The 114,923-nt window shown below is 44.1% G+C and overlaps 1 protein-coding gene across 1 annotated transcript; it reads left to right on the top strand.

Moving 5' to 3' along the window:
• The first annotated feature begins 55,369 nt into the window (after window positions 1-55,369).
• On the top strand, window positions 55,370-110,409 carry GLDN (gliomedin). Its single transcript, XM_027554015.1, is given in 11 exon segments — window positions 55,370-55,634; window positions 55,637-55,953; window positions 78,223-78,274; window positions 89,743-89,760; window positions 90,129-90,236; window positions 98,429-98,566; window positions 100,798-100,935; window positions 104,247-104,330; window positions 105,873-105,998; window positions 106,999-107,149; window positions 109,928-110,409. Coding segments are annotated over 11 exon segments (1,653 nt in total). The 5' UTR covers window positions 55,370-55,591; the 3' UTR covers window positions 110,406-110,409.
• The last annotated feature ends 4,514 nt before the right edge of the window (window positions 110,410-114,923 follow it).

The following is a 114,923-nucleotide window of genomic DNA, read 5'->3' as shown; positions in this document are numbered from 1 at the left end:
CTGTCCACTGGCTCTAAGCTGAGATTTAATGCCTAAACTCTGTATTTTGGGGTTGTCTAATTATCTTTTTTAGACATTGTGGGAAAGACTTGAAGCTTTATTGAGCCTGTGCCATAAAAAATAAAATGTAGTAAATTAATGTTTTAACTTTGACACTGGCACGTTTGACAAGTTATATTGACATCTCACTATCCTTTATGCCCTTCGGTAATGATGTGGCCACTTCATGATGCTTGCAATGATAAGGTGTTTAGCTGGGGATATGTTGTGAGCATGTGTATCTTGGAAATTAGCATAAAGGAATCCAGAAAAAAATTCTATCTCTGGGGAGACAGGATTCACATGGGAATCAGAAAGACCTGGCTTCTTTCCCCAGCTCTGCCCTGACAGTAAATGCCTCATCTCTAACTACCATCCACTTCACTTTCTCATCTGTAGAAGGGAAGCAGTTGCCTAGGGAGGGGAAAAATGGAATAGATGGTTTCTAAGGACTCTTCCAGCTCTGCCATTTCTATGATGAAATTCTAAAGGATTCCTTTATTGAACAGTGGTCTAGGACATTCCCTTCCATGCCAATCAACCTTGTGTAATGTTTGCTTCCAAAATCCTGAATCCTTGCTTTCTCAGGAACCTTTGCATTAGTAGTTAAGAGTTTGCCTCAACCATTAATACTGTTCTCCCACTTTAGATGTTGCTGAGAAAAAGCCAGCAGGGCTGGAACAAAGTGTGAAAAAAGGAGCTGATCTGGGGGCAAAGAATCGCCCTTGGCGTCATGGATCACTGCTTTTCCTCAAATTAGAAAAACGAGGCCTGAGCTGAGTGCAACTGTGAGCTTGTTCCTACAGCTAGCAGAAAGCAAGGAAGGCAAGTGCCTGGGGCCAGGCCCCCATCTGCCAGCTCCATGCAGGTTCCTAGGAACCAACAAAGGCACTTTCTTGCTCCTTCAATACTCTGCCTCAGAAGGCTCCATACAGAAGCGAGGTACCTTCTGCCAAAACAGAGGACCCTTTATCCTGAGCCCCTATGCACTCCTTTTCCATTGTGGGTGGCATCTTCTGTCTGGTGGCGCCTGGGCTTCTTGCCATCACCAGGGCTTCCTTTTGATCCCTGGTTTGCATGGCTTTCTGTTGAGCAAACAAACACATCCGTCCCCCCCACCAACAAGACAAAGGCGATTCATTCATAGGAGCTGTTGCCCAGCTGACAGATGTTCTGGCCTTCTTGCCCTGCAGCCAGGCATGTTGCTGACCCCAAAGATGAAAGGCCATGCCACCCATTCTCATCCCCCAGTTGGCCAGTTGCTACTCAGGATCATACAAGAATTTTGATGTTTGTCTTTCCTCCCCTACTCCTGCCTCCACAGTTCTTAGTGGCTCTTAGGACAGAGCTGTTTCCAAAGTGGCCTTTGATCAGGTCAGCTACAGCCTGGAAAAGATGGGCCATGTGGTCAGAGATGCCCTGCCACAGCTGCTCAAACCCTACATCTGCAGACCTGACCGTGTCTTCAGGAAGAAAAGGCCGTGAGGAACCCTTTTGAGGTACTTCCACACACAGAGATAGTGTGTAATGGTTCAGAAAACAAGCGTCGCCCTTCTGGTTTGTCCTGACTTTGGGGCTCAGCAGTCTACTTTTCACGTTTAGTTTATGGCCTATTGGGGGGGGGGGGGACAAGATCGTCACTAACTCTCCAGCTTTTAGAGTTCAGATAAGCTCCTGACCAAATGGCCACTTAGTCTAGAGGAGGGAATGTGCACTTCCAACAGGATACCCATGGGGGGGTCCTACGGAGGCAGTGACATTTGAGCTGGCCTAGAGGAGAGGTAGGATTTCACTGGGCAGACATGGAGATGGGCAGGCTCTCGTCTGTGCAAATTCTTCTGTGTGAAGGCAGGAGAATGTGGAGCCAATCTGAGCAGCAGGGAGAATGGAGAGGCAGCCAACGAGGCAGGACAGATCACGCTGCCACAAATATGCTCCTTGAGCTCGTCAGCCAGCCCACCAGGAGTTCTGAGCTCAGTTTGAGTCAATGCTCTTTAGACCCCTTTCTTCTTAGAAATTCACCAAGAGATTTTTGAGGGAGAAGTAACCCCTATGGAGTCCACTTAAAGGGCAACTCTACGATCTCAACTCAACTTACTTTCTCTAGGCTACTTTGGAAATCATTGCAACAAACATTTGGAATCTTCCAGCATTTTTCTACATAGGTTACTGAGTGCTCTGTTTTACCCCAAGCCACAGCTGACAAGAAGAGCTACCAACAGCATACTAACTTGTTGTGTAGAGCTAAGAGTCTCTAGAAATCCCTTTGGTGCTTTTCAAAGTCATCTTCAGGGTGCAATAGAAAGGTTTGACAGCATTGAGTGAAACTGACCCTTTGCTCCCCTGCCAATCAATAGTCAAGGCAGAGAGTTTCTGGAATAAGATCCTGAAGAGCGCTACCACCATACGGGGCAGGCCTGCAGCTCTAGCACCAGCTCCTTTGCTGGAGGCCTACAGAGTTTGAAGAGGGCTGCCGCTAGCTCCTCCTCTAGCCCTGGCCCTACAAGGGGAACTGGCTCCCTGCTGCTTTTCCCTCCTACAAGGAACAGCCTTTCTTTCCCCCAAATTATACCCATCCTCAAGGCCCTTTCAGTATATCAAGTGATTAGAGATCCCTGTTAGTGTAACTTTTGTTGTTGTTGTTTAACAATGTTCAATAAGAAGGACATTCCCTTTAAGAAAATCATCGCCCCCCCAGAAGTAGAAAACAATAGTAAGGGGACAAACTGAGTTAGACACCAATATGATTGAAGGCCGGCAAAGTGTGATGGGAGAAACAGCAGGAAAGAGAAAGAGCTGAAGAGAAGTGAACAGAAAGCTAAGAAAGGAAGCCACCTCCCCAAGGAAGATAATGGAGTCGGACCAGGGGCGGGTAGGAGCAGCCATCAGAAGAGAAGTCAGATCCAAGGAGACCTGCCACGCTGAGGGCTGAAGATGTATTTTGATGGGCTTAGAACGGGCATGGGAAAGTTAGTCTTTGGTGGCAAACTGTAAGGCAGAGGCTGGAAAGACTGAGTTTGGAGGTTGAAAGAATACCGGTGTGGGAAATCCCCGAAGGCAGTTTCTTGCACTGGACTTGGCCATGTTGCTCCTCTTCTTTTCCTTCGCTTTCTGGTACCCTCAGGTTATTTGCACTCTTCTCTGGTTCCCACTGCGCAAGGGCAGACACTGAGCAGGTACCTGAGAGGGCACAAAGCTTCCTTTCCAAATCAGGTTTAGCCTTTTATGGTCCTGAGCTGACCAATGGCAGGATTCACCTAATTCTGGATGCAAGGCCTACACCTCCGAGGCCAAGGGTCCTCCCCTTTGAGCTAGGTGTATAAAAGGTCAAGCAGAGAATGAATGTCCCCTTCCCACTCCTGAGGGTTCACGGGCCTACCTGTTTGACCCTACTCTGGCTTGACCAACAATGCCTTTGTTCCTTTTCTTATCTGGCCGTGAAGACATGCTACTGCTGCTCTCTCAGGCCGGAGTGTTCTGCTCTTCATCCTTTGATGGACTAGACCTGATTTAACTGCCTGTTTCTTTTCCATAAAGTATCTTCAGGTTGCTTTGTCTTTCCAAGGCTAGGATTACTGCTAATTAAATTCAGACTACTGGGAGTGACTACAACCCTGGGGAAATACTGGTTATGGTTGGGCTTAAAAAGCAAAAGTCTAAAGGGTGTGATATCACTGATAATTAAGCAAAAATTATTCTTGGAAGTTACATAAACATTTTTAAAACAGTAAAACTTAGGTAACAATATCCTTGCCAAACAAAAAATTTCACAAATTTTCTACAAAAATTACAGAGCTACAATTCTAAAATAGCAATGAAGGAGAAAAGGAGAACTAGATTAAAGTGTAGACTTCTTACATACATTTCCCCTTTTGTCTTTGTATTATCTTGTTGCCCTTTCTTGAATGTGTGTGTGTGTGTGTTTGCATCAAGCAACTCTTTCCTTCTCCTCCCCACCTTGGGTCAGCTCCAGTCTTCTCACTTCTGCCTACAGACACTTCACAACATGTGCCCATACTATTTTTGCTGGCAGACATGAACTAAACATGGACCTGACATTCTTGCAGATTCAAATGAACAGTCTTGAGCATCTTCACTCTATGGGGTCCCATGTCCCATTCTGCTGTGAAGCCTCATTGTTCACTTAAGGGCATTCACTGATCGAAACATCTTGCCTGGGTCTAAAGGTGTATCATTAGCTGCCCTTCCAAATCACAAACTCATAGGATGATGGGGCTGAGGGTCACCTTAACTGCCTTCAGAGAGCACCTGTCATTCCAACCCTGAGTTCTCAACTTTTAATCACTGCTCCCTATAAACAGAAGCCTATTTTCCTCTAAGCAGTATTGGGAAAAAAGGTAAAGCAGGCCAAGTGTCATCTTTGGTGTCCTCTTTCTAGAGAATACGCCCAGAGCCTCCTTGGCCTCTTTTGCACCTTTCTCCAGCTATCCTCTCTTCAGATCACAGTTTTAGACTGCAGCTACCCATCACCATAACTAGTACCACCTTCAATCTCTGCCTGTGGAAAATTTCCTCTCAGCCTCCTAGGTCCAGCTCAAATGCGACCTCCACTGACAGGCCTTTCTTGATGCCCAACCTGCATCTTTCTCTCTTCTGCAGCCCCAGTGACCTTTAGAATGGTATTTGCTATGGTACTTGGCATTTTCTACATTAGACAGTAAACTCCTCGAGGGCAGGACCCATGTCTGACACATCTCAGGATCCTCTGCAGGGTTGAGCCCTGTGAACCCTTTCTGAGGCATGCAGAAAAGGCTAAGGAAGGAGGGAGGCTCTAACAATGATACAGTGTGCTCTGCTGGTAGCCTTGAGTGTGGAGTCTACCTCTTCCTAGGACTGGCCTCCCTCTTCCCTCCCTTTCTCAATCCCAGCCATTGCTGAAGGACATCTCTCTTTAACTGTCTTCAGCCAACTGTCACTGTGGGACTGAGTCCTCTGGGAAGGCTTCAGCTGTTAACAGCTTAGAATGTTGCTATTCCCAGAAGTCTTTGCACTGAAGAGAGGGAAAGATGGAGGTGGGGTCTTTGAAGGAGGTGAGGGTATGAACCTTTACTCCTCAAAGCCATGTATGTTAGAGAATTTGGGCATGACAATCTGGGCAAGCGAGGAATTTAGGGGATTGAGAGGGCTATTTATTGACACTCTTTCAATCACTGTCCCTTAGTATTCTGAGTGGGTTTCCTTCTCTCTATGCCTTTGGCTTTTTAAAAGGTGTATGCCCTGGCACTTAGCAGCCCTTAAATAGTAATCATTCTTAGTATTGTCATTACCAATAGATCAAGAATATCAACAAGACAGACAAGTGAAAACATACAGAGCCCACCCTAAACACATGAGCATGTGGAGGTGCCAAGCAAGAGATGTAGATGGATTTTGTTAGGCAGAATTTCTGAAAATAAGTTTCTGAAAGGAAGTATCTGCCTCCCTGGTGGTGGAAACAGTCTGAGCAAAGACAAGGAGGTGAAAACAGCAGGTTATGTGTGCACAGGGGATGGCCAATGACTGGGAGAGGCCCCTTCTAAGAGACTGACCAGTGGAGCTGGTTAGATGGCAGGAGGCAGTGGGCCAAGATGAAGGAGGTATCATGAGGAATTCAACTGGAGTTGCAACCGCATGTGCTGGTGGGTCAGTAAGAAGTCCCCTAGGAGCCGGAAGTTTCTAGGCTGAGAGTGAAGAGATGGAGCCTAGGCTCACCGGAGTGAGTGAATCTTGCAAAGGAGCAAGTATGAGGGAAAGGGAAGGGTGTGGGATGCAAGGGGTGTCCCAGTGGAAAGTGTTGGGGATGGGGGTGACAATAGAGCGATAGGAGTGGAACTTCTAGCTCTTCCAAGCTCACCAGTTACAGCAGAAAAATCCAGAAATATAAGGCCAGGAAGGAGGAGAATGTTGTTAGAAACCTCAAATGTGCTCTACATGCAACTTTGTTTAAAATGAATATTGATGTGGTCTTTAGTTACTGATTTAAAAGATTAACATCTTTATTGTTTTTCTGGATTGGGAGATATATTGAGGGCTTGATAAATGTTGAGTTGAAGTTCCCACTTGGCCATCTCCCTGGTGCTTGGTTTGCATTAATATGAATATATCTCTTGCCTTGGGGGTGTTGCAAAAACCGTTACTTTCTCCCAGTTCTTCTCTCTTTAGCTGCCAGCCAGGTAGAAAAATATCACTGAATAAAGTCACCTTTCCATCTACCCACTGTCACTTAGCTAATGACTAATGCACATTTTTGAAGGGGGGTAAACAGTCCTTTGCAGGAGTATAACTCTCTCCCTATTTTTTCCCAGTCCAACTCGTGTTAATGATGGTTTTCAGTAGGTAATGAGGTTATGAGGAATGTTTATTTCCTTTACATTTTATGCATTTTCCAAATATTACTTAGTTAATTTTCTTGTTTTGAAGGAAGAAAAGCAGACCGGACATGATTGGAGTCATCACTCTTAGTCTTCCAAGAGAATCTCTGTAAGCCGTGAGATTCCTAGTGACATGACAATACCTCTGTGCCTCCTTTGAGAGAATATCCTTGGCATAATATTCAAGATTTTCAACTTACTTTTTAAAAGATGCATGAGCATAAACTCTACAAGGTAAACTTTAGGATTGCACTTCAAAATTGAGTGTTTACTAGCCCCCACATGGCTGGTTCTCTTCTTCCAATGTAATATCAACTCTTATAGGAAAATGTGACTTGGGAAGATTCCTAAGAATAAGGCATAACCTATACGACTTATGTCATATTTCTAGCAGGAAAACTCAGCTAGTGGGGAGAGCAGTCGTATGGTTAGGACTGTCTCAAAACCAAATTCACCCAATACGAATTCAACCCGTGAACACTGCCGCTGCTCACTGCTCCACTTGTGCCCTCATCACTGCCTTCATGCCCCAGTGCTCTGGGCCAGTTGACGACTCCCTCTACATCCCTACATACTCTCTGCTGGCCGGCTGCTGGGCCTTGCTTTGGCCAGGGGGCCACATCACGATAAAGGCTGGGGAATGTAGAGTCACCTGCAGCCTGTTCTGCCAAAATATTCAGTGGAAGACTGAGCCACGCTGACCTCGGACATGAGGAAAAGAGATGTGGTAGGTAGGATTCTAAGGTAATTCTTATGATTCTACCTCTACAGCCCCCAAGATTCCATCCCCTCACCACCATGCACATGTCTGTGTTATCCCCCCACCCCTTGAGAATGAGCTGTGCTTAGTCACTCGGTCATGTCCAACTCTTTGTGACCCCATGGACTGTAGCCCACCAGGCTCCTCTGTCCGTGGGGATTCTCCAGGCAAGAATACTGGAGGGGGTTGCCAGTGAGCAGGACTTAATGAATATGAGGGAATTTCACTCTTGTGATTATTACCTTGTATAACAAAGGGGATGTTGTAAATGAAGTCAATGACCCTAATCAGTTGACTTTGAGTTAATTTAAAGGGAGATTTCTCTGGGTGAGCCTGAATTAAGCAGGTGAACCCTTGAAAAGAGTCCAGGTTTTCGAAGTCAGAATGATTTCAAGCAGCTGAGATGCTCTTCTGTTGGCCTTGAAGAAGCAATCCTGTCATGTTGTTGAAAGGGCTACGTGAAAGCGAATAGCAGGTGGTTTTCGGGAGCTGAAACTGAATTCTTCCAACAAATAGAGAGCTTGGAAGAGAAATCTAAGCTGTGGATGAGATTTCAACCCTGGCCAACACCTTGATTTCACTATTATCAGAGGACACAGCCAACTCATACGTGGACTCCAGACCCATGCAAGAAAGATTTCTATTGTTTGAAGACACTAAGTTTGTGGTAATTTGTTATGTAGCAATGGAAAACTAGTACAATCAGTAAAGGATGTCTTCTTACATCCTTGAAGACAGAGGAAGATGTGAGATCTAAAGTCCTTTGAGAAGCTTTGGAAGCAAAAGAGCATCCTTGCCAGCTAGAGTAATTCAGTGAGTGGTGCTGAAATATAAAATCAAGCAAAGAAGCCTCCCCCTCTTCCTAAAAATCCCTGAGGTAGGGGTTAAAACCCATGTCTTCCCCTCTCATGAAGAAAGCTCAAGTAAGTGGTGCTGGCTGCCGGTCTCTGAGTTCTCCACCTAATAGGAGATTAGTGCAGAGGAGAGGATCCGGAGATGAAATTTACACCCTGGGAAGGTATCAACAGTGGGTTTCAGTCAAAGACAAGCCCTTCACTTGTGTCTCTTGAAACTTGGCAAATTTCTTCCCTGAAATTTACTCATTTCCTAGGACTTTATTTCATGTTGTGTGTGCATGCTAAGTCACTTCAGTTATGTCAGACTCATTGTGACTCTATGGACCATAGCCTGACAGGCTCCTCTGTCCATGGGATTCTCTCGGCAAGAATAGTGGAGTGGGTTGCCATTTCCTTCTCCAGGGGATCTTCCTGACCAAGGGACTGAACACATGTCTCTTACATCTCCTGCATTGGGGGCAGATTCTTTACCACCAGCGCCTCCTGGGAAGCCCTTTTGTGCTGTTACTTGCTACCAAAGGCACAGAAACAAGTTGCACTGTTCTGTGGTGCATTTTTTTAAAAAATAAAAGCACAACCAGTTTGCTTTTCCCCCAGAAGAGCCAATATTTGGTTTTTCTTTCTTCTTCTTTTAAAAACAATTTTGGAAGGGTGACACCAGTTTCTTTCAAACTGGTGAATCATATCAATGTTTAAATAATTTTAAAGGGTTCAGAGGGATTATTTCTTTAATACTGGGAATAATTAAGAGATTATATAATATCCACAGGAAAGACAAATAGCTTTAAAAAGAAAACCCTTCATCTCTTTTTCTGATACCATCTCAAGGGCCCTAAGTCTCTACTAAAAACAATAAAACAGTCTAAGTGAAAAAGTTATCTTTAAATTTCAGATCTCTAGTAGATTGTGCAATAGAATATTTTTTTCATCTCCCTAATTTTATTTATTTTTTCTTTTTAATTGAAGGATAATTGCTTAACAGTGTGTGTTGGTTTCTGCCATACATCAACATGAATCAGCCATAGGTGTACATATGTCCCCTCCCTCCCACTTCCAACCCCATCCCATCCCTCTAGGTTGCCACAGAGCACCAGTTTGAGCTCCCTGAAACATAAAGCAAATTCCTTCTGGCTACCTTATTTTACATAGATATTTCCAGATGTCTAAGCTGGGTTTAGAAAAGGCAGAGGAACCAGAGATCAAATTGCCAACATTCACTGGATCATAGAGAAAGCAAGGGAATTCCAGAAAAACACCTGTCTCTGTTTCACTGACTATGCTAAAGCCTTTGACTGTGTATATCACAACAAAATGTGGAAAATTTTTAGAGATGGGGATACCAGACCATGTAACCTACCTCCTGAGAAACCTGTATGCCAGTCAAGAAGCAACAGTTAGAACCTTGTATGGAACAACTGACTGGTTCAGGATTGAGAAAGGAGTACAATAAGGCTGTTTATTGTCACCCTGTTTATTTAACGTATACACAGAGCACATCATGAGAAATGTCAGGCTGGATAAGTTACAAGCTGGAATCAAGATTGTGGAGGGAAATATCAACAACCTCAGATAGGTGGATGATAACATTCTAAAGGCAGAAAGTGAAGAGGAACTAAAGAACTTTTAATGAGTGAAGAAGGAGAGTGAAAAAGCCAGCTTAAAGCTAAATGTTAAAAAAACAAAGATCTGGTCCCATTACTTCATAGGAAATAGAAGGGGAAAAGGTGGAAACAGTGACAGATTTCCTCTTCTTGGGCTCTAAAAAGCAGTGAAAGGAAAGACATCACTTTGCCAACAAAGATCCATACAGTCAAGGCTCTGGTCTTTCCAGTAGTCAGGTACGCTGTGAGAGCTGGACCATAAAAAAGGCAGAGTGCTGAAGAATTGATGCTTCAGAACTGTGGTGCTGGAGAAGTCTCTTGAGAGTCCCTTGGACAGCACGGTGATCAAACCAGTCAATCTTAAAGGAAATCAACCCCAAATACTCATTGGAAGGACTGGGGTTGAAGCTCTGATACTTTGGCCATCTCATGCAAAGAGATGACTAATTGGAAAAGACTCCGATGCTGGGAAAGATTGAAGGCAGAAGGGGAAAAAGGCAACAGAGGATGAGATGGTTGTACAGCATCACCAATGCAATGAACTTGGGCAAGCTCCTGGAGATGGTGAGGGACAGGGAAGCCTGGTATTCTGCAGTCCATGGGGTCGCAAAGAGTTGGACATGACTTGGCGACTTAACAACAATAGCAATCTATTTTACATATGGTAATGTATATGTTTCCATGCTACTCTCTCCATGCATCCCACCCTCTCAATAGAATATTAAGTGCTATTCTATTTTGTGAGCTGCTGTCATATCCACACGTGGAAACACATTTCAGATATAACAGCGATCTAATTTCATGTGACATGAGGAGTCCAGACAAAGGTGTGATTGCAGAGGATGGGGAAATTGCTTAGAGACCAAGTGACCAACCTTGAGCCCATCTTTAAAGGAAGGTTAATGTCCCATCAGTGATGAGGACTGAGAAGGAAGGGACCGCTGGTCCACGCAGGAAAAAGTTGGGAAGGTTAGAGGAGTCTAGGCATATTTGTGTAATATTAAGTGAACCAGTTATGTTGGAGGTGGAATTCATGGCAGGAAGTAGAGATGTCTGGAAAAGCAAGCAGCTATGGAAAGTTTTGGTTACTGAGTCTAGATCTTTCCTGTATGTAGTGGAAAGCCACTGAAGTCATTTGGATCCATCAAAAGCAAATGTTTTATGAAAATCCGTGTTTAGCTGTGTTTGTCTGAATTGATGGCAGGGAGCCGATGGGGAATTTACAGTGAAAGTGATAAAGACCTAGCCAAGGCAGTGGAAGGAGAGGAGAAGATAGCAATCAAAATACAATACACACACACACACAAATTCAAAAAGCATGGTGCCTCTCTAGGGAATCTACTGGCGTCACAAGCCTTCAAAGGTTTTGGCTGGGACCCTGTTTGTTTGGTGCAGCCAAGTGGCCTAGGCAAACTTCTTTCTCTTTGCAGAGAAATATAATCATACATGGGCTTATTCTGACATTTTTACAGAATTAGCTCATGCCTAATTGAGAATTTCAGAGATTAAAAATTAGCCACATCAGGAACAGAGCATGGTAATGGTGTGAAAGGCTGCTTCCTCCAGGGCAAGTGTGAGCCAAGATTTAAAGATGCTCTTTGGGTCCAAACTGATGCTGAGAGATGCTGCTTGGGCCCTAAGTTTCTATAGGCTTCCACATATCTTCTTACTCGGCTCCCTGCTAAGCCGTCAGTTTCTGGGTTTCCTGTTTCCTCCTCAAGAAGTCTGTGTGATCAGCCCTAATGTTAGTTTCATTTTAATCCCTGCCATTTTGACATTGTTCTTGCCTACATCTTCAGCAATCAGACTAAGGAGTCACCTACTGCTTAGGTGGATTGTACCTGGATTCTAGTGAAATGAAGAGACGCTAAAGGTAAGAGCTAATTATCTGTTGAATACTTACAATGTACCAGCCCCTCTTCTAGATGAACGTAAAGTGCTTAACAAGGTGTCTGGTACAGATGGGGCTCAAGCAACATTCACTTCTTTTCTCCCTGTTATTAAATTATAGAGAGGGCGTGAGATGGTGGGAAAAAAAAAAAAAGGAGCCAAAAGGGAGATGGGCAAGGAGAAGCCCTGTCTTGTCTGAATGCAACATGCAGGTAACCCCCACCCTCCTGGAGCAGGAGGAGAAGCTGCTCCTCACCAACCAGTTAGGAAGAAGAGAAGTCTTCCCCTCCCCCCGCACCTCAGAGCACCCAGCTCCCCTCTGAGCAAGGGCCAGCACTGAGGCCTGGGAGGAACTCAGAGGGATAACCCTGCTACTTTGCTACTTGCTGGCTGTCCTCTGTTCCCAAATCACCCTTCTGCTCAGAGGAAAGTGTCTTGGAAAATGAGCCCTCCTTTAGCTTAGCTTTTCTTCCTTTGTATAATAATAGGTTCTGATTTTTAAATTTTTTTAGAGAGGGTGATTAACACTTGCTTGAAGTATACTCCAAGGAGATCTAGGTCTGAAGAAGCTGGGACGTGGCTTCCTAGCAGAATTCTTCCTCTTTTGTGAGCCTGTAGATCCCATTGTCAGGGGCAGGATGTCTTTCTCCCAAAGTCCTCAAAATGACACACTCGTCACGCAGAAGACTGCTATGGCTCTAGTAATGTGAGAAGGGAACATATTCAGACTGAATCTTAGATGCTGATGCAGTAGAGAAAATAGAACCCATACGCAGAAGACCTGGATTCTAGTCTATGGTCTTACTGCTTTAAGAGAAAATCATGTCACCCTTTGAGTCCTGGTCTCCTTGTGTACCACCTAAGAACCACAAATCTTATCACAGTGTGGTAAGAATGGCAAGATAATCAGTACCCTTGCTGATGTTTAGTACCTGAGCTAATTCAATGGTTGGCCCCTGTTCTTCCTCACATTTTTATCTCCTTTCCCAAATTCAATACTCTGGTCTTACTTTTATGTAGAAAGAGAAGGTAAGTTCTTTCAAAGAGAAAAGGCAGCAAGGCAGAGGCAGAGGGAGGGAGATGTTCATCTTCCTTACGAAGGATTATCTCCTTGGCAGGTGGCCTCCTCTTCTCCCACTCTTTTTTTCTTTTTTTTTTTTTTAATATAATTGCACTCATCTCACATGCTAGTAAAGTAATGCTCAAAATTCTCCAAGCCAGGCTTCAGCAATATGTGAACTGTGAACTTCCTGATGTTCAAGCTGGTTTTAGAAAAGGCAGAGGAACCAGAGATCAAATTGCCAACATCTGCTGGATCATGGAAAAAGCAAGAGAGTTCCAGAAAAATATCTATTTCTGCTTTATTGACTATGCCAAAGCCTTTGACTGTGTGGATCACAATCAACTGTGGAAAATTCTGAAAGAGGTGGGAATACCAGACCACCTGACCTGCCTCTTGAGAAACTTTTATCCAGGTCAGGAAGCAACAGTTAGAACTGGACATGGAACAACAGACTGGTTCCAAATAGGAAAAGGGATACGTCAAGGCTGTGTATTGTCACCCTGCTTATTTAACTTATATACAGAGTACATCATGAGAAACGCTAGGCTGGAGGAAGCACAAGCTGGAATCAAGATTGCTGGGAGAAATATCAATAACCTCAGATATGCAGATGACACCACCCTTATGGCAGAAAGTGAAGAACTAAAGAGCCTCTTGATGAAAGTGAAAGAGGAGAGTGAAAAAGTTGGCTTAAAGCTCAACATTCAGAAAACTAAGATCATGGCATCTGGTCCCATCACTTCATGGCAAATAGATGTGGAAACAGTGGAAACAGCGTCAGACTTTATTTTTCTGGGCTCCAAAATCACTGCAGATGGTGATTGCAGCCATGAAATTAAAAGACGCTTACTCCTTAGAAGGAAAGTTATGACCAACCTAGATAGCATATTAAAAAGCAGAGACATTACTTTGCTAACAAAGGTCTGTCTAGCCAAGGCTATGGTTTTTCCAGTGGTCACATATGGATGTGAGAGTTGGACTATAAAGAAAACTGAGCACTGAAGAATTGATGCTTTTGAACTGTGGTGTTGGAGAAGACTCTTGAGAGTCCCTTGGACTGCAAGGAGATCCAACCAGTCCATCCTAAAGGAGATCAGTCCTGAATAATCATTGGAAGGACTGATTTTGAAGCTGAAACTCCAATACTTTGGCCACCTGATGTGAAGAGCTGACTCATTGGAAAAGACCCTGATGCTGGGAAAGATTGAGGGCAGGAGGAGAAGGGGATGACGGAGGATGAGATGGTTGTATGGCATTACCAACTCAGTGGACATGGGTTTGGGTGGACTCCAGGAGTTGGTGATGGACAGGGAGGCCTGGCATGCTGCGATTCATGGGGTCGCAAAGAGTCGGACACGACTGAGGGACTGAACTGAACTGAACTGAATATCTGATTCCATTCTTTTTCCATTTCAAGTACTACTTTGGAAACTCCCATGTCTTCACTTCCCTTTTGAGTTCTGGAACCCCAAACCAGGCTGTGTTCTCTAAGACTATATGTAGTGGACAAAAAGATTTCTATACAGAGTAATCTTGGCAGTTTGTCAAGTTCACAAAACTACAAGTAGTACTTTACATACTGTTTGATAGAAGTGCTTCGTGGTTGGTCCCCCTTAGAGGAGAGAAGCAATTAAAGATGTTTTCTAGAAAGGCAGAGCCCCAGAACAGGTGGGAAATGCTCTCTATGTATTGTGGTTTGGGGGCTAACAGGAGATCTTGAGAAAGAACTAAGTTTGGGTCCTAAATTTCTAGTCCACATTCCTGTTATTCCACTATACCGTGAGCTCTTTGAGGGCAGGGGTCAAGTTTTAGGCATTTTTGTTTCCCCAGGATATAGCACATAGGGGCATATAATCCAGGATATAGCACATAGGGGCATATAAATACATCTTTGCCAAGTGAACATGTGCAATGAATATCTAGCCAAATAAGGCAGAAAACTTGGAGCCACAGACTCTTGGGAGCTGGCACCACCAGACTAAGGTATATAGGATCCCCAAATACAAGTTCTATCAGTGGGCAGCTACCAGTGACATTCAGAGGAGCACCAACAATAAAAAAAAAAAGGATTCTATGTGTGCTACTAGACTTCTGGTTCCAACCAAATGGAGGAGACACATTGCACTCTCTCTCCCACTTATTACAATTAAACACTCTGAACAAGATACAAAAAAAAAAAAAAAACAAGGCAATTAACTGAGGACTCTGAAAAGTAGGTAAAAGCAAAAAGTCTGGGGGAAAAATAAAAATACAATGAATGATCAATATGATAGAAGCCAGTTTCTTGAAATTTTTTTCCTGGATTTGACCTGTCCATGACTGCTGTACAGTTATGAAACTGCATGGCAGTCATGGACAGCAGCAGCTCCAAGAAACAGCCCATTTTTCCGGTCAAATGATCTGAAAAATTGAACCCAATAATCCAGAGAGTGGGAGAAAACCCTGTTCTTTTTTCTCATTTTTTTATTTTTTCAGTTCAGTTCAGTCGCTCAGTTGTGTCCGACTCTTTGTGACCCCATGAATCGCAGCACGCCAGGCCTCCCTGTCCATCACCAACTCCTGGAGTTCACTCAGACTCATGTCCATCGAGTCAGTGATGCCATCCAGCCATCTCATCCTCTGTCGTCCCCTTCTCCTCCTGCCCCCAATCCCTCCCAGCATCAGAGTCTTTTCCAATGAGTCAACTCTTTGCATGAGGTGGCCAAAGTATTGGAGTTTCAGCTTTAGCATCATTCCTTCCAAAGAAATCCCAGGGCTGATCTCCTTCTAGCTCAGCCTTAAGGCCAGATGCAGCTCCCAAACTGTCCTGCCACCACCATGCCAGCTGCTCAGGTACCTAAAAGCCCTGAGAGAAAACCTCTACCTCTGGATTGAGGAACTCAGAAAAATCCACATAATCCTATGATGGAAAGAGTATGAGAGTAGTCCTCATTTTTTCTCTTGTCACTTTGTTGTGATTTTAAGAAGACCCAGAGTCTCATTACATACCATACAAAATGTCCAGATTGCAATCTAAAATTACCCAACGTGGTAAGAAGCAGAAAAATCTGACCATTTATCAAGGAAAAGACAAGATAATGTTGTAATTACTAGAAAAAATTTAAAGCAGCTATTATAACCATCCTTCATGATGTAAAGGCAAACACTTTTGTAAAGAATGGAATGCTAGAACTTCTCAGTAAAAAATCAAAAACAATTTTTAAAAAGTAAAAGAACCAAATGGAAATTTTAAAACTGGGAAATACATGAAATAAAAATTCACTTGATAGGTTTAATACAGAAGGCAAAAGACAGAAGAAAGTGTCAGTAGGCTGAAAGAGATAAATAGAAATTATTCAATCTGAAGAACAGAGAGAAAATGTTTGCAAAATAATGAATAGAACCTCAGGAATCTGTGGGAAGATATCAGATGGTCTAACATCCATGTCTTTGGCGTTCTCAAGAAAGAGGTTGGTAGAGAAAAAATATTTGGAAAAATAATAGCTGAAGATGTCCCCAATTTGGTGAAAGGCAGAAATTTACAGACTCTCCACAAACAGGATAAACTTAAAACTGAACATCCCTTCCTACCATCTTACCCACCAACGCCCTCCTTCTCGCCTGCCTAGACCCTAAACACATCTAGATTTCTTGACCCTGGTGTCAGGGAAGGAGCACATAAATATAAGACACTTGGGAGATGATTAATCCTGGCTCACTGACTCAAGTGTGAGACCCAGGAAAAACTAGGTCCCCTGACTAGTCCTCAGTTCCTCATCTGGAAAATCTCAAGTTTGAGCTAAATGGTCTCCTAGTTTCCCTTCCAGCTCTAAGATATCCATTAGCAGTTCTTATGTAGACTTTTCTATTCAAAAATAACATTATTTATCAAACCCAATACTGTGAAACAAGAGACCATTGTCCTCCCACAAATTTTGCACCCTTTGTAATGACTGAAAGGCATTGACTGTAATGGAGATGCTCATTGAACAGAACCAAAAATGGAGTTTCAAAGCAACCAGAATCGAGGTCGACTTTCCCCAGCAGCTTGCTAACAGAACATCTCAAGCACTATGGAAAGGCTGGAATTCATTGCAAAGGAAAGGAAACGCCATAGAAAATATTCACTTTCAATAATTTCATTTCAAACATCAGCTTTTTCAGATGCCAAAAAGTGGAATGTCCCCATTGCCTTGGATTCCCAGGGTAACATCAAGTCTGTCAGAAAACATTTAATTTACCACGTCTGTAAACACAGTGATAATACCACTGATGTAGCATCTTACAGTTAGTAGAATAGGTCTCATTTCACACATTTTATCATTTCATCCTCACAACCACCACCTTCTCAGGTAGTTGAGAGCAGTCACCTCCTGTTTTCTCAGAGAAACCAGTCTGAGAGGTTTTACCCCAGACCATCCAGCACTAAGCCGGAGAAAGAGCCAACAGTCTGGCACCCAATTCTGTGCTCTTTTCCCACACCAACAATCAGAGGCCCGGGGTAATGCCAGAGTCAAGCTGTGAGCTACAGCTACTGGGAGCAGGGCCAGTTACTCTACTTTAGGAGGGCAGGATGTAGTAGATTAGATCCTCTGGGCTCATTCCTCCCAAGAGGAACACAGTGTTGAGAGTCAGCTCCAAGATATGCTGTCCCTTTCCCATCCTCTCATTTGCCTCCAGCCAGGCCGTTTGGCTGGGGAGGCTCTCTGGTATGAGACACACAGAGTTCTCCATCCCCCCACCCTGCATATGAAGGCTCTTTTGCAAAAGTCCTTTCTTCCCTCCCTCCAGTGCCTGTGAACGTGCTTGCTAAATCAAGCAGACTTGGGGATTGGTGCTTGCTTCTTCAGGTTTTACCACTGAGGAGTTTTGAAGGGCTTTGTTGCGTGGCCTTGTCATCTGCTCCTCCTCACCATGGAATTCTGTCCCCTCGCATTCCTGCACATTCATTCAGCCTCCAGGCTGCATTGATGTGCTCAGAGGACTTCTTTCCCTCCCAGCATGAGCCATTTTCAGTTCATTTATTTCATTTCATTTTCAAGAAAAAAATACAAAGTAGTCTTCTTTGAGTGTGAATACTGAGTCATTGCACACTGTCATTTCAGAACAAAAAGAAGGACAAAAGGTGGGTAGGCTCATTTCATCTAGCAAAGGAATAGACCTCCTCTTCTTTGTTTTACCCTTAATGACTCATTCAATCTGAATCAAAGCTGAGTAGTCTTGGCTTTGGAATAGGAGGCTGGGTGGGGGAGGAGTGGGGTGCAGCGAGTTGGAGGAGTGGAGTATAGGCATCACATAAGCGGGGATCATGGGCCAAACCCCTGGAACCATATCCAGGAGACATGAAGAGAGCAGAGGAACTGAGAAAATAGAGTGGTTGAATGGCGCTATGCACAGCCCTTGCTCATCTCTGGTCCTGGTTCTTCCCTCTACAAAAACTTAAAAAGGCTCACATGAGGGGGCTGGGAAAGGACCTCAGGCACACAACTCTAATGTAACTATGTCCCTGGAATCTGTGTGCTTTCTACGTGGGCACTGGAGTCTGGATTCAGGAAATGAGGTTTGATGCTCACCTGTTTAGGAAACTGGACAGGTGGAGAGAGGAAGTTTTGGTAACAGACTTAGGTTTGGATCCCACCTCTGTCTCTTCTTGGCTATGTGACCTTGGAATAAGTAAACTGAGTCTCAGTGTTTTTGTTTGTAAAAAGGGAATAGTAGTACTTGTCTTGCTAAGCCCTTGTGAGGATAAAAATGTAACATTTGTGACATGCCTTAGCACAATGCTGCTGACGTTTTCTCTTGGACTTCCCTGACTCACAAACAGGACAGTGGGACAGAGGACAGTTTGGCTTGGTGGCTTTGGGCAGCCATTTAATCTCCCTCAATTTCTTCTTCAGTAAAAGGGATAATATGTGCTTCACAAGAGGATTGTAAGCATTAGAATTGATGGCATGAAGAGTCCGGCACAGTTCTAGGGCACTGTGGCTCCTCAAGTGGTTGTAATTATTTACCTTAGAGGTCACTGTCAGGGTCCAGTGCCCCTAGAAAGGGGTCCCTGGGAAGATTGCAGCAGCCCTTAGAACTAATATCAGAGGCTAGAGGCTGGACCAAGACAGGAGATACCAGCAGATTTTGAGACAGGGTAGATGGGATGAGGGTGCCATCAGCTGGAGCCGGTACCCAGAGGTGTGGGGCAGGGTGCTCAGAGGGCATGGTACCTGGCAGGACACTTGCCCCTATGGCCAGAGAGGCTGCTCCACACCCCTGGTTATGCAGCTGTGTCTTTCATAGTCTTGGGCTCAAGAGTCTTTCTGCTGGGTCCACAGGCCCTACTCAGAATGTAGGCTGCCAGACAGGCTTCTTTAGGGGTTTAGAAATCGTAATGCAACACCCAGGCATAGCACCTCTAACCATGGGACCTGGGTCACTACAAAAACCCACAGGCATAAAAGCATTCCTTTGGGGGAAGGAGGACCTTTTGTCTTTTTTTCTGGTGGAAACTGGGATCTGTGGGATTTTGGTCATGCTGGGTTGTCTAATGATCCACAGACCCCTTGAGGTTCCAACACAAGGGGCCTTGGGATGCATGACGAACACTCTACCACTCTGAAAGAGCAATGAGATTCATCTCTCCAGTCCTTCCTTTCATCAAAAGTTTTAGTTGTACCCCCTGGAGGACCAGCTCTTTGTGGCTCTCCCAAGAAAACCACAACCAAACCATCTGCTTAAAAAAACACACAGTTCTATCTCAGTACTTCTACTTGCATCATTGTTCAGCCTGGAACATCCTCTCCGTTCATCAAAATCCTACCTGTACATAAGACCCAGCTCCAATCTCAACTCTTCCAAGAAGCCCTCTAATATCTTTTCAGCCCACAGCAGTTATTCTTACCTCTAAATACAGTCATGCAACCATTTTTTTTTTTCCTGGATAGCCCCCTATTCCATGGCTTTGTTAACATCTGCCTTTGTTTAACTTTTTTCTTTATGAATATTGGTTTCCTCTATCTTTCCTTGTGTCTTACTTCCAATAGTCACCAAAGACCATTGGTTGTGCCTCTCAGCAACATCTCAAATCTATCCACTTCCATCTACCTCTCAAGGCCATTTTCTGGTTCAGGCCACCATCATTGCAACAGCCTCCAAGTGGTCTCCCTACATCTAGACCTGGCCCTCCAATCCATTCTCTACCCTGAGGCTAGAGGACTCTCTAAGATACAACTATGCCACAAGCACTTGATCTCACTAGCATCAAGATAAAATATGAACTCTCTAACAGACCTTTCAAAGTCCAGCCCACCTTTCCAATCACATTTCTCAATATTCCCCACCCCTCTCTTCCACCACCATCACGGAGGCCTGTCTTACTCTGGTCATGATAAATCCTTCTCAGCTCCTCAGGCATACTTCTTTGGACATTCTATCTGGATCACTCTTCCTTTCCACCCTCCATGCACCTCACACAGCACTCAGTCTTCGATCTTCAGGCCTCCTCTTCAATGTTATCTCACCCACTAAGCCTTGACCCTCCCCCTAAAGCCCGGTCCAGGTGACATACCTGGAGTACCTTGTCCCCTCCCTCTCAGGGCACTTTTAATTCTGTTTTGTCGTTGCCTGCTCACTGGTCTGTGTCCTCCACTGGACTGTAAGCAGTTTCAGAGCAGGAAGCATGTCTGTACAGTTACTGTTGTATCCCCAGTCTTGGACCCAGCATCCACCTTTAGTAGAAGCTCAATACATAATTTTTTTAACAGATGAATGAAAAGAAGACTGAATCTGTACATCCACATCTTCAAGGGCAGCGACCATTTCTTATGCTTCTCTTCAGGACCTCGTTCAGGACCCTGTGCATTCTAGGTACAAAGGAAAGGAGGTAATTATTTGCTGTGAGCGAAAAAGTCTCGTTATTTAAATAGCACACTCCTCCATTTCGTGAAGTTTCCCCCTCTCAGATGGAAGGCTTTAACTACATGCCAGCAAGGATGCAGCTGACAACGTGGTGACCTAAATCTGCCTACAGGGGAACTGGACACGTAGCACCCCCAGCCAGGACTGGGAGACCCACAGAATTCAAGGCCTCTAGAAACCGAATGGGCCACTCCTCCACAGAGGAGCAGAAAAACCCTTGACAGAGTCCAGAAACTCACATTCTAGCCCTGGTTCCTTCCTTAATTATGGGACAACAGGCAAATTACTTCACCTCCCTGGAGTTCAGTTTCATCATTTGTAGAATGTAGAAAGGGGGAAGGGCTGATAATGTATCTTCACTTAGAACCCTGAATTATCATTCCATGAAAAACCATGTCACCACATTCTTACCTGAGGTGAAAAAGAATCAAGATGTTTCCAACCTAAAGATAAGGACACCCATACCATTTCAAACAAGGCGTTTTGTAATCATAATCTTATCTGTTGTATGAGGCTTTGAACTTGGTAGTGGGCTTTCATAACTTTCATTCTTTTAAGTAACTGACAGAGACAACCATATGGGTATGTCAGTATCTCTTCCCTCCCTCTTCCCTATCAACTTTATTAGAAATAGCAATATGCTCACTTATAAAGAATATTCCCCAACCTCCCTTACAGCTAGAATGACCATGTGACTGAAGTTCTAGCCAACAAAATGATATGAGCAGAAGTCGCATATAGCATCCAGAACGTATTCCTCAAGGGATAGAAGACACCTTTTGTGCTTTTTCTCCTCTCTTTTATGCTGGATGAATGAGAATGAGATGACTAGGACTTGGCAGCCACAGTGTACCATGAGGTGATGTGCTAAGAATGTTGGAGCAGGAAGACAAAAGGAGCATTTGTTCCTGACTTCTGGAGCCATCATCCCAGCTCTAGGCCAATTCTGTTGGATCTCTTTTCCATAAGAGAGAAATCATTCCTATCTTGTTTAAGATACTATTTTTATTTTCCTGTCACATGTAAACAAACCTAATCCTGATTGATAAAATGATCATCTGTTTTATGAAAGATCCTGTACTACGTACTGTAGGGAATGCAGAGGTACATAAGATTTAGACACAAGACTTAGGCAAGAAGGTTCTGTCTGGGTATGAAGGAAAAAAGAAGAAAGGTTTGGTTTTGCAGGTCCATGTGGGTATGAAAAGAATTTATGGGAGTCAAGACCAGAGAATGTAATGAAAGGAATTTGACTGCCAGGCCAAAGAGGTCAGATTTGATCCTATGACAGACAAGTAGATGACCTTGCCCCCATTGCAAACAAAGAAATCTGTGCCTAGGTTACAGGACTTGCCTAAGGCCACCCAGCCAGGGAGGGACAGAGTCAATCTCAATTCTCTTGACACTCAGTCTGGTGTTATCCTGCAATTCTGTTCTGCATTTGAAAGGATCTGGAGCAGCAAGAGTAGAAATGGAGGTTCTACACTCCGACATAGCCAGGGAGTTGGAGTGTGCACTGTTCCAGTCGCCTGCCCCCCCACCCTCCAGGACAGAACTTTGTGAATTGCCAAAAATCTAGGAGCCAGACCTACCTTTAAATCTGAGGACCCTTTCTGGGCCCCCTGATTAGCCACCTCTGTGTGGCTACCATGGCCAGGGTGCTCCTTTACTGTGTAGTAAGCCCCTCCCCGAATGTCAGGTACAGCTCTGCCTGCTCTTTATATATTATCTGATTACTCTCATTTATTTGAGCCTAATAAAGTTATAATGTCCATTCCTGTTTTACAGATGAAGATGAAGAAACAGAGGCTCAAGAAATAAAGTCGCCTATCCAATGTTGCTCAGTTGACGGCAAAGTTGAGGTAAAAAGCCATGTTTGTTCAACTCCATAGACCTGTTCTGAGCCCCACATTCTAACATCTCCCCAGTCTCTGCCAAAGCATGGAACAGTCTCCTGTTCCTGCTCAGATTCCAAGGACTTACCTGGTTTGATGGGTTGACCAGCACTAAGAATCTCCTGCCAGATTCCAGCTGTGCTCATTCCACCTGCATCAGGAACCGGCACCCCATCCAGGAGTCACACCATCATACTCTGCACCTGACCCTGTGTGGGTGAGGCATCTCCTGGAAGACAGTGGACCCACGGATGCCCAGTCCTCTGTGAGGGCTCTCAATTTTGTCTGGTCATGGAGCAGGGATATCGGAGTCCTCCCATTCTAGGTTCTAGAGTTCACAAATTCCAGCAAGCTGTTTCATGGGATCAGGGACACTTCGTTCTTTGCGTCCATCCTGTGACTGTCATGGTTAGAATGCATTTGTTCTGATTTGCACTGACATTCAGTCAATAAACAACTGGTCATTGGAACTGAATCTCCTATCACTGCCAGCATTTGCAAAGCTGAGTTTCATTTTGCTGATCATCCAGTGTGTGTCTCTCCAGTAATGTGGTATGTCCAGTGTTCCAACATGAACCGCATATTCCCCTAAGCTGACCACCCTGGCTTTCTTCTGGAAATTCCACCGGAAACACCCTGAGATACTGTAGCCTGCAAAGCTGAAGGCAACGGATAGACCTTGGTCCTTCTACATCCACTGCCTAAGTGTGAGGGACAAGCCCTATGCCAGGCTTTGCCCTAGCCATCACATGTCTACCCTGTTCTTGTCTTGCACAACCTCCCTTTCCTCTGTCCAAACAGTTGCTGTTTCTTTCCAAGCTCAGTCTACGATTCTCACCCCTATACATGCTCCCCTAATCAGGCTGAAGACAGAATATGCTCACCTTATTTTACTATGACTAGATATATCAGGGATATATCAGACTTAGCCTAAGTCTAGCAGATTTTAATAGTTATTAATAGAATATTCGTTCTTTTCCTTATAAACACTATAGTCAATATTCTTGTTCTCTCATGTACCACTTAAAGTATCTGAAATCAGACATGAAAGAGTAATTTAAATTTGTTGAAGACAAAGCTTTCTCTTTATTTTATTTTTTAAAATGTTTATTTTATTTTGGAATATAGCTGATTAGCAATATTGTGGTAGTTTCAGGTGTACAGCAAAGTGATGCAGTTACACATATACGTGTATCTATTCTTTTTTCATTTAGGTTATTACAGAGTATTGAGCAGTGTTCCCTGTGCTATATGGTAGGTCCTTGTTGGTTATCTATTTTAAATACAGCAGTGTGTACATGTCAATCCCAAACTCCCAGTCTATCCTTCCCCTCTGCCCATACCCCCAGTATCTATAAATTCATTCTCTGTGAATCTGTTTTTGTTTAAGTTCATTTGTATTGTTTTAAATTAAATACCACATAAGAATGATTTCATATATTTGTCTTTGTCTGACTTACTTCTCTGGGAATGATAATCTCCAGGTTCATCCATGTTGCTGAAAATGGCATTATTTCATTCTTTTTAATGACTGAGTAATATTCTACTGTATAAATGTACCACATCTTCTTTATTCATTCATCTAATAATGAATATTTCTTCCATGTCTTGACTATTGTATAAAACAATAAACATTGGTGTACATGTATCCTTTCAAACAATGTTTTTCTCTGAATATATACCCAGGAGTGGGATGGTTAAATTATACAGTATCTCTATTTTCAGTTTTTTAAGGACCTTCCATAAATTTTCAATAGTGACTGTACCAATTTACATTCCCGCCAACAGTGTAGGAGGGTTCCCTTTTCTCCACACCCTCTCCAAACATTTATTTTTTGTAGACTTTTTGATGATGGCCATTCTGACTGGTGTGAGATGATATCTTATTGTATTTTGAGTTACATTTCTCTAATAATTAGCAAAGAATGCTCAAACTACCACACAATTGCACTTATCTTACACGCTAGTAAAGTAATGCTCAAAATTCTCCAAGCCAGACTTCAGCTATACGTGAACCATGAACTTCCAGATGTTCAAGCTGGTTTTAGAAAAGGCAGAGGAACCAGAGATCAAATTGCCAACATCTGCTGGATCATCGAAAAAGCAAGAGAGTTCCAGAAAAACATCTATTTCTGCTTTATTGACTATGCCAAAGCCTTTGACTGTGTGGATCACAATAAACTATGGAAAATTCTGAAAGAGATGGGAATACCAGACCACCTGACCTGCCTCTTGAGAAACCTATATGCAGGTCAGGAAGCAACAGTTAGAACTGGACATGGAACAACAGACTGGTGCCAAATAGGAAAAGGAGTACATCAAGGCTGTATACTGTCACCCTGCTTATTTAACTTCTATGCAGAGTACATCATGAGAAATGCTGGGCTGGAAGAAGCACAAGTTGGAATCAAGATTGCCGGGAGAAATATCAATAACCTCAGATATGCAGATGACACCACCCTTATGGCAGAAAGTGAAGAGGAACTAAAAAGCCTCTTGATGAAAGTGAAAGAGGAGAGTGAAAAAGTTGGCTTAAAGGTCAACATTCAGAAAACGAAGATCATGGCATCTGGTCCCATCACTTCATGGGAAATAGATGGGGAAACAGTGGAAACAGTGTCAGACTTTATTTTTGGGGGCTCCAAAATCACTGCAGATGGTGATTGCAGCCATGAAATTAAAAGACACTTACTCTTTGGAAGGAAAGTTATGACCAACCTAGATAGCATATTGAAAAGCAGAGACATTACTTTGCCAAAAAGGTCCATCTAGTCAAGGCTATGGCTTTTCCAGTGGTCATGTATGGATGTGAGAGTTGGACTGTGAAGAAAGCTGAGCACCAAAGAATCAATGCTTTTGAACTGTGGTGTTGGAGAAGACTCTTGAGAGTCCCTTGGACTGCAAGGAGATCCAACCAGTCCATTCTAAAGGAGATCAGTCCTGGGTGTTCTTTGGAAGGACTGATGCTAAAGCTGAAACTCCAGTACTTTGGCCACCTCATGAGAAGAGTTGACTCATTGGAAAAGACTCTGATGCTGGGAGGGATTGGGGGCAGGAGGAGAAGGGGACGACAGAGGATGAGATGGCTGGATGGCATCACCGACTCGATGGACATGAGTTTGGGTGAACTCTGAGAGTTGGTGATGGACAGGGAGGCTTGGCGTGCTGCAGTTCATGGGGTCGCAAAGAGTCAGACACAACTGAGCTACTGAACTGAACTGAACTGAATAATTAGCAATGTTGAACATCTTTTCACATGCCTCTTGGTCATGTGTATATCTTCTTTGAAGAAATGTCTATTTAGATCTTCTGTTGGTTTTTTTGATTGTGTTGTTTATTTGTTTTAATATATATGGAACTGCATGAGCTGTTGTAAATTTTAGAGATTAATGATTTGTCGGTTGCTTTGTTTGCAAATATTTTCTCCCATTCTGTGGGTTGTCTTTTTGTTTTATTTATGGTTTCCTTTTCTGTGCAAAAGCTTTTGAGTTTAATTAGGTCCCACTTATTTATTTTTGTTTTTATTTCCATTACTCTAGGAGACAGATCCGGAGAAGGCAATGGCACCCCACTCCAGTACTCTTGCCTGGAAAATCCCATGGACGGAGGAGCCTGGTAGGCTGCAGTCCATGGGGTCACTAAGAGTCGGACAAGACTGAGTGACTTCACTTGCAGTTTTCACTTTCATGCATTAGAGAAGGAAATGGCAACCCACTCCAGTGTTCTTGCCTGGAGAATCCCAGGGACAGGGGAGCCTGGTGGGCTGCTGTCTATGGGGTTGCACAGAGTCGAACATGACTGAAGCGACTTAGCAGCAGCAGCAGGAGACAGATCAAAAAAGATATTGCTGAGATTTATGTCAAATAGTATTCTGCCTCTGTTTTACTCTAAGAATTTTATAGTATCTGGTCTTACATTTAGGTCTTTAATCCACTTTGAATTTATTTTTGAATATGGCATTAAAGGATGTTCTAATTTCATATTTTTACATGTAGCTATCCAGTTTTCCAAACACCATTTATTGAAGAGACTGTCTTTTCTCCATTGTACAGTCTTGCCTCCTTTGTTGTAGATTAATGGATCATAGGTGAGTGGGTTTATTTCTGGGCTTTCTATCCTGTTCTGTTGATCTATATTTCTGTTTTAAATGTGTTCATAACAAGGTTTTCTGAAGATATAAGCAGATTTTGTCAAATGCAGAAGCACATACAATTCTCGCAAACACATGTTGTAGCATAGTCAAAATAATCATTAAACCTTGTCGACATTCTTAGAGTTTTTACACAATCCTCATAACCTATCACTGTCACCAATAAGTGACAGCCAGTTAAGTAGCTGAATCCACATGATTAGCAAAGGCTTATTGCTTCATTGGCTACAGAAGTTTTAAGAAAATCATGCAGTAAATGTTTTGTATACAGCAGTATGTTGCATTTATACACCCTTCTACACCCTTTTACCTGGAAAATTCCATGGATGGAGGAGCCTGGTAGGCTGCAGTCCATGGGGTTGCTAAGAGTCCGACACGACTGAGCGACTTCACTTTCACTTTTCACTTTCACGCATTGGAGAAGGAAATGGCAACCCACTCCAGTGTTCTTGCCTGGAGAATCCCAGAGATTGGGGAGCCTGGTGGGCTGCTGTCTATGGGGTCACACAGAGTCGGACATGACTGAAGTGACTTAGCAGCAGCAGCACAAACACTCTTTTACACCCAGCTGATGGGCACAAAAGGAACTCTGAAATCTGTACCGTGCACATGTACTAGCTTCTCTTTTAGCCAAGCAACAGCAGAGACTGGCCTAAGTAAGGCTGGGATCCAGTCCCAGTTTACCTCTTAATAGTGTGTGATCTCTAGTAGGTCAACACTCTCTGAACCTCAGGTTTTTCATCTGCAAAATGGAAATGATACCAATGCCCACCTTATCTGAAGTTAATCAAGGATGAGAAATCCCTGATAGGCCATGAAGCAACAATCAAAGGCCATGAAGCAACAATCAAATATTAGTCATTTTTTTCACACACATTTACTTTTCACTTTGCCCCTGTCAAATGATCCTTCCCCTCTGTGCAGTGGCCCAGCTTCTTGACCCGGTCCTTTCTCACCACTCTGTCATGAGCCATTGGCCTTAAGTCTGGGAGCAAACTGGTTGTCTCTGGGGAGAAAGGGGCTGAAGGAAGGTAGTCAAGCCCCCGATGCCTCCACTGCCCATGAGCCCTCTCCCAGGCCCCAGCCACCTGCAATACAAGTGTGTTTCCCAAACACCTGTGGAGGGAACCTCTGCCTCCACCCCAGCCCTGAGCTGAGTAAGCACTAGGGCGAGCAGAAGGGGCTTGTCATCTGGCTGAGGCCAGAACTCAGATGCACAGGTAAGCCACAGTCCTGAACAAAACAGCACATGGTCAGGTGCCAAGGGAGTGAGAAAAATAGACAGTCCCGGAGGCTCTGTTTGTGGACACTGGCAATTCTTGCAGTGCTCTGTGGCCCCAACAAGCTGAGAGACGCGATGTGCACCATCTGCCTCTTCCTCAGCCCCACTCTGGAGGCCCCCCTCTGCCCTGTCCCTTCATGACCCCACAGCCATCTCCCTCACTGGCCTATAGCCACGGGGTCAGACAGTGGACAGCTCCATTGCCACACATACCAGGCTGGACCCAGAGGCTGTCCCCAGTGAACACCTACTGAACTGAGCAGACAGAAACAGAGAGGGTGGACAGCACCAGGGGCTCGTCCTCTGGCCTTGGAGGCCTGCCTGCAAAAGAGCGTGCAGGAGGGACCCTGTCCTGGGAAGGAGGTTGCCTAGGCTCTTGTGGGAGGAGCTCCCTAGAAGGAGAAAAAGGGAAATTCATCAATATCCCATGAATTACGTTGAGAGCAATGCTGTTTAGAAAAGAAGCCTGGAAACTGAAATTCCTGAGAGCAGCAGCTAAGCCAGGGAGCACATTACTCCCTTGTCAGAGGTGAGAGTGTAGAGCTGAGGCTCTATTCCTAAGTCCTGTCTGCAGGGCCTTCCCACTGCTGGCTGCCAGGGCTGCTTCCTGGACTGCAGGTGGACTGAGTGCTGCTTCCTGCCACCTTGCTGGGTCGGGGTGGGGCTCATCTGTGAGTTTGAAGGGCCCTGGCATTCTTGGAGAAAGGTGGCCTGCTCACCAGGCCCTGTTCTTTCCTGACCTCCCGCCAAGAACAGATGAAGCTTTCTCTGAACTGTTCAGTCCCTTACCTGATTTGGAAGCATGAAGGGAATATTAAGATAGAGAGCTACTGTATGTAGATGTCTGTCTCTTTTTGTACTATATTTACAGAAAGGAACTGCTTTGGCTTTTAGAGTGAAGTGTGATGTAAGAGTTTGTTGCTGCTACTGCTGCTGTTCACCACCCGAGCAGTAAAAACAAATTGGAAATATTCAAATGTCAATAACACCATCAAATTGCTTTAAAATATATCATAGCCCCCCCCCCCCACTTCAGCTGTCATTTTTTAAATACTTGGAAGAATAGAGAACTTTGTGAGAGAAACTATCATACTCTAATGCTTGACAACACGGTGTCCACCTTCGCCCTCCAAACTCTCCCATCGGGGCCTCGCAAATACCTTTAATTTCAACAGTTTGGGGTGAGACTAGCTCACTGTGTGGCCTTGGGCAAGTCCCTGATGTCAGGACCTCCAGGTTTCTCTTCCACTCTGGAGCCCCTTTCAGTTCCATGAGTCTTTAACTGGTGATCCCATTAGGAAACAATGCAGTTGCTAGAATGATGAGTCTTCAGGGAGCACAGTCCACTTCTGGCTGAACTGTTCCCAACACTGCTGCTTACACAGAGGTTCCAAACTTTCAAGCCTCAATAATGACTCCAAGGAATTCAGCTTTTTCTTCTGTACCAAATGACTGCCGGAACCACAGGGGCCCTGGACAGGCCTTAGCTGGCCCAGCAGAAAGAAGGAAATTGACCTTCTGCCCTCCTCCCAAGCTCACTCTTTCAGTGGCCTCCTGGGCTGCCTCCTCTGGACCCCTCTTCACAGCCCCTCTACCCCACAAATCCAGGCCCTTGGGCAGCCTACAATTGCCCACTTTGTGGGGCTTCTCCAGCCCTCTCCTCCCCTGACTGCTGAGAAACTCCTTCTAGAGGATCTGCACTCAAGTGGGAAGGAGACTTCTGACTAACTCACACTCAGGTTCAGTGTTTCCTCAGGAATGGAAATATGGATGTCTCATAGGAGAAAAAAAGCCATTACATTCCCACAGAAATCAATTTTGAAGAGTTGAATTCGAAGCATCAAAGATGAACCAAGAGAGGGAGATGTTTTGTGGCGCAGAAGGCTTCCAACACCAAATTTCTGGGTTTGGGTTTGGCCCTACCTTGTCTTTAAAAATTGTGTGCTCTTGGGAAATTTATCTAACCACTCTGAAATCTGACTTTTATGACCATAAAATAGCTCTGGAGCCTCTGACCTACGCCCACTCGATCATGTGAGAGCGCTTGCAAATAGTAAAGCTCAGCACAGACAGCATGTCGGTGCCCCTCACCACTTCCTCCTGCGTGTCTGGAAGCGGCCCCCTCCTCAAGTCAGCTCTGCCACAGCTCTGCCACTCAGAAGCCCTGGGGAGGGAGAGATGCCAGCCAGCACTTTCCCTTCCAGCCTGCGGATCATGCTCTGTCCCCTTCCCACCTCCTAATCCCTGTAGGGATCCTCCCCCCACAAGAAAACACCACAGGCAGGGTTTCTGGCTTGGGCTGTAACAGGGCAGCAGGAGACTGGCATGCAGGGCAGAAGAGAGGAGGGTCTGTGTTATGGATAAAACCCAGAGACATGTTTTGTTTTTTTTTTTTAAAACCAAGACAAGAATGTGGTCCTTCTGGCACTGTTTATAGCATCTCTCAGCCCCCTTGAAGACTGGGCAGCACTTCTTGGTGCTATTTTAAAATGAGGCAGCCCATGGAAAGGGGCTATTCTCACACTTCTTTCAGTCAAAGGACAGCCCTCCAACACCCAACACAATGGACACTCTCCTTATTTAAATGTAAACATTTCTCATAGTTTCCCAAAATCAATATTTATAAATACTATGCTGGCAATTATTCTAGTTATTCCTAATTACCATTAGGCTTGTATGATGATAATGTGCTCCCATATAAGCTTGAAAATATTTCTAAAAATGCTAACAGAAATGAGTGAATTATTTTTTCTTAAAAAGCCAATTCATAGGACACTCAAATATTGTAAAGAGAGGTGCCATTATGTTTATTAAGCCACAGTCTGATGAAATTAAGTAATGCATGCTGGATGACAAAGTCACACACTGATCAGAGCTGGGGGAGAACCCAGTTCTCCTAATCCACTCATGGCTGGTTGAGAATGAAACAGAAAATAATATAAACTAAAAGGTAATTATGAGCCAAAAAGATAAAAGGCCAATTCAAAGCTGTTTTAAAACAAACTAAACACTGATTTAAATCCAACAGTAAACAAACATATGGAAATTAAATTTCAATGAGAAAAAGCATAAGTGGGTAATGCAAGTTTCAGACAGACAGAGTAAACCCATTTCAGCTGTCCTCTGATGCAGTCTTTTTTTTTTTTTTTGATGCAGAGTCTTTACTGTCAGCTATCTGGATCTCTGTGGGTCATAATTCTGAGGAGGAAATGATTACTGGGAAAACAAAGGTCATCGGTAAAAAATACTGTAACAAAATGCTGGGTCTTTTCTTTGACACAAATTGAAGTCAGAAGTGGAGATGTAACCTCATTTTTGGTGAAAATGACCAGGAAAAATAAACAAAGAAAACAGTTCTTTCTCTGCTTCCCACAAAAGGGAATAAAATACCAAATAAACAAGAAAGACAAAGTAATTAAGAGAACTCCTAAGCCCAGATAAACTGGCCCAGTTTGATTGGAGTGGGTGCGCACTGCAAAGCCCTTAGAGTGCTTCTGAAAAGCACGCTGAGGAGAGATGTGCTGTGGGTGCTTGTAAGAACTTGCAGCCTAAAGATGTTCATCTCCTTCACCATCTGCTTTCCCTGCTCTGTCTTCTTGTGCTCACAGTATGATGCTAAACCAGGGGGCTTGTCTCATACTTACCCAACAAGTAACACAGAGAATTCCTGAGTCTCCCTAGTCTCTCCCATTTGATTAAAGTAGGTGTCCAAATCAGGTTGCTATGGAGTAAGCACCGATTTTACTGAATGCAGTCAGCTCAATCCATAATTCACCTAGCGTCTCCTAGCCATGGTTTCCAAGAGGCCAGAGGCAAAGCTCTTCTAGGAAAATGAAGAAAGAAAAAATCCATCTGCAGTAACTAAGTCAAATGTCCAGAACTCCTGGACAACAAAGAATAAGACAATAGCAAAACTAATAGGAACATGACATGGACCTTACAGGAAAAAAAAAAAAAACTTGTTGGAATAAATCTCAACTGCAATGAAGTGTAAAACACGGCTAAAGCTTAATATTAAACTAGTAAATCCCAGGTATCTAAACTTTCATTTTTTTTTAATCAAAACTGTCTGAAGTTATGGGAAGTACCTAAAGAAAGGACCCATGTACATAAGACAGCATTCAAGCACAAAGGCACAGGGCTTTGGGAAGAGCCGGTATAATGAGGGGCTTTAAAGCTTGAGTGTCTTTCACTGCATGGCACATCTACCTCCGCCAATGCATCACTGTGAAATTCCTTCAAATAGTAGTTTACTGCATTTCACTGACTCGTAGACTTTTAACCTGGAAATATGAACTGGCTTGTCCGTGGCCACATAGCTAGTTGGTGAAAAGTCAGAGATCAAGTCAGTCTCTTGAATCCAAATCTAGACCTGTGTTCCCTACACCCTCTACACCTCTAACTACTTTGTATACACTCCTAATCAGCCAAACTGGCTCAGGTTCTTGGTTTCAGGCAATCAATAACAGATCTTAGATATCTAGCATCTCAAAAGAATAAACACTTCTAGCATTCAGAAGTAAAGTAACCTACGTGGAAGCTGGCAGGTGATATATGGCACCATATGTCACACTGGTGACAGCCCAGCTCTCTCTGGCTTGAGCTCATTGCTGTTCTCCATTTCTTCCAGAATCAGGTGCCAGGGCTAATTAAATTCCTGATTAAAGCCCAAGGCACCACTAGGGGTTTAGCTGGTGAGCTGGCTGGTTAGAAAGTACAAAACAGTCCCTTCTATTTTATTTCCACAGACACTAGGAATAAATTAGTAGAGCTATCCAATATTCCTTCCACATGATAATACATCCACTTATTTATTCACTTATCCATTTATTCATTCAAAATTCTTTCATGAGTACCTTGGGGCACAGGACACATCAACCTCTCCCCTCAAGGAATTTACAACTCATTTGAGGAGATATGAAATGAATCCATGAAAAGAAGTTAAATGGAGAAGTATAGGCAGATCAGGGAAGGAAGAGAGAGGTTCCTTGAGGTGGAACTGATCCAGACAGCCTTCATGGAGGAGGCAGAGTCGATAAGCTCTTGGGAGTAACTAAGTAGGAAGCCCCTTGATCCTTCCATCCCTTGGTTAAATAAAGTAATATCTCAATGATACTAAGGAGCAGGACACATCAGCCACTTGCCTAGGGATTTGTTAATCTCTGAAGTTAGCCCGAAGTGAAAGATAATAACCTTATATTACTATCTTTCACTTTGGGCTGTGAGGACCCAGTATCCTCACTGTACAGGCCCCTTGGGGCCAGGCTTGTGACTGACGGATAGAGAAGCATTTCTTCAGGACACTGGATCACCTGGAATAGTGGCTCTCAGTAACATTAGATCTGATGTACTTTTTATAACAAATAATTTGTAACTCTCCCTTTCTCATACTCAAAGCCAAACCAGAGATAAAACAATCTGCCTATACACAAAATTTACCCTCTAAAATCCATAATTTCAAAAAAATATAGAATCGTACATTCACTGCACTATATTCAAGGAACAAAGAAAAATAATTTATAGTAAAATGATAAGTACGTCAATACCTGAAAAAAAAAAAGTACACAGCTACAACTGTAAGACCTAATGAGGAGCTGGATGTCTGCACCTATATGCAGAATGACCATGGATTCAATACGTACGAACGCACACAGGTTCACGTGTGTTTTAAGGGCCACTCAACTACTGTGACTGGCATTGCCATTTGTAATATTATTTTCCAGAATGGTGAACAACCCTCAGTAAAGTTCTGAACAAAATTTACCATGTTCATCCAACCTTGCACTCCTGAGAAATTCAATGTGTGTTAAAGCTAAAAGCAAAAAAAGCCCACCTTTGTGTTTATATATAAAATGAAGTTGGAAGCTCAACCCTGATAGTTATGAATAAGATTTTCACAGACATGAACGTCCAGTTTGTTTGAAAGTCAAGTAAGATAGTCCCTTGTGGTGTAGACTGTCCTGACCGCTGCAGAACATCTGACATTTCTGCCCATGTCCACTAAGTGTCAGTGGCAACCCCCCATCATTGTGACAAATGCCTCCATAAGTTCTAAAAATACGTCTTAAGAGGTGGAACCACTTTCTCTGGGAAGTCTAAATTAGAGGGCAGGGGTGTATTGTGGGGGAGGGAGTGTCTTCCAGTAGCTAGAATTAGGGATTTTCTGCTTACCCTATTGCCCTCTATGATGCTTAATTTTATGTGTCAGCTTGACTGGGTCATGGGGTGCCTGCTATTTGGCCAAATATTCTGGGTGATTCTATGAGTGTATTTTTGTTGCTGTTTTTCTTTCTTCTTTTTTTTTTTTTTCACTTGTCTTGAAATCACTTATTATCAGGGAGGAGGAAGTTACAATAAATTGTCACAGAGTTGGTACACAAACATAAACTTTCTTCAGCATTAGTTATTTTTTTTTAATTGAAGTATAGTTAATTTTTACATTTTTATTTTTTTTTAACACCAAAAACATTTTGTGTTGGGGTATAGAAAATTAACAATGTTGTGGTAGTTTCAGGTGAACAGTGAAGGGACTCAGTCATACATATACATGTATCCATTCTCCCCCAAACCTGTCTCTCATCCAGGCTGCCACAAAGCATTGAACAGAGTTCCATGTGCTTTGCAATAGGTTTTTGTGGGTTATCCATTTTAAATATAGCAGTGTGTACATAATCTTCCCCAAATCCATAACTATCCCATCCCCCTGAAAACCATGAGTTCATTTTCTAAGCCTGTGAGTCGCTTTCTGTTTTGTAAGTAAGTTCATTTGTATCTTTTTTTTTTTTAATTCCACATATAGAGATGGCATATGGTATTTCTCCTTTTCTGACTTACTTCACTCAGTATGACACTCTCTAGGCCCATCCATGTTGCTGCAATTGGCCTTATTTCATTCTTTTTGATGGATGAGTAATATTCCATTATATATATATATACATATATATACTGCATCTTCTTTATCCATTCCTCTGTCGACGGACATTTAGATTGTTTCCATGTCTGGGCCGTTTTGAACAGTGCTACAATGAACATTAGGGTGCATGTATCTTTTTGGGTCATGTTTTTCTCTGGATACATGCCCAGGAGTGGGATAGCAGGGGCACATGGTAGCTCTATTTATTTAGTTTTTTAAGGAACCTCCATACAGTTCTCTCTATGAGTAATATTTTTGGATTAGAGTCCCATTTAAATCGCCTGAATAAAGCAGATTGCCCTTCCTAATGCGGAGAGACCTCATCCAGTCTGTTTAAGTCCTGAATAGAACAAAATTCTGGGACTCCCTTGGGTAAGAGAGAATTCCTCCTGCCTGTCTTCAAACTGAAATGACTTCTTCCTGTCTTAGGCCTCAAACTGAAACAAGGACTCTTTCTGGGTATCAAGCCTGCTGGCATTCAGAATGGAGCCACACCATCAGATTCCCAGTTCTCTAGCTTGCCAACATCCTGAGTAATCTGTCAGCCTCCAAAATAATGTGAGTCAATTCCTTTTAATAAATCTGTGGGTGTGTGTGCGCACATGTGTGTATATAGACCATCTATGTATTATCTATACTTATCTATATACACATTATATTGGTTCTGTTTCTCTGAAGAGCCCTATGTAATACACTCCCACACAAGTCTGAGCCATGTCCTTGCCCTGGCCTGCCTCCTGCCTTCTGGTGCCTCCTTCCAGGGTGCTGGGCTCTCGCCATCATAGCCCTTGGTCCACTCTAAGATACCCTGAAGCACTGTATTAGGAGGCTCCAGCTACAGCACACAGGACCCCACCCCAAACTCAGCATGAAGCAGGCAGTGGCAAACAGGAATGGGAGGGACGGCCAACAAGCAGCTTTTACAACTGATTGGCCCCCCGGGGCTTGGGCCCTTTTGCAGTATCTGCTTGGACACTCAGGTTTAGAGTGTTCTGTGAAACAGAAAGGACCTTTTCAGAGAGACATTGGTATTAGTAGTGTTTCCCAGGAGGCCAAGAAGGCTAGGACCAAAGACGGGAATTTTACAAGGTAGGCAGATATATAGAGAACCCCTTCAAATACCACCTGGGATGAAGACAGTTTCTCAAAGGCGCACCCTCTCTCTCTGGGCAGAGGGAATGGCAATGTGAAAATTTGATTAGTTCCCCTTTAGTGACTGAATCTTGTGGTCAGGAAAGAAGCCTTCAGAAAGAAACTGTAGAAAGGGTATTTCATTTTATCAAGTATTCATTCACTCATTCAAAAATGCGTTGAATGTCTCCTGCATGCCAGGCCTGCATTAAGTTCTGAGACTTTAATGATGAACAAGATGTAGGCCTACACTAAGAAGCTCACTGCCTGACAGGAAGATAGACAGGTAAAAAGGCAATTATAAAATGACGGTATGCACACCAGGAGAAGTAAACACAATCACAGTGGAAGCATATAGTTGGGGCATTTATCCCACCCAAGGATGAGGAGGTTTCCCCAGAGGGAATAGCAGAGGTAAGATGTTCTGTTTATTAAAGTATAGTTGACATACAATATTTTGTTAGTTTCAGGTGTAAAGCATAGTGATTCAGTATTTTTATACACTGTGAAAAGATCACACTATGAGTCTAGTTACCACCTATCACCATACAAATTATTACAGTATTATTGGCTATATTCCCTATGCTGTACATTACACCCCCATGATTTAGTTTACTACTGTAAGTTTGTACCTCTTAACCCTCTTTACCTATTTTGCCCATTTCTCTGGCAACCACTAGTTTTTTGTCTGTATCTATGAGCCTGTTTATTTGTTATTTTAGATTCCACATATAAATGCTATCATATGGTATTTGTCTGATTCATTTCACTCAGCATAATTTTGAAGTATGAATTTAAGTTGGGGCAGATAGAGAAGGGAAGAAGGACGAAACAGGCCAGAGATGAGTGCTGCTGTAGCAGAAGTCAGGGAAGGAGCGGGTATCTCCTGGAAGCTGGAAGAAGGAATATAAGGCACAGTGTGGGATGGTAAGAAACAGGCCAGAGAAAACAGACAGGGGGCAGGTCATGGAAGTCCCTGTGTGAATCATGTCAGCAAGTTTGGTTTTCACTATGAAGGCAGTAGGAAGCAGCTGAAATATTTTAAGCAAACGAATTATATGATCAGATCTGTGTAGTAAACATATCACGGAGACTGAAGAGTCAAATTTAGGTGCATAAGCTAGAAGACTGGGAACAGGACAAACATTAGGGACAATATTGCAATAGTCTGGCTGAGGCAAATTAAGGCACAGGGGAGGAAGGAAGGGGTATAAGGAATATCAAGGGGGGAAGGGTTTGTGTGTACACACACACACACAATTGATAAATAAAATATGAAAAAAATATTGCCATCACTAATAAAGTAATAAAAAGTAAAAGGGATGGTGTTTCCTTCTATGAACTTGATAAGGGTTTTTGTTTTGTTTTAAGGGAATAAAGTGAGCTTAAAACTCAACATTCAGAAAACCAAGATCATGGCATCCGGTCCCATCACTTCATGGGAAATAGATGGGGAAACAGTGTCAGACTTTATTTTTCTGGGCTCCAAAATCACTGCATATGGTGACTGCAGCCATGAAATTAAAAGATGCTTACTCCTTGGAAGAAAAGTTATGACCAACCTAGACAGCATATTAAAAAGCAGAGACATTACTTTGCCAACAAAGGTCTGTCTAGTAAGGCTATGTAGTCATGTATGGATGTGAGAGTTGAACAATAAAGAAAGCTGAGCACCAAAGAATTGATGCTTTTGAGCTGTGGTGTTGGAGAAGACTCTTGAGAGTCCCTTGGACTGCAAGGAGATCCAACCAGTCCATTCTAAAGGAGATCAGTCCTGGGTGTTCATTGGAAGGACTGATGTTGAAGCTGAAACTCCAATACTTTGGCCACCTGATACGAAGAGCTGACTCATTGGAAAAGACCCTGATGCTGGGAAAGATTGAAGGCAGGAGGAGAAGGGGATGACAGACGATGAGATGGTTGGATGGTATCACCTACTTGATGGACATGAGTCTGAGTAAACTCTGGGAGTTGATGATGGATAGGGAAGCCTGGCATGGTGCAGTCCATGGGGTCACAAAAAGTCGGACATGACTGAGCAACTGAACTGAACTGAACTGAAGGGAATAAAGCAATAGGAGACTTGGGGAAAGTTTGGATGTGAATTTGAAGTCCCTATGGGCCTCCAGGTAGAGCCCATTGGTAGTTGACTTTGTGGGTCTAGAGCTCAAAAGAGAAGCATAGGCTACAGAGTTTGAAAGTCTTCCATGGTAGGCGGTGATCAAAAGCTTTGGAAGTAGATGAAGTCACCAAGAGAATCTGAGTCTATAGAGAGGATGTAAGGCAAAACCCAGGCTTTCCTGATGGCTTAGCAGGTCAAGAATCTGCCTCCAATTCAGGAGACATGGGTTTGATCCCTGGGTCAGGAATATCCCCTAGAGTAGGAAATAGCAACCTGTTCCAGTGTTCTTGCCTGAAAATTTCCATGGACAGAGGAGCCTGGTAGGCTACAGTCTAATGGGGTTAGTCCAATGTTGTTGCAAAGAGCTGGACAAGACTGAGTGACTAAGCACGCACATAAGGCAAAATCCATAAGTATACTGGCCATTGAGGTGAGAAGAAATTGAAGAGCAGTTGAAGGAGGTGAGAAAGAATGCTCAGAGAAATAGAAGGAAAACTAGAATAAAGTGATATCATGGAAACCAAGGGAGGAAGGAGGGACAAGAAGGAGGGAGTGAGTGGCTAAATGTTGCAGAGAGGTCGAGCAAGACTGACACTGAGGCAGAAAAGTATATGTTGTGTTTAACAAACAAGTCATCGGTGACTTCTTTCTTTTATTTCACTTAATATTCATTACTTATTTCATCCCTCCCCCTATTTCCTTTGTATTAATTAGCTCAAGTTGCTGTTCATTTCTTTTATTTTCCTTCTTAGTTTGGGAGCTGTCCCTTTCCATTCCACCAGCTGCCATCTCTTTTGTGTCACTCACAGGCAGACCCATTAAATGAAGATGCATCCAACTATTTCCTCCAAATTCGCCATTCTCCTGCTATTTCTCTTCCTCTGCAGGATAAAATCTTTAGAATGCTTTCACTTCCCATTCTCACACAGCAACATGAGACCTGTGGCAAACTTTTACTTCCCCTCTTTCTCCTTTAGTACTTTTAGTTTCAGGCTATTATTAACATTTCCCTTGAAATATGTCTCTTCTATTTTGTGCAATTCTATTACACATTCCTAAATGGACTATTATTATCCATCCAAATGTAACTAATTGTATATTTTACAGATCCTTGTTCAACAGATTTTTTTTTCCCTTTCTATCCTCCCTCCATTCTGAAGCCTTTAAACTGATTCATTCATTGTTTGATTAGCTCTCTTCTTAATATTATTTTCTCTGATAAAAGATGTGGGTGACATGTCCTTTGAATTTTTGCATATCCTCAAATATATTTCTATGGCTCTGACAGGAGGGTAAGATCTTGCTACAGGATTCTCAGTACGCAGTATTTTTTTTTCTGGTAATCCTCACATGATTCACTCTAGTCCTCTTTCTGCTTCAAGTGTCATAGACAAGAAATTTGATGCCCTCATGATACTTCTTCCTCTGTAAGTAACTTGTACTTTCTTTCTGGAAGAGAACAAGCTTTTCTTTTTATTCTCAGACTTCAGGAATTTACCAAGCTATGACTCATTTGTCTTGCCCACAACTTACCGAAACCTTCCAATCAGCAGAGTTTAATTTAGCTTGGTAATTTTACTTCCTATTACTTAAAGTGTTAGTCGCTTAGTTGTGTCTGACTCTTTGTGACCCCATGGACCTCTTTTCCATCTACTTAATTTGTCTGCAGAGCTTGCCCTCTAGTTTCAGAAAGTCTTTTTGTGTTCAGTGCAATCTTTACATCCTAATCTTATTTTTAAAGTTATCATTGTTCTCTATTGCCTTGGTTTCATGTAAGTCTCTTCTACGAGTATTGCTGGGCCCCTTAGGTATTATGGTAGTCTTTCCTTTTGTCTGATCCCTGGGCTCAGTGCCAGCTGCTAGGGAAGCTTAAGAAGCAGCAGCCCCACAAGTGGTGGTATTAGTCCCCTTATCAAGGCCACAGGAGGAAGACTCTCATTCCCCAGTTTTCTCTTACTTGCTACTCTCAGGAACAAAGATAAACTCAGTGCACCTGTATGATTCCTCTCCCTCTCACCCAGCTGCTCCCTTTGCCAGGATACCTACTGGTGCCAGATACTGGTGCCTTCTTATGATCACAGAAGAAGGGGCAGTGTAGAGATCAGGTGCTCACATGCCCAGCTTTAAGAAAACAGTATGATTCCATTCGAGAAATCATTTCAGAGTGATATCTGAGATGGATATTACAGTAGAGAGACTTAGGCCCTCTTTCCTATTACAAACACACCAATTTGGCAACAATTCATGGACAAAATTACTTCAGTCAGAAACCCAGAAACCAACTGAAAATTTCATGTAAGGCAGACTTGCTGAAGCTAGTAAGGAAAGTCAAAACACCTGTTTGCAATAATTGCTACCCCAGTACAGTTCCATATGACCAAGAAGAGAAACCATAGCTCCAAGTTTCTCCTAGGAAGGAAAACAGCTGTTCCACATGTCCAGTGCCACAATCTTCTTTCAAGGGGGCTACTCAGACAACTGGCTTCTGTCTTGCCAGTCTTGGAGCTCTGACATGTCCAGCATAGTCTAACCACACAGGGGAGAAGAGAGACAGCCATGTGGCCTGGGAGATACCATGGCTTCTCCTCTCTATTTAGCACAGAGTGACCAAACAAAAAACATAGCTGCCTGATTCTCCTTGGCAAGGGAAAGAGTTGGCCCAGATTTCCAATACCACAACTTTTCCCGGGGCTCCCTGCAGGACTAGCTTCTAACTTGTTTGTCTTGGAACGTTGATGGGATCTGGCAAAATCTATCCAACTGGGGGCTAGTGAAAACAAAGACATAGATTTGAGCTGGCAGTCACCATCAGTTCAGTTCCGTTCAGTCACTCAGTCGTGTCTGACTCTTTGCGACCCCATGAACTGCAGCACGCCAAGCCTCCCTGTCCATCACCAACTCTGGGAGTTCACCCAAACTCATGTCCATCAAGTCGGTGATGCCATCCAGCCATCTCATCCTCTGTCATCCCCTTCTCCTCCTGCCCCCAATCCCTCCCAGCATCAGAGTCTTTTCCAATGAGTCAACTCTGCATGAGGTGGCCAAAGTATTGGAGTTTCAGCTTTAGCATCATTCCTTCCAAAGAACACCCAGGACCGATCTCCTTTAGAATGGACTGGTTGGATCTCCTTGCAGTCCAAGGGACTCTTAAGAGTCTTCTCCAACACCACAGTTCAAAAGCATCAATTCTTGGGTGCTCAGCTTTCTTCACAGTCCAACTTTCACATCCATACATGACCACTGGAAAAACCATAGCCTTGACTAGACAGACCTTTGTTGGCAAAGTAATGTCTCTGCTTTTGAATATGCTATCTAGGTTGGTCATAACTTTCCTTCCAAGGAGTAAGCGTCTTTTAATTTCATGGCTGCAACCACTATCTACAGTGATTGTGGAGCCTCCAAAAATAAAGTCTGACACTATTTCCACTGTTTCCCCATCTATGTGCCATGAAGTGATGGGTCCAGATGCCATGATCTTCGTTTTCTGAATGTTGAGCTTTAAGCCAACTTTTTCACTCTCCTCTTTCACTTTCATCAAGAGGCTTTTTGCATAGTACCCTTTCATGTTGCAGCATAGAGCAAGCAGTGTTTTTTTTTTTTTTTAAACCTAGTTTCCAGATTCTCTTTAGGAAAGAAAAATGTTACACAGAGTGTCCAATAACCCTAGACATCTACAGACTGCAAATAACAACAGAAGTGGACTTAGCTTAGCTTAGCATGAAAGACTGAGAGGCCTTCAGAACTGCTGGCCAGGCTAATTGGTGGGTGTCTCCTCCTATACAAGGCTACTGTACTTTGTCTAGCACAGACACTAACACAGAAAGTTGAGGAAAATAAAAAATCATGCAAAGATCTCCCAAACAAGGAAAAGACATAAATCTCCAGAAGATTACCCTAATGAAATGGAATTATATGATCCATGTGACAGAGAATTCAAAATAACTGTCATAAAGATACTCACTGGGGTCAAGAGAACAATGCATGAACAAAATTATAATTTTATCAAAAAGGTAGAAAATATTTTAAAAGACCAAACGGAAGTCATGGAGTTGAAGAACACAATAGCTAAACTGAACATTTTTCTAGAGGAATTCAGCACCTGACTGATTAAACAGAGAAAGGATCCATGAACTCAAAGACAAATCATTGAAAATAATTCGGTCCGGCGAGCAAAAGGGAAAGAGAGAGAATATAGACATTTTAGGGACCTATGGGGCATCATAAAATAGACCAATAGCTGCATTGTGAGTATCCCAGAAAGAGAAAAGAGAGAATGGACTAGAAAGCTTATTCATAGAAATAATGACTGAACACTTAGCAAATATGGAGAAGGAAATAGACTTCTAGACCCAAGAAGCCCAAAGAACATTAAATAAGATGAACCAAATTAAAAAAAAAAAAAAAAAAAACACCCCACATTGAGACTTAATCAAATTGTCAAAATTCAGACACAAAGAGAGAATTTTAAAAGCAGCAAAGGAAAAGAAACTTGTCACATAGAAGGGAGCCACCAAAAAACAATCACTGATTTCCCAGCAGAAAGCTTGCCATCCAGAAGAGAATGGTATGATATATTCAAAGTGCTCAAAGGAAAAAAACTGCCAACCAAGAATACTACACCTGGCAAACTATCTTTCAAACATGAAGGAAAGATAAAGAATTTCCAGACAAACCAAAGCTGAAGGAGTTCATCACTACTAGACTCTCCATACAAGAAATGCTAAAGGGAGTTCTTCAAATTAAAATAAAAGTGTCCTAAACAACAACACAATAGTATAAGAAATATGAAAACCTTGGTAAAGGTAAATACATACACAAATTCTGAATTTTGTGTTCCTGTAATGGTGGTAGGTAAATAATTTTTAATTCTAGTGTATACATTAAGAAACAAAAATATTAAAATAACTATAATTTTAAAATATGTTAAAAGATACATACATGGACAGATGTAAATTGTGACAATAGTAACATAAGGAGGGATCAGGAGAAGTTACAGGGTGGAACTTTTGTATCTGATTGAATTTAAATTATTAGCTTAAAATAGACTCTGATAGCTATGAGATATTTTATGTAAGCCTCAAAGTAACCATAGAGACAAAATACCTAAAGTTACACAAAAGAAAAATCAAGACATAGCAATACAAAAAAATCAACAAAATACAAAGTAAGACAGTAAGAGAGGAAAAGACAAGCAAAAGAATTACAAGACTATCAGAAAACAAAAAAATGGCCATAGAAAATCCTTCCCTATAAATAATTACTTTAAATGTAAATGGATTAAACTCCTCAATGAAAAGACATAGAGTGGCTAGACAGATAAGAAAACAGCACCCAAATACCTGCTGTCTATAAGACACTCAATTTAGATTTAAGGACACACATAAGCTGAAAAATAAGAGATAGAAAAAGGTATTCCATATAAATGGTAAACAAAAGAGAGCAGAAGTGGCTAATCTTACATCAAACAAAATAAACTTTAAGGCAAAAATGTTACAAGAGACAAAGAAGTATATTACATAAAAGTGTCACTCTACCAGGAAGATTGATAGATATCACACATATACATACACACACATATACATAAACACACACTCAACATCAGAGCACTTCATCATATAAGTAAACATCAACAGGATGTTTACAACAACTGAAGGGAAAATAGAGAACAATAAAAAATAGACTATTTCAATACCCCACTTTCAATAATGGATAGAACATTTAGACAGAAGATTGATAAGAAGGCGTACGACTGGAACAACACTATAGACCAAATGAACCTAACAGATATACACAGAGTATTCTAGCCAACAGCAGAACACATTCTTCTCAATTATTCATTGAACTTTCTCCAGGACTGATCCATATTAGGTCACAAAACAAGCCTTAATAAATTTAAGAAGATTGTTACCTTTTCTGACCACAATGGAATGAAACTAGAAATCAGCACCAGAAGGAAAACTGGAAAATTCACAAGTGTGTTGAAGTGTGTTGAAACTAATCAACACACTGTTAAGCAATAATAAGCTCAAAGAAGAGGTCAAAAAAAAATTAGAAAAATACCTCAAGACAAATAAATACAACGTGTGAAAGTGAAAGTCACTCAGTCGTGTCCGACTCTGTGACCCCATGGAAGTGGATAGCCATTCCCTTCTCCAGGGGTTCTTCCCAACCCAGGGATCGAACCCAGGTCTCCTACACTGCAGGCAGATTCTTTACCATCTGAGCCACCATACTGAAACATATAAGATGTAGCAAAAACAATACTAAAAGGGCATTTTATTGAGATAAATACACTACAAATGAAGAAAGATATTAAACACCCTAACTCTACAGCTCAAGAAAAATAAAGAACAAACTAAGGTCAAAGTTAGCAAAAGAATGGAAATAATAAAGATTAGAGCAGAAATAGAGTATAAAAAATTAATAGAAAATAATTAAACTAAGAATTAGTTCTTTGAAAAGATAAACAAAACTGATAAACCCTTAGCTAGATTAAGAAAAAAAGAAGACTCAAATAAAATCAGTAATGAAAGAGGGGACAGAACAACCCATGCCACAGAAATAAAAGGATTAAAAGATACTGCTATGCATGATCATGTACCGACAAACTGGATGACCTAGAAGAAACTGATAAGTTTCTAGAAACATACAATCTACCAAGACTGAATTATGAATATATAGAAAATATGAGCAGACCTGTAACTCATACAGAGATTGAATCAGTAATCAAAAACCTTACAACAAAGAAAAGCCTAGGACTAGATGGCTTCATTGGTGAATTCTACCAAACATTTAAAGTAGTATTGGTGCCAATCCTGTTCAAAGTTTTCCAAAAGATTTAAAGGCGGGGGAGAGCAGTTCCATATTCACTTTATGAGACTACCCTGTTACCAAAAGACAGACAAAGACACCACAAAAAACAAAAAAACTGCAGGCTGACATCCCTGATAAATATAGATGCAAAAATCCTTACTATTAATAACAAATTTAATTCAACAGCACATTAAGATTATCATATACCATAACCAAATGGAATTTATCTCTGGGTTGTAACAATTTTTCAACAAATGAAAATCAGTTAATGTGAGCCACATTAACATAATAAAGGATAAAAATCACATGATTATTGCAATAGATACAGAAAAATACTTGACAGATTCAACATTCTTTCATGATAAAAACTTCTCAACAAACTAGGAATAGCATAAAGGTACCTCAGTATAAAAAAGTCCATAAATGAGAAGCCCACAGCTAACACCATACTCAATATTGAAGAATTAAAGCTTTCCTTCCAAGATCAAAAACAAGGTAAGGATGCCTACGTTCACCACTTTTAGTCAACATAGTACAATACCAGAAGTCCTACCCAAAGCAAATAGACAAGAAGAAGGAACAGAAGGCATCCAAATTGGAAGAAAAGAAGTAAATTTGTCCTTGTCTGCAGACAACATGATTTTATAAATAGAAAACCCTATAAGCTCCATTAAAAAAAAAACTGTTAGAATAAACAAATTCAGTAAAGTTGTAAAATACCAAAATCAGTTGTGTTTCTATACACTAACAACAAACTATTTGCAAAAGAAATTAAGAAAACAATTCCTTTACCACAGCACCAAAAAGTTAAAAGTCTTTTTACTAAGGAAGTAAAAGGCTTACATACTTAAAACTACAAAACTGACAACAACAACAACAAAAAAATCAAAGAAAATATGCACAAATGGAAAGACAGTTTGTGGTCATGGATAACAAAACTTAATATTTTTAAAATGTCCATACTACCCAAAGTATCTACAGATTCAATGCAATCCCTATTTAAATCTCAATGGCAACTTTTTTTTTTTTCAGAGATAGGATAAGCAATCTAAAATTCACATGAACCAACAAAAGACCATGAATAGCCAAATCAATCTTGAGAAAGAACAACATAGCTGGAGGCATCACACTTCCTGATTTCAACATATATTTCAAAACTGTACTAATCAAAACAGTATGGTACTAGCATAAAGACAGAAATATAGACAATGAACCAGAATAGGGAACCCAGAAATAAATTCATGCATGTATAATCAACTGATCTTTGGACAAGGGTGCTAAGAATACATAAAGAGAAAAGGATAGTCTCTTCAACAAATGGTATTGAGAAAACTGGATATAAATATTAAAAAGAATGAAATTGGACCCTCATACACAAAAATTAACTCAAAATAGATTAGAGACTTAAATGTAAGACCTGAAATTCTACAACTTCTAGAAGGCAATATAGTGGAAATCCTTCATGACATTGGTCTTGGTAATGGTTCCATGGATCTAACATAAAAAGCAAAGGCAATATGTGATAAGTGAGATAACTGAGACTACATCCCACTAAATAGCTTCTGCACAGCAAAAGAAACAATAAACAGAGTAAAAAGACGACATGCTGCTGCTGCTGCTGCTAAGTCGCTTCAGTCGTGTCCGACTCTGTGCGACCCCATGACGGCAGCCCACCAGGCTCCCCCGTCCCTGGGATTCTCCAGGCAAGAACACTGCAGTGGTTCACCATTTCCTTAGGGAGTGGTAAAAAGTATTTGCAAACCATATATCTGATAAGAGGTTAATCTCCAAAATATATAATGAACTCCTACAATTCAATAGCACAAAAACTATTAATAACCCAATAAAAATAAACAAATGGGACCTAATTAACCTTAAAAGCTTCTGCACATCAAAGGAAACTATTAGCAAGGTGAAAAGGCAGCCTTCAGAATGGGAGAAAATAATAGCAAATGAAGCAACTGACAAACAACTAATCTCAAAAATATACAAGCAACTCCTACAGCTCAACTCCAGAAAAATAAATGAGCCAATCAAAAAATGGGCCAAAGAACTAAATAGACATTTCTCCAAAGAAGACATACAGATGGCTAACAAACACATGAAAAGATGCTCAACATCACTCATTATCAGAGAAATGCAAATCAAAACCACTATGAGGTACCATTTCACACCAGTCAGAATGGCTGCGATTCAAAAGTCTACAAATAATAAATGCTGGAGAGGGTGTGGAGAAAAGGGAACCCTCTTACACTGTTGGTGGGAATGCAAACTAGTACAGCCACTATGGAGAACAGTGTGGAGATTCCTTAAAAAACTGGAAATAGAACTGCCTTATGATCCAGCAATCCCACTGCTGGGCATACACACTGAGGAAACCAGAAGGGAAAGAGACACATGTACCCCAATGTTCATTGCAGCACTGTTTATAATAGCCAGGACATGGAAGCAACCTAGATGTCCATCAGCAGATGAATGGATAAGAAAACAGTGGTACATATACACAATGGAATATTACTCAGCCATTAAAAAGAAAACATTTGAATCAGTTCTAATGAGGTGGATGAAACTGGAGCCTATTATACAGAGTGAAGTAAGCCAGAAGGAAAAACACCAATACAGTATAATAACGCATATATATGGAATTTGGAAAGATGGTAACAATAACCCTGTGTATGAGACAGCAAAAGAGACACTGATGTATAGAACAGTCTTATGGACTCTATGGGAGAGGGAGAGGGTGGGAAGATTTGGGAGAATGGCATTGAAACATGTGAAATATCATGTATGAAACGAGATGCCAGTCCAGGTTCGAGGCACAATACTGGATGCTTGGGGCTAGTGCACTGGGACGGCCCAGAAGGATGGTATGGGGAGGGAGGAGGGAGGAGGGTTCAGGATGGGGAACACATGTATACCTGTGGCGGATTCATTTTGATATTTGGCAAAACTAATACAATTATGTGAAGTTTAAAAATAAAATAAAATTAAAAAAAAAAGAAATGGGCTAACTGCTTGAGTAGACATTTCTTCAAAGAATATATACATATGCCAATATATACATATGGCCAGCAGGTATATGAAAAACTGCTTAATGTCACTAATCATTATGAAAATGCAAATCTAAACCATAATGAGATATTATTTCACACTGGCTATCATCAAAAAAGCAAAAGTCAACAGTGTTGGTGAGGATGTAGAGAAATTGAAAGCTTTGTACACTGTTGGTAGGACTATAAAATAGTGCAGCTGCTGTGGGAAACAGTATGAAGCTTCCTCAAAAAGTTAAAACTATCACATGATCCAGCAATCCCACTTTGGGGTATTCATCCAAAATAATTGAAATCAGGATCTTAAGGATATTTCTGCACTTCCGTGTTCATTATAGCACTATTTACAATAGCCAAAATGTGGAAACCATAAATGTCCATCAACAGATGAATGTATTAAAAATATGTGGTATATACATTCAATGGAACATCTATGTGTATGCTTAGTCACTCAGTCGTGTGTTGCTCAGTTGTGTCTGACTCTTTGCGACTCCATGGACTGTAGCCCACCAGGCTCCTCTGTCCATGGGGATTCTCCAGGCAAGAATACTGGAGTGGGTTGCCGTGCCCTCCTCCAGAGGATCTTCCCAGCCTAGGGATTGAACCCAGGTCTCCCGCATTGCAGGTAGATTCTTTACTGTCTGAGCCAACAGGAAAGCCCAATGGAACATTTACACAGCCTTAAAAAATAAAGAAACTCTGCAATATGAGACAGCATAGATGAGCCTTGAGGACATTGTACTAAAAAGGCTTCATGAAAAAAGACAGTCATGAAAGGCAAATACTGCGTGACTGCATTTATGTGAGGTATCTAAGATAGTCAAGTTCATAGAATCAAAGAGTGGAATGGTGGTTGCCAGAGACTGAACAGGGGAGGAAATGGAGAGTTTCTAATCAAAGAACATAATATTTTAGTTAAGCACAAAGAGGACATCCTAGAGAACTGCTGTACAACATTGTACCTACAGTCAACAACACTGTATCACACACTTAAAATTTGTAAAGCAGGTGGAGCTCATGTTAAGTGTTTTTACCACAATAAATATTTTAAAAAGAAAGAAGGTAAAATGATACACAAGAGTAATTCATTCCTAATTGTTGTGTAAGATAGTGGGGAAAAAAAAGAATGAGAGAGAGAGAGGGAAAGATAGGTGAGACATAGCCCAATATCACAGCTGTGCACATCTCTTAAAAAAAGAAAGTCATCGAAGTCAGGATCTGTAGTCTGACCTGCACTCCCCCTGGCTGGTGGCAGTCCTCCAATGCCTGGCTTCAGTCCCCTGGCTCTGTAGATGGAGTGCCATCTTCACCAGTCTTGATATTGGCAGGAATCCCTTTGGTCCCTCCCACTTAGCCGCTGGAGAGATGAGGCATATATAATCTTGCTTGTCACTCTGCCTTTTGACCCCAAGAAGAAAAGGTCCTGGGCTCTTAGTCTCCTAGTTCATCTTTCTTTCAGGTTTATTATTCATCTCTGAGATGCAGAAATGATGGTTGCACTACCTAGTCTCCAGGAGATCATATTCTGACATCATTGCTCTCTGTAAACCCACCATAAAATGCCAGATCTAGGACTGGTTTCCTCTCCCTTGTGAAGCGCACACATTCTAGCAGTGAGTGCTTACCCCGCCTTTGTTTTTAAGCCTTGGAGCCAAGTGCCTCTCTAAGCCCTTTTCCATTTCATCAAATTGAATCCTTTCCCTGTCCTATTTTCCCTACTTCCTGCCCATCATCTTGAGCATTCCTGACTGGCCAAGATTTAGGCCCCAAAGGTTCCCACTTTCAATGAAGAGGGCATGGATAGATGTTGGTGAGGTTACAACAGGATGATGTTCGGGCAAATTGCTTACCCAACCTGAGTCTTGCTTTTCCATCTGTGAAATGGTTGTAAGACTTCCCCTGCAAACTTCACAGGCTTATTATAGGGCTCAAATGACATGAGAAAGTACTTGGAAAACTGAACTGCTCTACACATATACAGCTTTGTTTTATTTTTCGAAAACAGTGGTTCAAGTTTCTTAAGTGGGGCTTTGCAGTATTAACTTACTTCCATGAATTTAGCCATTTCAGAACCACTCAGAGCTCCTCTTCATATTTTTCCCTTCAGTTTCTGAAAACAATTACTTCTTTTATTTACTGAAAGACCATAACTCCAGTTGAAAAAGAAAGCTTCTCTTTACGGTGTAACAAGGTTACAATTTAGATTCTACTAATGTTGGAGTCTGGGGCCCTGTCTGTCACCAATCAGGTGGAGATGTGGACATGGAGATGTGCCCACATCCCCCGTCAAGGGAGGACTTGCTGCAAGGAGTAGGGGATGTGTGCCTCAGCTTCAAGAGCTGCCTGGCCCAAGGCCACACCCTCCCCAGTACAGCCCACATCTGCCCGGTGACCCAGAGAGATGAGGGAGAAAGCCCAGTCATTCTGGCCTGATACAGTATACTGATGGGCAATACTCAATCCAGAGCCTCCCAGTTGGTCTGGCTAAGGCTTGGTAGGACTACACTGAACTGGACTTCTGCTCAGTTCTGCTTCCTCTCTTTCTTTCATAGGTACTGATCCCTAATGAATATCTTGTACCCCAAATTCCATCTCAGCATCTACTCCAGGGTACCCAATCTGTGACAACTGGCTACCATGCACTAAAAGGGCAGGATGGGATTGGTGGAGGGGTATGTTTACTGCAAACAAAGGGAACAAAGAAAGCACAGGAAAGGTAGAGCGGAAATCTGAAATAGCACTACTGTACAACCTGGGACAGCTCCAGTCTATCAATGATTGGGTTACCCAGATGTCTAAGAAACTATAACTATGATGGGTGGAAATCTGCTACTACCAAAATCTCATAAGGGACGCAGAATCATCCAGCCTTATTCAGGGCATCTATCTCATCATCTCAGTCCTAGGATAACATGATTTGGTGGTCTCAGCCTAAGGCGCCGAAGGCTGACTTCTCAGAAAATGCAAATGTTACTGGTATAATACAAAAACCTCAGTTAATATCAAGACTAGCCAAATCATCTAAATGTTAGTCAGGGTTTTATGTTTCAACTGCCTTCAAATGTGCAGTGAAAGAAAAAGTGGCATTTTCTGGAACTCAATGTTTTCTTATTTCATTCATAAAAATGGCTTTAAAGGCTGAGATGTAGTCTGGTGGGGGTAGAGATTAGAGTTTCAGTAGTGCCAGGAGCCACTGAAGATCCAACAATAAGAGGTAATCTCTGAAAATGAAAATCCGTCATCTGTGATCCACCAAACCAACCTCCCACCACCCCAGCACACACACTCAAAACTCCTCACTGGCTTCCCACTCCTCTTACAGTAAAGACCCCAGCCTTATGAGGTCTAACCCACAGAGACTGGCCCCTAACTCTTTCTCCAGCCTCACTGCACGCTCTCCCTTCCTTGTTTCCAGTGTTTTCCGCGCTGCAGCCACATTGGCCTTCTTATGGTTCCTCAGGGCCTCACACATACTATCCCCTCTGCCTGCAACTCCCCCACCCAAACTGCCACCTATTAATGACAACTCACCTTTAGTTTCCAACTCAGCCATCGTCAGTTCCTTTGGGAAGCCTTCCCTGGCCCCGTACTCCACGTGTAGGATGGGTTCCTCAGTGGTACAGTCTCACAGAATCACAGTCAGTTTTTTCAGGGCATCTATCTCATCATCTCATTTGGAATTATACCCTCACATCTGTGAGATCTATTTGGTTAATTATCTCCCTACTTAGACTGCAGGTTGCAGGAAGGCAGGAATGATGTCCCAGTTCGCTCTCCATCTTATTCCTAGATCCCAGCACAGTTCCTGGCAGAAAGTAGGCACTCAATTTGTCGAACAAGTGGATAAACAAATGTTGAATGAATGAGTGAGTGAACAAACAGGGAAAATGAGAGAATTTCTCACTTCGGTTGGGTGACTTGAAGTTTCTTGGGGTTAAAATGTAGAAAAAGGGAGTTAAAAGCAGAGGCAGTTGGGTGGGAGATAGATGTACATGCTGACAAAAATCAGAGAGACTTTCTCCCTAACTGGTGGTAAAGAGGAAGAATAGGGCCGGGGAGGTAGCAAGCACCATCAGAAGTCACAGCATAGCTGCCAACCTTTGGACCAAAATACCCAAGTGTCAGGCCTTAAAATAAATGAAAACTATTCACTTCACCATCAGGAGAAAATGCTATGGAATTCAAGTTGGAGTGTATTATTGAATTGGATTTTATACTCCAGGGCCCTAAAGCTAACCTGGAATCATTTTTTAAGACCATTCTATTTAACCTTTGAAAATGAAGCATCTGCCTTTTAATGGAAAAACTACTTATTGTAAAGACAGCACATGATGTTCTTGGCTCCCTTGGTCTCCAGCAAAGGAAACTCAGATATCTCCCCAGGTTCCCATTGTACCTTGAACCCCCTATGTCACCACAACAGGCCAGATTAATAGCTAACTTTATTTTTTAATAATAAGTACAATGTACCAGCTCATCCAGATGATACTAGGCAGGGCAGTCTACACAGACATACCTGCCTCTCAAAAGTCTCAGGAGACTTAAGAAGCCAAAGATTGAAGGGCCGCCTATAACCAACCTCAAAGTCACTGTATTCAGACAAGAGGCTAAGTTTACCAGCCACTCAAAGTTCTGTTCCTGAAAACAACACTGACAATCAATTAATCAAATATTCTTACTTGGCACAAGTCCCTGCTGTGACAGACACAGTGAAGAGAGATCCCTTCCTTAAGCACACTATAACCCAACAAAAGAACTAAGATCCAGAAGAACTAAGAAATTGAGTTGAGTAAGGTACCTAAAGTCGCATAAAAAGCAGTTTCTGGTTCAGGTCCATCTGATTCCAAAGCCCTTGCTCAGAACCTCTGAGTACCTGAGGCTTGCAGAGTTCAGGGAGTGGGAAAGCTTGAGGTGGGCATGGATGGCAAGGCCTGACGAGAAAGGAGGTTCTGAGCTAGATCTTAAACAGGGGCAACCCTGAGATATACCAGAGAAGGAGAAAGATGGGTGTGCGGTGTACAGGGCACAGGCAGGAGAGAGGAGAACAGGGAAAGAGAACAGAGCAAAGTCAGCTGCTTGGATACAGTTGGTCTGGGGTGAGGGATGGGTGAAGAGATCTGCCTCGTAGGCCACCATAACATGCCCCAGCCTTCTCCTTTCTTGTAAAACACTGTATTCTTGCACAGAAAGACTTGGAGAGGGAATGGGAAGAAGAATCAGGTGGAAGATTCTGGGAAATCTGGCTTTTCCTTTGTCCTCTTCTTGCCTACTTCTTAGCCTCTCAATACAATATCTCATGTACTCTAACCATCTAGCCCAGTGTTCATGCCAAGTGGAGTCCTATATCCCAAGAAGGGCAGCAGCTTGTTCTGAGGTTGTCAGATAAAGCCAGGCTTGTTCCAAGGGAAACTCCTTCTACAGGCTGTGGGCTCTGAACCAGAAGGGATGGGGATGTGTGTGTCAGGCTGCATTCACTCCCATGACCATTAGACAGGCAGCCTGCCAAGGACAGGGGGGCATGTTCTGTGGCATAAGCAGTTTCATGCTTAAGCTCTACTATCACTACACACACATCATTTAACAAAGCCATGCCCTCACCATACAGCCTTTCGTTCATTCATTTGTTAATCTGCTCATTCAACAGGTAACTGCTGAATGCCCATTTTAAGCCAGGGACTGTGTTAGGTGTTGGGAGGAGACAGGGTTAAACAAGATGTGGCCCCTGACTTCAGAAGCTGTACACTGTTGTTAATGGTGGGCATTGGTAACAGATAGTCAGGCAACAGTAATTGTATGAGCATTGGGATAAAAGGACCCTCAAGAGGCTCCTTTTGCTTCCTCTGCAAACTGTTTGTCTTGTTCATTTTTTTGTACTCAGCACCCATTACTGTGCCTGAAATACAGTAGGCACTCAGTAATCTTTTAGTGAATTAAATGAAGATCTTACTGGGACTGACCTCCAATCTGCCTCTCTGTGACTTCTCCCTATTGGTTGTAAGCCTGAAAATTGGCATCCTAAGCCTAAATGAAAAGAGAGGAGGATAGATAGCAATTCTTCCAATAGGTCATAGTATGCTGGGATTGGGACACTGTCTGTATCACTTCCATCCCCTACCAGACCTCATGTCCCCATAGTTGAGGTCGTTCATGAAGCACTTGGGCCTTTATGCTTTCCTGATTCCTCATCCTGGATGTTCTTTTAAGAATACGCAAGCTGGTCAGCCTCGATTAAAACTAAGGAATCCAGACCTTGACACAGAACCTTGACAGCTCCAGCTGGCTCAATGGCAGGGAGCCAGCTCCTTCTCTGAGATAATGGGCTGTGGAAACAGCAATCTTGGTTTTAAGTTGTGGCTTCCCACACCACCAGGGCCTCCTGCAGGCCCTGGGGCCCCAGGGAGGTAGTCATTCTAGAGGAAACTGAGAAAAATGGGGAGTGAAGAGGTCCTGGGAGAGACTGAGAAGTGACTGCCTTGGGGGCCAGGGGCAGGGGTGGTTAGTGGCCTTTGAGGCACAACAAGCATATGAGCTAACAGGAGTTGGAGGGAGCTGTGAAGAGGTAGCCGGGAGGTATGAGGCAACTGCCCCCCTCTTGCCTGGAGAGTCCCATGGACGGAGGAGCCTGTTGGGCTGCAGTCCATGGGGTCACTGAGAGTCAGACACGACTGAGTGACTTCACTTTCACTTTTCACTTTCATGCACTGGAAAAGGAAATGGCAACCCACTCCAGTACTCTTGCCTGGAGAATCCCATGGACGGAGGAACCTGGTAGGCGGCAGTCCATGGGGTCGCACAGAGTCGGACACAACTGAAGCGACTTAGCAGCAGCAGCAGCAAGGTAAAGTCCAGTAGTGGCCTGGCCACCATCCCAAACCTTCAGCCAGACAGCACCTTAGAATCCGACCAGAGTGTTCTTGGGACAAAGCCCTCCAGCTGGGTAGCAGCAGAATAAGGTTAGAACCAGGAGTATTTTTTTTTCCTCCCAGTTTCCACTCTGGAGTTTTTTTTCTCATCACTGTGCTACCTCCCAGATATGGATCTCATGGGAGAGTTCTTGGCCTGTCACATTCTGAAAATCTCCCTTCACAGATGACCCCTGCTTGTCATGCCGGGCTGGGCCTTTCTCCTTCTGATGGATGGCTTTTTGAACCATCCAATGCCAGCTGTTTCCCTGTCTCTATCCATTCTCCTCCCAGGAAAGATGGAGTAGGGTCTTCAGTGGCCACATGAGGCCTTGTGACCCTGGGGAGGAATGACAGGCAGCCTGGGACTCAGCCCAACAGCAGACTGCCCAGGGGCAGTGGGCACATGCCTTGGCATCTGGGCATGCTGATCTTTTTCTCCAGAGAGGGCAGTGTAGGGGGAGGAGGGGGTGGAATCCAGCGACATCTCAGGCCATAAGAATTCCTGCTCTCCCCCTCAGTCTGACCCTCCTTATACCCGTCTAGGCCATGGCAATGCCCACGGTCAGGGCAGTGGGGGAGAAGGAAGGAGAGGCGGGTTTGCTAGTTTGCTTGGCCAGGCACCAGGAGTGTGAGCCTGCCCTCCTCCGCAGACTGTCTCGCTCCTGTCCCCCACTCCGCCGGCCTGTCCCTCCGGGCTGCTCGAGCCCCATTACTACTGTCCCCAGCCCGCCCCGCCAGCAGGGCCAAAGGGCGGCGTGACTCACGGCGCTGCCACCAGCCCACGGCTTGCCCGAGGCGTATAAAGGCTGCCGGGGTGAGAGGCGGCAGAGCCTTGCCGGACCCGGTCCGAGGCGCTCAGAGCATGGCTGGAGGCGCGGAGCGAGGCCGCGGGGGCGCGGGCTGGGGCTGCGCGGCGCCCTGGCCGCAGTGGCGCTGCTCTCGGCGCTCAATGCCGTAGGCACGGTGTTCGCGCTGTGCCAATGGCGCGGGCTGAGCGCTGCGCTCCGGGCGCTGGAGGAGCAGCGGGGCCGGGAGCAGCGCGAGGACAGCTCCCTGCGCGCCTTCCTGGCGGAGCTGAGTCGCGCGCCTCGCCGGGCGCCCGCGCCACCCCTAGACCCCGCGAGTGCCGCGCGCAACAAGCGCAGCCACGGCGGGGAGCCTGCGCAGCACATCCGTGCGGAAAGCCACGACATGCTGATGATGATGACCTACTCCATGGTGCCGGTAGGCGGGGTCTCAGCTCCCTTTGACGCCCCCGCGGGGTGGGCAACGGACAGTGTAGGGAGAGAGCCTCAGACATCCTCTCCTCCCCTGGCCAGATGGCACGGTGCTTGGGGAGAAGTCCTGGGTGTGAACCCGCTGGGAAAATCACCTTGGCGAGCACCTTAGCCCATCTGGGGTCAGTTTCCTCATCTATTAAACGGGGGAGGGGTGAAGGGGTAAGTCTTCCAGCTCTGACGTCGTTCAGACTGCAGATAAATTAGTGGGTAGGCAATGTTCTTAAGAGCCTACTTCGTAACTTTGAACACAGGTTTTCACCTTCTGGTGTGACAGGAGCCACAGCGGCCCGAGCTCTGCCTGTGAAATTCGCAGGGGCCCCCTGAGAGCACAGACGTAACATTTCTGGAAGAGCACACACTTCTGTAAAGTGATTCTTTCTCTGACATCATCTATTGGTCTGGCTTTTCACCTGGCCTCAGCTCATCCCACCAAGACTGACAACCTAATAGTTTAGGTTTATGTGAAAACAGTCCTAATTTTACCAACCCCTGGGACCTTTTTGAGGGGAAATTTACTCTTGGGTACCAAGTGGTTACAAATAATGGAAATCAACATAGAGCAACTTTGTCAAAACGCAATGTGAAGGTTGGGGTTTATCATGTGGGCTCAGAGACGTCTATCAGTTCAGTCGCTCAGCTATGTCTGACTCTTTGAGACCCTATCGGCTATAGCCAACCAGATTCCTCTGTCCATGGGATTTTCCAGGCAAGAATACTGGAGTGTGTTGCCATTTCCTTCCCCAGGGGTTCTTCCCGACCCAGGGATCAAACCCACCTCTCTTATGCCTCCTGCATTGGCAGGAGGGTTCTTTACCACTAGCGCCACCTGGGAAGCCCCCAAGAAGTCTATGGAACCTCAGGAAATGTCAGAGTGAGCCTGACAGAAATGTCAGCCTCTTCATAGGCTCATGCATCTAGGGGAGAGTCCAGAGCTTTTCATTAGATTTTCAAAGGCCACTGTGCTCCTCAAAAATGATTTCAGAAACACTGCACTTTAAAAAGTCTTTAAAGCAAAGTCTCAAAAATCTTTCTTCCAGTTTTAACTTCATTTGTTTTTGCTGATATTAGCTCAGTAATTATCTAACTATTACACTTGGATCACATTGCATTTCCCCATTCTATTTCATTATCCATTACAGCTGTGATGGATATTTTACTTTAAATTTACAAAGATTTCAGTTGTCATCTCAAGTCAAGTGTGAGCCATATTTCAGAATCCTAGGTGTTTGAAGATAAATTCAATTAATCCTATTATCATAGAAGCTTTTAAATAGCTTACATGAGCTGAAGTGCTTTCATAACTACATGAAAGTACTACACACTTCAAGCACATCTTTTGGGAAGGATCACATTTTTCCATTCCTGAGTTCTTTTTTTTTTTAACCCACATTATCATTTAAAAATCTGGACCCAAGCGAAAAATTCAGAAAAGGACCTCTGTAAAGTGAAAAAATCTCTTTAGGGAAATTCACTCTTTCTCTTGGCTCTCCACTGTGCATTTTTAGGGGTTTGTTAAACCATCCAAGAAGGTTGCACCTGAGCATCAACATTTTATATTTTTAATCCTGCTTTTAAGGTAGAGGCTTATGTATCCAGATTGCATTCTGTTCATCATTAATCCAAGAGAATGCAGACACTCATATCTGTGTCAGTATGAAAGCTGATTTAACTACCACTACCTGCTCTGTAGCAAGTCAGAGAACAGACATTACATTTACCTGGATGAGAAGCACTTGAAGAGTGTCCCCAGCTCATCCCCCACTTGCAATGGATGTGCTTTGACCTTTAGGAGTCACTGAGGGATTTTCCATGCAGGCCAGGAGAAAGTCACCATCACAGTCCTTTTGGAAGTAGTTCCCAAACAGTAGACTTAGGGTTTACCTGGGAACACATTAAAAATGCAGATTTCAGGGTCCCACCCTCAGACTTGTAGAATTATAATCTCCAGAATCAGCTTCCTTAGGTCCCCTGACCTACCCATCTCCCACCCTCCCAACCCCTTGGTGAGTTTGATACAAGTGGTCCAGGTGCCAACACTTTGAGAAACGCTCCTCTAGACCACCACTTCTCTAACGTGCATCTGAAGATCTTGGAGATCTTGTAAAAAATACAGATTCTGATTCAGAAGCTATAAGTTGGGGACTGAGGCTCTGTGTTTATAGCAGGCTCCCACTTATATTGGTGCTGCTGGTCTGAGAACCACACTTTGAATAACTCCATTCTAGAGCAGTGGTTGCACAGTGAAACCATATGGGGAGTTTAAACATGACTGATGCCTAGGACCCATCTCCCAGAGATTCTTAATTAATTGTTAGGAGTGCACCCGAGGGCGGGTGCCCACTCACCAACACAAAGGGCCTTGGCATGCCTTCCTGATGGTGGTCAGTTGTATTAAGCACCTCACTCTCACCAGGTCTCCCTTGAGGCCTCTGCTTTAGGCAAAGGAACAAACTTAACGGTGAAAAGCTTTTTACATACTTTATTGTGACAACATTCTCACCATTCACCTCTGCAGATTTTCCTCATCTTTACTCTCTGTGTTTCTCAGAACAGAGAATTATTCACATGAGGAAACAATTTTTAAAAAGAACTTTCTCAGGGCATGTAGAGTTGGACATAACTTAGCGACTGAACAACAACAGGGCACCTAAGTAGAAAAATTGCTAAGAGAACTATTAAAGATGTAGGATACAGCATGGAGGTAAGTGTACCAACTTCTTAGGGTTGAAGTCTACACTTTACCTCACCTTTCTATATAGTGCCAGTAGGTCTTCAATGAGGGTGAGATCAGAGGTCCCCTCACTACTGAAGTCCTATGTCCTGAGAGATCTCGGAACAAAGAAACTGCATGCAGACTAATTTCAGCATTGCAAAAAGTCTTCCAAAATGGCTCATTTATCCAAGATGAGCCTTCTCAAGCCAACCAGTACTTCTAAGTTCTATGCTTTTGGCTGAAAGTACTTCAACTCAGCATGTTAATTCTGGTTAGCACAGTCTGACCAGAAACTGATTGGCAGCTGTAAGTGATTTTATTAAAAGGACAGAATAACTAATTATTACTTAAGTACAATTAGTTTGGTTGTTATTGTTTAGTCGCTAAGTTGTGTCTGACCCTTTCGTTACAACCCACCAGGTTCCTCTGTCCATGAGATTCTCTAGGCAAGAACACTGGAGTGGGTTGCCATTTCCTCCTCCGGGGGATCTTCCCAATCCAGGAATCGAACCCACGTCTCCTGCTTGTCAGGCAATTCTCTACTGCTGAGCCACCTGGGAAGCCCATTAGTTTGGTACAGCCATTAAATCTTTAAAAGGAAGTGAGTATTTTTGAGAAAAGTAATGAAAAGGGTCCTGGGTACCACTGAGCTAGACCAGTAATGGGAACCCATCTGCCAGGAGCTCCTGCAAGAGACGTTGGTGCTGTATAGTCTCCACTCCCTCCCACTGCTCTTCTCACTCCTCCCCACATCAGTTTCTCTCTTTCATCCTATTCTTCAAATCTCACCCTTATTGATGTTCTGGTAGCTTTATCATCCTCCCTAAAATCTTGGGTTAAGCACCCAGTTGGAAGAAAGTTGTACTACTTATAATGTGTGCCTTAACAAGTTCTAAATGAATCAAAAGTTTACATTTAAAAAATGAAGTTCTAAAACTGTTAAAATAAAATATGAGTAAGTTCATTTTTAATCTTGGAAAGGGAAATGAGAACTATAACTCAAAAGCCAAAAGCAAACAATAAATGAATAAATTTGACCACATTTAAAAAGGACACACACAACAACAAAAACTGCATGACAAACAATTATAAAAACAAACACATACACCATTATCCAAGGCAAATGATAAATGATAGACTGGAAAGAAATATTTGCAGCTCATATCATAGGTACAGGGCTAATCTTCTGCATATATTATATATGCAGATTATATATATGCAGAAGATATGTATATATATATATATATATATATATATATATATAGCAGTTCTAGAAGCCGATTTAACAAGGTAAGAATTTAATAGGGAAACCCACAACAGAAATAGGAATCCAGTAGGAATATGGAACGCATAGGTCTCAGGAAAAGAAATGCAAATTTCTCTTAAAAACACAGGAAACGAACTCTTGATTTAAAAATGCAATTACTGCTCCAAAATATAATTCTTACCTTTCTGAATGGCAACTGAAAAAGTTTGACAACATATTCTGTTGGGGAAACTAAAAGGAAACAGACTTGCTCTTATACTGCTGTTTGGAATGCAAAATGCTACAGCCCATAAGTAAGGCAATTTGGCAATACCTTTGGATAACAAATACATTTACTCTCTCACCCAGCAATCTTGCTTATGGGAATGTATCTTGCACAAGACTTTGTCACCTATGAAATGACATATGCACATAGTTATTCACTGCAGAATATCGGTAAAAACAAAAGACTAACATCCTGTGTCCACTACAGGACTAATTAAATAAACTGACGTATATATCCACTGGGATACTAGGTAGCTATAAAGCAAGAATGAGTAAATTCTCTGTTCTGCTATTGGAACAACCCCCAAGATATATTTTTAAATGACAAAAGTGTAAGAAAGAAGGGGAAAAATAAATGAAATGAACAAAATCACTTACTTAGGGAGGGTCGGGATAAGGTGGGCATGAGACTTCACTGCATAGCTCTGTGCATTATTTTGACTTTTGAACCACGTGATTGTGTTACTCTTATTGTGAGTGAAAAGGCTGCAAGCCCAAGGTTACATGGCAGCTGCCACTGGGCTGGGGGCTGTAGGGCACAGTAGGGACTGTGCCCACCCAAGGCTCATGTGCTCTGTCTACAGGGGAGGCTTTTGCTGATGGTTGCTGTACATGAATGAGAGCCTCGTGTGCCTGATCTTTTGATTTTTGTCAAGAAAAGTAAAAAATCTGTCTTTTTATATGAAATCTTTTGGCTTTTAAGTATTGACAAAAATTTTCTCAACATGTTTTTTATTTGACTGACAGTGTGTTGGCCGAACAACACTCACATTGTTAGGGGCTGAGTTAAGACTTGGTTTGAACAAAACGGTTTTATTTAGTTCCACCACAACCCCCACCCCCACCACTGATTTCCCAGCCTAATTTTGAAAGGATAGTGAAATCTGTACCATTGTTATCATTGTTGGTGGTTAAGTGGAGTTGATTTTTTGCATTTCATTTGGTTTGGTTGGTTTCATTTTGTTTTGGTTTTGGCTGTCCCTAAACATCAACTATAGGGGCTTCTCTGGTGTCTCAGTGGTAAAGAATCTGCCTGGCAACGCAGGAGACGTGGGTTTGATCCCTGGTTTGGGAAGATACCCTGGAGAAGGAAATGGTGGTCCAATCCAGTATTCTTGCTTGGGAAATCCCATGGACAGAGGAGCCTGCTGGGCTACAGTCCATAGGGTCGCAAAGAGTTGGACACAGCTTAGCGACTAAATGCGAGCACAAAACATAAATTCTGCCTTCAGTGGATGGAGATTTCCAGTCACTGTGGCTTTCAAAAACATTTACTGTGGGCAGTTCTCATAGAGGAGATTCCAGCTATGTTAACTAGTAATGCATTGTAGCAAACAGCTTTTTATGATGACCACTCTGAGGTACATGAATCTGTACATTATCTTATTTACAGGGGACAAAAGTCACATTACCATAGTCACAGCTTCTGCTTGCATGGATGCTGTATCTCCTTGAAGGCCTTAGCTTGATCATGGCAGGGGTTACCTGCCTTTCCCACCCCTTGAACTGGGTCACTTCCATGGTGTAAAAGCTGAGGATTTAGATCAGGAGTCAACAAACTATGGCCTAAGGTCAAATCAAGCCTGCTATTTGTTTTTGTGCAGCTTGTGAATTAATGATTTTTACATTCACACGTGCATAGGAAAAAAGTAAGAGGAACAGTATTTTGTGACACATGAAGATTGTATGAAATTCAAGTTTCAATAACTATAAATAAAGTTTTATTGGAATTCATCCATGCCCACTTGTTTATGTATTGTCTGTGCTTACTGTCACATGACAACCACAGGATTGAGTAGTCACACCAGAGACCATATGACCCACAAAGCCTAAGGTATTTCCTATCTTGTACAGAAAAGTTTACCGACCTCTCATTTAGACAGTGGTCCATGGGACTGGAGGGCCCTAGGCATTGTACCTTTGGAGAGCTAAGCTACTAAATCGGGGTTGTTTAAGCAGAGTGTTAACCTTGGGGTTTAAGCCCTCCTGCAGGAGAGAGTCCAGGACAGAGCTGCACTGAGAGTAGACTCACTCTAGAGGAAGGCAGTGGGACTGAGCCAGCCCTCAAGCCTGGTTCCTTCTAAGCTGACTTCCCAAGTCTGGAGTGGATAATGTTAGAATAGCCACCCCTTTAGCCTCATATCTAGGCCTTGTTTCAAACCACATCTATTTGGTTCAGTTGCAGGGGAGAAACTTATACCCCATTAGGTCCTGTTGTATAGACTGGGCCCTGATGAGAGCTCAGAGGCCTGACAGAGCAGAACAAAATAAGACAGGCGGCCAAAGCAATAACCCATGTGTGGAGCCTGGCTGTGGCGGGAGAGGAGGGCAGGTTCTGTGGCCTTTCTCATACCAGCATGTGCTAATGGGCATTTGGGATGTCACATGTTAATTTGCGTGTCAGAAGCCATGTCCAAGTATCAGTTAAGGGTAAGAGAGAACCTGAAGCTACATCTCAGCTAAGCTGTGTCTGGTGTTGGTACTATGAACACACCCACAAATTTTGTTCATGTATCAGGTCGTGATGGTATGTGAGGAAGACAGGAGAGGGCTGGCCCCTTAGCTACATCCTTCAGACACTTTCTTCATTGATACATATTCTGCACACATGCAGATAAAACCTTCAGGGAAGATATACAGTTGTCATACTTCTCTAAGGACTTATGGAAGAAACAAGTGGGTTAAGACTGAGCATCTGGACCTGTGGGGACAGGAAGGTTGTGTTGGCCTGCATGAAAGGCATTGAACTGTCTGGACCTACTCTCAGGTCCTGCGGTTATGCGAAAGCTCCTAGTTTCTTTCTAGCCATAGCAGCAGAGATGAGGGCAGCAGGAATAAGCCCCCTGAGCCCATACAACCTGAGCAGGATGAACCTCCCAGGGCCTGGTGAATTGTCCACTCCCATCTTTTTCTGCTGTTTCCCCGCCTTTCCTTCAACCTTCTGAGCCAAGGATAAAATGAACTCAAGGTCATGTTCCACCCTCTGGAAAAGCACCACTCCACTCTGGGGAGACGGCTGAATCTGTCAGACCTGCCTGTCATTTCGCACCACTGCCTACTAGATGACAGGCTGAGAGATCTCTGGGTAGAAGGCTCTTTCTGGGTGCGTTGCAGAACTTCTCAGACCATGAGTCTTCCCATGCTGAGATGCTGCTCACCCTCCACAAAGCCCTTATCTCAGGATCTCTCTTTGGCTGGTCCAGGCTTGCCTTCACACGATGCTGCTGCCATTATGTGCCTGCCCTTAACTCGGGAGACCTGGAATTCCTTCTTCTTCACGGTCAGGTTCCCAGGCAAATTCTCTCTCCCCAGTGCTTCCCTGAAGTACATTATGGCAGTAAGTAGTGTGGGCCTGGGAATCAAGCAGATTCATCCTGGGCCCACAGCTTGGTAGCTGGGCACCTTTGGGCAAGTCTGTTAACTTCTCCCAGCCTCTGTTTCCTCCTCTGTAAGACTGAGATAATAATATTGAGTATGCACCTCAAAGGGTTGTTTGGAAGTTTAAGGGAGATGATATAGGTAAAGGACAGTGCCTGGTATAGCCAGACTTCCAGTAACTGTTCATTGTAGCCGTTTCTGAGACTAATCGCTGCGAGTTTATCTTGTAGCCCTCCTTGCCCCATGCCCTCAGTATCGTGTTTCTGGCTTTACTCTTTATCTTCAGTCTGTTCAGAATGCCGAGTTGTCTGATCATATGTGCTGTTATCAGCTGCTGCTTTGGGATCCTATTTTGCCTTTTGAAGCCTAGGGTGGCATTGCACCAACCTAAATCATCTCGTCATTGAAAACAAAACAGAATTAGCCTTGATGTGGCTTCTTCAACAGTTCAGGCTTTCCCAGGGCCTCACCCCTGTTCATGGCCACTGATGACGAGGTTTGACACCCATGAGGAGAGTCATCTTCACCCCCATTCTGAGATACTGGCATAGTTCTTGTGTACTCCTGTTGATTTCTGTTGATGGCAGTTCTGAAAAAAAGTTCTGGATGCTTTCATTTGGAAGACTGACAAAATGTGAGTGGAAGATAGAGCAAAAAACTTCTAAGAAAGGGGAACAATTTACTTCTTGGGGTGGGGTGTCTCATGTTCTACAGGATATGGGTACCTATGTGGGAACTACCAAAATAGTCCTAGATCTTATAAGACATAACTTATCTGGCGAAAAAAGACATTTTTAAAATCTACATTCCTTAAACTCTTCTTCCCTCCCTGCCTCAAAAATATCCTTGGCCAAATCTAGTTGACATTCAAGCTTAATTTACATGCATTTTATCTACAGACTAAAGGTCATGTTGTGTAAAACAAGCTGAAGCTCTTAGGTTGTAATTCTGCTACAAAGGGAGCATTTTTCAGCCCATCAATTGCTTTTTTTATGCAGCTCTTTGAGTTGTAACAGCTCTATATTTTAAGTAGATATAATTTACTTCTAGTTTAACTGAAGTTCAGACACAATTTTCTTTACTGAAAGGTAGAGTTAAAAGAACAAGGCCAACTAAAGATCACTTAAAATGCAATTCGTGGAATTGTTCAGAATGCTATAAGTAGAGTAAACCCCATCTTCCGGCCACTCAGAAAGTTTCTTGTGTTCATCAAAGTGCTGGGAATTTTGGAGATGCTGCATAAGCTATATGTAAAACTGTGAAGGACTTGGAAATGCGTTGTGGGTAACTGTACCCAAGCTAAAATGATGAGCTAGCAACTGCAAAATAATTCCCCAGTATTTCAGTGACTCAGTGCTTTTGGGGTCTGGAATCTTTTCACTCAAAGGTGGAAAATGCCTTCTTCCTGTAGGCAACACTTGAGGACCTTGGAATCCATCCCTCTGAACAGGCAGGCCTTTAGAGAAAATTCTTTAACAGTGAGCATCAGGGCAGTGACAGAGAAAACTGGTCCTCACTCAAGTGATGAAGGAAGGTTTTGTGGAGCAGACAGAACTGGAAATGGGTAATGAAGGGTTGATGAGATTTGAGCAGGCAAGGAGGGGAAATCAGTGCAAATGCAGTTAATAACTTGAGCCAAGGTCTGGGGACAGGAATGAACATGGTTGCAAGGCTGAGAGAGCAAGAAGCTTTCCTACACTGAGGAGTTTGGGCTGTGGGAGAGGAATTAAGGGGGCCACAGGAGAAAGAGCCTTGAATTTCTACTTTTGAAAAGCTGAGAATGAATCTGATGAGCAATTGGGAGAATCTTCCATGGGGCACTCATGAAGGAAGCAATTTTATAGGACTGATCTGGCTGTACAATACAGGAAAGATTGTACTGGGGAGAGATGAGAGGCAGGAAGAAAGTTAGGAAGTTATTGCCTTAGTCCAGGCAGGAAATGATTCTGTCTAGCTAAGGTGATGGTATCAGAAATGGAGAAGATCTATATCCTAGAAATACCACGAAATAAGGATGAATTGAACTTGGGAACTAATTGGATGTAAGAAAAGAGAAAGAAGCCACCTGGTCCACATCCATCCAAAGACGGTGGAGTGATCAGAATTGAGGGAACTGAAATGGGTTAGTTTAGATGTGAGAATGCTGCATTTGTTTTGAGATTGAACGTGAGATGAAAGTAGAGGAAAAGGGGAAGGAAAACTGAAGAAGGAAAGAATATTCAAGGAAAATAGAATACCCTTCTTCCAAGAACTATGTGTTCTCCACCAGAGAGGTCTTTACAAGTCTAAAAAGTAAAAGTCAGTTCCCAAAGCCTATATAATGACCTCTAGAAAGAATGTTATTTCCCAGATAGTCATTTTTATGTATGGTTCATGGGTTCAAACCATACATATATGCTGGGTATTGAATTTAGGGAAGTTAATTACACTAAGCATAATTTGTAAATATTCATGTTCAAGGTGAACTCATGCATTCATTCTTCTGTTGATCCAAACTTTTTGAACCCCACAGAAACAGCATGTTTGTCAAAGCAACAGTTTCATCCAGCCAATGTTTCAGTGCTAACAACATCCACAACTGTTGTGGATGAGCATCTCAACCCAGCTGCTGCTGCTGCTGCTGCTGTCGTTTCAGTCATATCCGACTCTTTGCAACCCCATAGATGGCAGCCCCTGGAGAAGGCAACGGCATCCCACTCCAGTACTCTTGCCTGGAAAATCCCATGGACGGAGGACCTGGTAGGCTGCAGTCCATGGGGTCGCTAAGAGTCAGAAATGACTGAGCGACTTCACTTTCACTTTTCACTTACATGCATTGGAGAAGGAAATGGCAACCCACTCTAGTATTCTTGCCTGGAGAATCCCAGGGACAGGGGAGCCTGGTGGGCTGCAGTGGGGTTGCTAAGAGTCAGAAATGACTGAGCAACTTCACTTTCACTTTTCACTTACATGCATTGGAGAAGGAAATGGCAACCCACTCTAGTGTTCTTGCCTGGAGAATCCCAGGGACAGGGGAGCCTGGTGGGCTGCCGTCTATAGGGTTGCACAGAGTCAGACACGACTGAAGCGACTTAGCAGCAGCAGCAGCAGCAGCAGATGGCAGCCCACCAGGCTCTTCTGTCCACAGGATTCTCTAGGCAAGAATATTGGCATGGGTTGCCATTTCCTTCTCCTTTAAACCCAGGGACCTCCTCTAAATATTTTCTGGACTAACCTCTTATAGCTGTTTTTGTGCAGAGGGAGGAGGGGGCTGAGCAGGGAGTAGCTTGACAAAACATCTTCACAAATGTTTTTGCTATGTACAAAGAATGCCAAAGGGCAGAGTTTGGGATAATGGATTAATTCTTTGTCCACCCCCTCAACACTGGACAAGTTACTTAACTACCATTTATGTATACTTTTCTGACTATAAGGTGAAGATAAGCTTACTTAGATAAAAATCAAAATTATCTGAAGATGCTTGTTGAAAGGAATAATGGGAGCACAGAATATTACTATTAACAGTTAGTGAAAGATTATTCCAGCAGCACTCCTGCTTCAGAAAAATCCATTAGAGGCCTGGGGGAGACAAGTGATTCTTAGCTCACTTCAGAACACTCATCTCTTCCACCCATAACCTCTTATGCACTTATTGTCTGTATCACAACTAAAACTTTGTTTGTGTACAGTTTTGGTCTCTAATTTGTCATCTCTAGTTACCTTTGTCTCTTTAAATATATCTCACCACTCTGCTACACCATTAGCGAGGTATTTGATGAATATCTCTTCATTGATACAGGCATCTACAACTCAGCAAGGGCATATAGACTAAGATACCTGACAGTTTCTGAATCTAGTTTCTTTACACATGAGGAGTTTTGGAGATGAGTCCTGGAGTATTTTTAAAGTCTTTTCTAAGAATTCTTGCTAGCCATCAAATAGGAGTTTGTGTCAGGTATCGGTAAGACTGATTTAGCAGGCCTGCTCTACCTGTTGGAGATTGCTTCATTCATCTGACATGTAGTTACCTACTGTATCACAGGCACACCGTGGGGGCACAAGAAACAGTATAAGCACACCATGCAAATCCCTGTCCTGTTGGGGTTTACATTCTGGGGGGGGGTAGCGACAGACAAGAGCCAAGGTAAATAAGTAAATTACCTGCAGTATTAGAAAGTGATAAGTGCTATGAAGAACAATAAAGCGGCATGAGGATTAGGGAGCAGGAAGGGGGAGATGCAGTTAGAAGTCTTCTGGGTGGGAAAGGCCTCACTAAGAAGGTGACATTTGAACAGAAAACTTGAAGGAGGTAAGGGAGTGAGCCGTGTGGAAATCTACGGAAGGGCTGTTCAGGCAGAAGGAAGAGTGAGAGCAAAAGCTCCGAGATGGGGGAGTGTACAGAGAGCACAAGGAACAGAAAGAAGAGGGAGTGGGAGGGAGTAGTAGGAAATGGGGTCAGAGGATAACTGGGCAGAAAAAGGACCAGAGGACCAGTTCATGTAGTGCCTTGCAGGATGTTGTAAAGACACTGGCCTTTGTGGGCAGGGGGGCGGGGAGTCTTTGAAGGATTTTAAGCGGAGTGATATGATCTGACTTGCCTTTCCCAAGGATCACTACAGTGGACTAGATTCTTTGGAGGGGAAGCATGGGCAGTGGTAGCAGGGAAGCTATTTACTTGGCTATTGCAGTGAAAAAACGGTAGTGGCTGAGGGGTGGTAGCAGTGGCTGAGGGGTGGAATGCTAACTGGACTCTGTCTAGATATGTCTGATGTCAAGCTGCTAGAATTTGCTGACAGCTTGAACATGTGATGTGAGGTGGGGGGCGGGGGGAAGGAGTTCAATGACTTCAAAGTTAGTGGCCCAAGTAGTGGAAAGACAGAATTGTCATTAATGAGCTAGAAGAACTGCAGATGGAACGATTTTGAGGGGAATATCAAGAGTTCAGCTTGGGGTATGTTAATACCAAGATTTCTGTTAGATGTTTAAGTGAAGATATTGAAGAGGCAGCTGAATACCTGAGTCTGTAAGGGAGGGAATCCCTGCTGGCAGTGTACCCAAGAAATGGTGGAGAGGCCGAGCATGCTAATATTCACTACCTGGACACAGGGAGACTCTAACCAATAGTCCATCTACTCCTGAGGTTACTGAGGCTTAGAGAGATAAAACATCCTGTTCAACATCACAGAGCCAGTGAGTGAAGGAACTGGCACTCACATCAGACTTAACTGTGTCTGACTCCCAAAACCCATGTACTTTATACCACACCTTTCAGCCCTGGGTGTTATCTTTTAATTCTTTTACAGGGTTTTTCATTTTTTTTGTGGGGGGGGTGATTTTGTTGTTCAGTCTCTTAAGTTGTGCCCAACTCTTTGCAATCCTATGGACTGCAGCATGCCAGGCTTCCCTGTCCTTCACTATCTCCCAGAGTTTGCTCAAACTCATGTCCATTGAGTGGATGATGCCATCCAACCATCTCATCCTCTGTCACCTTCTTCTCCTCCTGCCCTCAATCTTTCCCAGCATCAGGGTCTTTTGCAGTGAGTTGGTTCTTGCATCAGGTGGCTAAAGTATTGGAGCTTCAGCATCAATCCTTCCAGTGAATATTCAGGGTTGATTTCCTTTAGGATTGATTGGTTTGATCTCCTTGCTGTCCAAGGGACTCTCAAGAGTCTTCTCCAACACCACAGTTCAAAAACATCAATTCAATGCAGCCTAGCCTTCTTTATGGTCCAACTCTCACATCTGTACATGACTGCTGGAAAGCCATAGCTTTGACTATACAGACCTTTGTTGGCAAAGTGATGTTTTTCCTTTTTAATACACTGTCTAGGTTAGTCATAGCTTTTCTTCCAAGGAGCAAATGTCTTTTAATTTTACACTGCATTTTCTTTGATGTTTGAGACCACTTTTCATTCAGCACCCCAGTCTCTGTCTGGCTGACTCAGCCCTAACCAGATGTCTCTACTCAAGAGAGCATGAAAGGTTTGTGTTATTTCCATCCAAAGCAGGGGCACATCAATAGCTCCTGCTTTTGCGATGATATTGCTATGGGCAGGACAGAGATGGCCACGTCTCAGGGACCCTAATAGGATAATCCTCAAATCTCCGGGTTCCCGTTTTCTAGGGATTAGTGGAGTATTTGCCAAAATAAAGTTATCTTAGGCAAATAGACACAAAGAGAAACAGTAACCACATGCTAGATGTTTGGTTCCCATAATCTACTGGTTAAAAAGGAATAATATCTTTGGCTGAAGAGCACATTCCATTCCTGGTAATCAATCAGTTCAGTTCAGTGGCTCAGTCATGTCCGACTCTTTGTGACCCCATGAATCGCAGCACGCCAGGCCTCCCTATCCATCACCAAAACTCCCAGAGTTCACCCAAACTCTTGTCCATCGGGTCGGTGATGCTATCCAGCCATCTCATCTTCTGTCATCCCCTTCTCCTCCTGCCCCCAATCCTTCCCAGCATCAGAGTCTTTTCCAATGAGTCAACTCTTCACATGAGGTGGCCAAAGTTTTGGAGTTTCAGCTTTAGCATCAGTCCTTCCAAAGAACACCAAGGACTGATCTCCTTTAGAATGGACTGGTTGGATCTCCTTGCAGTCCAAGGGACTCTCAAGAATCTTCTCCAACACCACAGTTCAAAAGCATCAATTCTTCAGCACTCAGCTTTCTTCACAGTCCAACTTTCACATCCATACATGACCACTGGAAAAACCATAGCCTTGACTAGACGGAGGTATTAATACTTATCAAATATCCACTATATGCTGAATGTCATTCTAATGCTGGCAAAGGGACCAGATGAGAGAATGGGGCATACAGTAAGAAGATGAAAGAGTTCTTACCAATAGATGCCTATTTGGTTGGGGAGCCAGAACAACATGAAGGAGCACAGTGATGTTGCTGGGCTGTAAAGGAATCAGTCAGTGGGGATGGAGGTCTTTGGGGAAGGTTGGGCAGGATTTGGCTGGACTCTGAAGATACCATTTGAACCAAGAGCACTCAGCCCCAAGCCATCGGCATGGGATGGCCAACATTTGTTCCCTTGCACCAACAAATGCCTGGACCTTTGGCTGATCTTCCTGTGGCACTGCAAGAAGAAGGTCATGCCTCAGTATTTCATCCACAGACATGGCAAAGCCTACCTTCCTGTTGGGGTCTGTAGATTGTCATCACCACATCTTGGTCCCAGTGTGAATTCCTGCCTTTCAGAGGGATGAGTCTGGGGTAGCTGACCCCAGCTTCAGACTCCATGAGGGATTCCTCTAACACCTGTGGTCAAATTCTTCAGCAGCTGGGCCAAGGCTTTCCTAGCTTAATCCCAGGCTGATTATCCGCTCCCAGGAAGCTGTTTCTAAAGGACTATTTGCATGCACATAATAGCAGCAATTTGCACAATTAAGGAGAGCCATACAGTTGTCTAAGAAAAATGGAATTTAAGTTACAAAATAGGTCACATCTGAAAGGTGACTTGGAATTAAACAGCATCCTCCACAGCAAACCAGAGCCAGTACTTGGGGAACGGCAGAGAAGCCATGACAGGACACATTATTTCAGCAGCATGCAAACTGGTGGTGATGGGCAGGTTCGCTCTTTTACTTTTTTTTATGATCAGTCCTGACAGTCAAATGTGAGAGGAAGGGAGTTCAAGAGGGCAGCCGGCCTAACGTCCGGGGCTTTGTGTGCAGATGAGCAGTGGCAGTACACTGCATTTCGCTCTATTCATCTTGATGAGAAAGAAACACTTTTGATTAAGCCTTTCATTTTTGAACAGAAGAGACTGCTTGAAGCTGATGCAAAATCAACTAGTAAAAATCTAGTGTCTTGTTCACATTCAAAGTAAACTAAAGCAGAGATTTGCATTTCCTGTTGAATTTCACACAATTCCTTTTGCAAAATCTAAATGGTATAAAAATAGTAGTGTGTGCTAAGTCACTTCAGTTGTGTCCAACACTGTGTGACCCCATGGACCACAGCCTACCAGGCTGTCCATGGGATTCTCCAGGCAAGAATACTGGAATCGGTTGCCAAGAGATCTTCCTGACCCAGGGATCAAACCCTCATCTCTTAGGTTTCCTCCATTGACAGGCGGGATCTTTACCACTAGCTTCACCTGGGAAGCTGCAAAAAATATAGATGTGGTACGAAATAGGACTTCTGTCCTGGAAGCCAGCTCTGGGAGCCTGGGCCAGCTACTTCACTTGATTTCTTTGGACCTCAGCTTTCTCATCCCTCCTCCGCTTGACTCTAGGTCTCTGGGTGTCTCCCCCTACTTCTTCCCCAATTCCTCCTGGGAGTAGAATTTGAAATCATCTGTCTACTTCAACTCTCTCATTTTATGGATAGGTCAACCCAAAGTAGCTCCATTCTATTTGTTTTATATTTAGGGGGTTGGCAATTTATGTGGGAAAAAGAAAAATCTTATGATTAATAAACAACTTCAAAATCACTAGACAGCTATTCTAGTTCATTCTACATTCACTTGTCTAGAAGAAACAGAGATCTGTCCAAGTTATTCCAAATGATGGGCGTAATGAGGAATACATGACATTGTGATTCCTAGGGAAAGCTCTGTAATTAAAACCATCCTTTGGGCTCATATAATGTTTGCATGCTCTCTTCTCTCACTCTGAATTATTAAAAACACAGCAAGTAAAAACCACCCATAATCCCAATATATCTTTTCAAATGATATAAACTAATAAGTGAAAATTACCCTTTAATCTCCTAGTCTCAGTCTTCAATAGGAAACAAGATCTCAATGGTTTGGTTCATGAGCCTTCAAACTTTTCTCTGTGCTTATCCAGACATATCTAAATGTTCTTTTTCAACCAAAAAGTTCTACTGTTATGTGGCTTGTGCTGTTTTTATCACTCAGCAGTATGCTTTCAAGATTAGTACACATAGATCTACTTCATTCTTTTGCACCTGCTTAATAAGTGCCTTATTCTAAAGGAGATCGGTCCTGGGTGTTCTTTGGAAGGAATGATGCTAAAGCTGAAACTCCGGTACTTTGGCCACCTCATGCGAAGAGTTGACTCATTGGAAAAGACTCTGATGCTGGGAGGGATTAGGGGCAGGAGGAGAAGGGGGCGACAGAGGATGAGATGGCTGGATGGCATCACTGACTCTATGGACGTGAGTTTGAGTGAACTCTGGGAGTTGGTGATGGACAGGGAGGCCTGGCGTGCTGTGATTCATGGGGTCGCAAAGAGTCAGACATGACTGAGCGACTGAATTGAACTGAATAAGTGCCTTGCTGTGTGTGTGTGTGTATGTGTGTGTTAGTCACGTAGTCATGTCCAACCCTTTGTGACCCCCTGGACTGTAGCCCACCAGGCTCCTCAGTCCATGGGATTCTTCAGGCAAGAATACTGGAGTGGGTTGCCATTCCCTTCTCCAGGAGATCTTCCCGACCCAGGGATTGAACCCAGGTCTCCTACATTCCAGGCAGATTCTTTACCAACTGAGCCACCAGGGAAGCCCAATAAGTGCCTTACTGATAAACATTTAGATTGTTTGCATGCTTTTGCCATCACAGTGTAGAGATGAACATTCTCATCAGATATCCTTGTATAGTCTTCTTACAAGTGAGGTTCCCAGTTCATAGCATTTTCTTTCTCATAGAGGCTGCAAAATTAGTCCCATCTATTTTTAGTTTTAATTAAAGACAACTCAAGCCAACTGGTGCCAGATTAGCAAGAAGTACATTATTTTTCTTCAGAGGCTTTTTCCTTGCCCCTGAATTGCCCAAGATTCCATGGGTTCTACTAGTCCAGTGAGACCAGTTCTGTATCCAGAGAGAAAACTGGGAGATCTGGTCAGGCCACAGATGGGACCTATTTGGGCTGTCTTTTCCTTCATTGCTGCCATATGTTATAAAAGTTGAAAGCAAGTCCCCATGTATTGTGATATGTCTTCGTCCACTGCAGCATGACCTCAAGGTGACCCTGAGATGCCACAGCATTTCTTCTGGGAGGATGGCCCCACCTCCTCAGCAAAACTGACCTAAGCTATCCGGGGGTACCATTCTTTATGTTACACCCAGGTTGACAGCCGTTGTCACCTGCTCTCAAGACAAGCTGTCCTTTGGAGACCATTGACATACTTTCCTACTTGAACCCTATCTCACCAGTGGAAAAGTTCTAGGTCTGGAAACAGGTACTGTTCTGTGCACAGGGATACAGACAAAATAGCAAATTCTCCTGCTGTCAAAATGCCTTCATTCTTTGGAGGAAAGGCACAGGTAATAAACAAATGCATACAGAAGCCAAGATAATATTGGATAAAGGTGAGTGCTACACAGGCTGAAAGCCTTGAGGTGATGGGGACTGGCTGCTGGGGTTACTCTCAGGTAGGGAGTCAGGGAAAGCCTTCTTAACGATGTGGCATTTGAGCTGAGGCCTCTGTGAAGATGTGAGCAATTTATAAGGCTTGGCAAAGACCAGAGGTGATGGTCAGTGTGATTGGAGTCGAACAGTGGTGGGGTGGGGGTAGATGGCCTTGAGAGAGGGCAGGGCCACGTCCTGCATGGATCCTGCCTGACACCCCCAGGGCTATGAGTTCTGAGGCTGTTTTCAGTTCACCATTCTCAAATCCTAAATGAAGATCTAGAAAGCCTGGTATACTAAATATGACTCCTTAACTTGACAAGCTAGGTTTTATGACTTTCAATTTTGAATTTTCTGATTTTCATCCAAATTCATAAGCATTATTATTACAGAAAAAAAAATGTTTCTGGTTTTCTTATGGTCATACCTTTTCATACCATGTTTTACTTTGATACAATCTTATATAAACCATGTTTGTTAAAGAATATTCCCAAGTGAAGACTGACACAATTTACTGGTAAATATCTAAGTTAACTTTTAGCATATAAATGAAGCCAAAAGGTCAGGAAATGAAAACTCCATCTTTATCACTTTTATAGAAGCTATGCTAACACCAACTCCAGTGATGAACATAAAAGAGAGAAAGGTTAATTTTCCCTATTGATGCTCCTGTTGTTTCCAACTACTTCTCCTGCTGTGATCCCCCAGGCAACAAATGAGGCATTTATGAAGTCTCTAATGGTTCTCTCAATGAACAATTATGCATATTTTAAGAAGATAAATTTTGTAGTGCAGCTGATTGCATGAATTTATGAAAATGACCCAAAGCAGTGAATCGAAATTTCTTCTGGCTATGTTATAATACTCATCCGAGCCACAACAGAAAATACAGTAGACCTAGAATCAGGAAACCTGGAGTTGAGCCCAGCTTTTCCACGCGCAAGCTGTGTGACCTTGAGTAAATGACATCACCTTGCTAAGCCTCTCTGTTCTTATCTATACAAAAGGGAGAGTCCCACTGCCCAAAATACTTCAGCTTAGAGAGTTTTGGGGGCTAGGAGGGAACGGTTTATGTTGGGAGGGACACCTGGGATGTCCTAATGCATTGCTGGGCTGGAGGTGGTATATGGATGTTTGTTTTATTATTCATCTTATACTGTAGGCACACATTTTATATTTTTGTGGTATATATGATATATTTCACAATAAATTTCCAAAGTAGTCAGTAGGCACCTGTGACATACTTCACAAACAGTAAATACAGTACAAGTCTTCCTCCAGGTCCCCTAGAAAACAAAATAAACCTATAGAAGACAAAACAAATTTTCCCTTCAAATCAAAACAAGTTTTCTTTAAAAAGAGTTTGAGAGAGAAATCAGCAAAATTTTTGAATAAAACAAAGTGCATTTTGTTTTATTAAGTGCGGGCATTAGTATAGCTCCTTCCCACCCTGGCTCTCTACTCCTCCTTACTTAAGGAGGAGTTTTTAGGTTTTAGTTCTCCTTTTTAAGGTTCTCTCCAGAAATAGTCGAGAAAGTCATAGACAAAGAGAATCTGGAAAGTAGCAAGAGAGAAAGTGTATAGAAGCATTTTCATATGTACTACTTTTTTACTTAAATGGAAGCTTTTCTATATCTTGTTTGTTTTTTTTTTTCATTTATCTTAGCAATCTTTCAATATTGGCTTTATGGATTTAAATTTAGTCTTTACCACAGTATTTCATTGTATGAATATGCTACAATTTCTCTAACCAGACTTTGCTGATAAATATTGAGGTTGTTTCTACCTTTTGCTCTTGCCCACATTTCTAAAATAACCATCTTTGTACATATATCCTGTCATACATACATGAGTGTATCTGTAGGATAAATCATAAAATATAATGAGTCAAAAGACAGATCCATTAAAATCTGAGTAGATATTGTCAAAATGCCCTCCAAAGAGGCAGTGTCCCTTTGCATTTCCATCAACACAGTATGAGAGTGCTCCTTTCCCAATACCCTTGGGGAAGTACTCTGTTATTCTTTTTATTTACAAACCGAAAAGGTAAAAATAGTATTTCATAATTGGATGTGTTTCTTCAGCTATAAGTGAAGATAAGACACTCTTATTTTCCTTCTTTGAGCTTTCTGCCTGGATCCATTGCCGATTTTCCTTTGTTTTTTGTTCCTTTACTCATTGCTTTGTAGCAGCTCTTTGTATACAAGCTCTTTGCATAATTATTCTAAGTTTGTGTTTCTCCTTTGTTATTGTTTATACTATTTTATGTCTTATAGAAATGTTTAATTATTAGACAGTCAAATTTATCACATTTTTCCTATATATAGTATGGGGATTGTTTCTTCCTTAGAAAAGTCTTTCCTACTCTAATACCATTATAAATATTTTTCCAAAGGTCTCCTTCAGTATTTTTACTAGCCTGTTTTTAACTTTAAAATTTTCAACTAATGCTGCTCAATTAACTTTTTTAGTGTAAGGAGTGAAATAGGGATCTGTATTTATGTTTTCCCCTAGATGTGTATCCAGCTGTCTCAACTCCATTTCCCAATTGATAAGGTTTCTTCCCACAGTTTTGAAATGCCACCTTACTTGGGTTTAAAATGTTCTCTATGTATGAATTTGAAATTCTTAGATGGTAAACTGATAAATTAACTAAATCATTCCTGGCATATCCAAGAGACCATCAAAACAATAGCGTAAATAGAGTTTGCTTATCCCATACCAGGCCCTGTTGTGAGTGTACTGCATGTATTCAATCATGCATCCACATAACCATGCTATAAGTAAGGTAGGTACTGTTAGCTCCTTTATAGACAAGGATGCTGCAGCACAGAGAGGTTAAGTAACTTTCCCTAAGTCACACTATTTGTGAATGACAAACCCGTGATTTGAACACAAGCAATTTGACTTCCCGATTCATGCCTTCATCTGTACTTTCTGCTGCCTTCACAAAATAGAACACACTTTTGTGTAAGCTTCCTACATCCAAGGAGCTGTTCTAAGAACTTCATATATAACTTCACTTAAGTTTCACAGCAATCCTAAGATGTTGCTGCTAAGTAGCTTCAGTCGTGTCCGACTCTGTGCGACCCCATAGACGGCAGCCCACCAGGCCCCACCATCCCCGGGATTCTCCAGGCAAGAACACTGGAGTGGGTTGCCATTTCCTCCTCCTAAGATGTTAAGTACTACTAATAGCCCCATTTCACAGATAAGCAAACTGAGACAGAATGGAATTTGTTGTTTTAGTCTCTCAGTTGTGTCCGACTCTTTTGCAGCCCCATGGACTATAGCCCCGAATGTAGCCCACCAGGCTCCTCTGTCCATGGAATTCTCCAGACAAGAATACCGGAGTGGGTTGCCATTTCCTTCTCCAGGGGATCTTCCTGACCTAGGGATTGAACCTGTGTCTCCTGCATTGGCAGGCAGATTCTTTATCACTAAGCCACTAGGGAAGTAGAACTACAGAACAGAAAGAGAGGGGGGGATGGTGTGAGATGAGGCCAGATATAGAGGAATTTTGCTGTATCTTTAGAGCAGCAAGGCATCACGAAAGTGATTGAATCAGGGCTGACCCGATCAGATTTGGGTTTTGTGAAGCTCACAAGCAACAGCATGGAAAATGAATGGGGGCAGAGGGGAGAGTGTATAGTGGTGTGTGGAAATCTTGTGTCAAGCTGATAGCATGGTGCAGTGACCATGCATTCCAGATGGACATCCCATGGCAAGTAAGCAGTGTCCCCATGACATGAGAATCACTGCTCTAAGGGCAGTTTCCACACGCCATGCATGGAGCTCCCTAACCCTGAAAGCAGCAATTCATATAATCTACATTTTCAGAAGAAACCGAAACATCAAGGAGTCAAGTACCTTACCCATACCCACTTACAGAGTTAAGTATGTGCTTCAGACTGCTAAGTTCACCAGTCCTGTTTATTCAGATCCACAGATTGAGTCCTTCAGACACTGGGGAGCCAGCTTGGGTTTAGATCTGGCTGTTCCTCCCCCATCCTCTGCCTTCTCAGAGTTTGATAGAAATCAAGGAGATTCTGTTGATGACGTCAATAGAAATAGCTGCTGATACAAGAAAAATCTTTATCTTTAGCTCTTTCAGGGGTGTCTTTTCAGTTTTAGGTTAACTTTTCCTCGGACTTCTACCTGTTCTTCTGAAGCTATTTTGGAAATTTTTATAATTGTTTTCTGCTTGTCTGAATAAACAGCAAGTTCAGGGTCTACTGCCTACCGTGCTGCTGGTAATGGTCCTCTCTTCCCACAGATCCGAGTAATGGTGGACCTGTGCAACAGTACCAGGGGCATCTGCCTCACAGGTAAGCTGGCCAGCATTGACCAAGAGCAGCTCACATGGGAGGGCGTGTGCTGGCCGAAGGGCCTGGGGCAGAGTGAACACCTAGGAACTCCTTAGCTTTATGAAAATGCTTGCTGGTTTACTTGTATACCAGATGTTTTCAATGGGCTAAAACTCAGTAGTAACATAAATTTTGAAAAACAATAATATTTTTGGTATTGCCATAGAAATCCAGCCATGGCAAAGAACTAGGTCTTGGGTAATTAGAAATATGTGGTACCTTGAACTGAGGCCAACACTAATTCCCATCAGTGTTTTAAAAGGGAAAAGAAAGGAAAAAGACCTTGCTAAGTAGTAGAGAGCCCTTACCAGAAGTAGTTATTTCCCCATATCGTACATATAGCTTGAATGGGAAGCTCTAGATGCAAACTGCTAATTAGTCAAGAAAACTTTTTTTATGACGATTTCTCTATGCGGTGCCTACTATGTGCTCGATGGGACTGGAAGTTGGTCACACCCTGTCCCCTTCTATTCAATGAATCAAAGACAAATAGAAAGGAAGGACAGAATTAACCTCAAGGCACATCAAGCCTTAGGACCTGGAATGGCTGATGGATGGAGCAGGGAAAGAGAGTCGTGGTGTTTGGTTTTCTTTGGCTGCAAGGCATGTGGACATGCAGGATCTTAGTTCCCTTGACTAGGAATCAAACCGAAACCCGTGTCCCCTGCAGTGGAAGGGCAGAGTCTGAATCACTGAACAGCCAGGGAAGTCCCTGGGGAGTGGTCTTGGTGTGATTATACCTGACTCTGGCAGATTGGCTTCTCATCTCAGGGGAGGAGTGCCTGCCCACTGCCTTCAGAGCTCACAAACTCACATGCGGAATGCTGCTCTGGCCAAAGGGCTGGGGACAGAATGAGTACCTAGAAACACTTTAGGTTATGAAAATACACGTTGATTTGCTTTTACCAGACATTTTTAATGGGCTAAAAATCAATTTAAAATTATGAAAAATAATAACATTTTCATTGTTCCCATAGTAGTATGACCATGGAAAATAACTAGGTCTTGGGTAATCAGAAATGTGTGGTACGTTGAACTGAGGCCAGTCACCCAATTCATCACCCTCTGCCCCAACCAGGCACTGACCACCAGGGACAGGCCCACAGTGCCTGGTCACAGACACTGCATTTCCTGTCTCTTTGAAGGGGGTGCAGCATTCTGAGGAAACAGAGGGAAGTTATTTTTGCATTAAAAATCTATTATGGAGAGGTCCAGATCTTAGATGGCAGGGTAGGAAGATCCTGAGCTCTCATCCTCCCATGGACACACCGAAACTACGACTACTTACAAAACAATTATCTCCGAGAACAGCCTGAAGTCTAGCAGAACAGATTTTCTAAACTAAGGACAGAAAGAAAAGGACACAGTGAGGGACCCATGTAGGATGAACAGAGACACAGTCTAGTCAAACCTGCACCCCCAGTGCAGCAACCCACAAGCAGGAGGGATGTCACAGCCACAGAGATTCCCCCCGAAGAGCAAGGGATCCAAGCCTCACATCAGGCTCCCCAGCCTGTGGGACGTGCATGGGGAAGACGAGCCCCCACGACACCTGGATTTGAAAACCAGTGAGACTTTCATTCAGGAGAACTGAAGGGCTGTGGGAATCTGGGACTCTGCTCCTTGCATACACATTCATTCACTCTAACTTCCAGCACAGAGGCAGCAGCTTGAAAAGTGCTTGGGTCACATAAGAAGGAGATTCACTGATGAATTTTAAGGCATGTGCTGGAGGGACAGGGATCTGGAGGAACTTCCTCTGGGAATGGAAGTGCTGGCAGACACCATTTCTGTTTCTTTCCACCAAACTGACACTGTGTGCCCCACCCCAATGCTCCCTTGAGGACTGACTCCAGCCAGTCCCTCCAAAATACATCTTGCCTTGCCCTACCCAGAGGGCAGCCCTAGCTGGCACCAACCCCCCTCCAAAGCAGCTCCCACTTTAGGGGGCCAGCCCCACACCACAGAGCACTCACAATAGTCCCAGCCTGGCCTTGAAGCCAGTGGCACTGGAGCTAGCTCCACACATCAGCAGGCCTGCAGCAGTGCTCTGGTGACCTGGGGCGATTGCACCATTGAGCCGCACCTTCTACATAAGGCCACTCTTCTACAACTAGGAGATGTAGCCAACACCCTTAATACATAGAAACAAGCACAGAGAATTAGGCAAAATAAAGAGACAAAGGAATACCTTTCAAATGAAAAAATAAATAAATAAAAATAACACAAATCACCAGAAAAGGAGCTAAATTAAACAAAGATAAGCAATTTACAAGATAAAGTGTTCAAAGTAACAGTCATAAAGATGCTCACCGACTCGAGAAAACAATGGATGAACTCAGTGAGAATTTCAACAAAGAGAGAGAAAATATAAGAAAAAAGAACCAATCAGAACTGAAGAATAGAGTAACTGAAATGAAAAATACACTGGAATGAATGAACAGCAGATTAGAGGATGCAGAACAGATCAGCAATCTGGAAGACTACAGTCTGGAAGAACAGTGGGAATCACCTGATCAAAATACTGAAAAGAAAAGAGAACTTTAAACAATCAGATAGTTTGAGACCTCTGGATCAAGAGTACTAACATTTGCATCACAGGGGTCCCAGAAGAAGACAGAGAGAGAAAGGGACAGAAATCCTACTTAAAGAAATAATGTCTGAAAACTTCCCTTGCCTGTCAAAGGAAACAAACATCCAAGTAAAGGAAGCACAGAGAATCCCCCAAAAAGACGAACCCAAAGAGGTCCACACCAAGACACATTATAATTAAAATGTCAAGAATTAAAGAGAGAATCTTAAAAGCAGCAAGAAAGAAAACCTAATTATGTACAAGGAAACCCCCATAAGACTATCAGCTGTTTTTTCAGCAGAAACTTTATAGGTGGGAAGGGAGTGGCATGATATATTGAAAGTATTGAAAGAAAAAAATTTACAGCCAAGAATACTTTACCCAACAAGGTCATCATTCAGAATTGGAGACATAAAGAGTTTTGCAGTCAAGAGAAAGCTTGTAAAGGAGTTCATTACCACTAAACAGACCTTACAAGAAATGTTTAAAAAAAAAAAACCTCTTTAAATAGAAAAGAAAAGGCCATAGTTAAAATTATGAAAGAAAAACATCTCTGTGATAAAGGCAAACATATAGTAAAGGCAGTGAATCAACTACCAAGGAAGTTAGTATTAAGTTTAAAAGGCAAAAAGTAGTAAAATTATCTATAACTAAAATAATTAGTTCAGTGATGCACAAATAAAAACATGTAAAGTATGACATCAGAAACAAAATGAAGGAAAGGAAGGTAAAAGTGTAATGTTTGTAGAACGTGCTCAAACTTAAGTGACCACCGACTTAAAAGAGACTGTTTTATACATAAGTTGTTATATGTGAACTTTTAACTAAGGAGACAAAAGTCTTGTACTCAGAAAACTGGGCTTTCCATATGGCTCAGTGGTAAAGAATCTGCCTGCCAATGCAGGAGACACAGGTTCAGTCCTTGGGTCAGGAAGACTCCTTGGAGAAGGTAATGGCAACCCACTCCAGTATTCTTGCCTGGGAAATCCAATGGGCAGAGAAGCCTGGCAGGCTACAGTCCATGGGGTCGCAAAAGAGTCGGACATGGTGACTGAACAACAAAAACAACTCAAAAAACTACATTTCAATTCAGTTCAGTTGCTCAGTAGCGTCTGACTCTTTGTGACCCCATAAACTGCAGCACGCCAGGCCTCCCTGTTTATCACCAACTCCCAGAGTTTAATCAAACTCATGTCCATCGAGTTGGTGATGCCATCTAACCATCTCATCCTCTGTTGTCTCCTTCTCCTCCCACCTTCAATCTTTCCCAGCATCAGGATCTTTTCCAATGAGTCAGTTCTTTGCATCAGGTGGCCAAAGTATTAGAGTTTCAGCTTTAGCATCAGTCCTTCCAATGAATATTCAGGACTGATCTCCTTCAGAATGGACTGGTTAGATCTCCTTGCAGTCCAAGGGACTCTCAAGAGTCTTCTCCAACACCACAGTTCAAAAGCATCAATTCTTTGGTGCTCAGTTTTCTTTATAGTTCAACTCTCACATCCGTACATGACCACAGGAAAAACATAGCCTTGACTAGACGGACCTTTGTTGACAAAGTAATGTCTCTGCTTTTTAATATGCTGTCTAGGTTGGTCGTAGCTTTTCTTCAAGGCACTGATAAAAGAAACTGAGGATGACACAAACAGATGGAAAGATGTATTGTATTCATGACCTGGAAGAATTAAGATTGTCAAAATGACTATACTACTCAAAGCAATCTACAGAGTCAATAAAATCCCTATCAAAATGCTGATGTTATTTTTCACAGAACTGAAATAACCCTAAAATTTGTATGAAACCACAAAAGACCCCACATAGCCAAAGCAATCTTAAGAAAGGTGAACAAAGAACTTCAAATTTCCTCATTTCAAACAGTATTGCAAAGATAGCAATCAAAACTGTACGGTTCTTTTTTAAAAGAAATATTGGAGAGTAGTTGATTCACAGTGTTGAGTTACTTTCTGCTGTATAGCACAGTGACTCAAAACTGCATGGAATTGGCACAAAAACAGACACACAGATCAACGGAACAGAGTAGATGCTTCTATCATCAATTTATTATGACAAGGGAGCCAATAACAGACAGTGGAGAAAGACAATCTCTACAATAAAATGGTGTTGGGAAACTGGACTGCCACATGCAAAAGAACGACGCTGGATCACCATCTGCAAAAATAAACTCAAGACAGATTAATGGCCTAAATATAAGATTTGAATCCATAAAACTCCTAGAAGAAAACAAGAAGTATACTCTTTGACATCAGCCTTAGCAGTAAATTTTGGCTCTGTATCCTCAGGTACAAGCAACAAAAGAAAAAATAAACAAATGGGGCTACAAAAAATTAAAAATCCTTTGCACAGCAAAGGAAACCATCAACAGAAAAGCAAACCAAGCAAATGGGAGAATAGATGTGCAACTGATTTATCTGATAAGTAGTTAATTCAAAATATTGAATATGTAAAGAACACAATATAAAAATCTATTTAATTAAAAAATGGATAGAAGACATGAATAGACATTTTTCCAAGGAAGACCCACAGATGACCAACAGACACATGAAGAGATGCTCATTTTCACTAATCATCAAGAAAATGCAATTTAAAACCACAATGAGATATCACCTCATTCATGTTAGAATGGCTGTTATCAAAAAGACAACTAAAAATAAGTGTCAAGGAGATGTGGAAAAGGGAACTCTTATGCACTGTTGGCAGGATTGTAAATTGGTGCAGCTACTATGGAAAACAGTATGGAGGTTCCTTAAAAAATTAAAAATAGAAGTAGCATATGATCCAGCAATTCCACTTCTGGGTATTTATCTGAAAAAAATAAGAAGCTAATTAGAAAAGATATATGCACCCCTGTCTTCACTGCAGCATTATTTATTATTTATAATAGCCAAGATATGAAACCTAAGTGCCCATTGATATATGAATGGATAAAGAAGGTATGGTATAAATACACACAATGGCATACTACTCAGTCACTAAAAAAGAACGAAATTTGAAGCAAAATGGATGGACCTAGAGGGTAATATGCTAAGTGAAATAAGTCTGACAGAGAAAGACAAATGTATGATTTCACTTATACATGGAATCTAGAACACAAAACAAGTGAACAAGCATAATAAGACAGAAACAGACTCACGGACACACAGGTGGTTGCCAGAGGAGACAAGAGGGAGGGGCTAGGGGCTAAGTGAAATAAGTGAGAGAGATTAGGGGTATGGACATCCAGTTATAAAATAGATGAGCCATGGGAGTGTAGTGTCCAGCATAAGGAATACAGTCAGTATTATCACAGTAACTTAGTATTGTGAAGGATTACTAGACTTGTGGTGATCAGTTTGTAATACATATTAATGTTGAATCATGATGTACTACACCTGATACTAATATAATTTGTATGCCAACTATTCTTCAATTAAAAAAAATTCTCTTATGGCATAAATGCACCATTCCCATGGACTCTAAAGATAAGCACAAGACTTTGAAGCCATCTGGAGCTTGTGCTGGGGCTCCTCAGTCTAAGGCTGCAGGCTCTGAGGAGGTCCTGGTCTCTTCACAGGGCTGCGCTGGGGAAGGCTGAGAAGCCCTGCAGTGTGCATGGACATGCAGAAACCTGCTGCAGTATTCTCCCCAGGGCCTCTCGCTACCTGCCCGGCATTAGGAACTCTGGTTGCATTTGTAGAATGACTAAATCTGTGATTTTTGTAAGTGATTAATGGGGGTGGTGGGCTAGCAAGAAAGATGCTTCCTGGAGGAACTCTGAGTCCAAACCCGACTCTTGTTGGCTTAGTTTAACCTCAGAGAGAAAAGCTGTAATCCTGTGGCTTCTTAGAAAATGCTAATTGAGTTATTACTCAAGTCACATTTCGGCCCTCACAGAAAATTAAATATCTTCAGAACAGCTTAGTCCTTTATTCTGAAACCCTTGTGGCTTAAGCACAAGGATTTCTTACATCTCTGGGAGTCCCTTTTCAGCGTTGCTGCATGTGACAGTAATGAGCGCTAGAGAAATGCTCAAATGGATAGAATTACAGGCACAAAAGCCCTGTTGAGAGGCACAGGAAAAGCCTCTTCCTTTTTGATTTTTATAGTGATAGAATGAGAGCCAGGCTGTTCAGTGAATGTGGGCCAGAGCTATTGAGACCACTTAGGAGAGATTGACGGGATCGCATCTGTGCTGGAGATGGGTTGAGGAGGTTATTCTTTGGCACCTAAAAATGCTTTTCAAAAGCCAGTTCCTTTTTTCATGACAGCTTGAAATTGGGTCTTCTTTTACACAGAAAGCTCTTCAATTAAAACTTAGGTGTGAAAAGTACAAGTTGTATGTACTTTTTTACAAGGCAAGGAGGCACCCAGGGATAGGCCAAGGTGCCTGGATTGGGAGCAGGGAGGTGAGAGGACCCAGGACTGAACCAGGGAGCTTCAGGGGGAGAGGCAGAGAGCAGCAGTCCAGAGGTTACAGGGTTACAAGGCTCCCAGATGACACCTTCAGGAAGAGTTGCCAGGACAGAGCCTGGGTTTGGGCCTGAGAACAAGATCTAGCTCTTCACTGGAGTCATCTTTGAAAAAGCAGGTGTTTGTGACTTGAGGCTAGTCCAACTGTGACCAGGAAAGCCCCTTCCTGTTCCTTTCCCAGGACTCAGCTGTGGCTGCTCTGGGGACAAGGACAGAGCAGTCAGGCTTTAGGATTTTGCTAATGCAGAGTTTGTCAAATGACATATGGTTTTCTGGATGCATCTTATCCCTGATCCCAGTTTCCTTGGGACCCCAGAAGCATGTCTTCTGGAAGAGCAGGTTATCGTGAAGAAGGCAGGTCTTGGGTAATTCTTCACTTCCAGTGGCCTCCACATACAGGCTTGTTGGAAAATCTCTAAATCATCATATTGCTGAACTGCTTGTTGGGACCAACGTGCTTCAAATCCACAGTGCCCATTCTCCTTGCAGAGACATGACTCCAAGTCTGTGATAACACTTCTTATCCTATACCCAGGCATCAGTCGTGGATCACTGTTGCCACCTAGCATGGCCTCAGGTCCCAAGTCATTCTTTTCTCGTGTTGCAGAAAGTTGTACTAACTGATTGGAGTTGGCACTTGAAATAATATCGAACTCTTCTCATTTTTAAGGTTGTCATGGCCATAATCCAAAATTGAAATGCACCAAATAAATGAGATTAGACCAAAGCTCCACTTTAATGGGGCATGTGGGGAAAGATACATATTTTTCCACATCAGGTGCCCTGGGACTGGCAGAATAGCTATCAGCAGGGCCAGTTGCAGAGGGTGGACCAGCACACAGAGGGTGGGAGCTGAGGCCTCAAAGCTGTAGCCAGTCCAATCCAAGTGAGGATCCCCCTTCTTAGCATGGAACCTTGTATAAGTGCGCTGGTGGCAGGCCCAGGGAACAGCTCTGCGTACAGCCTTAATAGGAAAGTGACTGCCTATGCGTGTTCCCAGAGGGTCTCTTATTCCAGAAGGGGACAAGGGTCAGGAGCTGAGAAAGCATCCTGCAAGACAGTTTTCTAGGGGCTAGTTGGCACATGTTATTTGATATCTGACATTATTATAATGACTCATATCTGGGGCTTCTTCTGGGTGAGAGGGGCCATGAGCAGCTCTGTTGGTATCCTGGGGACCCTGGGACAGTCACCATCACTCTGCCCCTGAGCTCTTTGAAACTGTCATCCTTTCTCTTCTGAAATTCTCTAGTTTCAAGGCCTGAGCATGGACTTCACAGGTGGTGTGCAGTGTTAAAGAATCTGCCTGCCAATGTAGGGGACGCAGGAAATGTGGGTTTGACCCCTGGGCCAGGATCATCCCCTGGAGATGGAAATGGAAACCCACTCCAGGATTCTTGCCCGAAAAGTCCCATGTACAGAGAGGCCTGACAGGCTACAGCCTGACAGACTCTTTGAGGTCACAAAGAGTCAGACACAGCTGAGATGCACACATGCATGGGACCTGCTGGGCTGGCCTCACTCTTCCTTCTCCAGAGCACTCTCTCTGTCTTTCCTGGCGCTGCTTCTGTCTCCTGCCTCCCTCCAGGTAGGGTGTGTCCCCCTCTCTGCATCCCCAGATTTGGCTCAGATATTTCACTCTTACCTCAAGGCTAGTATCTCCCAGTTTTTCTAGGGTTAGGAACCCCTGTAAGGGTAATGACTGATTCTTTTCCCAGAAAACTTTCACATCAGGTCCAGGGGACCCAGGACCACCTGCACGCCAGTAACCTGTGGTGCTTCGTGAAAATGCAGGTTCCCGGGCCTCACGCTAATTCAAACTGGATCAGAATCTCCAGATTGGTCCCAGGTATCTGCATCTTTACAAGCATTCTAGTCGACTCTAGGCCTCAAGTGACTAAGAACTGTAGCCGTAGGATGTCAAGGACGTCGGGTGAGGGTCAGTAAACCCTAATCTAAGCACCTCATCATAGCAGTATCCTTGGCCCTAACTAATGTGCCCTAAGTATACAGCTCCGGCCAGGACCTCTCTCTAATACTCCACTGCATGGCAATGGACTGTCCTGAGAACTCTTGCAACCTACTATATACAGTTGATTCTTTCTTGTTCACCTTTTTTTTCTACCAACCTGCACATCTGATTTTGGCTTCTATCAGCAGTCCGGATTGACTGTGGATTGATTTCTGACAGCTATGGAAAGTCCACATTGCATCCTTACCAGGGCGTTTGTGGCGCCATCTGGTGGTATGACTACAGGCTATCCTGATCCTAGAAAATGCCGTGCCATTTTCAGCAAATCATTTTTGCGCAATATAGGACTATATATATATAAAACATACTGTCAAACACTTTGCTCTTTTGAAAGTTTTCAAGTCTGTCAAATAGGCTCATCAGTATCCAGGCACCGAATCATCTGAGAGGCCTTCTGTTTTGCCTCCAACCAGACATGGAGTCCTGCCCGTTCTTCTGCTGAAAATACCTCTCGCATTTCTAGCCCCTCTAGAACGCTACAGTCACCAACCACATTTATCTTCAACCTTGTCCCAAGTTTTAACTACAAACATTCTATGGATAATTTCTCCTCCCCACCCCCACCCCCGCCTCTTTCTCTCTCTCATCTCATTCCCTAGTTGTATTCCATCTACAGAAAGGATCGCAAACGCGCACTGATTTCAGTGTCATCTTCCCTTCTTAAAACCCTACTATGGCTCCGCGCTGCCTTGCAGATACTGTCTGTGCCCCGCTATCAGGCCTTCAAGTGTTGCTGTGCCATATCCCTCCGCCAAGTACCCCGGCTTCATCACTACACATTCCAGCTGGGCCAGCTTCCCTCCTCTCGCTCACTCCTGGACCTTTGCTCCAGTTGGTCTCATGCAGGGGTGCCCAGCCCTCACCCCTGCAACTGTCTCAGGCCCCCTGGGTCTTCAGAGCTACAACTCAAGGCTTACCCTCTCTGAAGTCCTGCTCAGACTGCCCTTTGCCCAGACTGTCCCAGCACCTCTGTGGTTGCTTCTCTGTTGCTCCCTCATATCTCACTGTGGTTTCAGAGTATTCACCTTCCTCAGTTCGACTATAAACACGACAGATTCAAGGACCAAGATTTCTTTTTTTTTTTTTTTTAATTATTTTATTAATTTTTTTAGCTGCACTGAGTCTTCATTGATGCACGCTGGCTTTCCCTAGTTGCTGCAAGCTGGAGCTAGTCTTCACTGCGGCCAGACCATGGGCTTCCCCTTGCAGTGGCTTCTCTCGTTGCAGGATGTGGGCTGCAGGGTGTGTGGGCTCAGTAGTTGCAGTGCAAAGGCTTAGTTGTGCTGAGGAATGCGGGATCTTCCCAGACCAGGGATTGAGCCTATGTGCCCTGCATTATTAGGCGGATTCTTAACCACTGGACCACCAGGAAGTCCCAAGGTTTCTCTGAGTAGATTTTGGTGCACACAGTAAGTGCTTTGTAAATGGTGGTTTTCTGAAAAGTCACAGGACTTGGATCTTTAGACAGACCTACTCACTCCAGTTGGAGAAGGGCATGGCAACCTACTCCAGTATTCTTGCCTGGAGAATTCCATGGATGGAGTAGCCTGGTGGGCTACAGTTCATGGGGTTGTAAAGAATCGGACATGACTGAAGCAACTGAGCCAGCACGCACCCACTCCAATATTGGTGATTGTTTCTGTGGTCAGAGAAACAAAGACCCTCAACTGTTCGTGATGCAACCTGACTGGTCTGTATGAGTGCTTATTAAGTGGAATAATTGACACTAAAACTGTTTGTGGAGCAATTTATTGTGTTAGATTATGTGTAAATGATTCACCTGAACACCTTAGATCCTTTTTAGGGTGATTACAAATGAAGAAAGGTATTTGTTACCTGATCTGAGCCCTCAGGTTTTCTCAGGCAATTTTGTGCAACAAAATAGAAACCCAGCAAACCAGCTTTTGCTCTCAACTCCCCTGGGTGGCCTAGAGGAGACAGGCTGTCTGGATGAGTGCATTCGGGGCTGCTCCCAGGACAGCTGGCTCTCAGCCCTGCAAATGCAGCACTTCCTGACACCTAGCTGCACACAGGCTGCAGCAGGGCCCACCCACGTGGTCACCAAACCTCATGTAATTAAGTTGACTTCGGAGTCTATGGTGACGCAACTTAGAAATTATTCTTAGTCCACTGGAACTTGAGCAAAAGTGGGTTTGATTGGGCTATGGGTGTTTGTCTAATTGTTTTTAAGGATCTTTGGGTAAACATATTGAGTTCTAAATAAAAGGCACAGGGCAATTCCTTCGGGCCCATAGATGATTAGTATGTTTTAAGAGGGGGAAGATGCTCTTTGTTCTTTGGGTTCGGGAGTTAGCTTACTTCTATCTGTGGTTTATCATCTAAATTTTTCTTCTGTTGTAGGACCACCTGGCCCAGCAGGTAAGAACCTATAGATATTCTGAGTTTGCAGGGAGGATGTGGGTGGCTGGCTCCCAGGATCCCTCAGAAGGGACTGAGGCAGGGAAGGGGGAAGAATCCAGAGGCAGCCTTGACTACAGCTGTGTCCCTGCCTTCTCTCTACCCGAGTCACCAGCTCTCCTGCTCCCTCCTTCTTGAGAGCCTGCCATCACCATTCACTATCTGACACTGCTTTGGGTGGTGGTGGGGACGGTGGGGAAGGAAAGGAAGAAGCAGGAGAAGCTCTGGGAGAGGCCTTGATGCCTGCCCAGTCTCACTGGCTAAAGGAAATAATGTTAACTTCAGTGAACATTTTTTTCAGTGTTCCTGCTTCTCGTGTTTTGATGCAGGGCCTCCCGGAGCCAGTGGATTACCAGGACACAACGGATCAGACGGACAGCCTGGTCCTCAGGGCCCAAAAGGCGAAAAAGGAGCCAATGGAAAAAGAGGAAAAATGGGTATTTAGGCACAGTTTTTCGAATTAAATCCCTTGGTTGTTTTGTCTCCATCATTGCGTTTTGGATGAGCCAGCGCTGGTGCAGGGGGGACAGGTGCTGTATCTCTGAATGCGAGGCCGGTTAAGTGTTGCCTGGAAGCCGCTGTGTCCTGGGGCTATAAGGGCCTCCTTTCTGGTCCGACCCTGATGACGGTGTATGTCCAGGCTGCCTGGGAGAAGCAGTGTTCCTGGGAACTGATGGCCACTCCTCTGCTTGCTCTGACGCCAACAGACAGATGGAAGGGGCAAGAGTGTCTGTACTGGTACCCCAAGTTCTTTCAGGGGTCAGTTCCTGCCCTAGCCAGGGTAGCTGGACAGAGAGGATGAGAGGTGAATGTGGTCAAGTTGACACCAGAGAGGCAACACAGCCAAATCAGGTTAGCCCTGGGCCTTTTAAGAACCAGGGTTTGTATTCAGCCCCTTGCCCTGCATACCTCCCTGGGCAGCCACACAAGGCAGGCTGCAGGAGGGAAGGGAGGAAGCTGTGAAAAGCTTTTCTCTAAGGACGGGCTGTTGGGAGCATGGCTCAGCCCTCGACCAACTCAGACTCTAGCCTGGACCATCTAACTAGAAAGCAAGGGCTGTGCTGTCCCCGCCACCCTGCCAAAGCCCCGGGCCTATGAATGCCCTCCCCTGCTCCCTTCCTGGGCCCAGGATGCATTCTCATCCCACCCAGAGATCAGTGTAATTGCAGGGAGTGGGAGGAGGGGCCAGAGCTGGCAGGGCCGCAGAGAGGAACTGGCTTTGTTCTGGGAGCCATGAGAAGCCACAGAGGGGTTTTGAGGAGGAGGGTGACATGATCAGATCTGCCTTTCTGTGATACCCCCACTGGGGGAGGACAAACTCGAGCAAGCATGGGAGCCAAGACAGGGAGACAGTGAAGAGGCTACTCAGCAGGCAGGCAGAAGGGATGCAGGTGGGATGTGCAAAGGCTGATGAGCTGAGTGATATTTGGGGGTAACATCAGCAGTACTTGGGGAAGGCAAATATAGGTAGGAAGGGGGAGGGAAGCACCAAGGCTGACTCCAAGGTCTTCCTCCTGCCTGACGGCTCTTCCCTAAGATAGTGAGCCCTGGACCAACTTAGGTCCTAGCATGGGACGTGCTCAGTTTGAAATGCCTTGAAATGTCATGAGGAGGTGTCAGAGGGCCTTGAAGATGCAGGTTTGCAGTCAGAGGAGACCCTGGGGCTCGAGGTGTACCTTAAGGAGTCACCCGAGGCGATGGGCTTTTGGGCCATGAGCCCAGCCCCTTCGGGAGGGAGCCACCCAAGAGGAGAGCCTGGGCCCATCCAGGAGGAGCAGCAGTATCTAGTGACCAAGTAGAAGGGAGGAGCCAGCAAAGGAGGCCAAGGACAGGCTGAGCAGCAGGAGGAACCCTAGGAGATGGTGGGAACATTCCTCAGCAGGCCTTTATTGAGAGGGTTCCCAGTGCTAGTGCGGAAACAAAATAGATGCAGCCCCTATTGTATAGTGGAACTTTCTGTCTTTGGTGGGGAGGCAGACATAAAGTCAACAATCAGATACATCTGTAATCACGGTGTGAGGTGCAGAAAGGAAAGAACAGTATGTTATAAGCAGGGCGGAGAATGAGGGTCAAGAGGTAATGTCTGACGTCAGACCTGAGGGACAAGAGCAAGGCAGACGGTGGCCCAAGTGGAGTGCACACACCTGCCAAGGCCCTGTTGGGGCAGCTAGGGGAGGGGGCGTACAGCCAGGTGAGGTGGGAGGCGGGGGCCAGGCCCTTCCAGAGCCTTCTGCATGGTGGTCTGGGTCTCTCTGCCAGCCACATGCAGGATGTGACCCTCAGGGCCAGGGTCATGGCCATGGAGAAGGAGGGGCCATCGTGTCAGCAGAGAGCTCCAGGATCTTTAGTGGTTTGGCAGGGAGGGTTGGGAGAGGGGAGGAGTGGGCATGCCTTCCAGAATGAGGGAACAACAAGTACTGTTTCCAAAAACAGGCTAAAGAGCCCATGTTCCACAGAGATAGGACTGGGTTAGGCTGTACACGTCTATGGGGTCACACAGAGTTGGGCACGACTGAAGCGACTTAGCAGCAGCAGCAGGCTGTGCACTCTAGCGGTGATCTCTTAACAATGGTATATATTAATAGCTGACATTCACTGTCAGGCACTCTACCAAGTGTGCTTTACATTTACCTCACTGAGTCTTCACAACAGTCCCAGGAGATGGGGATATTTGTGGGCCTTATTTTTCCAGATGAAGAAGTCTCATCTTTCCATTTTCCAAACAGGCCGGGGCCCTCGGTCAGGGCCTGTGCACCACTGTGCCCCCACCCATCCGTGACCTGGAGCAATCGCAGCTGATACCTCCTCCTCTTCAAGATCGCCCCTGACCTCCGTGTCTGGCCCCCGCCTCACCAGCTCAGTTACATCCCCTGCTCTCCTCCGAAGCATAGATCCCTCCCTGAACTCCTCTCCTCGTGTTGCTCGCTGATGTGCTAATGGTCTGGCCACCTAGGGAGAACGTGAGGTCCATGAGAACCAGGCTCCGGAGCCTGGTGCACCCAGTGAAGGCGGCAATCAAGTCATTGTTGAACTAGTGGACATAACATGCCCAGTGTCCAAAAGCTAGTAAGCATAAGAGGCAGGCTTGACTCCAGGCCTTGACTCCTGGACCCCTGTTCTTAAACACGACAGCACAGAACACTTCCAGGCTGGAGGGGGTTGAGTCCAAGAGGCATTACTGGAGGTGCTACAGAGCAGGAGCAGGGGGAAGGAAGCCTGGGCACTGGGAGCTAGTGCTATCGATTGTCTAAGGATGTTGCTGAGCCTCATTTGAGTCTCACCAGGAGGGTGGGAAGGCGCCAGCCCTTCAGAGAAGCCCTTAGGACACAGGCAGGACGCACAGTTCATCAAGTATCCACGTGTCAGGCAGAAAGAATTATCCCTGCTCTGCAAGCAGAAGGGAGCCAGGAAAGGCATTCTGGGCGCACCTGCCTTGAACTCTGACTGGCTTCGAGGGCCTGGGTCTCCTCACCTGTACACTGAGAAGCAGGGCTTCCAACAACTCTAACATGGCTTCCGGTTTTGAAACAGTCTGCTCCAGTGTTTGTCTGTGAGGGAGAGGCTGTGCCTTGTGCATCCTGTTGTTTGACACAGCTCTCAGCCAACCCCAGCTAAGGCTCAGTAAAGAACTGAGAGAACAGCAGGACATAGTTTCTGTCCATAAGGGCTTGCAGTCCTGTTGGAAGAGAAGATAGTTTATATACAGCATGAATTCTGTAACTGGTTATTCTGATATGAAGATGCTTTATACTGTACAGCAAGGAATGCTGCCAGAAGAAAACTTAATTGTGCAGATAATGGACAAATAGGATCCTGTATAGAGGATGAGTTGTACTGTAGAGTTAAGTGTAAAGGACAAGAGAGACGTGTGATCCACACCTTGGAAATAAATAGAGGGGAAATGGGGAGGGCAGTGCAAGGAGAGAAGGGAAAGGCCCTACTTGGAGGCACTGTTCGGGAGGCTGGCCCTGCCTATGAGAAGGGCCCCAGGTGAGGATGGGGTGCGGTGGGGAGGGAGCAGGGATTTTAGCTCTGTGTCTGCAGAAGGCAGCCGGGAGCCACTGTGGGCTCTTGAGAAGAAGACCAACCTAGTGATACCAGAGTTTAGAGCTCCAGACCAACAGTTGTTTCCAGGATATTGAAATATGAAGCTAACCCTCGCTTTCTGATCTTAGGAATGCTAAGAACAAGAGTGGAATAGGCCAGAGTCAGAGCTTGAAGTCTTGGTTTGGATCCCAGCTCTTCTGCTTACTAGCTGTGTGCACTTGGGCAAGTTACTTAATTGCCCTGTTTCCTCAACTGGAAAATGAGAATAGTAATAGTGTTTTTAGGAAGACTAAATTTATATATAAAATATATATAAATATATATCAAGTGCTTAGAATAGGGTCTGACACAGAGCAAGTGCTGCATTCATTTTAGATATTAGGTGGTGGTGTTGTTTCAAAGGGTGGGGAAGGAAATCTGAGTGGAAATGCCTACATTTGTTTGCAACCATCAACTTAGATTTAGAGAGAATTGGACTTAACCGTCGTCAGTTTTGCAAACAGCGTCCTTTCCGAAGTTTGACGTGCTGTGCCCCAAAACCAAGCATTTCTTTCTTTCCATCTGCCTCTCACTTTCTCACTCAAGAGTTAATGCTTTTGTGTTTTCTCTAAAAATTGAGTCCCCACAAAAACAGAAATAAACATCCTCCTCCTTATTCATCCCAGCCTTGGGTCTGGGTTTTGCATAACACCCTCAGCTCCCATCTCCTCCGCCTCAGTGGGTGACAGATGGTGCTACCAAAAATAAGATGTCCTCCTTCACCCCCTGCAGTGAAGATGGCGTTGACCCCAGTTGATCACACAACCCCAGACTCTAAAGCTAGGAAAATGACTTGTTTTGAGTGGGCACTGCCAACGGGAAAGGAAAACAGCAGAAAGCCACACCCAGCACCCGAGCAAGGCGAGCAGAGTCTGGCCTTTCTTCTCCTGCAGAATGTGCTGACTCCAAGCCTGCCAGCAGCCATGGGACAGACACTGCCCTGATCCAGGCCACTCAGTGTTTAGCAGTGTCCCTGCCCATATCCAAGTCGGGGAAGGCAGACAGTGCCACATCTGGCTCCTCTGCCAGCGATCGTGATGAGGTGGTGGTGTACTTCTGCATGCCATGGCCAGGGCACGGCCGAGGTGGTTGCACCAACCAAGAAGAGGGAAGACTCTGTGGAGGTGGCGAAGACTACATAAACAGAACGTCCCCTCCCCTTTCTTGAAGAAAGTGATCATGTGCACACACAGCTGAGCGTCAAAATACACCCGTGAGCAGAAGTCCTTAATATCCTGAGCACTAAACACCAGCCCCTGTGCATTATGACAGCTGTGAGAATGTTCTCCTGTTTCACACCTGGCCTTTTTGAGAAAGGGGGAAAATGCATAAAAGGAAGGAATAAAAGAAGAGGAAATCGAACGATGATGCCAAAGGCTCTTTGTGACTAGAATAAATGCTTGAAAAAGAAAACCCTCAAGTAACTAGAAGATACCATTTCCCTGAGCACTGCTGAATGTGAGTCACACGACACCTTTCGAAGGTGTCAGTTATCTTCGGGTGCATTGTGCTGGCTGGACTCTATGGCAACGTTCTCATCTTTTGTGTCCTTCAGATAATGTGCCAAATTGCCTATTTAAAATACTGACAAAAGAACGTCCGCTCGTGCAGAGGTCCCTGATTAAGGGCTTTTCAGTGAGTGAACCTCTTTCCAGAAAGATGTCCTGATAACTGTGGACAGAGGTGACCCCCCAGCCATGGGATCTCAGTGTGGTGTGAGAGATGCATTGTGGGACCTGCCTCAACCATGTCACTGACTCCACGGCACAGCCTCCAGTACCTACACTGCAGGCGCTTCCCTTGCTCTTCTTCACATGCTCTTCCACTGTGTCCCCAGCAATTCCATTGGCAGAAATTGAGCAAATGTTTCCCTGTTTGTTGCATTTTTTAACAGTGATCAACACTTTCAGGTTCTTTCATACACTGCTGTCTTCCTTGGGATGGTCTGTGTAGGCTCCCTTGAATCTAATAGAGCTTATCAGCCCCTTGGCATAGAGAAAAGGTGGTAGGAGTGCCAGTTGCACATTTTAGGGAACAATGGGCTAGGATGGCAGTGCAGGGTATTCCAGCGCCATCTGTGGTGTGACACGATTTATTAATAATAACCTCCCCATTGCTGCAAGGGCTTGAGAAGAGCCAATCAGGTGGGGTCGAGACGTGTTCAGGGTTGGATGGGAGGTTAATCTAAATGACCTCTAAGGTGCCTTCCTATCTGAAAGTCTATGATTCTCTTGGGATGGTTATATAGGAATCCTGTGTAGCTGGTAGGAAGTTGGGGGTGGGGATCAGAATTGGTTTTAAATCTGGAGGGAGGACAGTGGCGATGTCATAAAATGACAGTTGGGGAATGGGGACTTGCCAAGCTGGTGGGGCACTCAGCCAGAACCTTTAAGAAGGGGCTTGGGATTGGCCACATAATTAGAAAAAGCAATGAATCCTAAGGCCTCTTGGTTATAGAGGTTGAGAGAAACTGAAGTTTTTCACTGAAACTTGCCTCTGGCTCTTCTCTGTTGCCCAAAATCTCTGCCCCTTTGAAAAATATCTCTGTTGAGTGATATCTCCAGGAGGCTCTTGTCAAAATGAACAAACAGTGCCTGCAATGGGATATCATATTAATTTATCCATATCTGGCAGTACCTTTGCACATAGTAAGCAATCACTTTCCCTCTTAGTATCCCTAGGTGCTCCTAAGTTCTAGCAGCTTTTTAATAAATTTTCTAAAAGACAGTTTTAGTGCATCCCTCTCCAATCTGTTTGCCTCTGTTTCTTTTTCTTTGCTTTATTGTACTTTATTTAAAGTGACAAGAATAGGTACCATTGTCTTGTTCCTGATCTTAGGGGGAAAGCATTCAGTCTTTCATTATTAGGGACGTTGTTGCTGTTGTTTAGTCACTCAGTCATGTCCGACTTTCTGTGACCCGATGGACTATAGCCCACCAGGCTCCTCTGTCCATGGCAAGAATACTGGAGTGGGTAGCCATGCCCTCCTCCCAGGGATCTTCCCGACCTGGGGATCATACCTGAGTCTCCTACATTGGCAGGAGAATTCTTTCCTATCTGAGTCACCAGGGAAGCTCCGGAGATGATGTTAGTTGTAGGTTCTTTTCACAGATGCCCTTTTTCATATTGAGGACATTTCCTTCTATTCCTAGTGTGATGAGAATTTTTATTCAGAATAGGTGTTGGATTTTATCAAATGTCTTTCCTATATCCATCAAGATGATCACGTAATTTTTTCCTTGCTTAAATTATTAATATGCTACATTACATTGACTAAATGATTCAGATTTTGAATTCTATCCTGGCAGGCAGTTAAGCTTACTGCTCAGTATTTTTAAGGTTTGTTATGATAGATCCACAGCAGCCTTGACTGTTGAGCTAATTTAGCCTCACTACTAAGACAACTCTTTCCAAGGACTCTATCTCACAGCCTGCCATTTTCTGAGATCCCTCTGCTTTGACTGGCGGGAATGAGGACCCTTCCCTGTTCAAGCTCTGAGAGCCATATAGTGAGTGGCTTTCTGTTCATTCTTTTCCCTGCCTGGTAGACTTTCACCTTATACAGACTATTACTCTGCCAAAGACTTGAGGAAACCCCTGGGAAGTTCACCAGAGCTCTTTCTACACAATAACCTCCTCTCTCATATTCTGTCCCATGAATCCCAGCCACCTTTATCTCCCCAAACTCTACTTTTTTGTCTCCTCACCTCAGCGAAGCTGCTGTGTGGAAGCTGCCATGAGTTGGGGCATCATATGATGCGTGAGATTGGCTTCCTTTCTCCCCAGCATCAGAATGCTGTGCTGCCCATTTTGCAATGCTGCAATGAGTCACTGCCTGATCTTGACTACTCCTAGTAGGACTGTGGTTCCTATAGTGATGTCTCCCTGTGGGCAGAGACAGAAATTTTGTCCATTACCTGTTGTTCACACTATCTCCTTCCTTCATAATGCTTGTCCTAAAGCAGTGTGACCTGTTTTGCTATTTTGCTTTAAAATATTTTGTATCCAAATGTCACAGAAAAGGGCATTGGAGATGGAATCAAGATTTTTGCTGCTCACTTTTCAGCCTCAGTTGTAAACCCTGTAGGCCTTATTTCCAATTTCTACCAAGTGAGAGTAAGGAAAACTGACCAGCCTACCACCCCAGTATTGTGAGGGATACACCAGATAATGCAGATGACAACATCCACTGTTCAAGGGCCTAACAAAATCCTCCAAGTGCTCAGCCTTCCCTCCTGGGGTGGGGAGGGCAGATTTCTGATGAGGCTTCCCCTTCTTTCTGCTCTCACTGTGACTGTCCCTCTTGGGGTTCACTCCTCTCTCCAACCTGTTGGCCCAGCAAAATGTCTCTAAAAAAAAGTCAACAGAACTACCTAGAAGTATATTCTTTCATGAATTTGTACCTTGCTGCTGTCCTAAAATGATTATGAAGTGTATGTATTTGGTTTTGCTTCACCTTAAAAACACAAAGCACAGTATTACAAAGTAGTATACCAGAATTTCCTGCACAACAGGCTCATAAATCTTTTTTTTTTCCCTTCAGGGCCCCCTGGAGCCACAGGAACTCCAGGGGAAAAGGGAGACCCTGGTGAGCTGGGCTTGCCTGGAAGCGAGGGCCAAGCAGGGCAGAAGGGTGACAAGGGAGACAAAGGGGACGTGCCCAACGACGTGCTCCCCGCAGGTAAGGGGCTGGTGCTGCGGTCTCCCGGGGTGAATGGGCCCAGAAACCATCCTGGTTTCTTGTACCAGGGCTGCTCTGGGTCATCTCTCCTTATCTGCCCTAGATGCCCCTCTGTTTCATAGCACGTTTTACAGTCCTGTGCTTTTGACAGGGAGAAAACCATGTGTAATGTAAGCCCAATGTTGGTAAGACCAAATCTGAGATCTAAGCATAAGCAGTTGAGATAAAGCACCATGCCATAGTTGGATGGATTTCGGATGAAGGAAACTTCCTTTTCCCAAATATCTGTTAAATCCAGCACAATCCAGAACAAGAGAAGTGAGAAATTTCAAAGGACAACAGACAGAAAGTACAAGCTTCAGAGTTGAGCTCAGGCCATCTTCAGCCCCTTATCCTAAGATTCTTAACATAGGATTGAGGCAAACATGATTGCTGATCTTCTTTATCTGGTTTCCAGCCCAGGTTAAAAGCAGGTAATTGATGTCTGTGGTACAGCAAGCTTCAGGAAGGCAATTACATGGTGGAAAGAGTAAGTGACGGCTGATGGTCATGGAGGAGGAAGAGGCAGAATTTTAAAAGCACTTTACTTTGGGGACCATTTGTACTAGAAAAGCATAACTATCCTATTCGTGTGTTCAATAAGCATTTTTGAATATCAGAGAACACCATTTATGAATTAGGGACTTTGCTATAACAGCTGAAAATGGTAATATGAAAATGAGTAAGACATGATATCTATTCTCGAGAAGCCAGGATGATAGATGTTCAGGACAGTGACCCAGAATCAGTGTCCCATCCAGCTTTCAAAATTTCTTGGGCACCTGCCATTTACCAGGTACTGTGTAAAGATCAAAGCACCCAGGAAAAATCAAATTGGGTTTAGCATGCCTTATTCCAAAAAAAAGGAGGTTGTGCACAAAATATGTAAGATTTAAGAGGTGTTTTGACAGGATTCATATATATGTGTGTGTGTGTGTGTGAATATATTTTGAAACTATAAGATCATGTTATATTCAGTTATATGGGAAAGCTACACATCCAGAATGTCACACACCCCTATATTACCAAACAAATGAGGGTGACCTCAAAGCATTCAGGAAAGCAGCAGCTCTGAGTGTACTCCAACTCTAGAGACCAGGCCAGAGCTCAGTGTGTCCTCTGGCCAGAGGGCAGAGAAGGAATAGGAGGGCTGGACCACATCTGCCATGATCTCTGCCCTTTCGGCTGGGGGCTTAGAACCACCCTCAGCCTCTGTGACTCCTGCTTGCCCCTTCAGTTCTAAAGCAGCTGAAAAGACCTATTTGGTGGGGCTGGGAAGAGGCAGCTAAAGAGATCTCAGATCAACAGTCAGCCCAGGAAAGGCGTGTAGAACCAAAGGACTGAATATCCCAGACTAGCGGCATCTTTATGCAAATTGCAGAACCAAAGGCCCCTGCAAAGGGCTGTACCCACACCGCCACCTGAAGTTAGAAGTGTGTAGTGACTCCACCTGCTGATGTGTAGGGAAACCAACCATCAGAGCACTCACCCTGGTGACCTCAGTGGGTTCTCACAGGGCAGGGCAGGGAGTATGAGACTCTGGAAATGAAGAACCAGTCTCAGAGGGATACACTGCCTGCCCAAGGTCACAAAGCTGGACAGCCGCCCCCGATCTCTTCCACAGCATGGAGCAGTGTCTCTCATGCCTGGAAGCATCCTTGGAGGTTTTTAAAACTACAGATGATCAGCTTCCCCATCATTTTGATGAAGTGATCTGGGATGGGGTCCAGGCATTATAATTGTATTTGAGCTCCTTGGGTGATTTTAATAAACAGTCAGGGTTGAGATCTCCCAACATCAGCCAAGAAGAAGAGGATGAGCTAAAGAGTGAGACAGCCCTGAGTGTTGGGGTGGGGGGCAGCTCTGCTCCAGCTGTGACCTGGGGCAAAGCCCTGAACGTTCCTGAGACCCGGGTCACCCGAGGAGCTGCTGGTACTGCCTCACAGAGTACTTGGGAGAGACAAAGGGAAGATTTCTAAAATTCCCAGCACAGTTCCTGGCACCTAGTTGAAACTTAGCACCTTCTGTGGGAGCTCCCTTGACCCTGTGTGAGTGAGTGCTGGAGGACCACTGTCCAGGATTTGGCCAGCTTCCCTGGAGCGGCTCCATCTCCTTTTCCCCTGTGTGGAACCCATCTCTGCTTACAGCTCTCTAATCAACTCCCACCCCTGCTTCTCTCTCTCTTTCTCCAGGTGCCAAAGGTGACCAAGGCCCACCTGGCCCACCTGGCCCACCTGGGCCCCCAGGCCCTCCGGGTCCTCCAGGGCCCCCTGGAAGCAGAAGATCCAAAGGCCCTCGGCAGCCAAACATGTTCAACGGCCAGTGCCCAGGTCACACACCCCTGCCCTAGGGAGCTACCTCTTCAGTGAACAATCCCAAGCTCTCAGGCTTCACCCAGATTTTGTGACCAGATTGTTTTAATAAGGGGAGATTTTACCCAAAGCGAGTATTCCCTCCCCTTCTCCACCGACCTGGGAGGCCTGAACAGCCTGCCCAGGTTAAGGACTGGTGGCAGGTTTAGAATTGGGCCTCCTGCCTCCTGCCCTCATCCCTCTTCCTTCACTTGAGCTAGTCGCTCAATCATGTCCACCTCTTGGCGACCCCATGGACTATACCCTGCCAGGCTCCACCATGGAATTCTCCAGGCAAGATTACTGGATGTGGTAGCTATTCCCTTCTCCAGGGGATCTTCTTGACCCAGGGATCAAACTTAGGTCTCCTATTTGGCAGGTGGATTCTCTATAAAGGCTGAGCCATCACCAGACTATTCCTCTTTCTTGCCAAATCCACCATCTCTGGAGCATGGAGGGCTTGACTGATGTTGGAGGGATGGAGACGATGGGGAAATTCAGATCATCTAACTCCCCATAGATACCCCAGTACTGCCATCACCACCTCTAAGCTTTGCTAACAATGCTAGCGATGTTGTAGGCATAGGGCTAAGTGCTCAGTTCATTTAATTCTACACTAGCCCTAAGATATAGGAGTCGTATTCTGACCAGTTCACAGATACAAAGCTGAAACCCCAGGGAGCTACGTGGTCTGTCCATGGTCACTCAGTTAGTCAGCAACAGCTGGGATTCAAACCCCAGTGTGCCTGCCTGAAAGCCCCTGCTTGGAGCATTTTCCTTTCGGAGACAGAAATCCACACGTTGAGAATAAGCCAACAAAGGGCAGTTCATTTCAGTCACTCAGTCGTGTCCGACTTTGCGACCCCATGGACGACAGCATACAAGGCCTCCCTGTCCATCACCAGCTCCCAGAGTTTACTCAAACTATGTCCATTGAGTCGGTGATGTCATCCAACCATCTCATCCTCTGTTGTCCCCTTCTCCTCCCTCCCTCAATCTTTCCCAGCATCAGGGTCTTTTCAAATGAGTCAGCTTTTCGCATCAGGTGGCCAAACTATTGGAGTTTCAGCTTCAACATCAGTCCTTCCAATGAATATTCAGGACTGATTTCCTTTAGGATAATCTGGTTGGATCTCCTTGCAGTCCAAGGGACTCTCAAAGAGTCTTCTGCAATACCACAGTTCAAAAGCATCAATTCTTTGATGCTCAGCTTTCTTTAAGGTCCAACTCTCACATCCATACATGACCACTGGAAAAACCATAGCCTTGACTAGACGGACCTTTCTTGGCAAAGTAATGCAAGGGCGCCTGATCTCTGGCAGGCCTGGGCGGCTTGTTCTTTGGCCAGTTGTGACAGGGGTGGCCATGGGGTTGAGAGCTAAGAAGAAATCAAGGGCCGAGTTAATGAAAAGTCCTTCTCAGATGCTGCTATAACTTCTCCACACAGAGATGTTCAGGGACTTATTCCCCTAACTTGGGCCATGAGGAGGCACAACTGGATGCCTGGCTTCCTGGCAAGCAGAGAAGAGGGTCCTGACTGGGGTTTCTTTCTCACTTGCTGTGGATTTCTCCACCACTTTCCTAAACACTCTTTCATTCTGTCTGGTGCACTGTTCTTTCTGGAAGATGTTTGGGTTGCGGGGCGCACACACTCAGTTTCAGAGTGGGTGAATCTGAGCTTTCAGAGATGTCACCATCACGCCCAGTAAATGGAGCCTGATTATGACCCTGCCCAGCAGTGAGCAGGCTGTTAATTCAATACCACCCTTTCCCTTAGCATCAGCCCTTTGTTCAGCCTCCCTGGGGGTGCAGGCTGAGCGGAACCATCCCCTGAGAGGAGGGGAAGTCTGGCCCTGCTTCTGTGGAATTCGGACTTGCCAGAGGCTCTGTCAGCAGTGAGAGGGGTGCTGGAGAGGTGCCCTCCCAGCCTAGCCTGTCTGCTAAGAGGCTGGTCGGCAGGAGTTGGGCTTCAGGGTTGTGAAAACTGCTTTAAAAGAGAGGCCATTTCCTTCTGCTGTGCCTCCCAGGAGTGAGTCCTGGCTGCCAGGCATCCAGCATCTGAGCTTGGCCCTCGCTCCTGCTCCTCCTGTCCCTTTCCTTTAATCCCGTCCCACCCCCTCAGCTTCAGAAGCTGGTGGGTAGGTCCTGCACGAGTTAATGAGACCCCTTCTTCAGACTAAGAATGGGAGGGTCTCTCTGTCCCTCTCTGTGCGAAGCCCAGGCCTCTAAGTGGAAACTCAGGGGGGAACTTGAGAGGCAGGATTGTGTGTGGGGAGTCTAACAGCCCCGAGACTGCTCTCATCCATGGCAGAAGGGCTTCAGAGAGACAGGGCTCATCCAGCTAAAGGAACATTTGAGAAGAGCCTCCCTATTTTACTGATAAAGACACCTCTCTAGTTTATTCTGTGTGTTTCCCTAGCGACAGTGGAGGTACTCCTTTCTATCTAGCAACCACAGGTGATTGGAAACCCTCAGAATTTGCCTAGGGAAGTGGAGTCCTGGCCTTTCCCAGAAAGCCCGATTTGCTGAGACCTGCTGCCAGCCGGTCTGTGCCTTCTCATCTCCACACTGGCCACACTACCCCTGCCTTCTGTCCTGCTTCTGCCACCTGAGCCACCTCTTCACCAAAGGTCTGAGTTCAGCCCATTTGCTAAGGAAGATGAATCTATGCTTAGTCATAGCCTCAAAACAACTGTGAATCAGGTGCCCCTCAAGGGCCTGGGTCCCACAGGTCTTCGAGCGGAAAAAAACAGATGGAAAATGGGGAGGGGAAAGGGGCCCCGACCTCTCTGGTCTGGGCTGTCTCTAGGCTTATTCTTCCTCTGCTCCCTGGCAGTTCAGGAAGACAGGATGAAATGGGCCACCCCATCATGAGGCTGCTCCCTCATCCCCATCAACTTCCCTGAGGGTGAAAATCCCTCCAGAAAATACAAACTGTGATAGATTCCCACCTGCCCAGAGTGGCCAGGAACGTGTCAGTAAGCCTTCCCCACCTCCCCCAGATTGTTGAGAGTTAGGATAGCTGACTCAGGTGACATTTTCCTATTACTGACATCCTCTCAAGATTGTACAGTCTTAGCAACTATGATCATGAAATGCTTGTTGGGAACTCACCAGGCAGAGGAAAAAAAATTGGAAGCATATGAGTTGGTGCTTAAAAGCAAGCAAGCAAAAACCAAGGATGCTTATGAACTCGAATCTGGAATAAGGTGGCAGAAAGCACCAGTTATAAACTTATACACATCTCACCGTGCCAACTGCATTTGCTCTGATTATCTTTGTTGTTTTAGGTGAGACATGTGCTGTACCAAATGATGACACCTTGGTTGGAAAAACTGATGAGAAAGTCAGTGAACACCATTCCCCACAAGCAGGTACAGAAACAAAGCATCCTGTTTATTTTTTTAATTATTTGTGCATGGGTCTGCGTTGCTGCATACAGGCTTTCTGCAGCAGCGGGGGCTACTGTCTAGTTGCGATGAAAGGACTTCTCGTCGTGGCGCCTTCTCTTGTTGTGGAGCACAGGCTCCACGTGCACTGGCTTCAGTAGTTGTGTTGCACAGGCTCAGTGGTTGTGGCTCGAGGGCTGCAGAGTGTGGGCTCAGTAGTTGTGGTACACGGGCTTAGTTGCTCTGCGGCATGTGGCATCTTCCCGGACCAGGGGTCGAACCTGTGTTCCCTGCATTGGCAGGCAGGTTATTACCCACTGGACCATCAGGGAAGTCCCAAAGCATCCTGTTTTAAAACTCAGAAATCAGATACCTTAAAGTCATATGAACTAAAAAAATAAAATCAGCACAATGTGAGAGTTGTGAGTCATGTTTCTTTTGTTGCAAAATGAGGACTACAGCCCAGGAGAAAGCGTTTCAGGTAGCTCTGAGAAACTGCTCCAGAGCAGTAGGGGGAAAGGTCAGTATATATGTGATTTTGGTGAAGGAGGAGTACATGCAATCTAGCACATGTTTTTTGCAGAAGGTTTCTGCAAGTCACATGGAGCAGTCATCCCCATGAAGGATTTGGGTGCTTTTCTAGACACTTAGAAAGTGAAAGCGTTAGTCTCTCAGTCATGTCTGACTCTTTGTGCCCCATGGACTGTAGCCAGCCAGGCTTCTCTGTCCATGGAATTCTCAGACAGGAATACTGGGGTGGATTACCATTTCCTTCTCCAGGGTATCTCCCTACCCAAGGATAGAACCCAGGTCTCCCACATGGCAGGCAGATTCTTTACTGTCTGAGCCACCATATGAAGAGATACATGACTTCAGTTCAGTTCAGGTCAGTTGCTCAGTCGTGTCCGACTCTTTGTGACCCCATGGACTGCACCATGCCAGGCTTCCCTGTCCATCACCAACTCCCAGAGTTTACTCAAACTCATGTCCATTGAGTTATCACCACACAAGTGATGCCATCCAACCATCTCATCCTCTGTCGTCCCCTTCTCCTCCTGCCTTCAATCTTTCCCAGCATCAGGGTCTTTTCCATTGAGTTAGTTCTTCATATCAGGTGGCCAGAGAACTGGAGCTTCAGCTTCAGCATCAGTCCTTCCAATGAATATTCAGGACTGATCTCCTTTAGGATGGACTGGTTGGATCTCCTTGCAGTCCAAGGGACTCTTCTCCAACATCACAGTTCAAAAGCATCAATTCTTCAGCCTGGGCTCATAAAATCAGCTCCTGAAAATATCTAACTATCTGAAGACTTGTTCTACCAGTCCCCCACTCCCGCATCCACTGAGGACAGAGTGCCTCATTTCTGCTCTCCACCCTTAGCTCCTTGCAGGGGATGTGGAAAGTCAGCAGCTGCATCAGCACATGATTTAATCCTTGTAGAGGTAGAGGGCAAGTGCCAATGGCAACTGCCAATTTGTAGGTGACAGTCATAATTGGGAGGTGAGTAACTTTCTCTTCTTTTGATAGAATCCATGATCACATCCATTGGAAGTCCAATACAAGTGTTGAAAGTTAAAGAGACGTTTGGGACTTGGATAAGAGAGTCTGCTAACAAGAGTGATGAACGCATCTGGGTGACTGAACATTTCTCAGGTGCTTTTACTTGGCGGATGAGCCATATCTCTGCTGTAATTTTATATTTCCTTTGTTGCCTCCCTTCAGGCTTATCCTGTTTCTGTGTCTGAAATCCTTGCTCATTGGTGTCACAGAATTGCTTTTTTTTAATTTTAGAAAGCCCAAATGAGTGGGCAGAATGCTGCTCTCAGTTGAGCACATTGGTGACAAACCTCACAGTTCAGATAAGAGGGACGTGACCAGGGTGCCTCAACTGCAGCTTTTTGGCAAAGTGTCCAGGAGGAAACAAATAGCATCCTGACTGATAAACCCTTTATAAACCCTGAAACCATAATGAAGAAGAAATGCCAGAGACAATTTTTATTTTTATTTTTTTTTGCACAGGCTATCTTTCTTTAAGGAGAATCCTTTTGGCCACTTTTCTCACATACCACAGTATCTGAGAGCCCAGGGGAGTGGGTGAGGTACCATCTCGAAGGTCTACTGCATCACACTGTCCCAAACAGATGTGGTCAGGCATTGCAGTGGCCCCATGCCAGAAGAGGCCTGGCCATGCCGACTAGTCAGAGCAATAGCTCAGACATGCTACTTTGGTCTCATCCAGGCTCACTCATCAGCTGGCAGTAACTGTCCAGATGACCAGCTGAAAGGGAACCTGTGACTCTAACGGGAAGAGCAAGGCACAGAGGCAGCATGGCCCCCTTGGAGTGCAGTGGTGGGAGGTGACCGCACAGGTGCTCTTCACGATGCAGGCCTGTGGCAGAAAAGTTGATGAAATTGTAGGGGAGGGCGTGATACCATTTTCCTGGGAGGAGCAAAGGCAACTCTGGTTACTGTGTTCAAAAGATGGTTCAGGAATCCACGGAAGAGAATTGGCCTTAGGGTTTGGGAGCCTGGGATCTTGAAACTGGACAAGGACCCTTGCGGGATGTCTGACTCTCACCTTCTGTCCTTTTAGCCCTCCTCCCCCAGCTCACCTCCAAGCTGTGACTGCCTTTCCCTGGTTTCCCTCCTACAGGCATCAGGGTGAAGGAGTTCGAAGACCAGCCCTCACTGCTGAACGGCAGTTACACGCTCATCCACCTCCCGTACTATTTCCACGGCTGTGGGCACACTGTTCACAACAACTCTCTCTACTACCACAAGGGAGGCTCCAACACCATAGTGAGGTGAGTCCTTCAGGGCCCCGCTGCCCCTCCTCGCCCATCCCAGCTGGTACCTACTGTGCGTGGCACTTCAGTCATACTTCAGCTACTTAAGGGAAGGGACTGTGGTTCTACCCTCTATGTTCCCGGGGCCTGGCGCACAGCCAGAGGTCAGTCAGGGTTTGCTGACTGAATGAACCGCAGGCCACAAGGAGTGAGCCCCCATTGCATTTATTGCTCGTCTGGAACCAAGTGTAAGTTCAGGGCCAGAGAGAAGGAAGCTGGGAGTGACTGGGGGTGGCAGGGGTCGGGGGCGGAAGCTTTCTCATCCTTTGGGGAAAAAAGAGCAGAATCCAGGCCTCCCTCTGGCAGGAAGGTGTCACACCCCCAAATCGGTTTTGTTCTGAAAACTGTTGGGTGTGAAGAATTTCATGTCACAGCTGAGATCTCTGAGGACTAGAGACTGCAAGGCCTTCAGGTGGTTCTGTCATCCTGACAGAGCCCTCACCAAGCCACCTCCACACGCCCTCCATCTTCCCATGGGCAGGAGAGGTGGCCACGCCACCCAGGTAGTCGGGGCCCAGGACAGCAGCCCAGGCTTCCTGGCTCCGCACAAGAATTGCTAAAGGTTGTCTGCATGGCTCAAGAAGACATCAAGTGCTGGGCTTTAGAGGCAGACATCATCTTGGGCAAATCAAGGGAGCAGTGAACGCAATCAAGTTCCAACCCTCCCACCTACTTATTTGTGAGCTTAGAGGAGAGACACCACTTCCGGTGACTTCCATGCCCTCACTACAAATGGAAAGATGGATGAGAACCTCTGCAGCCCTCCAACTGTACTCCCATTGGAAATGACAATTCCAGTGTTATGAAAGCTGTGGTCCTCATCATTCCAAACAAGAGACCTGCATCTTGAGGGAGGACTGGATTCCTCCATGGGCACGGGCTTGCTAGTACATCATGCAGTCAAACCAGCCACGTCAGACACACATGTCAGCCGTGGCTGGAGGCACCCCCCTCCTGTGCCTCTGCACCACCTCCCATCCTGGGCTCCCTCAGCACCTCAGCACCTCCTGGCTACCTCATCTAGACAGAATCTTGTGCTAAAAGAAAAAGATAACTGGCCCGCCACCCATTCACAAGCCCTCTCTCCCCACACACACTGCTTTCTGTGACATTTGTTCTCATTCAGTCCCTGCATGTGCATGTGTGCTAAGTCGCTTCAGTTGTGTCTGACTCTTTGCGACCCCATGGACTGTAGCCTGCCAGCCTCCTCTGTCCATGGGATTCTCTAGGCAAGAATACTGGAGTGGATTGCCATTCTCTCTTCCAGGGGATCTTCCCAACCCAGCAATCCAACACACATCTCTTTTGTCTCCTGCATTGGCAGCGGGTTCTTTACCACTAGGAAGCCTTGTGGCTGCCATATATGTAGAGCCACCCAGGTGGCACAGTGGTAAAGAATCCACCTGCCAAACAGGTTCAATCAAAGCTGGTTCGATCCCTGGGTCGGGAAGATCCCCTGTAGAAGGGAATGGCTACCCACTCCAGTATTCTCGCCTGGGAGATCCCTTGGACAGAGGAGCCTGGTGGGCTACAGTCCATGGGGTCGCAAAAGAGTCACACATGACTGAGCAACTGAGAGCAGTTACGTGGGGTATTCTGGGGTGAATGAGGCCCAGAGGAGGATTGGCCACCCTAAGAAAGAGTGGCTTCTAATGGCACTAAGCTTGTGTGAGGTTAGAACAACTGTACTGGGGCCCTGCTCCAGTGCCTGACTACAGTCTGGGAGGAGAATTGGAGGCAGACTGGAATTAGACCCTGTTTTTGCTGGGAGAGACGAGCCTCATCAAGAAAAGCAACTGTCAGTGCCAGTACCAGACAGGGACAGTCCTGAATCCCTGGCATTCAGAGGAAGGGGAGCCCTGAAAGCAGAGATGAGCATGAAAGACCTTCTCAAGCCCTCACTCTTGTCTAGTTTCTTTTCCAATTTACTTCAGGATTTCTTAACTGGCTTCGAGCTTGCTGTACTCCGGTGCATCCCCGCAGCTTCGCACCTGTCACAGTTCTGCTGCTGCTCAATGGCGCCTCCTAGTGCTTTTCTTTTTGTTTAGCCTTGAGTCCCTGAATTTTCATTCCTGAAGCTGAATCAAAATCCACTTTTGCTCTGATGTAGATTTGGAGTCTGCCAAATCAAACAGCCTCCAGGAGCTGAGGGGCATGGGGTTTCACGCCGTCACTTCATTGATCTACTTGCTTACCAAAGAAAGAAAAGTGACTTTACAGCCATGACTTTGCTACTTCACCTCTCAGCTGCTGACTTCCTTCATTGAGCCTGCTGTGAAACTTTTGTCTTAAAACTCCAGCGTGGAGTAGAGGAATCACCCTCAAACTTGGAGGTCAAAAGCCTGAGTTTAAACTGCTTGTCTGTATTCCTGAGCTGGTCACATCTCCTTTTCTCATGAGTAAAATGAAATGACAGACTAGATTATCTTCTAAGGCCCCTTGCAGCTTTGAGAGGGCATATCAGGAGGTCAGCAGACACCTGAGGATTCAGGAAGTGAAGGACTTTTACCGAGGTCACATGGTTAGTAGGTGGACACTGAGATGTAGTCACCAGCCTCTGCACCCTCACTGCTCACGGTGTTGCAGATGTAATAGCAGAATGAGCACAACCTGGAACTTACTAGAAATGCAAAATCCCAGGCCCCACCCTAGGTTAACAGAGGAGCCTAAAAACCACCCTTGTCCATAAAAATGGTATCTCATATCTACTTTTTTCTTTTTTTTTACACATTTCAGGTTTGAATTTGGCAAAGAAACATCCCAAACTCTGAAGCTTGAAAATGCCTTGTATTTTGATCGAAAATACCTCTTTGCGAATTCCAAGACGTACTTCAATTTAGCTGTAGATGAAAAGGGCCTTTGGATTATCTATGCTTCCAGCGTGGATGGCTCAAGCATCCTTGTCGCACAGCTGGAGGAGAGGACCTTCTCCGTGGTGCAGCACATCAACACTACGTACCCCAAGTCCAAGGCCGGCAACGCCTTCATTGCCCGAGGGATCCTCTATGTCACTGACACCAAAGATACGAGGATAACGTTTGCCTTTGACCTGTTAGGAGGGAAACAGATCAATGCAAACTTTGCTCTAAGAACTTCCCAGTCTGTTCTTGCCATGTTATCGTACAATATGAGAGACCAGCATTTGTATTCTTGGGAAGATGGCCATTTAATGCTTTATCCTGTGCAGTTTCTGTCAGCCGCATTACACCAGTGATAGGAAGCATTCTATTCCCCTCAGTAAATTTCAGCTCTTCTCTGGCACCATGTGTGTCCCGATAGGAAACTTGTCTTTAAGGGCGGTCAGGTAATTAGCTGTCATAATCTCACGACACGGGTGCTTACGTGGTGTTTCCCCTTTAATTCGGATTCTGTAGGGGGAAATAACAGACTGGAACTCAAAAATGGCTGGCATTTGGTAATTCCTTCACAAACTAGCTGGGCAAGTTACCTCTCCCTCTTTAGGTCTTGTTTTTCCCCACTGGTAATATGAAAGGACTGGCTAAGATGATTGGTAAGATTTCCTTACCTATAGGGAATTCTGTGATTCTTAGCTGTTGCGTATTTGTGTATTTGGTTTTGTGTATTTGGTTTTGGATTTTATTTTTGGCTTTTAGCCATGGCTGAGCAGATTTACCTGTGAGTTGATCAGCCTGGTGGTCTGAGCAATGAATTCCTTAGTGCCGACTTATGTTTATTGTCTTGGAAGCTGCACTGACCCTTTAAGGCTGTTGAGGTACCTTATTACCCCTAACTTATTACCTTTCTCTGCATCTTCATCAGCCACCAAAGCGTCAAAGTGGGCATCATCCTTAGCTCCTGATTACCACGCCAAAATTAGCCAAAACCAGGAATAGCTGCCTGCATTGAAGCAGAAACAGGCTTCCTGGGTTCCTGTCAATTTCTGACCATGCCAATCTGCAGCTCGGCTCATAAACATTGAATCTGCAGGTCCTGCAGGGTCTTTCTGCCCTAGATCTGCATCTGCTCTCAGAGCAAATACTGTGCAAGTGGACATTAATCCAGTGAGAACCTTGAGAGGCACTTTGCAGTTTTCAGAAGAAAGGTGCCATTCGTGGTTATTATCTAGAACAGGGATGGGCAAACTGTGACCGTTGGGCCAAAGACAGCCCATTGGCTGTTTCTGTAAATAAAGTTTTATTAACACAATCAGAGGCATTTGCGTATTGTCACAGGCGTATTATAGGCTGTGACTACTTTTGCTGTATACTGGCAGTGTTGAATCACTCTAAGAAAGTTGAGTAACAGCTCCCCAAATCTAAAACATTTATTTTCTGGCCTTTAATAACAATAGTTTGCCAATCCCTGATCTAGAATAGTAAAGTGAGCCTGATTCTTAGAAGGGCTTATTGACCTGAGCCTGTTTGTTATATATTTTTTTTTGTTTCAGACTAAAAAGTGGTCATTTATTTCCTTTGAGTTTATAGTAAAGCACAAGGGTGAGAACAGCATAAAATTAAGCGTGCCCCACCCCCACCAAAAAAAGCAGTTAATGAACTGTTCTTACCCTAATGTAGTTTTTCTTTTTAATATATGTTATCTGGCTTTTTTCTCCTTGTGACTTTTTAAAAAATTTTAATTGGCAGATAATTACTTTATAACTACCCAAATATAGTTTTAAAGAATGTGATCTGGTCCCTTTGGATGCCAGGAGAAAATCCAGTTTAACTTGCTCCTAGTTCAGTTCAGTCACTCAGTCGTGTTCAACTCTTTGCAGCCTCATGGGCTACAGCATCCAGGCTTCCTTGTCCATCACTAACTCCCAGAGCTCACTCAAACTCAAGTCCATCAAGTCGGTGATGCCATCCAACCATCTCATCCTCTGTCGTTCCCTTCTCCTCCTACCTTCAATCTTTCCCAGCATCAGGGTCTTTTCTAAAGAGTTAGTTCTTCACATCAGGTGGCCAAAGAATTGGAGCTTCAGCTTCAGCATCAGTTCTTCCAATGAATATTCAAGACTGATTTCCTTTAGGATGGACTGGTTGGATCTCCTTGCAGTCCAAGGGACTCTCAAGAGTCTTCTCTAACACCACAGTTCAAAAGCATCAATTCTTTGGTGCTCAGCTTTCTTTATGGTCCAACTCTCACATCCATACATGACTACTGGAAAAACCATAGCTTTGACTAGATGGACCTTTGTTGGCAAAGTAATGTCTCTGCTTTTTAATATGCTGTCTAGGTTGGTCATAGATTTTCTTCCAAGAAGTAAGCATCTTTTAATTTCATGGCTGCAGTCACCATCTGCAGTGATTTTGGAGCCCCCCAAAATAAAGTCTCTCACTGTTTGCATTGCTTCCCCATCTATTTTCCATGAAGTGATGGGACCAGATGCCATGATCTTAATTTTTTGAATGTTGAGTTTTAAGTCAGCTTTTTCTCTCCTCTTTCACTTTCATAAAGAGGCTCTTTAGTTCCTCTTTGCTTTCTGCAATAAGGGTGGTATCATCTGCATATCTGAGGTTATTGATATTTCTCCCGGCAGTCTTGATTCCAGCTTGTGCTTTATCCAGCCCAGCATTTTGCATGATGTACTCTGCATATAAGTTAAATAAGCAGAGTGACAATATATAGCCTTGACTTACCCCTTTCCCAGTTTGGAACCAGTCTGTTGTTTCATGTCTGGTTCTAACTGTTGCTTCTTGACCTGCATACAGATTTCTCAAGAGGCAGGTCAGGTGATCTGGTATTCCCATCTCTTGAAGAATTTTTCACAGTTTGTTGTGATCCACACAGTCAAACGCTTTGGCATAGTCAATAAAGCAGAAATAGATGTTTTTCTGAAACTTTCTTGCTTTTTCTATGACACAACAGATGTTGGCAATTTGATCTGTGGTTTCTCTGCCTTTTCTAAATCCAGCTTGAACATCTGGAAGTTCACAGTTCACGTACTGTTGAAGCCTGGCTTGAAGAATTTTGAGCATTACTTTGCTAAAGTGTGAGACGAGTGCAATTGTGCTGTAGTTTGAACATTCTTTGGTGCTGCCTTTCTTTGGGATTGGAATGAAAACTGACCTTTTCATTGGAATGAAAACAGGCCTCAGCAGTCCTGTGGCCACTGCTGAGTTTTCCAAATTTGCTGGCATATTGAATGCAGCACTTTAACATCATCATCTTTTAGGATTTGAAATAGCTCAACTGAAATTCCATCACCTCCACTAGCTTTGTTCGTAGTGATGCTTCCTAAGGCCCACTTAACTTCATACTACAGGATGTCTGGTTCTAGGTGAGTGATCACACCATCGTGGTTATCTGGGTCATTAAGATCTTTTCATATAGTTTTTCCGTGTACTTGCTCCTAAATGCCCTTAAATACATATATTTTCTGCCAACTCGGTTCTTCAAACATCCTTCAGCCCAGCACTGAGGTCCAGGCAGGGCCACCGAGAGTAGAGAGGAGTCCAGGGGTCCTACAGCCAGGAAGGACACCTAGGGAAATACTTATGTAAAGATTTCTCAGCAGTTTGCCCTCACTGAGTACATGCATGTGTTAGGGGGGAGCTTCTGAAAACTTTTTCACTGGCGCCTCATTGATTCTCAGTGGCCCTGAGTCCTGGTTTTATACCATATTAGTGGAAGCATTTTAAAACTCAGGGAATGTGCAGATTGAAATATTTGAGTCTCCACACCCCCTGAATAAACCTAGGCAGCTATGAGGGAATTTGTTGTTGCTGTGTTCTCAAAATAATGGGTATTTGAGACTTTTCCCCCCACTTGTTAATTAGATTGGTTGTATCATGTCATCACAGCTTTTTAAAAAAAATGTCCTCTTCAGATTCATGTTTTATAACAGAGTAGAATAGAGTTTCGTGTTCAAGATCAATGTGTTTAATATGTGCTGCTCTTCTTTTAAAGTATTTAAAAATATATGTTGGCTGTTTCTGGACACAGGGGACCTGAATATATATATAATTTCATAGTGATGATTATAATAGTAATATATACAATACTAACTGTAAATATAGTAACAACCAAAAGAGGTTAGTTATTGAATTAGCCCATATTTCTTTTAGAAAAAGTTTTAGAAACCCCAGTCTTGGTATTTGATTTATCTTGGCACCCTTAACTGTTGGTAAGGAATCATATACTCACTGCTAGAGACGTATAGATTGGGATTTCTTGCTCTCTTTTTTTTTTCTCACTATGGCAGAGTAATATAAGGACAACTGAGTCTGACCAACAAACAAAAATTAGAGAGTAATTTCATAATAGGGTTGAAAAGTTTGTCTTTACAGAGTGTAAAGAATTCAGATTTTACTCATTCTTTCCTGCAAACAGTGCTTGATTTTAAAAAAAGGTTTGAGCTCACTGCTAAAATAGAATGTACCAGCTAATGTTTTCAAATCAAGATATCATTTTAGCAGTTTACATTGATGCTTATAAGCAAAGTTACTTTAAAGCACTTTTCAAACATTTGCACTTCTGATGTCAGAATCAAACCAGATAATTCCCTAATTCTTCTTTAATCTAAAGCAGATAACTTCCCACCAGAGAGTAAATAGAACCATCCCTCTCAACCTCAGAGGTTGGGTGGACCCCGTTTCAAAGCATTTTCTTGCAAACTGATATTGTGCCCTATCACTTAGCCCAGGTGTTATGGCAAAGAAAGAGTCCTGGGAGGAGAGTTTTAAAATGAAGAGTTCTGATCTTAGGTACCTCCACAGTCTGTTACCTTCCAAGGTTGCAAGATAAAAAGTCAAACAAGACACTAAAATTC

This window comes from Bos indicus x Bos taurus, chromosome 10, assembly GCF_003369695.1.
Source record: "Bos indicus x Bos taurus breed Angus x Brahman F1 hybrid chromosome 10, Bos_hybrid_MaternalHap_v2.0, whole genome shotgun sequence".
NCBI classification, from domain to species: Eukaryota; Metazoa; Chordata; class Mammalia; order Artiodactyla; family Bovidae; genus Bos; species Bos indicus x Bos taurus.
This window is presented reverse-complemented; position numbering and strand designations above follow the sequence as displayed.